At 48.0% G+C, this 142,831-nt stretch overlaps 1 protein-coding gene, 1 long non-coding RNA gene, 1 other non-coding gene and 1 pseudogene across 6 annotated transcripts; 2 read left to right on the top strand and 2 right to left on the bottom strand.

The window, feature by feature from the left end:
• Positions 1–52,052: 52,052 nt before the first annotated feature.
• Positions 52,053–54,441, bottom strand: LOC149746797 (uncharacterized). Its single transcript, XR_016389055.1, has 3 exons — positions 54,185–54,441; positions 53,920–54,038; positions 52,053–52,709 (listed from the first exon to the last, which is right to left on the bottom strand). It is a non-coding gene; the product is annotated as an uncharacterized LOC149746797 (long non-coding RNA).
• On the bottom strand, positions 53,697–53,883 carry LOC115803077 (small Cajal body-specific RNA 16). The gene has a single exon (XR_004023701.1).
• A 6,208-nt stretch (positions 54,442–60,649) lies between the features above and the next one.
• LOC149746796 (XRN2 binding domain-containing protein 1 pseudogene) lies at positions 60,650–109,026 on the top strand (annotated as a pseudogene). The gene is made up of 5 exons (XR_016389086.1): positions 60,650–60,700; positions 63,192–63,320; positions 87,080–89,507; positions 90,830–92,146; positions 96,779–109,026. The product of XR_016389086.1 is annotated as an XRN2 binding domain-containing protein 1 pseudogene (transcript).
• SEC14L1 (SEC14 like lipid binding 1) lies at positions 89,421–141,389 on the top strand. 3 transcript variants are annotated; one of them, XM_089901633.1, is made up of 15 exons: positions 89,421–89,507; positions 123,566–123,715; positions 123,830–123,961; positions 125,201–125,329; positions 126,085–126,319; positions 127,536–127,645; positions 129,319–129,508; positions 130,351–130,439; positions 131,550–131,620; positions 132,562–132,733; positions 133,038–133,172; positions 135,037–135,171; positions 137,205–137,456; positions 138,577–138,755; positions 138,993–141,389. In XM_089901633.1, exons 2-15 carry the CDS (start codon positions 123,605–123,607, stop codon positions 139,096–139,098), a joined length of 2,046 nt encoding a protein of 681 aa, XP_089757759.1. In that variant the 5' UTR covers positions 89,421–89,507; positions 123,566–123,604; the 3' UTR covers positions 139,099–141,389. The 3 variants fall into 3 exon arrangements, with proteins under 3 accessions (XP_089757759.1, XP_089757757.1, XP_089757758.1); XM_089901631.1 differs by lacking the exon at positions 89,421–89,507 and adding an exon at positions 92,060–92,146; XM_089901632.1 differs by lacking the exon at positions 89,421–89,507 and adding an exon at positions 96,956–97,039.
• Positions 141,390–142,831: the final 1,442 nt, after the last annotated feature.

Below are 142,831 nucleotides of genomic sequence, written 5' to 3'. Positions count from 1 at the left end.
GTGAAGGATGTGTTGGGAGCCCAGCCTCTGGGGGCCCCTAGGAGCCGTGAGGACTGTGCCCCAGACTTACCCACCACAGGGCAGGAGGCCAAGACTCCAGGACAGTGGTGGAGGGTTGTCTCCGGGGCCATCGGCGCCCCTGTATTTCCGGGCTGCTCCAAGCAGGGGTTGATGCAGGAGACAAGTCAGGGCCACCCCCCAGCCATGGCCGAGATCGGAGGGACGGGCCTCGCCCTGCCCTCTCCAGCCACGCCAGGGCTTTGCACAAGCACTCCTTCTGCCTCTGGTCTCCTACAAACTGGACTCCCGGTCACCTCCTCTGTGAAACTGTCCTGACCTTCCCGGTAGCCTGTCACTCCTTCCTCTGTGCCCTGTGGCCCTTTGCACAGGCCTCGGTTATGACCACAAGGCCCGTTTGGCAGGAGCTCGCGTTATACCAAGCACAGTGCTAAACAGTCTACTTCTGTGGCCCGTTTAATGCCACGACACTCTGAAGTGGGCACCTTATAGACAAGGGGCTGAGGCTCAAGTTCCGCGGCTAGAAAGTGGGGAAGGCAGGATTCGAACCCCCTCCCAGACGGACTGCAGAGCCCCACACATAGCCCTTAATAGGCAGCACAGAAACAACGGGTGGGGTGTCTGTCTCCTTCCCTGGACAGCACGCGTCTGGAGGGCATGGCACCCAGGGTCCAGCACACATGATATACGCCCCAACAGGAAGGTGTGCACACAGGCTGGCAGATGGAGTTCATAGCTTTCATGCATATTCCAAACTCACACTCCCACAGGCAGCCGCCAGCAAAAATAGCCATCTCATTTGAATGGAGTTACAGGAGGAAGAAACAGGAACCCAACTTCAGACAAATGGACATTTTCAGAAGAGCACGGTAGCAGCCAGGCCTCCAGCCGAACAGAGCTCCAGCCTAGCAATTTAGAACGATTAACTGAAACCGAAGCTCCAGTCAATATAATAGCGGGTGCATTACCAGTTTTGCCACAAACCATTATTCATTATCTCTGGGTTTCACTGGCTCGCCCGAGGCCGGCTGGAGCGACACTGCTTCTCCTACAGTCAGCTATATTTTAATCCGCTACATTACGGGAAAATGTCCCCGGAGAAAATCATGGCATCACTCGGCATGCCAGCTGCTCACATATCGAAGTAGGAATGTTCCAAGGTGTGGTAACGTGGTGTGACGCTGTGCAAGTTAATTTAGAGAAAAAATAAACATCATTCAGAGCTGAGCAGGGGGGAAGAGCAGGGGGACTGGCCTGGTATCAGACAATATTTAAATGGTCTTGGGTATTGATTCTGGAAGAAATCTTTGCAAGGACTCAGGGTGGTCTATAAATGCTTGTCCGGAATTCCCTAACTCAGCTTAGGTGTGGACAAAGAAGACTTAGAAAGCAAGATATGCCTCCGAGTTAAAAGCATTTATTGGGTACCATGTGTCTTGGGGGGATGGAGGACTTGAGGAGGGCATTGGGAGAGCTGGGGATGAGGGAGGGGGTGGGGCAGCAAAGGTGAAGGAAACTTCTAGTTCATACACATTTCCTGGGCCAAGATGCTGGGGCTACCAAGATGTGGCCACATTGTCCCTGACCTTGAGGGGAAGAGAGGAAAGGGCACAGAAATGCCTAACAAAACAAGGCAGGAGGGGAGGGGTTCTGCCCTTGTCCTATTCACCCCACTGGTGATGGAGGGAAGCCCACACTAAATAGTATGAGATGGTGGAACACACACCAGACACTGGACAGATGAGATTGTCAGCAGCTTACTAATACAGATACTCACAGACAGATACTCACAGCTGGGGGAGGAAGACACCATAGGTCATACAGGGCCACATGGGGGCTGTGCTCAGGAGCAGAGTGAAAAACCAGGGACTGTGGCAAGCAGGCTTTGTAGTACCAAGAGGGTGAGGTGACCCTTGGTTCCCATGGGAGGATGCAGTTGGCTTGTCTGGATAATTTTGCAGGCTGGCAGGGAGGTGAGACCCATGAGGTTGGGGACCAAGTCAGGTGTGGCTGGTCTGGCTGGTGGGGGAACTAGCCAGGTGGGGAGCCTTCCCACTGTGGGTGGGTACCTGGTGAGAGTAGCAGAACTCAGTTACGCCTTTGGGATCTCGTGAGGCTCCAAGTTCAAGGCATTTAGTATCGCATGTTAATTTCAGGCCTGCACCACAGCAGGGGCCCGCGAGGTGGCAGCACTTCCTTTGGAGCATTGAGGTGCTGAGGCTTCATGGAGCAGGTGAATATTTAAGGTTCGCCTTGAAGGATGAGTAGCATTTCAGGACATGAAAAAGAGAGAGAGGGTGGCTCTCTTGAGAGAGAGAGAGAGGTCCATGCAAAGCTGGAAGAACTATAGGAGTAAAGGCGTGGAAGAGGCAGGGCAATACAGGGCTTGAAAGAGGGATGGGGCATATACAGTAAGGAAAGGCTGTAACATGCAGTGAGGGGGTTGATGGGGGTGGGGACAGACTGGGGAGGGCCAAGCTGGAGGAATGGGAATTCTTCAGCATGGAGGGGGAAAGACTCAGGGGGAAAATAATAACCAGCTATAATGGCCATATGATCCACCAGACTGCTCAGGACAATTACAGAGAAGTTGGTCCCCAGATGTTGCAGTGACCGCCTGGATCTGGACGGCCCCCCAAACCGTGATCCCAGGCCAGAGTTCTCTCTGAATTCCAGACTCAAATGCCCAGGCATATATTAACCAGCTATTCATTTCCTGAGGTACCAGGCACAGTTTTGAGACACCGAGGGTCCAGCAGTGAATAAACCAGAGAAGGTCCTGTCCCCATGGTTCCTCTCTTCCAGTGGCTCCCTAGGAGGATGTTTGTGATGACTGAGCAGGTTCACACTAGAATGCACATTCTTGTTACTCCTCTGCAGGCCAGCATCTCATCCTGAAGTCTCAGGAGGGGTTTAGTTCCCACAGTCCCCAAGCGGGAAGCTCAGGTGTTCTGCCCTGGTTGCTCACATCACCTGATCTACCTCGCCCTGCCAGGTGCCATTCTTGCCAACACATTTCTCAAAACTGTGTCCTCTGCCTTTTGATTCTTTCTTATGACCACAGGCTATTTCAAACCTGTTCCAATAGAGGGAGAGATGCACACACACACACAATATCATAACCAGTCTTAACACTTCAAATTTCTCCTGCACAGTCATTAGGGCAACGTTTCAAAACACAAACCTGGTCACATCACACTGCAGCTCAAAATCCACCACAGGCTCTTCTAGGACTGAACTGAACCCCCTTCCCCCCCAGTTCATATGTTGAAACCCTAACCCCCAATGTGATAGTATTTGGAGATGAAGCTCTGGGGAGGTGACTGGGTTTAGATGAGGTCATAAGGGTGGGGCTCTCATGATGGGATTAGGGCCCTTTAAAGAAGTGACACCAGAGAGCTTGCTCTCTCTCTACCTTGTGAGGACGCAGTGAGAAGGTGGCCATCTGCAAGACAGGAGGAGGGCTCTTACCAGAAAATAATCAGCCAGCAACTTTATCTTAGATCCAAGCTTCCAGAACTGTGAGAAATAAATGTCTGTTTTTTAAAAAAATATATTTATTTATTTTGGCTGCACTGGGTCCCAGTTGCAGCAGGTGGGATCTTCAGGTGTGGCACATGAACTCTTAGTTGCGGCATGCATGCTAGATCTAGTTCCCTGACCAGGGATTGAACCCGGGCCCCCTGCATTGGGAGCGTGGAATCTTACCCACTGGACCACCAGGGAAGTCCCAAATGTCTGTTGTTGAAACACTCCAGTCTATGCTATTTTGTTACAGCAGTGAGAGCTAAGACAGGTCCCCCTATTGCCCAATGGAAAAGCCCAAGCTCCTTGCACAGCACCCAAAGGCTCCAGTTGTTCCTCTTCGTCTGTCTCTTAAATGCCTTCTCCTCCCCACCCTATCTTGCATGCAATACTCCAACAAATTGATTGACTGTTTGTGGATGCCCCTCAGATACTGTGGGAGATGTTAGTATTGGTCCCAATTCATCATCCCTCCCTGTATCCTGACCTTTTATGATGTGCATTTACAGTTCTTCCCACCAAAGGCAAGTCTTGGCCATGTGACTTGCTTTGATCAACGGGATGGAGCAGGCAGGATGTAAGTGGAGGTGCATTGGAGCTTGCCTCTTGCACTTCTTCCATTGCTGGGAGAAGGGCTTCCTGTGGTAGCTGCTGTGTCTAGGTCCCCAGATGAATATACATGGAATACAGTCACTCCAGCCCACCCTCAGCCACTTTTTAGGATGTTTGTTATGCAGCATTATTGCAGCAATAGTTGACTGATACAGACTCGATACTGTTGTTTTTGGGTTTTGACTTCTTGCCTCCTCTTGCTTTTTCCTTAGTCTAGAATGCCCTTATACACTCCTCTTGGCCTAAATGTATTTCAAGACTTAATTCTGCAGGGAGCCTCCCCTCCCATTTCCAGAAATGGTGCCATTTTCTCTCTGATCCTGCATTTGAAGGGAAAAAACAAACAAACAAACATGGTGGCAGGTAGGAGGCAGAGAAAGGGTTCTCCTGTGTGCCAGGGCTGAGTAATTTATAGTCACTTTCTTCCAGGAAGGAGAAAGGGGAGCATCTCCTGCTGAGGTTCTGCCATGGGAATCAGCTAGGGGCTCTCTGGGCCTACCTGCTATTTGTACCAATCTAGGACTCTGTGGGATTGCTGATGCATTTGCATTTCCAGTTATTCTGTGTCAGTTTCCAGCCGGAGTACTGTGTAGTTGCTACTAAGTAAGACAGAGTTACATGTTATTCCATGCTCTGGAATTTAAACAGCTGCTAACACCTCCCAGAAAACATTGTATTTAGTAACTAGCCAGCCTGTGTTTTAATTTCAGTCTCTTTGCTCTTCCCAGCCTTTATTGTGCGCCAGGGATTTCTGTGCAAACAAGACTGCATCTTCGGAGCATTTTGGCAGACTTGACAGTTGCTTTGCCTTCTCTGCCTGGTGGTGATGGAGGCCTTACTTATCCCTGCCCCCCTCAGGAGTCTATAAATAGAGGGAGAGATGCACGCGCGCACGCACACACACACACACACACACACACACACACACAGAGGAGAACTTCTCATGCTGCAAAACTGCTCAGCTCAAAAAAGCTGCAGACTTTTCCCAGCCTCCAGGGGTTCTCTTAGCCCCGTGATGGCAGCTGGCAGCTTCCAGGTTCCTGCATCATTTCCCTACTTCTTATCACATTCAGGGACCCATGGAGGGCAGGTGGGCGAGAGCCAGACCTTGCACATGCAATTGCTAACTGCAGTGTGCACTGTTAATATTTCCCCTCCCACCAATGTCTCTCTCAGGACTAGTCAAGCTAGAATACAGACCACCTTTCAGGTGTGGGATGTGATACATTAAATGACTGTTCAGCAAATATTCACTGTGTACCCTACAGGCAGAGCATACTTCCCTGCCCCACTGACACTGAGCCTGACCTCGGGACTTGCTTTGACCCATGAAATGTTAGCAGGCATAATGTAAGCAGTGGGTTGACGTATATATGCGTGAATAGGCTTGTCCTCTTGCCCACCTGCCTTCGCCTATGACTAGAACGTGCCCCGAATAACTCCAAGTCCAATGAGTTGTTATGAGAGCGCATGCCGTGGGTCTGGACCCCACTCATCCTGTGGAGCCGATTCCAGCTGAGCCCAAACAAGATCACCCAAACCCCCACTGACCTACAGACACATGAATGGGAAGTAACTGCTTATTGTTGTGTGCCACTGAGTTTTGCAATTGGTTGGTAAGCAAGAATAGTTGATCAATTCAAGGGTGCAGGCTCCTTTCCTTCCACATTCCCACTAGCTGTTCTTTTGAATACGAAATTAGCAGCAATTGGCATTGCTGATCATCCACAAAGGAGAGCATGAACTTAGAGTAGCTTTTCCAGGAGTGAGGGTCTCCTTACGTGGAGTCAGACCCACTATCTACCCAGGCTGCCCAACAAAACCCCACCCCCTAATACTTATCAATATGCTTATAAGTAGAGCAAAGCTAGGTCAGCTCGTCAAGCCAGTTGGTCAGTATCAGGCTCCTGGCTGGGGCCTTGGCCTCCTTAACAACGTGTGCTGAGCCACTGAACTAGCCAGCTGTAATAGGGACCACCCCAGCACATGAGGGAATGTGCTTGGTAGAAGCCCACCCTCAGAAAACCTGGCCTCCCAAGGCGCTGTCCAACTGCAGAGGTGCTGAATCGAGAGCAGGGTCAGGGGCTGGGGGTGCGGGGCCTCTGGAAGGTCTTGGAGAGCAGACTCAAGGGTTGAGTATTCAGACATCACTGCCGTCAGTCGGCTGCTCTCCACCCCGTCCCTGACCACTCTCTTTCTCCTTGCCAGTCTCTTTACCTGATCCCAGCCCCTCTCTTGAATATCTCTTGCTCACCCCTGCCACAGCCCTGATCAATTACCCAGGAAAAAAATTTGTTCATCCAGAAAGTCAAATCTCCAAATCACCCAGGTAATCAATATTCAACTACTGCGCTACAGAGCGGAGGATCGATTTGCTGCCAACCATTGCTAGGCAACTGGAAGCTTTCACACCATCCTCATGAAACAAAGGGAACTGTGAACTGTGGAACAGCACCGTGAGGCTGGTTCTCAAGGATCAGTGGCATGTGAAGCCAGGAAACCAAATCACAGGGAGCAGAGGGACTTGCTGCTTTCGAGACGTTAGTAAATGCTTTCCTCTGACAGCCTGGCTTGGAGCAAACCCCCGTTTAAAAATCCTTTTCAGGACTTCCCTGGTGATGCAGTGGTTAAGAATCCGCCTTCCAATGCAGGGGACGTGGGTTTGATCCCTGGTCAGGGAACTAGATCCCACATGCATGCCACAACTAAGGAGCCAGCAAGCCGCAACTAAAGAGCCTGTGAACTGCAAATAAGGAGCCCACCTGCCGCAACTAAGACCCGGTGCAACCAAAATAAATAAATAAAATAAATAAAAATAAATTTCCTTTTCATTGTAGAAAATTTCAAATATTTACACAGAGAGATACTATAATGAATATCCACGGACCCATCACCCAGCTTCAATAATGATCAACCCTTGGTGAATTCAGTTTCAGCCTACCCTCCCCCACTCCCCTCCCCCATCATATGTAAGCAAATTCTTAACATTATCCATAGGTATTTCTGTAGGCATCTCTGAAAGGGAAGTACTCTTTTTTTTTTTTTTTTTTTTTGCAGTACACGGGCCTCTCACTGTTGTGGCCTCTCCCATTGTGGAGCATGGGCTCCAGACGCGCAGGCACAGTGGCCATGGCTCACGGCCCCAGCCGCTCCGCAGCATGTGGGATCTTCCCGGACCGGGGCACGAACTCGTGTCCCCTGCATCGGCAGGTGGACTCTCAACCACTGCGCCACCAGGAAAGCCCGGGAAGTACTCTTAAAAGCACAATACCATTATCACACTTTAAAGAAATAAGCTTAATTCATTCACTACATCAAATATCCAGTCAGTGTTCAAATGTCTCTAAGTGTCTTAATTATTGTACAATTTTATAATAATCAGGATCCATATGTTTCAAACATTGTAATTGGTTGGTATGGTTCTTCAGTTTCTTTTAATCTACCGATTTTCCTTGCATCTTATGTGTTGAAAAGGAGGCTCACTTGTCCTGTGGAGAGTCCTATGAGCTGAATCTTACATCCTGTGGTCTGGTTTACCATATTCCTCCATCCCCCATATTTCTTGTGAGTTGGTAGTTAGACCAAGCAGCTTGGTCAGATCCAGGTTTGACGTGTTGGTTAGACTACTTTATAAGTAGTGTTTATCAGCAGTCTATAACGCCTGGTTCTCTCTTGGCAGGTGTTGATCGCTATTAGGGATTCACAACCCACGGAGTGGAAGGAGATATATGCAATACATATATTTGACAAAGGAGTCATGTCTGGAATATATCAAGAGCCCTTACTAATCATTAAGCACAAAGTAGACACTGCACCATAGGTGACAAACCACTCTTTTCGAATAAAAGATTTCTAATTCTTTTCTCCTAGAACCAAATGTAAACATGAAAATCAATTAAGAGGAGGCTTAGACTGCGTCTGGGGAGAGGGAAAATGTGGGGGGCCGGGGGTTGACATCATCAACCTCCCTTTAACCATGGAAATGATCTCTTCACATGTTTTTTTTTTTTTTTTTTTTTTTTTGCGGTACGCGGGCCTCTCCCTGCCGTGGCCTCTTCCGTTGCGGAGCACAGGCTGCGGACGTGCAGGCTCAGCGCCCATGGCTCACGGGCCCAGCCGCTCCGCAGCATGTGGGATCTTCCCGGACCGGGGCACGAACCCGTGTCCCCTGCATCGGCAGGCGGACTCTCAACCACTGCGCTACCAGGGAAGCCCCTCTTCACGTGTTTACTGCAGGAGAAGAAGAAGGCCACTTCGAAGAAACCAGTCAATCAGTTTTCAAAGCCCAGCTGACCAAGATTCTTCAGAGTTACTGAGGGATTCATCGGATGACCAAGAAAATCAATGTCAATAATTAATCTCACAGATTCTCCTTGTTGCCGTCAGTGACAGGGAAAGCCACACAGTCCCAGAATTTAGTATATCTGTGGAGACCACTCTGGGACTGAATGCATAAACACTAGTAAATTACTTCAGAGCTTTTCTCTTTTTTAATTAACTGAAGAGTAATTTTGTAATAATCCCCAAAGCTTGTGTCTTAAGACGGAAATCAGTGAAGGATCGAATCCATCTTCTGATGGTGTTTGCTTAGTTCTGGAGCTGAAAACACAGGAGCTCACCCCAAGGGGTGGTGGGGACTGGAAGGCTTCAATAAAACCCACAGAGCTTTCAGGCTCCAACCTCAGCAGATGGTAACAAGTGTCAGAAGCATTTAATTAGCCCCTGCATTAGCTCATGATTTAATGAGCCCATCCAGCCGCATACCTGTGATGTGTGGATCTGCTGAGACATATGCTTCTGAAGGAGACATAAAGCTTCTGAAGGACTATAAAAGGCATTTTGAGAGTGATGGGTTTGTTTCAAGTTCCCAGACTGACATAAAAGGCAAAGGCCAGGCTCCCCCGTTCCCCTTCACTGTGCACACACAGCAAATTGAGACTCCAAAGGCAATGAATTCTGCAGTCCCCAGTTCCACGGGGGATCATGGGCTGTGCACACAGCTTCATAGCACCGCCGAGCCAGAGGGACCTCGCCCTATAATCCCTTGTGTTTATATGCCTTGGAAATGCTTTTCAAAGCCAATTCACTAGCATTATCATGTTTGAGCCTCACAAAATCCTGTAAAGTAAAGCAATTATCCTATCCGACAGGTGAGAAAACCTCCATCCAAAGTCCAGGTCAAGGATGGGTGAGTGAAAATGCTGACCTAGAATCCACCTGCCTCCATGCTGAGCCTGATTCAGGCTCCGGCCGGCGTGGCACCAGGGGGAGATTCCTAAAGGCAAGGACTGCAGTCTTCATCCAGGAATTCTGGCAGCTCAACAGTGCCTGGCAATTATGCTGTTCATTCATCAGGGTGAATCCAACAGTTCACGAAGAGGACTAGTGCAGGGTATTGTTGTCTTGATGGTCGGGAAGTGAAACCCAAATCCTGATGCTTTTTGGCAAGCCTCTCTCCTCTGTGGGCCAGGAAGTGACTGGGTTTACACCCCCTTCATGAGGGTGCTCCGTATACTCAGAGGCAGTAAGCAAGCCATGTCTCAGACAAAGAGCAAGTTCTCTACAGGAGGACAAACCCAGATTCTTTCATCTCTCTCCAGGGGAAAAGGTATATACCACTCCCAATAGTTATCCGCCCCCCCCATCATGGTATATTCATAAGGGTGAGACATTCTGTGTGCAGTCTGAGTGTCCCCAGATTCCAGGCAGACCTCTCGACTGTGGTGGGCAAAGGAACTACCACCCCAAGCTTCTTCTGCAGGCGCGCGTTCAGGAAGTGCACCCTCCAGCCCTGGCCCCGCCCACTTCACCAATGGAGTTTTCCAGCTGAGTAGAAAGGCTGCCCTCCATCACCCCCAGTTTTGTAGAGTCTCTGCTGCACTGGCGGAGAAAATGATGGGGGCAATGGTTTAGAAAGAAATGACAGCACCGACTGCGAAGGCAGGACAAGCAAGTTGAAAGGCAATACCAGCTCCCTTTGGCTCCTCCAGGCAAAGCAAATTTTACATCCTGAAGCTCCATGGATCACAAGATACCCACTCCCAGCCCCTGCCTTCTAATTCCTGGGGGCCCAGAGAAGGATGATGACGGCTTTAGAGCAAAGTTTCTCGACCTGCCTGCACATTTGAATCACTTGGGCTGCTTTTGTCCCAAAACTAGTCAATCCAGTCCTCTCTGGTGAGGTCTGGCATCAGGGTTTTAACACACCCCCAAGTGAGGGATTTGAATGCCAAGCTGGAGTTGAAAATCACCCCCTCATGGGAATCTTGGAGGCAAGAGTTTCTCAACTCTGGCTACAACTGGAATTCTCTGGGAGCTTTAAACAATACCAATGGCAGGACCTCGCTTCAGAGATCCTGATTTAATGGGCCTGGGGTACAGCCTGGGCAGCAAGATTTTTTTTAAAGTTCCCCAGGTAAGTCTAATGTTCAGCCAAGGTTGAACTGCTGCTCTAAACACTTTTATTCCTTCTGCTTTAAAATGAGCCCCTGGAAACTCTGCATCCCTCTGGCTTTAAGATAGTCACTCAATTCTGCATAGCATCTGCACATGGGTAAAACGGACCCTAACATCTCAGCAACCTGGCAACTCAGCCAATAGACTGGACCCCCAGGAATGACTTTATTTCCTTCAAGAGTAATAACAATCCCAAACTCTGAGTGTGGTGTGTAAACACCATATAAACCCTTCCATATACGCTCTCATTTGAACATGACCCTGGGAAAGTATTTCTGGCTCTTTGAGCTTCTGTTTCCTCAACTGTAAAACGGAGCTGAGTGACTCACTCATGGTGGCTGGGTTTGAGGTTCAAATCCAGGCTTCTGACTCTGAGCTCAGGGCCTTCCCACCTGAACTGCCTTATGATACACACTAGAGACAGGTCTGGAGAAGGAAGTAGGCTACCTGGGGGCTGGGGGTAGTGTTCTTTTCTGAAAAAAAAAAAAAAAAAAAAAAAAAAGAATATCGGCGTTTGGGGAAAGCGTGTGGCCACTGAGTGTGTGAAGCTCACCCAAGCCTGGGCCTCCAGGCTGGTACCCAAGGCAGGAGCCCCTTCGGGTGATCCTGCAGAGGTTACATACCATGAGGTCAGGCTTTAGCAGGCTTGGGCAGGATGGTTGGGAAAGAAGGGCCTTCAAGGCCAGACCAGCTGGGGTGAGCCCTGGGCAGATGCAGGAGGCAGGATCCTCTGGAGGCTGATGACCCACAGCTTGTCCTCCTCTTATGACACCTGGAACTCACCTGGCTCTGGCCTGGGATTTGGTTCTGGTTGATTTTGTCTCTTTGGATCATGGAGGGGGCCAGTATGAGCACTGAGCAGAGTAGAACCCTCTAGACAGAAGGATTTCAGAGTCACCTCCCACTTACCCCTCTGTGGAAGTTATTGGAGGATGTGCTCCAGCAAAACAAGGACATAAGTCAAATTAGACAAAAACACAGGATCCAAGGAACATCCAAGGAGATGTTGGATCCAAGGAGATCCAAGGTTGGATCCAAGGAGATCCAACCACAGGAAAATAGTGAGAGGAAGTCCCAGAATGATGGAGAAGGGAAGGATGATGGAAAGAATGGCTCCAGATCAGAGTGAAAAGAGAGGTCACTAAGAAAATAATGAAACAGGTATATTGCTTAATGCCTAATGAACATTTAGAAATATAATTGATGGGCATCTGAAACATTTTCAAAGCATTTGGGAAGACGTTATCAAAAGCTAACCTGAGAACTCTACAAAGAAAACACTGAGGCAATGATTAACACCAGGAAAAGCAAAAAGCTACAGAAGAAAGGAATGGGCAGTATTTACACAGGTATAATAATCTAAACACTGACTATGTAATTAACCAGAAAAATGAAATATAAGCATACCGGGAGGATTGTTGGAAAGAATAGGAGGTAAAGTTAGAGTATAAGAGAGCTAAATCCTCACCTACCAGAATAGAAAAGAAATAGATAATACCTAAACTTAGTATATCAAGAAAATAACAGTGTAAGCACAGTATTTAGAATCATGGAGGCGAAACCCAGAAGAAAAAGACGAAAATGTTGTAAGTGTCTGTCCCAGGACTGCGGATTGGGCCAGGGTGGGAGTGGGGCTACAATTTTTTATTATTTGGTGTTTTCAACTATAGGCAAATGAAAATTAACATTGGATTTCATCTAAAAATAAAGTGGGAAAGAGAACTTAAAAAAAAAAAAAAAGGCAACCAAGAGTAGACAAATAGGTGCTTAGGCTACCCTGCCAGGGACCCCAACTCTGTCCCTGGTTAACCCCACTGTGGCAGGATGGAGGAGAGGCTAGTGCATGCCTGGCCACACGAAGGATGGTTCTCACGCACCCTCCTCCTTCCTCCCTCCTTCATGCCCTGATGCCAGCCCCAGTCCATGAGCTAACACGTCCAAGAACATTTGGAAAGTATTACTGATAGGCAATTGAAACCTCCTCAAAGCATTAGGAAGAAACTAGCAAAGGATAAATCAAAAACTATGCAAACAGAAAACTCCCTCAGTTGTGCTCTCATGTCGTCCCATGTCAAGAGCAAGCTTATCTAAAAGGCAGCGACAGAAGCCCAGTTCTGGCCTCCTCCACCTCCCCACGTCCCCTGTGAGCTGAACAGAAGTTGGAGCCTCGCAGACAGGGCCGTGGGCTGCCTCCCTGCCCCACCAGCCCTCTTTCTCCTTCCTCTTCCCTCCACCTGAAATTCCCGTTCTCCAGCCCTCCATCTGGAACTAGGACTCCGTTTCCTTGGCCATAAAACAGTGATACAAAGAGCCGCTGGCTTGCTGGCTGTGAGGGCCGGGGGAGCAAGATGGAGCAAGCACCGAGTATAGTCTGGCACCAGCTGGGCCCCCGGAGCCCTCAGCTGCCACCACCACTGACGTGGTCATGGGTGGATCCCAGTGCAGCGGAGCCCAGGCTTCAGAGACGGAGAGGCCCACATTCGAACCCCGCCTCTGCTCATTCTGATCGCGTCGCTCTGGCTGCAGGACCGAACGCGGGGCCTACTCAGGCAGCAGCCTCACAGGGAGGGCTGTCTCGGGACCAGGCAGGGCTTCAGGGAGTCCAGGCTTCACCTTGAGGGCCAAGGGGGAACCTCGGTGAGGGGGGCTTAAGGGTGTCTGCAGGACGGGTCCAGGCTGAACGGCTGGGGCACCATCTCACCCTCCAGTTGGCTGCCTGGAGTGGACAGTTCTGGAGGCTGGACCATCCTGCCCGCCCAGGCGTGGCTCCGTCCACCATTCCTCCTTTTCTGCCCACCCTGGTCCCTGCAAATGGTGTGATGCCTCCGTCTGCACCCTCTCCCCCTACCCTGGGATGGGGGAACCTAGCGAATCTAGACAGTGGTCTGGGACTGGGGCCTCAGATGCCCAGACTGGGTCCAGCAGCATCTCTGTTGCCTGCACGTATCCCCCAGGCTGTCCCTGCAGCCTTGGGACAGTGCGGTGTGAAAACACTCCGAGGAGAGAAGGTCTCGTCGTGGCCTGTCCTGTGCTCACAGCGCCCAGGGGGCAGTGCAAATGTCCCTTCAACACCCCCCCGTCGGGTCATCTGCCGTCCCCCCCACACCCACGTCTCACCAGGAGGCCCTTCTCTCCCTGGCCTCCCTCCCTTTCAGCCCCACAATCCCCTGGTGTTTTTCCATCTCCCAGCCTCCCCCTTCTCCACTCCCTTCTCTGCCCAGGATCCCAGCTCCATTCTGGAGTCGGATCCTGCAGGAGGCCTCCTTCCCACAGACCTCTGCAGACAGGCTCAGGCAGGAATCACACAAAGGAAGCCTCTCCTTACTCCTTACCATAAAGGCCCCCCCGGGATGAGGTGGGCGGAAAGAGGGCAATTTTCTGAGGAAGAAAAAGGCTCATTTTTTAAAAAGAAGAAGTGTGCGGGGATGAGGGCAGGACTTTGAGGGATCAGAGGAGGGAAGGGCTTTGGGGTGGGGGAGGGGCAGGAAAGCCTGAGAGGCAGGCCGCGCAGGGTGTGTGTGTTCAGGGGCAGAATTCGAGGGGACAAGTGGGCAGCCAGGTTGGGAAGCGCTTTAGCCAGAAGCAAGAGGAGGCTGTTCTCCAAACCCCCAGCCAAGCAGCCGGTGAGCGCAGCAGCTCACCCCGCTGTGGAGCGGGGGTAGGGGGTGCCCACAGCACCCAGGACAGAAACGAAAAACTCCCGGCTCTGCTTTCAAGGTCAAAAGGTCACGCACGGAGCAGAGCCAGGCTGAGGTCACAGCTCTGCACGCAGCCCGGCAGAAGGGGATCTTCTGCTCTCACCCTGCCTCTCTGTCCCCTCCCTGGGCGTGGGCCTGGATCCCACCCCCCCACCCCCCCCACCCCCGCTGTGCCGGAATCTCAAGCAAATTCAGACTGGCCCAGCCCAGGTCTGCTCCTTTCCTCCCAGGATCCCGGCTCCCCCCACCCTTGCTGAGTCTCCAGAAAAGTACAGCCAGCTCCACTTAGAAGCAAGTGACATTAGGGGCACTTCCACGGGAAGCCAGCAGGAAAATCACTGGGTTTCTGCCTCAGTCATGACTCAATAGAGCTGATTACAGGTAACCAGGAGCCTGGGGGTTTGGCTTGCACCAGCCTCTAAATTTTTCTGTTCATCTTGGGAGTTTCTTGTCACCTTATCTCCAACCAGTAGAGGTGTATATGTGTGTGCATCTGTGCATATGTGTGCACAGGTGTGCATGCGTGTGTGTATGTGTTCTGGGCTGGAGGCCTGGGTATTTGATAGCAGAGATGAGGTCAAGTTTCACCTCAGAAAGCCCCAGGCAGAAACATGCCACTCTGGCCACCAGCGTGCATGCTGTGGGTAGCCAGAGCACACGCCATGCACGCACGGCCACACACGCCGTAAACACTTTGATATTTAGCAGCTGTGTGCCAGAAGGCTCTGGAAAGCCCCAGCAGACAAGCCTCAACGCTGAGCAGACACTTGGGGCCCAAGCCCTTTGCTAACCCCGGAAGTCGCCGCCCTCCTGCCCTCCGGAAGCCTCTAGGCAGACAGGCAGCCTGCCTGGGAGGGACCAGCTCTGGCTCCCTCGGCCCTCTGGGGCCCCTTTGGGCACCTGAAGTCTCTGCCTCTTAGCCTCCGGCACCCTGCCCAGACCGGCCTCTCTCGGGAAGAGCAAATGTCTCTGCAAAAGGCCAGGCCTCCACCTTCAGGCCCTGTCCTGAGGCCAGGCAGAGAAATTGCGCCAACTGCCCCCCAGCTCCTCCTTAGCCCAATTTGCACCACCCGCGTTAGGAATGATCCGCTGCATCTAAAACATTGCCCCTTGCCGTAAAAAGATCATAATCATATTCCTTTTCTTTAACAGGCGGCACATCCAAGTTTCTCGTGGTGCCCGGAGCTCCCCCTTGTGGCAAATCCACGCAGGTACAGCGTCTGGACACCTGGCGTCCAGGTACCTTCCTGATACCTGAAAGGGGGTGGGAGGCAGGGGGTACAGGCACACCCCATCTTGTCCCCTGCTGACCCTCCTCCTCCCCCCAGGGCCCTGGGTGTTGGGGGGAGAAACCTGTAATGGGGTGCTTTTCATCGGGCAGGGCCCCCGGATACCTGGAAACTACCGCTCCCCTGGGACTAACGCCATCCTCAGGTGTCACCTTGGCTCCGGTCAGATGCTATTCTATACCTTTCCTAGCAACAGTCTGTTGAAGGCACATCGAAGGCCCCTTTGCAGAATTTCTAGATTGGATGGGGATCTCAGCGGTGGGGGTGGATTCTTGCCCCATCCAGGGACAATTGCCAGGGATGGGAAGCTGTCTTTCTCACCACGTCCATGGAGCCAGCGCCTGCCCTCCCCACCAGACCCTCCCCGCCCTCTCACGGCACTTGCTCCAATCCTGAGAAAAGACGGAAATAAGGAAGTATTTTTTCTTTAAAAATTGTCTGATTAAAAGCAGAAATTATTATTATTAGAGTAAATACCTATATAGCACGTACTATACAACAAGCCCTGTTCTAAGTCTTTGAGATACATTGGCCCATTTAATCCTCCTAATATTTTCAATGCAGAAAATTTGTAAAATACAAAATTACAAGGAAGGAAAACAAAGCCTGTAGTCTCATCACGCATTTTCTTCCAGCCCTTCGTCTGTGCATATGGATTTTTAACCTAATAGTGATCATATTACATATTACGCTGCTGCTTTCTGCCTGTTCTACTGAACATAATCCTATAGTCTTGCAAAATAGAGTCTTAAGAGCTGCGTTGTATTCTTTCTTCTCAATGTACCATCGTTTATCTGACCACTGTAGGGGGCAGGGATTTTGTTTTTACTAAGTGTGGGAGCCTGTGTTATGCTGCTTATATATCAACTTGGGGGTGTAAGAGCAGTCACGTTTTCCCACCCCCCCATCTGTGGGTTTCTTGGATGTACGTGTGTTTACATGTGTGTGCCCGCTTGCTTAGGCTTGCCCTATAAGGAGTTATACTTCCTAGGAATACATTCAAAAGAATTAAAGAAAGGTATTCAAACAAATACATGTATAGAATGTTCCATCAGCATTATTCGGAGTAGCTGAAAGGTGGAAACAACCCAAATGTCCATCAGCTGATGAATGGATAAAAAAAATGTGGTCCATCTATACAACGGCATGTTATGCAGCCATAAAAAGGAACGAAGCACTGATACGGGCTATGACATGTGACGCAGCTGTAAAATGCAATACCATTCAGTCGTAAAAAGGAGTGAAGCATAGACATGTTAGACACGAATGAACCCTGAAAATGTTGTTCTAAGTGAAAGAAACCGGACACAAAAGGCCACATGTTGTCTGTTTCCATTTATGTGAAATGTCCAGGACAGGTAAATCCATCAAGAGAAGCTTGGCCGTTGTGGCGGGAGGGAGGAATGCGGAGCGGCTGCTATATTGGTACATGGTTTCTTTTCAGGCTGATACAAATGTTTTGGAACTAGACAGGGTGATGGTTCCACAACACTGTGAATGTATTAAATGCCGCGGAATTGTTCACTTTAAAAGGGTTATTTTACGTTATGTGAATTTTAACTCAGTTTTTTTTTTGAATGACTCCTTCCACACCTGGCTTTCACACAGATTACCTTTATGGTCACAGATGACTTCCTGTTTTGCCCGTTTCCCTGAGCCCCGCAGCAGAGGCTCTGACCTTGAACCTCAAGTTGCCTTGTAAGCACCCAGCTCCGTCATCCTGTTCTCCCTTCTTCCTTCGCTTTGTTCCGGGACAGATAATTTGCCAGAAAAATGATGTCAGTCATGACGTGGCATCTGAATGGCTTGTGCTCAGGACTTTGGACCTTAGTTTTTATTTTTAGACCACGGCCCCAAAGAAACAAAAAGCCTTAGCAGCCCCAAGGCAAGGTTTTGACAGTGGCCAAGTACTTCTGAGATTCTACTGTCCTGCTCACGAAGCACCCAAAGGAAAGTTGGATGAGTTGCTGCCTCAGTGATGCTAATCCAATAAACCAAGGGTTTATTTGTCTCCTTAAGGCAAACGCAGTAGCGAAAATCCCTTTTAATTCTCCTCGAAGACTGAAAAGTAATCTCCCCACGCGAAAGTAGTTAGGAAGCAGCCCCACTTCCTCCACCCCACTCCAGGGAAGCTTAGAAGAGCTTGGAGAGTCCCCCTCTCCAGTCCCCTCCCCTCAAATCCAGTGGAATATTGAGTATTGGGTCGAGTGCCGCACTGCCGATGCACACGGCACTCCTGACATTAGCTGTCAAGTGGTCCCTACACCTTGACGTTCTAACCTTGAAACTCGGGCACAAGGATAAAGGTTAGTGTGCTCGCCCATCCTCACATCCCACCATCTGCATCCCAACGTCACCACTAGCTCAGTCCATGAAAAGCTTCAAGAAGCACCTCAGTGAGCTGTGTTAGGTAGGTTCTGTGTCTATTTCCATTCTAGCATCTGTCATGGCGTCTTGAGACTGCTTATCAGTAAATCGGTTTAGGTACTTTTAGTTGCAGTGACAGAGACCCTGAATCAATTTGGCTTTATCAATAAGGGGTTTGCCATCTCCAGAGCAGGAGCAGTGGCGGAGGGGCAGGGAGCAGGCTGTTGCCAGCTGATCAAAAACGCCACAAGGACCCAGCTTCTCTCTCTCCCTTCTCTGCCTTCCCCTGGATGTTGGCCATGGCCCCAGGCTGGCTCCCCTCAGGGCTGCCAGATGGCTGAGGTGCTCCAGGCATCGAATCCAGAGAACAGGATCCAAAGGAAGAAAAGAGCCATGAATGTCTTTCCTAGAAGTTCAGCAGACGTCCTCTCAGCACTCATTGGTCAGAATGCAGTCACGTGGTCGTTCCTGAACCAATCACTGGCCATGAAACGATTTATTCCCTGGATCAAATTGACCCCTGGACGCCATCCCAGAACCACTGAATCCGAAACTCTGGGGGTAGGCCTCAGCGAACTGCCTTTTAATAGCATATAGTTTAAAAACTATATGCTATTAGCTAGTATAATTACCATGGTTTAACCACTGTTCAACAGAAGATGACCTTAACAATACCTAATGTAATTCCCTAAGGAAACAAAGATTTCCCAAATAAAAATATCTAAGATTTTACAAAATGAAAAGCACGATTTTATGTAAAAACACTTTATCTATGTTAAGCCTGAAATGCTATTAGTTTTTTTTTCAAACTGCAATGTTGACAGGCTCTCTGAGTGATTCTCATGCATGGAGGAGTTTGAGAGCTCCAATAGATAATGGATGCACCATCCCCAGACTCACCATTGGGGATGGTGCATCCATTATCTGTTGCTGTGGAACAAAGCACCCCAACACTTAGGTCTTAAAAGAACACTATTTTATTCGCTCCTAACTCCCTGGATCAACAATTCGGACTGGGCACCACTGGGCAGGTCTCTTACAGTCTCGCTCATGGTAGGATGGTCAGATCTGGCATATAAAAATACATGATGCCCAGTTAAATTTTAATTTCAAAGAAACAACAAATAATTTTTCAGTAAAAAATATGTCCCAGGCAATAGTTTATGCTAAAAATTATTTATCATTTATATGGAATTAAAATTTAACTGGGCTTCCTGTATCTTATCTGGTAACCTATCCTAGGGTCACTACAGTCATCCGGTGGCTTGACTGAGGCTGGAAAGCCTGAGAGCCTCATTCACTCTGTCTGGAGGTTGGTGTAGGCTGTCAGGCTGACATCTTCCTCCAAGGGGTCTCTCACCCTCAGGGAGGTTAGCCTGGGCTTTTTCATAGGGTGACAGGGACATTCTGAGAGGGTACTAGTGGAAGCTGCAAGTTATATGATGCCTGAATGAAGAATTAACATTAGGGCTTCCCTGGTGGCGCAGTGGTTGAGAGTCCGCCTGCCGATGCAGGGGACACGGGTTCGTGTCCCGGTCTGGGAGGATCCCACATGCCGCGGAGTGGCTGGGCCCGTGAGCCATGGCCGCTGAGCCTGCGTGTCCGGAGCCTGCGCTCCGCAACCGGAGAGGCCACAGCAGTGAGAGGCCCGCGTACCGCAAAAAAAAAAAGAGAAAAAACCTCCCACTAACATCCAAACACTGAAATCCATGTAGAGGATGTAAAACAAATGGAAGCTGTCAAGAGGGGCATGAAAATCGACAGAAAACTGTACGTGAGGGCATAAAAATACAAGGTATTAAAATCACACACAAAGAACCAGTGGGGTGGAATTGAGGGAAAGGTAAGTGCCTATTTCCTGGACCAGCGCTTACTGAGGGCCTGTTCTATTCATGACATTCCCAGGGACTGTGTTATCTCAGTGGAGAGCCTTGCTTAGAAAAACTTCATTCTTCCAACTGGACTTTTCAATGTCTTGGCTACTGCCCAAATCCCCAGCTTGGAGCTACTCAGGCTGTTTTATTCTCAGATTCAGTCTCAACAGTGGGATTCTGGAGCCAGCTCATACTGGCTCATAAGACTGTGAAATTTTCAGCTCTTTGGCAAACCAATTGTTAAACACAGCCATCATTTAAAAAATAAATTATGTAAACTTACAACACACTTTATACAAAAAGACAATGAATGCTCAAACTCATCACTTGCTAAGTACTATGCTTTCCGTCATCTACGCTCTTGAGGTTGTTTATGTCTATTGGGTTTATGCGGTGGAAATACTAGATAATGGTGTAACTTAAGCCTGCGTTCGTGCTGATAGATCGAAATCCGTCTCAGTGGGAGGGTGCCTACACCACAGGAACTGCTAAATACTATAAATCATGGCTGCCCCGGGTTTCCTAGGGTCTCATCCACCCATGGGTTGCTCATCAGTACCTCTAAAAGGCTCCATGGACCCAGGACCAGTCCAGACTCCCAACTCCCTGTTGCCGTCTTTCTTATTTTCAGTACATCCCTCCACTTTTTTTTTTTTTTTTTTTTGCGGTACGCGGGCCTCTCACCGTCGCGGCCTCTCCCGTTGCGGAGCAACAGGCTCTGGATGCGCAGGCTCGGCGGCCATGGCTCACGGGCGCAGCCGCTCCGCGGCATGTGGGATCTTCCCGGACCGGGGCACGAACCCCCGTCCCCTGCATCGGCAGGCGGACTCTCAACCGCTGCGCCACCAGGGAAGCCCCATGCCTCCACTTTGAGCCTTCATCCTGCATTCTGCCCAGCCATCTTTTAGGCCTGATGATGGGGACAGCCCTGTTTCCCTGGTCTGTCCCGGGTTCTGGGGTTTCCCTAGGCACCACATCCTGCAGCCTTGACCCAGACCTCCCTGGCATCCACACACCAACCCTTACCAAGAGCTTCCTCAGACACTCAAAAGGAGATGCAGGCAGGGTCACCAGAGCTCTCAGCTCCCCACCTCCTCCGAGGGACACTGATTCCTACCCAGGCAAGCAGGCAGGCAGGGTCAACTCTGACCCAACTCTTAATCTCAGCAGGGACCAACCAAGACTGTAACACCTCAGTGCTTGAGGGAATGCTTTCTCCACACTCGGTTAACTCTCTGAGCACTTAACATCCTCGCAGCCTCTCCTGGTTACAAAAGGCAGGTGGGGCTGTGGGATGTGCCCCAAACCCATCTGATGGGCACCTCAAGGTCCTGTGCCCCAGCCCCTAAACCCAATACCAGAATCCCCATCCTTTCCCAGTCTATCACACATTGATGACCTTCCTACACAGTTAGGACCCACAGGGATGGAGACCAGCAGAAACAGACCAACGTCCATCTATCACCATTGAACCCCAGAGCCAAGCATGCCTGTTGAAGGGTGTGTTTTATATACATATGTATATATATATATTTTTAATCTAAAATGAGATTTATTGCATTTCATGCAGTTTGAAGTCCATACAGCAAAGGAGACTAGCACAATTTTTAATGCATTTAAAAATAAAACAGGAAAAAAAAAATAAAACAGGAATGTTCATTGCAGCACCATTTACAGTGATGAATGTTTACTGCAGCGAGGTCATGGAAGCAACCTAAATGTCCACCGACGGATGAATGGATAAAGAAGATGTGGTACATATAGACAGTGGAATGTTACTCAGCCATAAAAAGGAACGAAACTGGGTCATTTTTAGAGACGTGGGTGGACCTAGAGACTGTCATACAGAGTGAAGTAAGTCAGAAAGAGAAAAACAAATAGTGTATATTAACGCATAAATGTGGAATCTAGAAAAATGGTACAGATGAACCTGTTTGCAAGGCAGAACTAGAGACACAGAAGTAGAGAACAAATGTATGGACACCAAGGGGGGAAAGGGGGATGGGATGATGAATTGGGAGATTCGGATTGACATATATACACTACTATGTATAAAATAGATAACTAATGAGAACCTGCTGTAGAGCACAGGGAATTTACTGCTCTGTGGTGACCTAAATGGGAAGGAAATCTAAAAAAGAGGGGATCTATGTATACATAGAGCCGATTCACTTCGCTGTACAGCAGAAACTAACCCAACATTGTAAAGCAGCTATATCCTGAAATAAATAAATAAATACAAATAGGGACTTCCCTGGCGGTCCAGTGGTTAAGACTTCGTGCTTCCACTGCAGGGGGCATGGGTTAGATCCCTGGTTGGGGAACTAAGATCCTGTGTGCCACGTGGCGCAGCTAAAAAAAAACAATTAAAATACAGTAAAAATGAAAACAAAATTAAAAATGGGGCATGGGGGGCAAACGCACAAAGGTCTAGAGAGAAATTTGTTTTATCTGTAAAGCTGTAGTTCCTTTCCTCTAAATGACAAAGGCTTGTTCGCATTACTCTGTTATTTTTTCTCTAAGCAATTATTCTAATTTTTTTCTAATTTCTAATCAAAGGTAATTTACATATATTGAAATGAATATATCTTAAGTACAAAATTGGAGGATTTTTAAAAAAATAAATTTATTTATTTTTGGCTGCGTTGGGTCTTCGTTGCTGCGTAGTCTTTCTCTAGTTGCGGTGAGCGGAGCAGGGGGCTGCTCTTCGTTCCAGTGTGCGGGCGTCTCATTGTGGTGGCTTCTCTTGTTGTGGAGCACGGGCTCTAGGCACGTGGGCTTCAGTAGTTCCAGCACGTGGGCTCAGTAGTTGTGGCTCGCAGGCTCTAGAGCACAGGCTCTGTAGTTGTGGTGCACGGGCTTAGCTGCTCCGTGGCACGTGGGATCTTCCTGGACCAGGGCTCGAACCAGTGTCCCCTGCATTGGCAGGCAGATTCTTAACCACTGTGCCACCAGGAAAGCCCCAAATTGGAGGATTTTTGACCAATATACATCCCAGTGTATTCCACACTCCTATCAAAATTTAGAACACTTCTCTCACTCCAGAAAGTTCCCTCCTGTCCTTCCCCAGTCAATCTCTACCCACCCCCCCCCCTCAACCCACCACTCACGCAGTAGAGGCAACCAGTATTTTGATTTCTGTCACATAGATTAGTTTTGCCTATTCTAGAACTTCACAGAAATGGAATCACAGAGAATGGACTCTTTTGTGTCTGGTTTCTTTAACTCAGCATAAAGCCAAATAATCATATTTAAGCAACTTCAATTTTCCATGCAGTCCGTGTGCTGGAGAAGGCTTCTAGATTTGGAATATTTGCGTTGAAATTCAAAATAGCTTTTGTGGGGCCAAACACATTTCCCCTGCCGCTCTCTCCAGGCTTCAAAGACCCCATTTCATACTGAAAATTTGAAAAGGACCTCTGAGCTTTGGCACTCAGGCCTCACCCTTGGAGCCGGGGTCGAGAGCGACAGACCCTGGGGATGCCCAGGATGGAACATTGCTGCAAGGGGGCCAGAGATCATGCAATTTGGTCTGGAAAACAGGAACAGAAAGAACACATAAAGGGTGAGTACACTAATTTCGTGTTGCAGCTGCAACGAATTGCCACAAATTTAGCAGCTTACAACAATTAACAATTAACAAATTACAAAAGATATTTGGGGGAAAGTGGGACTGGACCTTAAGCCACTTTGCAACCAAAGGCTTTCCTCTAACCGCTTCCTCACGACAATTTTAACAATTAACAAATTAATTAGCTCACAGGGTAGAAGTCCAGTTGGCCCGCTCTTTTCTCTGCTCCAGGTTTTACAAGGACAAAATCAAGGTGTCAGCCAGGCTGGGTTGTGATCAGCAAATACTGAGAAGAATCTGTCTCCAAGGTCATTCGGGTAATTGCCAAATTCAGTTCTGTGAAGTTGTAGGACTGAGGCTCCCCCTTCCTTGCTGGCTGTCAGCTGGGGCCAGTCTTTGCTCCTAGATAATGCTGACATTCTGTCTCGTGCTTTCCACGTGTCTCCTGCACCAGTGGCAGGTGGAGGGCCCACCACAGTTCAAATCTCTCTGCTTCCTCTTCTGTCTTCAGCTGGAAAAACTTCTCTACTTTTAAGGGCTCATATAATGACACCCCCCGCAGCCACCCACCCCTTACCAATAATCCCAAATGATCTCCCTATTTTAAGATCTCTCATTATATCTGCAAAGTCCCTTTTGCCATGTGCAAAGTTTGGAAGTCCCCAAGACCACCTTCAGTTTTGATAATTCACTAGAAAGACTCAGAGAACTCAGGAAAAAAAAAAATCTGTTACACTCACAGTTAAGGTTTATAGCAGCGAAAGGACACTGATTAAAATCAGCAGTGGGAAGAGGTACCTGGGGCAGCATCCAGGAGACACCAGATGTAAGTTTCCAGGTGTCCTCTCCAAGGGGGAGTTGTGTGAATGGCCCTTGATTCTCCCAGCAGCAATGTGCAAAAACACACATGGAGGGCTTCCCTGGTGGCGCAGTGGTTGAGAGTCCGCCTGCCGATGCAGGGGACACGGGTTCGTGCCCCGGTCCGGGAAGATCCCACATGCCGCGGAGCGGCTGCGCCCGTGAGCCATGGCCGCTGAGCCTGCGCGTCTGGAGCCTGTGCTCCGCAACGGGAGAGGCCACAACAGTGAGAGGCCCGCGTACCGCAAAAAAAAAAAAAAAAAAACCCACATGGAATACTGCCAACCAGAGATGCTCATCTGAGCCTTGGTGCCCAGAGTCTTCACTGGGTTTCAGTCATGTAGACACAGCAGACTGTCCACGTGGCCGACCTTAGTCTGCAGCCCCTCCAGAAGTCGAGCCCAAGTTCTCTACCCCTCTGCCCCCCACCACCAAGTCACATCATTAGCACAGACTACCTGGCCGGCCAAGGCCCCCAGGTAAACAAAGACACTCTTATCAGGCAGGACCTTCCCGGGGCTCAGAGGTGACCTCCCAGGAGCCTTTCTCTGGGCAAGGTTTACCCCTTACTGCACACCATGAAACTAACATATTCACAGACTCCAGGAGAGGGAGGACATCTTTGGAGACCATTATCCTGCCAACCACAGGGAACGTTAGTCTTCCAGATTTGAATGGAGCAGTGTTTCCCAAAGTGTGTCCTTTGGAACCCTAGTCCCATCAGATGAGTGATGGTGAAGAGAGTTCTGGATCAAACAGCTTTCAGAACCGTTGTCCCTCCCTCCCCTCCTTTCTCAGAGACCCACGCTGGCTTTAATGGAACCCCGGCGAAACCCTTCCACAAAGAACCCTGTCGCACTTGACTTAACCCAGCATTCCCTAAGCTGTCTTATCCATAGAGCCCTCTTTTCATGTAATCTTTTGTAAAGTTCTCAAAAGATATTTGGGGGAAAGTGGGACTGGACCTTAAGCCACTTTGCAACCAAAGGCTTTCCTCTAACTGCTTCCTCACGACAATTTTAACTCCTCACCTCTCGTCCCGACGTTGAGTTTTGCACACATGCTGAGCATCTTTCTTGCAGAGTGGGCTTACCAGAGCCAGGGCCTGCCTTGAACCTGGCTTCAAGACTTTCTGGATTGGTGACACCGCATAGGTCTCTGAGCCTCGGTTTCCTCATCTGTAAGACAGGAATTATTTTATTTCCTATCTCAGAGGGTCATTTCAAATTAAATTAGGTAATGCACGCAAAATACTTAGTTCATCATACACACTCCACAAATGTTAGCTATTACTGTCGTTTTTATTTTTTTAAGAACTAAGAACGTCTTCATTAAGCTTCCCTGGTGCCTTTTCATCACTGTCAACACCAGGTCCAAAGAGCCTGTGAAGCATCTTACAGGATGGTTGTGATTTTGGCTCAGGGAAACGGAACGTGGCCAGGCTTGCTGGCCAACGGTAATCGATGCTTCTCCAGAGGTTCCCAAAGATCTGGATGAACTAACTGATCCAGAAGGATCCTGTCTGATGTACATGAAGTGAATAAAGGACATGATGCTCAAAGTGACCAGGAGAAGTTCACTTACTGACACTTTCTTTCAGTGTTTACCTAGAGTGAACACTCTGCATAGAGGGGCTCATGGCGGGGACACACAGGCTCCTGTTCTAACCCATAAGCGTCCCCCACATCCCTCCAGAGAACCAAACAAATACCCCCACGAGCCTGCAAGGGCGATGCAGGCTGCACGCTGCCCACTCGGCACTGCTCAGCATCATTAACCAAACGTGCTGAAAGGCTGCCACGCCCCTGCTTTCTCTCTGGAGTTTCTCCCCTGCCAGCCTCCACGCATGTGGCCTCTCAGACCTTCCGCCTCACCTCAATCCTCTCTCATTAGACTCCACACAGTGGCTCCAACTCTCAGCCTGGCCCTGAGACTGACGTCCAGTTTGGGGCTTGCTCCCTTGGCTTTGACCTGGGGGCCCCTCCAGAACACAACTCCTTTACCGCCTTTGACCATCACAGATAATGGCAGATAGAGGCCCCGCCCTATAGGAACATGTCAAGTAGGGTGCCCCTTGACAGTCAGCGGGGAGCCTGGATACACCTGCAGATGCCCCAAGTGACCCATGGGAATGGGTCACCCTGGGAAGATGTCTAAGAGGAGGCTGGGTGGACCACGATGCCATTCAAAGCTGGGCTTCTCGTGTCCAGACTGTCCATGCATGTGAAAGAGTCACGTTTGGTTTGGTTTTGTCTGTTTTACACTTGCCCCACCTTTCTAAGGTCACCATATACCATTAAGAACAACGAGGATGACAGAGTTGGTGATGCTGGTGATGGCGCGTACTCTGGGCTGGATTGGGTGGCAGGCACCGTCTCATGTAACCCTACCAGGTAGATACTGTCCATACCCTCAATTTACAGGTGAGGAGAGGTTAAGTAACCCGGCTGGGGTCACCAGCGGGCAGGTACTGGCACCCGGCTTCTCCCCCAGGCCCGTGTTCTCCCAGCGGCCTCTGCTGTGCCTCCCTATCTCCCTGGATCTCCCTGGCCTGACAAACAGGTGGACACCGTCTGGCCATCAGTCTCTGGCCCTGGAAGCCCCGTGAGGAAGTCCTGGGGCTCTGGAAAGCAGCCTGCTTCAAAATGCAGGGCCCAGGGACTTCCCTGGCAGGCCAGTGGTTAAGACTCCACGCTTCCAATGCAGGGAGCAAGGGTTCGATCCCTGGCTGGGGAACTAAGATCCTGCATGCCACGTGGTGTGGCCAAAAAAATTTTTTTTTAAATTAAAAATGGAGGGCCCAGGTGGACTCCCCAGGGGACGTCCTTCCAAGCAGGAGGCTCCTGTGGGTCTAACCATGGGGCTCCCAGCCCATACTCCACACATGTGGACAATTTGGTCTCCCCTCCTGGGTCCCTCACTGACACAGGTGACTCAAGTGCCCCCCTTCCCGGGTTCCTCTGGGTTCCCTCCTCCCCTCCAGCCCCACTCGGCTAGACTGGGGCCAGGCCCGGTCTCTACTGCCATCTAGTGGCTTCCCAGACCCGGTAGCCAGGAGTGTTCCAGAACCGTGGACAGGGTTTCAAGTTCTCGTGACAACCAGAATTCTCTGTGCCTTTAAAATGATGCTGTAGAGTTTAGCTTGGTCTGGCTCAGACCTCTGCTGGGCAAACCCAGGGCTCTGCCCTCTGGAAAGCCATAGGCTTGGCGTAGCCCTGGGGTGACCCGTATGGGGGAGCAAGTGTGTGGGGCCAGACATCCTGCTGTCCTGCCTGTGGAAGAAGGTTTTCCAACCTCAGGTGGTGGGTACAGCCTTCCCTCTGGCATCCAGCTCCACCCCTCTGCCCGCCAGAGGCTGGAGGGTGCGACGGGCAGTGTGTGGAAGGCACAGGGCTGGCCCTGCCTGGGCCAGGAAGCAGGGGAGGAAGATTTTCCAGAGCAGGAGACGGTCGAGTGGGTTAAACATCCTGGAGGGAGAGGGGTAGTCTCCTCCCCCGCCTGGCGGGCCCTCTGAGCATTTGGGTGGCCAGGGTTCAGGTGCTCACCCTGCGGCTCACTGGGACCATGTTTCTGGAAAATGCAGCCACCTCCCACGTCCCGGCTGTTCCCATCCGATGGAAACATATGTGAAGCCCTGCACACTGTAGGCCCTTGTATTCGTGTCCTGGGGCTGCAGTAACAAATGACCACACAGGGTGGCTCAAAACAACAGAAATTATTCTCTCCCAGGTCTGGAGGTCAAAAGTCCAAAATCAAGGCGTCAGAAGGGTTGGTTCCTTCTGGAGGCTCTGAGGAAGAGTCTGTCCCGAGACAGTCTCTGTCTCCACAGGGTGTTGTCTGTATGTGTCTGTGTGTCTTCTCTTCTTATAAGGACCCCAGTCCTATTGGTTTAGGGCCCTTATCCACCTTAATCAAGTATACCTTCATCTCGGGAGTTCCCTGGTGGTCCAGTGGTTAGGACTTGGTGCTTTCACTGCTGGGGCCTGGGTTCAATCCCTGGTCGGGGAACTGAGATCCTGCAAGCCACCCGGCGTGGCACGGCCAAACAAACAAACAAAAAAAGTATGTCTTCATCTTAACTTGATTATATCTGCAATGACTCAATTTCCAAATAAGGTCACATTCACAGGTGCCAGGGGTTAGGACTTGAATGGGGGGACACGATCACGCCCACAGCAGCCCTGCGATAGAGCATTCGTTATCTGGGTTCCCTTCTTACCGTGGAGTCAAGGATAGGTCCACTCGTGTCCTCTGCCCCAGCCCTCACCTAAGCCCTGCGCTGTCCAGTTCATGTGCCTGACGCACAGTGAGGCCAGACCAACCAGCACGTCCGCGTTTGGAGAGCACGAAGGGGCTGAGCAAGGAGAACGGCCGGCTCGCGCTCAGAAAGCCCGAACCCTATGCTGGTCTTCAGGGAAGAGCGTTTATGGGCAAAATTTGGGAGACAGGCTGCAGGTGTGTGACCTTCCTCTGATTGGTTGCTGGGAGGTAAGAGGGCGGTGCTCCAGGAATCTCGTCATCAGCCTTCCGGTTCCAACCAGTCTGGGGTCCCCGTGCTTGTGCTCAGCCTGAAGTCACCATCCTCCACTGGGGTGGGGGCTTTAGTTCCTGTAGAAGAGCTCGGAGTATGTCGTTAAGGACCCTGCTTTATGGCTGCATTACTGCTTCTTGGTGGCTCCTCCCGCGTTTCTGCATTCCCTCCCTTCCCTAATTAGTAATTGTTTGAATCTGACCTTTGGAACGCAGGGAAGGTCAAGGAGGCTGAAGGCTTTTTCCAACAAACAAGCAACAGGGGACACAGAAAGGCTTTTGTACTTGGGAGGGCCCTGTTCGGTTTCGATCCCCCATTTTCTTTGACACTCCCCAGTCTTGAGGGGAACGGGTGTTGGAATCATCAACTCAGCAGAGGAACCTGGTTTTAGGGGTCGGTTTCACTTCGGGTCCTCCACACTGGGTTTGCCGGCTCCCACCTCAAAACGTTGGTCATGTCTGGCCTTGTTCACAGTGGAAATCACGTCCCACGATCGGCTCCATCATTTCCCATCTTTAAAAGGCTACAGAGTTGTCCCTACCCCGTGAAGTGTCCCCAGATCAGTTGCCAGGCTCCACCCTCTCCCACCAGCGCCCCTTCCCCCACTGGCACGTGCAGGCAGTCAGGCACCAGCTGCAATGACACAGGCAGCCGTGTAGGGCATGTTCTAGGATTCAGCCCCTCTGCCCGCTTCCCATGGTCAGAAGGGGCTCAGAAGATGTTCTCACTACCCGATTGGTCCAGGCAGGCCTCTGAAGGACAAGTGTCCAGACAATCGTTCTGTGTAAAAGCATGTCCTAGAAAGCCAGGCTTCCTGGGTCAAATGGTTAGCCTTTTAGTATGTTAAGGAAATGTTTCACCCACGTGGGCCCAAGAGCCCTGGAGAAGGTGATGGCCTGGAGATCAGGGATGTGCCAGCCAGAACAAAGGTGTTTGAGATACCCAGCACCTCTAGGTGCCAGAGCAGGACCCAGTGGTCCACGGGAACTGGTGCTGAAGGAGCAGTACCAGACGGCAGGCCACTCTCACCTCTACCTGGCCTCCTGGACTGGTGGTCCCAGGTGTGAGTCAGGTGGGTGATGGCGAGCGAAGAGAGGCCTGAGAAACAGGGCTGAATAAAGCCAACGCCGTCCCCTAAACCAGGTCCTTGCTTAGCAACATGGCGAAAGTGAGGCAGCCTCCTTCACCCTCTAGACCACGCAGGGGCTTTTGCTATGATGTCCGAGGAATTCCTGTGTCTGTTGTAACAAAACACTGCAGACCGGCGGCTTGAACAATGGAAATTTATTCTCTCCCTGTTCTGGAGCCCAGAGGTCTGAAATCAAGGTGTCGGCAGCCTCCTTCTGAGGCTGGTGGGAGAATCTGTTCCAGGTGCCTCCCCTTGGCTTTTGGATGGCCGTCTTTCCTCTGTGCATGTCTCTGTGACCAAATTTCCCCTTTTTATAAGGACACTGGTCATATTGGATTAGGGTCCACCCTAATGACCTCAGCTAATTACATCTGCAACGACCCTACTTCCAAATAAGGTCACATGCTGAGGTCCTAGGGGTTAGGACTTCAACATATGAATTTGGAAGGGACACAAGTCAACCGATGAGCACAAGTCACGCATTTTCTCTGACGAAAGTCAGCCAGGAAGGCTGCCCGTTAAGCTGAGCACTGCACTGCCCGTGAAGAGATGGGCAGTCACACAAGGCTCTAATGAGATGCTGTTGAAAAGCACGCAGTCTGTGGAATGTTCCAGGCAAATTAAATATACAGCATCCGAGAAGCCAAGTGGCTTGGAAAAATGCATTTATGGCTTTAACAAAAGATGGAACAGTTGGACAAGCAAGCAAGACACAGCACTACCTGGCAGCTTCTTGTTTCCTCCCCACAGTTGCCTCATGGATTCGTTAAAAAAAAAAAAAGTGTCGAAGGCTTGAAATTAAACACTTTAAACAAGGGGCTAATGGTCTCAGAGACCAGCTTTTGTTCCACATTCTGGGTTTTTTTTCAGTCTGCAGAAAACACCGCGCCCCACAGGCAGGGGCACAAGGAGCTGAGAGGCAGGCACCACCTTAAACGCTTCTAGAGCAATTTTCTCTTCCATCTTATCACCACCTTCAAGATGCATTATTTTCATCTGAAGTGTGGCTCCAATTTGGGGAAGAAAAAAAAGCCTTTTCATCTCTCTCATTCCTCATTTTCTTTTTCTCTCTCCGGAGGGAAGAATTTCCCTCCACTCGCCACGCTTTTGGAATCCCATAAAACGTGCCAGCGGCACGAGTGTTTAGGACAGATAAACCCCCTTCCATCCCACCACGTGGCCCCGGCACAAGCTGTCACGGCCATTGTGGGGAGCTGGTGGGGGGACCAACAAGGTTTGGCAGGAAGCAGGCGGGAGGCACAGAGGCGAGGTGCCAAGAGGGAAGGGGCGGGGGGAGCTGAGGGTCCCAAGTGTACTTGGCCCACAAGCGCCCCCGCGCGGCCAACTCCCTCCTCAGGCACCGCTGCCTCTTCACCGCCAGGGCTGCACCTGTGTTTTCATCGCCCCATCACCCACATAACTGCAAAGGCAGCCTGACCACTCCGCTTAGGAAGCTCCTTTTCCTTTGAGCCCTTGAATCACAGAACTGGAGGGCCCAGAAGCTCAAGTTCCCGTCCTTTTTTTCCATCTCTGCCCCCCAAACCGGAGTAAAGGAGATTTCCAGAACAACTTGATGGGTGTCACTGGGAGATCATTCTAAGGCAATCAGCCTCAGGATGGCCTGAGCTCCGGGGACCTCGGAGACCACCCAAGGCAAAGGGACAGAGGAGGCTGGGACTTCCCTGGTGGTCCAGTGGATAAGACTCTGTGCTTCCACTGCAGGGGGGCACGGGTTCGATCCCTGGTCGGGGAACTAAGATCCCACATGCCGCACGGCGTGACCAGAAAGCAAAAAAAAAAAGGGTCAGAGGAAGCAAAGGGGCCCACCTGGGGCCAGTCCCACTGCATCTTGTCTACAGAGGCATCTCCAGCAGGTGGAGAGAGACGGTGCATCCGGGGAGCATGGAAACGTTCTGCTCCCTCCATCCATGACTGATGGATGGTGCGTGGCAGGAGCCTGGTCAGAAGAACAAATGGGTGACATGTCCCCCAGACTCAGTTTGTCACTGGGCCCAGGTGCTGCAGGATTATGGAGAATTGTGTTTGCACGTGAACACCCACATCCTTGTGGCAGCTTGCAAAATGAGAACCTCTAGAGACAAAAATTGGACTTGGAATTCTTTTATTATCTTGAGAGTCCTTCCTTAGTGCATTCTCTCTCTCTCTCTCTCTCTGTCTCTCTCGTCCCCACACTCCCATCTGTCAGTCTCTCTCTTTTGTCTCTCTCGAGCAGTAATCACAAAACGACATGGAAGAAGAGGTGACTTGGGTTCTCGCAGCTACAAGATGATTTCAAGACCTGCCACTTGGACACCTGTGGGAAACTGACCTGCTGGTGGTGAGGACGCAGATCCACATCTTACCGCTGGGTACCACTTGAGAGCTGAGGAGATGCTCCAGTAAGCCTGGTTCCTTCGTAAACCTTTTCAAGTCGGCTTCGCCGGTGTGTTTCTATTTTACAGTTGAGAGATGGGTCCACGTGGGACCCCCATCGTTGTTCCCTCCAGTCACAGGCCATCTGGAAGCTGCAGACAATAAATACCAGCTACAGACATGTGGAACCTGAGAAAGGAGGTGCAGGTGTATTGCTGGGGCTCTGTTCCCCTCCAGAGTGGACGTTATAAAGAAGTCCTGCTTTACAGGCCAAAGTACCCACCCCCGCCAATTTCACCACTATCTCCAACCCCAAAAGCAACCACCCGGAAGGCCTTTAAACCTTTTTCACCTGAAGAAATGTGTGTAGCTGGGTACCCTCAGCCACTGCTTCCCTCTTGTGGAATCAAAAGAAGAGGGAGGGGAAGAAAAAATAATGAAGGTATTAGCCTCTCCCAGGCACAAAGCACTGTGCTTCGAGCTTTACAGATGTTCCCACCTAATCCTCAGAACAGCCCCAGAGACAGGAATTGTTTCTAGTTCATAAAGGAGGAAGTGGAGGCTTTTGAGGGAGGGTAGTTAACCTGGTCAAGGTCGCTCAGCTAGTCTAGGACTGAGGCAGGACGTCAAACCCCAAAGCCCACGCTCCTGCTTCTGCAACCAGCTACCCCCAAAATGTTGATGAGATCCTGGATGCAGCAGAAGCAATTCTAGCTGTTGGGCTGTCCTTCTGTGTGATATTTGGCCAGACTGCTGCTACGTTAACCTACTCCATTCTTCCCTTAACCCTCCAACCAGCCTGTTACCCTGAGGGTGCTCTTTCCTGTTCGCACTTCCTAGCCCAGGCAGTGCCCCAGAGTTCAGTTCTCAGCACCTGCTTTTCTCTTTCTGCTACTTTCCTTGGAAAATGCCTCCCCCTCCTACCTCCTCCACTGTCTTTGTGAGAAGGGCCCTCCCTCCGAGCCTGTGTCCCGTCCACTCCCCTGAGCCTCCAGCCACCTGCTCAGCCCTGCACAGGCTCACGGGGTCGGGGATCACCCAAGTGAACATTACCTGTCACGTGTGAAATGGAGGCGGGAAGCTGGGAGCTGCGGCATCACGCGATTCAGGGGAACACGCATTTGTTTTAAAACCGTGCCTCTCACCTCCCTCCTTACACACAGATTAATCCAGTTTGGATCAGAGACATCAATGTAAAAAATGAAAGCATTGGGCTACCCTGGTGGCGCAGTGGTTGAGAGTCCGCCTGCCGATGTAGGGGACGCGGGTTCGTGCCCCGGTCCGGGAAGATCCCACGTGCCACGGAGCGGCTGGGCCCGTGAGCCATGGCCGCTGAGCCTGCGTGTCCAGAGCCTGTGCTCCGTACAGGAGAGGCCACAACAGTGAGAGGCCCATGTACCGCAAAAAAAATAAAAGAAAAAAAAGACATACAAAGACTATACCATCATATTAAGACATAAAGAATATGTCTTTATTTTTTGTGACTTAATTTGCGTTTCATTCAGGCTGGGGGGAACCTCAGATCTCCATTAGTTAAGGGTTGTACCTCAGGAAATGAGTCTTTAAACCATGCTGGTAGAGAAGATGAAGTTCAAACTGGGAACTTTTAAGGGGAAAAGCAGGGAAAAGACCCAAAAAGGAAGCAAACATTTGGTTCATTTGAGCTCAGAAGTGTAAACTCTCTTTTTAGCTGTGTTTCCATGGTTTTATAAGCCACGTGGGTCATAATCTGAAGTCGAATCACTAGAGTGGAAAGGGAACCGAGGTTACATCTAACTCAGGGGAGTTCCCATGATAAATGGTGCACCCTGGGCCTCAGTGTGTCCTTGCAAATAGCCCTCCAACGGTGCTTTTCTTTCTTTCTCTCTCTCCGTTCTTTCTTTTTCCTTCCTTCCTTTGGCAAAAAGGTATAACTGGCTTGTAACATTTCGCCAAAGGCAGGGGAGCTGGGGAGCTGGGGTGAGGGGAAAACATGGAGATTGTAATCAGTTGCGTGGCTGGTTTGCTGAGCAGTCTCAGACTCGGGGCTATAAACAAAATGGTTTTACACTTTCTCTAATCAATGCTGTTAGCCGCACTCTGTCAAATTCTGCTTTCCTTCTCCTACCGATAGCCAGGCAGATCCCCACTGTTTCTTGATCGCTTTCAGTCATTACAAATCCTGCTGGCTTTAAATCACTGCCTCACGTCCAGTTCAAAGCTTTCGGGTCCCAGTCCCCCAGCCCAGCCCAGCCGTGGCTCTGAGACAGGAGTGGAAGGGACTCAGTGCCCATCTACTCTGACTTGGTCTGGTCCATCTGCCCCAGGTAGTTTCTGCTCTCAAGGTGGTCTCCATGGAGACCATCACTCCCCGAGTTTTCCAGGGGGCTGTTCAGACTCACGCTGGACATCATCTCCATTGCCGAGGACGCCCTCTGAAAGGAACGCCCATGTATCACCCCAGACCCTTCCCCAGTGGTCCACTTGAGGGCAGTCTGGGCGGTCTATGACTCCCGCCTCTTCACTGTCATTGGCATGGAACCATAGGAGGCAATGAGGGCCTCTACAATGCCTTCTAAGAACTGTGAAGATATGGGTTGGGGGACCCCATATCCTTAATTCCTTGGCAACTGCCTCATAGTCCCTACTTGCCCAGCCTCCAACAGCTGCTCCGGCCACATTCCTGCCCTCAGAATATTCCAGGTGGAAGCAGACATCTGTTTCTATGTTTTATACACATGATACTCCAGAGGACCCAGGCCAAGCTCCCCTGGGCACACCTCCTGTGTGCCTCAGTCTGTTCCGAGAGCAGGGAGCGGAGAAGATTGCAGATCTGCAAAAGCCCATCTGGGAGTGAGCTGCCTGCGGCCTCTGCTTATAAGGATCCCCAACTCTAAGAGCCATCCCCTCGGAGCCCCACTTGTTTGATTTGCTTGCAAGGGAATGACTCCGTCTCTTGGTTTGGGTTGAAAGGAAGAGCACTCCTCCCCGCCCTCTACTAGAATGACGGAACTGTAGAATAAAATCATAATGATTCCTCAGAATTAATCATGATTAACCACAATAGATTAAACGCTTATCATCAAAGCCATCCCTATACATCACTTCATTTCCCCAGAGAGAAGTATTCTATCGTTACCTCCATCTGATGATGAAAAAATTGAAAATTGGCAGGGAGGGGAATCAAACGGTAGCCAGTGGGCCAAATCTAGCCACCACCTGTTTTCTATGGCCCACAGCTAAGAATTGCTTTCACAGTTTTAAACCGTTTAAAAAAACCCAAAAACCCAGAAGAGGAATACTTTGTGACATGAGAGAATTATATGACATTTCAATTTCAGTGTCCATAAATAAAGTTTTATTAGACCCGCCTCACTCATTTGTTTACACATTGTCTGTGGCTGCTCCCGTACCACAATGGCAGGATTGGGGAGCTGCATCAGAGACTGACGGCCTGCAAACCCCAAACTATTTACTCTCTGGTACTGTAAAGAAAAGTGAACCAACCCTGCTACCATTTCTTTTTGGCCATGTTGCAGGGCTTGTGGGATCTTAGTTCCCCGACCAGGGCCCCTGGCAGTGACAGCACCGAGTCCTAACCGCTGGACTGCCAGGGAAGTCCCCAACATTTGTTTTTCTTACTCACAGTTCTCTGGGTTGGCTGGGATTATCTCCAGGCTGCAGGATGGGTTCAGGTGGGGTCCATCTGCATCGTTCTGGGATGCAACAGTCTCCCAGGGCATATTCTTCTCAGGGTAGATGGAGGACACGTAGGCAGGACAGACGGCACCTCTGAAGCCCTCGGCTGGACCAGGCTTCCACATCCCACGTACTCTGCCCACTCTAGCGGGAGGGGCTGCAAAGTCACGTGCCAAAAGGGCGACAATTTCTAATTCTGATACTGGGAGTGAGTAAAGAATTAGAAGCAAAGATCTTCTCGACTACAGTTGGGGATCCAGGATTTGAACTCAGGGCTGTCTGACTCAAGAGCCTGTGTGCTCATCCCTCTGCTACACTGACCTCTGTCTCTGGCAAACCATCATAGCTGCAATAAAGAAAAAAGAATAGAAAAACCATGGAGAAAAGTGTGCAGAAAGATGTTGTTACCGAGTCCAAACTTGTGCTGCTTACTACACACCGGCCAATAACTTGAGAGACAAATTGTTGGGGTAAAGGAGTAGCAACTTTATCCAGAAAGCCAGCAGACCGTGGACTCGTGTCCCAAAGAACCATCTTGCCTGAGTTAGAATTCAGGCTTCTTTTATACTAAAAGAGGAGGGAGTAAAGTCAAACATTTCCTGGTTCCGGTCAGCCTCTGGAGGGGACGTGTTCATTTCTTCCTTCTTGCAGTCATTCACAGGTGGGCTTGGTCAGCATGTTTCTTGTGAGCTAAACAGAGGTATTTTAGCTTAATGCTCATTACCTGGGAGGCAGGGTTCCCAGAGGTGGGCCATTATGTATAATTTAAGCTTATAGGCAACATCCCTTTAGTGATGAACTTGTAATAGAATACAAAGTTTCTTCCCTATTACAATGTTTCCATCATTCTCTATCCACAAGGGCTCTTCCTGAGCGCCGCTGGGTACCCTCTAGCACATCACCATATCTAGTAACCACAAGAGACAGCCACGGTAAACAAAGTCAAAATGGCTCCTGCAGACCCTTGGAAAACCTCAGCAAGTGCTCGCAAGAGCAGTATATCCTTCAGGAATGCCACTGTTGACAACAGAACACGTAATGACAGGAAGTGGAAAAATTCTGAAGACCGTCATTTCAATTACCCAGCAGGCATTCGTGGAGCAAGCTTCTCTCAGAGTGAGAATATAAATAAGTCATGTGTGTCTGGAAGCCCTTCCAGATGAGAAGAAGGAGATGGGTGAATAAAACTTTCCGATTATCCCTCTGCCAGTTTTTTCACGAACGCGGGAAAGAGCAGACCCACTGCAGAGCCTCCTGGTTGTGAAATGCGAAGCCTCGCAGGAGTTGGGATCCATTAAGTATTTGTTGTGCTGAGTGACAAGGCTGGAAGCAGCATGGGAGAGGATGATGAATAAATGCCCTGGCATCACAGCAACTCAGTGAGCCTCCTGCGGCCCGAAGGTGATTCTCCATGTCATAATGGAATCAGACGCTTGCCAAGAAATCGACAGGAGGGAGAAAGAATTTATGACACATGTACAGGCTACTCGTCCTGTGACTGCTGTTTTGAAAGAAAGACGGGAGAAGAAACATAGCGAATAATATGGTGACACCGACGTGCTGTAAAACATGGTGAGATGGGGTGGATTTTCTTTTCAAGCTCCACTGAGAATCAAAGAAGCTGAGAAACAGTAGATGTAGAGAATCTTTGAATAACCACATGTCAGAAATACGGTACTTGATGAGATGTCTTCCCGGTTCAAAACCCTACGCTTATTATCCTTCTGAGTTGTGTTCCAGACAAAATCAAATATTTCTGGGCAAGTGTCTCTACTTACCTATGTAGAGGAATAAAAACTACTATTTATTGAGAACATACTTGTACCAGACACAAACTGTCTTAAAGACAGGATTCAACCTTACCTCCGAGGTGGGCATAACTATGACCCCAGTATACATGGAGAGACGGAGACTGAAACAGCAACGTCCAGTGACTTGCCTGAGGCAGCCTAGCTCATAAGTAATAGAGCTGAAGCTAAAAATTGGATTTGTTTGAGTCCAGACCAGTGTTTTTCATTCATTACATGGCCTCCCCAAAGAGTAGGTTAAAACACCTTACCCCCAAGTGGACATAATTTAGGCTATTTATGTTGCTGCAAAAAAAATTTTTTTGCAAGATTAAAAAGTCTTCCTCCCAGTTATGGCTCCCTGCAGCCCTGACTCACCTACATATCAAACCCTCGAGGAGATCAGAACCAGCTCAAATCCATCCCCAATTTGTTGTGCTCCTGTGTCATTGTGATGAACTCACTAGATGGAAGTGAACCCACTGGGTTCTCACCACTAGCTGCTTCCCACTCTTTTTTCCAACATTTTGTTACGAATGTTCTGAAATATACAGCAAAGTTGAGAAAATTAAACAGTGAACACATATGTCTATCACCTAGTTTTACCACTAACATTTTATTACTCTTGCTTTATCTGTCCATCCCCACATCCATCTATCCATGCACCTTATTTTTGATGCATTTCAAAGTAAATTGCTGTCATCTGTACACTTCCCCTAAATAACTCAGCACACGTATCATTAGCTAGAGCTATTTATTTATAGTTTTTACTTTTGAGGTAAAATTTACACACAATGAAACGCCCAGATCTGAAGTGCATATTCGCTGTGTTTTGACAAATTCATACACTGTAACCCAAACCTCTATCACTATATAGAGCATTACTACTATCCCCCCAGAAGGTTCCCTTCTGTCCCAATCAATCCCCACTCCCAACTCCCAGAGGCAAAGGAGATGTGATAATGTACAGGCGACCACTATCAGATCCACTGGTCTCACCAGATACTCCATCATGTGGAAGCATCTGGACTCAGAGAACAGTAGGATGGCTCATTAGAGGCTTATCAAAGGCACCTAAGAAGGAGTTAACATCCTGCGGCACAAGTGCGCTGTCCTCCAGGATGTGGTGGATGCACCAAATCGATGGCCATACATGGTGCTGTGTCCACAAGTGCTAGAGGGCGCTGACCCCACACAGAGCCGTGAATGCACGAGCAAGAATCATTGGGGGCCATCTCGGAGCTGGCTATCACAGCTGGGAACAAACCCAAAGTACTGTAACTGAAAGTGGGGTCTGGCTGCTCACTGCTCAAAAGCCAATGAAGACGCAAGCCTGGTGGAATGGAAAGTTTGCTTTACTTCAAAGGCCAGCAACTGGGATGGGGGAGGGCCAACTCCCCCCAACCGACAATCAGTGGGCAAGAGCTTTTATAGAAGGAGGGAGGGGGCTACATGTAGAAACAGCACAGTCAGCTCTGACAGGCATCTTGAAATTGTTCATCGGTGGTCTGACCAGCATCATCTTGACTGTTTTAACTACAGTTCATCTTCAGTTCCAGGGTCGGTTTTCTCCCATTTCCTTGAGGCCAATTCTCAGAATTGTGGCAGCTTGGCTGTCATGTCATGTAGCCATGTCATGGCTACAGCCTGGTCGTCACGTAGTTAACTTCTTCCACCTGGTGGGGCTTTCAGTATCTATAAGACAGCTCAGAGGATATGGCTCAGAATATTATCTACAGTCCTTGAGGAGGAACTAAAGGTCCTTGAATTTGCTTAGTGACTAAACTATTATTATTTAGTCTTGCTGGACTGTTTTCCTTTGCCTCTGTATTTTCTCACTTCTCTGATTAAACTTATTCTTTGGCCAAAGCTTTTCCACAGACAAAAGGCAGGCTGAGGACATGGGAGGCAAGGACCCTAGGGTCCTGCTCCATTTCAGTACCAGGGAGTTAATGCCAAAAAGTCAACTTGGACCATGGGGGCAGGAGCCAATGGAAAAATGCTTCACCTCTGTCCTTCCAGGCAGGCAGTTCTGAGGTACATTTCATAAGGCTCCTGAGAAGGCGCTGGTGAAATCAAGCTCCAGTCGCCACTGGCAGCACCAAACTGACGATGCGTCTTACATTGATTTTCCCACCTCCCCTGTTCCACTCCCCATACCCCTCGCTCCTGCTCACTGGGATTACTTCTCAAATAAATAAACCTTTGTCTCTGGCTCTCTGGTTAGTGTGTGTGTGTGTGTGTGTGTGTGTGTGTGTGTGTGTGTGTTGAGGGGAGGGGAACTAAGGCTAAGATAGCTGTGCAGTATGTGTTGTTGCCTGTTTATTTATTTATTAAGGTATAATTATATATAGTAAAACGCACAGTTTTTTTTGCGGTATGCGGACCTCTCACTTTTGTGGCCTCTCCCGTTGCGGGGCACAGGCTCCGGACGCGCAGGCTCAGCGGCCATGGCTCACGGGCCCAGCCGCTCCGCGGCACGTGGGATCTTCCCGGACCGGGGCACGAACCCGTGTCCCCTGCATCGGCAGGCGGACTCTCAACCACTGCGCCACCAGGGAAGCCCAAACGCCCAGCTTTTAAGTGTCCGGTTTGATGAGTTTTGACAAATACATATACACCCATGTAACTGACACCCCCCCCACTCACTATAGAGTCTTGCCAGCACCCTGGAAAATCCCCTTGTATAGTTTTTCAGTCCATCCCCAGCCCCAACCCCCAGAAGCAACCTCTATTCACCTATTTATTCCTGTAGATTTGTTTTGTCTGTTTTGAACTTTATATAAATAGACTAGATGGGCAGTATTTTCATTGTGGTGCTGGATGGAAGACGATGGAAAATTCTTTGTCACTCTCTGACAAGAGGTCGAGTCTATTTCCCTCTCTCTCGGATCCGGGCTGGCCCCGTGACTTGTTTTGACAATAGGATGCTGCAGAAGTGATACTGTGATCTCCAAGGCCATGACTTAAGGGGTCTGAAGCTTCTTTATTCTCCACTTGGATGCCTGCTCTGGGCAGAAGTGCTGGCAGCAGCCGGAGTAAGATGAGGGGCCACCAGGGGACTTCCCTTGTGGTCCAGTGGTTAAGACTCCGTGCTTCCAATGCAGGGGGTGAGGGTTCCATCCCTGGTCAGGGAACTGAGATCCCACATGCCGCATGACCAAAAAATAATAGATAAATAAATAAACAAATTTAAAAATTAATTTTAAAAAAAGGAAGGGGGCCACAGAAGTGCATAGGATGTGTGTCCACTAGGTCATCAGAACATGGGAGATGCAGCTAACATGGTACTTAAAGGGCGCCGGAAACCCCTAAAAATAAGAAAGGTGGAAAATATGGGCTGAGCAGGCAATTCAAGAAGCTAGAAAAAAAAGACAGCAGAGTAACGCTGAAGAAAGTGAGATAAAAGACATAACGAAGGTGAAAGCAAAAATTCATGAACTGTCAATAGAAAACAAAGAGACGGCATCAATAAAACAAGTTTTTTCTTTGAAAAAGTTCTGAAAAAAGAAAAAGTCTAGCTGAGAAAAAAATCAAGAAAAAAGGTAAAAAGACAAACACTATCAGGAATGGAAAAGGGGATCCAACTCCAGATGTAGGAGAGATTTAAAAATTATATATAAATACTATGAACAACTTCATGTGCATACATTTGAGTATAGCTGGGCAGACAGGCAGGTCAGGCAGCACAAGGTGATGGAGACGGCGGGACGGCGTGTAGGGGCTGAGGAAGCAGGAAGGGAGGGGCACACCGCTCACGCTCAGGGGGACTACATTATAATGTTCAAAAAGTTGAAAACATGACTTTCACATATAAAACGGACATATGTAAGTAACTGTTTCCAACTCATTAATTAATGAGGGAACCGATAAGATATTAAGACCAGTTGAAAGGAAAATTTGAAAATCAGCCATGTATAGAGGCAGTCAGAAACGCCAGAACGAATTTGCTAAGAGATGCAAAACGGGTCAATGGGGCAATAAAATGTAATGTTTGAGGTCATCTTCTCCAGATGACAGAAACCAATTGTATCTCTGCGGGACAAAATGCATTTGCATTGTTGTGGACAAGAATTATTTCCATTTTCTACAGCTCAACTTCTCCCCCATCGAGCTGTAACGTAGCCTTGTCAAGAGAAAGACAAGGGTCCAGGCTCGGCCAGAACAAGGCAACCCCTGGGGATGAGCTGCACCCGGCACGCCCAGTATCACTTTGCCCATTTTCAAGTCTTGGACAATTTCTCTAGACAAGGGACTGTCTCTGTCTCTTCACACCTGCAGGACAGACAGTGCCTCAATCCAGTGCATTAGAATGACCCGGGGAACTTCTAAACAGCTGGATCCCAGGCCACACCCCGGACCCTTAAATTCAGTATCTCTGTGGGTGGTGCCTGGTGATCTTTAAAGTTCCAGGTGATTCTGACATGCAACCATAGTTGAGAACCACCCCCCAGAGGACATCCAAGCAGGAGCTACGGGCTGCTGCTCTCCCACCACTCCCCGCCCCTCCCACCACTCCCCGCCCCTCCCACCACTCCCCCCCCACACCATCACAACCCTACCCTCCCACCGTCCACTCCCTGCCACCCACCCCTCCCATCCCTCCACTCCTATCCCTCCCACCCTCCACTCCCATCTCCTCCACACCCCCTCCCAGCCTCGCTACCCACCCCCCACCAGCCCACCCCTCTCTCCTCTCCCTTCCCCAAGCCTGGCTTCCCTTGAGCCTGGGGGGTGGGGGCAGTCATCCCTACCACCGGGCAGAAGGGGCCGGGTGGGTGCTGCCCGGGACAACTCCCCTTCCAAAGCCCCCTCCCCCGGGGGTTAGTCCCAGGAGACGACCTCTTTTGAAAGTGTTTTGCTCCCAGACACAGAAGGAACCGCAGCTTGAGAGCAGCAAATGAGAAGAAATCTATCATCCTCAGGAAATTGGTTCTGGCCGCCCCGCAGAGTGACGGTAATCACAGAGGCCCTTCAAGTGCCCGGCGAAATGCATAGGTTGGATAGTAACGCACCAGCTGTCCTCGGGACGCTTGTAACCACGAGGTGGGTGGGCCGTGGAGCAAGGGCTTAAATCAGGGGACATGGGGGGAGGCTCAGTCCCCAGAGGCTCCTTTCACAAAAAAGCCGTATGGAGCCAGTCTGCTTTCAGCCTCCAGATACGTTTTCAGCCGGGTGAGAGCCCAGTGCTAAGCTCCCCAGGCTCGCATGCATCCCACCCTGGAGAGCATCCGGGGAGATGGTCTGGGAGGGCAGGCTGGCCTTGAATGGAACTGACCAGATGTCCTGGCAGCAAAAACCCTGAGCAAGCTGACCAGCCAGAAGGCTGAAGGGGGAGCAATTTGTCCAGTGACCTCAGGCAAGCCTGAGCCTCTAAAAATTAAGCACAATAATACCTAGTTCCTGAGGTTGCTCTGAAGATTAAATGACACCACGGACAGAAAAGCCAGCCTCCGCAGTGTAATCTCACTCCCTCCCTCCCTGTACATCCCCAAGAATCAGGGCATGGGCTTGGCTATCCTACAGGCCCTAGAGGTGCACCTTCCATGCTGGCAGCCACACGTGACCACTGAGCACTTGGAGCGGGGCTGGTGCAAACCCAGATGAGCTGTGAGTGTAAAATACACACTGGATTTTGAAGACGCAGTTTAAAAAAACAAGTACTCGGGCTTCCCTGGTGGTGCAGTGGTTGACAGTCCGCCTGCCGATTCAGGGGACACGGGTTCGTGCCCCGGTCCGGGAGGATCCCACATGCTGCGGAGCGGCTGGGCCCGTGAGCCATGGCCGTGAGCCATGGCCGCTGAGCCTGCGTGTCCGGAGCCTGTGCTCCGCTGCGGGAGAGGCCACAACAGTGAGAGGCCCGCGTACCGCAAAAAAAACCCCCAAAAAACCCAAGTACTCTCACTAATAATTTTTATATTGTATACTGAAACAATAGTTTTGTTATATTAAGTTAAGTATATTATTACAATCAATTTCACCTGTTTCTTTTTACTTATTTTAATGTGGCTACCGAAAATCTAAAATTACTGGTGTGGCTCACATTATATCCATATTGGACTGGGCTGCCTCACATGGAATCAAAAGGAGTCCATCCCATGCTACAACTACTGAAACCCACGCTCCTAGAGCCCATGCTCTGCAGCAAGAGAAGCCACCGCAATGAGAAGCCCGCGCACTGCAACGAAGAGTAGCCCCCGCGCGCCGCAAAGAGAAAGCCAGTGCACAGCAACAAAGACCCAACACAGCCAACAATAAGTAAATAAATAAATGAATAGAGTCCATCCCAGAAGCTACAGGCGGCCTCCTGCAGGGTGAAGGGAGGTCACATGAGCCCCTGATGATGAGGGCTTTTCTCAACCGTGAAAAGCAATAGCTAGCTTACCAAGTCACTCTGTCAACCTCCCTAGGAGAGCTGGTACTTCTAGTGCCTTCAACATGCTTTACTTGTTAATCCTCACTTAAATCTCATTAGAAAGAGCTGGGCCTGGGATGTGAACTGTGCAGCACATGTGCACTTGCATGCAGTGTCACACTGCCTCTCCCAAGTGGCTCTGAGGCAACCTCCTCCAAGGTTGCCACCAACACCGGGGCAGAGGGCGCTCCTAGGCATGGCTTTGCCAACCCTCCTGCAGGTCTAAAGACAGACCCTCTCCCCTCAGAGAGGGGAGGTCAGGAGCTCCCAGGAAGAGTGTTTGGTGGGCTGACGGGGACCTCTTGGTAAATGTCATTTGTTTTTAAACTTTTTTTAATTTTTATTTTATTTATTTTTTGAAAAAATTTTTTGGCTGCGTGGGGTCTTAGTTGAGGCATGCGGGATCTATCGCTGCGTCGCGAGGACCTCTCTCTAGTTGTGGCACGCGGGCTCCAGAGCGCGTGGGCTCAGTAGTTGCGGTGCACAGGCTTAGTTGCCCCGCGGCATGAGGGATCTTAGTTCCCCCATTAGGGATCGAACCCGCGTCCCCTACACTGGAAGGTGGATTTTCTACCACTGGACCACCAGGGAAGTCCCTAAATTTCATTTGTTGATCTAAAATATAAGCTGAGGCTGGTTAAGCAGCTACACACCTCAGTACATCCTGAGATGTGTGTCCGTGATGGGGGAGCCTTATTCAAACCCAGGCAGGAGCATTTTATGTGGTGCAGATGGATGTTCTGTCTACCCCTTCAAAGCCTTTTCTCTCAGGGCCCCCAGCCTTATGAAGAGCGCTCTGTTGTTCAGTGGTTAAAAGCAAGGGCTTAGTGATAGGGGCTTCAAGCTCCAGCTCTGCCACTCACTGGCTTTGTGGTCTCAGCGAAGTTACTTAACCTCTCTGAGCACGTCTCCATCTGTAAAACTATTAATGGCAGGAGCCTCCTGGGTTCTATGAGGATTCGATGAGGTCAAGTGGTCAGAGTCCCCAGCCGTGGTAACCACATAAGACAAGGTAGCTTCTATTACCAGAGGGTGCGGGTGATAACGGGGCTTTGGCCCACACACTTGCAGGAGGCTCCTGCACAGGTGCTCCTGAGGGCCGTGCCGTCTGCCTGCACAGCTGGAGACACAGCTGCAACCTGGGCCCAACACCACCAAGAGCTATCAGGGCCACGGTGGGACTCGTGTCCTGGCCCTGGCTCCTCGGTGGGTCCTGCCGGCTGCCACAGCTGCAGGGCCCCAGGCCGGCTCTTCAAAGCCCACCTTACACAGTGGACCAGCTGGCACTGCAAACTCTAATCCAACACACCTGGTCTCCTCTGCCTCCCCGCTGAGCATCCCCAAGGCCACCTTTCTCTCCGCACGCGCAAGCAATTCCTCAGGCGCCGCAGGCCACACGCTGCTCCGCCTTTGCTTGAGGAGAGCTTGGGGCCGGCCCCGGAGACTGATAGGCCTGTTCTCCAGAATGGGTGCCCACGCGCAGAGACTCGACATCCTGGCCCTCACCCTGCACATCGATGTTATGCTGGCGGTACCCTCCCTGTCCCACGGCCACTGGCTCACACAGGACTACGTGCTGGCTTTTGCCTTGCAGTTAGGGTTGCCAGGTAAAATAGGGAATACCTGATTAAATCTGAATTTCAGATAACAACACAGAATTTTTTATAAGTATATCCCATGCACTATTCAGGACATACTTAAACTCAAAAAAAAATTCCTTGTTTATCTGAAATTCAAACCGAACTTGGGCGACCTTCTTTGCTTTGATTTGCTAAATCCGGCAGCCCTGCTTGGACTACTCTGGAGCGGGGCTTGGGGTTTGAGTGTGCAGAGTAGAGAGCGTCCACTCAGGGTTCAGGTTCTGGCTCTGCCACCTGCCAGCTCTGTTTCCCTGACCTCGAGGCCTCAGTTTCTCATCTGCAAAATGGAGATGAAAGTCATGGTCCCTGCTTCGTATGACTGTCGCGGGGAGGAGATGAGACAGTGCACAGGAAACCTGCCACGTCGGAAGTGCTCCCCTGCCGTGTCGCGGATGAGAGAGGGAACGCAGCAGCGGGCTGGGGTCCAGCTCTCACAGCCAGGGTAGGACGCTCTCCTCCCCCAAAAGGGGGTGTGCTGGGAGTGTCAGGCACAAAGGTGCACATTTCCCAGGACACTGTGGCATTCAAACTCCAGGACTGCCGGGGCCCTTAGGGGAAGTGTCCTGCCTGGTGGGTACGGAAGGCAGCCCTTGTCTGCTGGACCCTGGGCTTGCTTGTGCCCCTTGACCCCTGAGTGAGGAAAGCCAGGCCAATCAGAGGGGTGACAGGGCTTTGCCAGGTTCTCCTGGGCCTCTCTGAGCCACTGGACTGAAAGAGGGTAAAGAGATTTGGTTAAGATGAGCGGAAATCACCCAGCTAACCACCAGGCCGCACGCCAAGCATTCCCAGGCTTGTTTCCCCCTCTGGGTCATAATTTCTGCAAAAGCCGTGCCACTGCATGATGACGTTGTTTGTCAAATCAAAGCAAAGGGTCCCGACATTCAGTTAATCACTGCCAGTCTGCAAGGTTCCTGTTACAGGTATAGATGTGCTCGGCCTTCAGAGGGGACACTTTGAAAAGAATGACACAGAGAAGCAGGTCCGCTGCTTCAGCAAACATCATTTCCTGAGTGCCAGCTGCTGCCTGGCCCTTCCAACCCCCAGCAAGCTCTCCAAATGCTCTGCAAGGCATCGAGCAGAGACCTCTCCCAGTTGCCACGCCCCCAACAGGAACAGCCAGGTAAAAGGCTGTGCTTTCCAAATGCCCTTGGAGCTAAGTGTGACACATCTAGGTGCCCACAGGACTGTTCCCTCTGGAGGCTCCAGGGGAGAAGCCATTTCCTTGCCCTTTCCAGCTTCTAGAGACCGCCACACTCCGTGGCACGTGGCCCCTTCCACCCCCTTCAAATTCAGCATCACATCTCCTCTCTGTCTCTGACCCTCTGATAAGGACCCTTGTGATGACCCTGGGCCCACGTGGCTAGTCCATGATGGCCTCCATCCCAGATTTCTTAACTTCATCACATCTGCAAAGCCCCTTTTGCCTTGTAAGGTGACATATTCACAGGTTCTGGGGGTTGGGGTGTGGACATCTTTGGGGGCCATTATTCAGTTGACCACAGTAACTGTCTTCTTCATCCCAAAGCCACTATACCCCTGTCCCTTTTGGCCTCGAAGGGTGACTGCAGAACTCTCTGGTCCTGGAATTCCCCAGGTGAGAGCCAGCACCAGGCTCTGTGCTCAAGTACACCCCACCTTCAGGGGAGGCCTGTCAACCTCTCCCAGGACTCTCTCTCCACATCCTGGTGGCGGCACCAGGATGGGCTGGCAGGGTCTACAGCTTAGCAAGCACCCAGCTGGGGACGAGATGTTGGTTTCTGCTTCCAGCAGCCCACCCCCCCAACTCTGGGCGTTCACCTGGGGTACCACGCCCTCTCTCCTGTCAGTGGGAGGAAAGGGGCAAAGGCTCTCACTGCAAACCTGTCCTCCCCATAAGCCTGAGGAGGCTGGCAATGTCCTGTCTTGAGAAAGAGGGGCCAGATGCAGGGCAGCTGGACGTCATGAAAAGGCGCAGGACAGACAGCCCCAGGTGGCACAAGATGGGTCAGGTGAGTAGGACAGAGAATTGGCACTAAAGAGCCACAGAGAGGAAACTGTGAGCTGGGACCAGAGCTGGTCTCAAAGGACAGGTGGGCTCTGCTTAAGTGAGAACACGTGGGGTGTCTCAGGCTGGGCTGACCAGAATGGCCCGAGCAGGGCGTCTGCGTGCGGACAAAGGCGCTGACCCAGGAGGTCAGATTGACGAAGCCGGTGGCGCAGGCTCTGGAGGGCCTTGAATGCCGAGATAACTCTGGAAACCACATACGTAACAACATGTGTATCATGCGTGTTTGCCCGAGCCTGGAGAATGGTGCACAAGGACCCACACAGGCCACAGGTTGTCCTGGCCTGAACTGGGGTGGGGCAGGGGACCATCAGCTCCTTCCCATGCCTCTCCGCTGCTTAAGGAACACGTGATTTATGTGTTGCTACAGCTCACAGAGAGACTGTGTAGGCCTCTGAACAGAACTGCCAGGCAGGTGGCTGGTTTGTTTCTGACCCGGCCTGTGGTCAGCAGTGCCACCAAGGGCCGTGACGGAGTAAAATTTATGTTTTTGAGGCAGGACAAGAAAATGTAGGCATAACATACTCCCTGCCCAGGTTGGGCCCTCCCTAATGGGCAGTGTATACGTTAACCAGACCTCCTCAAAGGCAGGAATGTCTACTCAACCATAAAGATCAACTTTTCTTCCTTTCTTCAGACACCAGCAATGAATTCCTTAAGAACATTCCTTTCCTAACCCTGTCAGGGGTCATGGTGACCTGCTGCTTGCCTCCGACGTGCAGATCTGGACTATGTACCGTTGGTGAACTCTGTAAAACGTGTGTCATTTCATCTCAAAAATACATATGACTGTGCCTTCGACGTCTAAGAAGTGAAGCACCCCTCAGAGATTTCTGAGAAACTGTCTCCTGGGTTGTAATCCTCAGGTTGGCTTGAATAAAATCCTGTTTCTCTTTTTAACCGCCTATTGGTTCATTTTTGTCGACAGTGGCCACCAGCGAGCACAGCCGGGGCCATGGAGCAGCTCCTCCGGTTTCCGCCCAGGACACCTCTCTCCCCCTCCCTCTGAGGCTCTGGTCTTCAGGGAAAGTCCTCACGGTCTCCAGGAAACTCGGACACCAAAGGCTGACGCTCCTCGCTGGGAGGACCCAGGCTTCTGCTCCAATCACATGAGCTGAAGCCTTGCCAAAGCCACTTGTATTTGTTCCCAAACCTGTGCGTGCCAGCTGACCTTGTTCAATAATACATGACTTAATAAAGGATGACGCAGACTGGTGAAATACTGTAAAACAAACAGAAGTGTTGCTCCTACTTGAGATAAAAACAAATCTAAATTGTGTCGACAGAAATAACCAATTAACAATCTATAATAGGGATAGAAAAAAATTTTATTTGAGCCAAACAGGACTACAGCCTGGGAGACGGCCTCTTAGATAACTGAGCAACTGCTCAGAAGCAGGGTTTTCAGCATTGTTTTGTATCTTGTCAAAACAAAACATTAAATAAGTCAGGGATACAGTCCTTCAAGGTTTCAAAAAAAACAAAGAAACAAACCCCAAAACAAAAACATATCAGCAGGTACACAGTGAGTCAGTATAGCCTTGGCACCTGGGAAGGGAGTCTTATCATTGAAGGAGTACCAGCATTGGCCTCCCAGGAAGGGAGGCATTTCATCTTTCTTTCTTTATTTTTGGCTGCGTTGGGTCTTAGTTGCGGCACGGGGGATCTTTCGTTGCAGAGCACTGCAGAGCGCAGGCTCTCTGCTTGTGGCGCGTAGGCTTAGTTGCTCCGCAGCATGAGGGATCTCAGTTCCCCGACCAGGAATCGAACCTGCATCCCCTGCACTGGAAGGCAGATTCTTTACCACTGGACCACCTGGGAAGTCCCCACCTTAATTTTTCACATGGACGTTCTTTACTTCTGGCCAATGCACCTTTTTCTTTAACGACTAAAGCAGATATACAACGTATGTTTGACAGGCCACAAGCAGGCTATTGTAGTTAGCATAAAATTCATGTTAAATCATGTATAAGCCATAATGATTTCCCCATACCTCAATATTGAAAATTTCTTCCATTAGTTGAATACTGTGGAGTCTTATATAAAGCTAAAAATATTTGTTTAATTAGGTGTGAGCGGGACAACTCTACAAGATTGGGGGGGGTCATAAAAATCTAGACGAATTTGCTCAGATTACTTCGCAAGCATATTTAAGACCTCCCTAAAAGTGTTTAGACCATGCTCACCAAAAATAAAAGGCCTCAGCTTCCTATCAAAACATTAGCAAATGGATGTTATCTTCTTCCATTTTACATTAAAATAAAATGTATGTAACATGTCTGCTTTTTTTAATCCCCGCTTTACCTGACTTTTTGGATAAACCTAATTCCAATCAGATTCTGCTGGTTTAGAAGGTTAAGAATCTCTACTCTATAGTCCCCAGCTGGCTGGGTGACGTGGGGCAAGGGGCTGGAGGCCCTATTTGAACCCTAGGGGAGGCCTGGACGATAAAAGGATGCAAAGTGCAGAGTCCAGAATCAGCAAATCCAGGGACAGAAAACAGATCAGAGGTGCCCAGGGGCTGGGGGGAGGGGGCTTCCTCTCGGAGTGATGGAAATATTCTGGAAGTAGGCAAGAGCTGAAGGTTTCACAACATTGTAAATGTACTTTAAAAAAAACAAACAAACTGAACCGCACACTTGAAAATGGTTAAAATAGTAAATTTTATGTTCTGTGGGTTTTACAAGAAAGTCCTGCCTGCTGTCCTCAGCGCCCTCTATGCCTCCCGGCTTATTCCGAGCTGTGACTATATACGGCCTGGGTTTTATGGATCTGCTCTGCTCTTCTGATTTGTCCTCTTGACACGCCCTTCTTTCCATGTTTGTTTGTAAAATGCACCGAAAATCCAGGGAAGAACGGAAATGACCACGATGATGTGCCAGCTAAGACGTCTGAGCGCTTTACACAATCTGCTAAGCCAACCCTCACAAGTGCCATCTGGCAGGAATCATCGTAATTATGACCATCGTCCCCATTTTACTGAAACTGAGGGACAAACAGGGAAGTGGCCTGCCCGAGGTCACACTGCAGGCCAGCGGTGGAGCCTGTGGCTTCATCTGCCCGTCAGCGCTATTCCGCCCGGGTCACCTGAGCTGACGAGCTGCAGTTCCCAGCACTGCCCGTGGTGGCCGTGCCTCCCCTGACACCTGCAGCCCTTTTAGGTTATTGGTCCATAAAGACCCACCAGAGGCTGGCCTTGAAGTTGCAAAGCTACATCTCGGCCTTGGTGGGCACTAGCGGGCCACACGCTCTCGGGAGATGAGCTGCACGAATGAGGTGAGTGTGAAGTCGGGAGGGTCACCAAGTATGTCAGGCAGGTACCTGGCTCTGGCACAACTAGGTCCAAAGTCCAAGATAACTCTTCTACACTGCATAAAAAAATGTACGTACTGTCTGTAACGCCCTGACCACAACACGAAGATAGCACGGGACGCTCTGATGACGGCACTATGTGTAGAACCACCACCATCACAGCTCAAAACACAGGCTGGTTTTTCCTTTCTGCACCTTAACAGACGGCAAAACATTCAAAGACAGTGGGACTTGGGAGAATTCTCTGCTGTGAAGTATGGCCCCAGCTAGTGCCAGCAGAGCCCCCAACCTCTGTAACAAAGCCTCCTGACCCTGTGATATGTGCACACACTAGGTGTCGGGGGGGGGGTAGATTTCAGATCTTGGAGGGTATTTTATTGCGTTAACTTTTAAATTCTCTGAATATTCAGCCTTGCTGAAGTCGAACAAGTCTGACTTGGCGAGGGGGGGGTTCTGCGCCCACCGAGAAGCCTGGGGTCGGGGTGCTCAGGGACTAACTTACTGGTCCAGGGCACTGGCAGCACTGAGGGTGTGTGACTGTGAGTCACTCTTCAGTCGGGAACTGTGCTGCCCACTGTGCCCCCTCGGAGGCCGAGGTGACACACTCAGTGCGTGGTCACCGGGCACGGAACCCATAACGTGTATGAAAAGTCTCCTTGGGGTCTGACTCCTTTTATTTGTATTCTCATACAAAACAGGGCATTAAACAGGTCAGCACTCAAAAACTATGTAGACAGGAGTTAAACCAAACAAACTTGGAAAGTGCTAAAACAAAACAATTACATTTCAGGCACACAGAACCAGGCAGAAACGAACTCAGCAGATTTTCACCCACCACACACACAATCTTCCAGTGAACTCACCTGCAAAAAAAGCACACTTCATCAGTTTTTATTTGACTTCAGCAAGTCTGAATATTCAGAGAATTTAAGACTGTTAACACAATAAAATGCCCTCCAAGATCTAAAATCTACCTTCCACCAAGAATACGATGCAGCCGGTGCCCCGCAGCGACCAATCAGCCCCCTCCTTCCGAACCTACGGGCTCCACCCCAGTGACTTCCTAACCCACCACTGCAGGCACACCTGGACATCTGCCCACCACCACGTGGGGCCCTCCTGGCCCATAGTGGGCACAACAAGCCGAACTCTGACAAAGCCCCCCATAACTCAACACCAGCCCATCTATCCCTACCTATTCCTCCCTTTCTCTCGCTGCACAGTTCCCCAGTTTCCCCCCAACTTTTGAGTTCCCCACACCCTCTCAAGCACTTTCACACTTCCTCCCTTTGGTCACATGTTTCATTGGCTGGAAACGGCCTTTACTTCCTCACAGGGCCGCATTCTGCCGGGTTCCACTGGAAACGCTCCTTCCTGGGGTCCAGGGCACTTCCTGCCGTCTACCTCTCTGCATCCCAAACCCTGGAACACCAGGGACCACTTTTCTTGACAGCCCCTCCAAAGTGGAGATGTAACGCTTTGACCGCTGTAGGTACTTCGATGAGTTGAAGAATCACTTCTCCACCTGTGTGCTGACAACAAAACAGGCAAAGGTAGGAGAAGGAGGAATATGCTGCTTCATGAAGGAGCAGGCTGAACCACACCAAGAAAATAAAAACGAAAAGCAGTTCCACAAGCAGTTACTGTGTGAGATCCCCAAGAATGATCAGCGTGTGGATCCTCCCCAAAGTGGAACCTGTCTCAGCCCTTCTTCAGGAAGTGAAAGGGCATCTGTGTGCCACGATCTGTCACTGCCCCCTCCAACAGGTTCCAGAGCTACGCGGTCCCACACAGCGGCCACGAGGCGCATGTGGCCATTTACATTTAAATTAAAATTCCACTCCAGGCTTGGGGCCTGCTCTACAGGATGACACAGATTAGAGACCAGCGTCGCAGAAAGTTCTGCTAGGCTGTGCTGCTCTGCACACAGGGCTCTTCTGAAGTTCTAATTTTCAGTACATCATCTTCTTGTTTAAATCCCATACTAACCTCCCACTATTCTCAGGACAAAGCCCCAAATCCTAACATAAGCCACAGGCCCTGTGTCATCTGGCCCTCCTCACCTTTCCAGCTTCGTTTCACACCGTTTTCCACTTTGCTTTCCAGGCTACAATGGCCTTTTTCCAGTTCCTCCACTAGCCATACTCGCTAGCCCACTGGACCTTTGCACATGCTGTCCCCTGGCCTTCCCACCAAACTCCTACTCATCCTTGAGTCCTTCAGAGTCCAGCTCAAGGGTCTCATCCTCAGGAAAGCTTTCCAGTCTCCATCAGATTCTTTGAAACACATATTCTCATTAGACTCTGCTTTCCTTCAGAGCACTCACCTCGGATTGAATTATACCCTCTTTAGGGTGATCACTTAATTTTATCTCCCCAACTGGGCTGTAGCTTCCTGAGAACAAGGGCCGTAACATCTCTGTATCCCTAACATTAGCATGGTGGGTGGCCAAAGAATCAAAAAATATTTATTGAATAAAACATCAACACTGTTTACAGCTTTTCTTCTTTCAGCGAAAATCCTGTTTGCAGTATCATACATGATCATCAAACTTCTGCTAGAATGTTCACACCTGTTACTGCAAATTCAAAACCCAGGAAAAACCTCTCCTGGGAATTTACTTTAGGTCAGGGTCGGGCTGCCTGGTACAAGGCTGCACCCACAACTGGGCAGGTTCAACAACACAGGAGCCTCTTCCCAGACCATCGGCCTCAGGACACTGCGTCTCCACGCTTGACATACCTGGATCCCCCAAACTGAGGTCACTCCGAATACGGTCACCGACAAGAAGGAGCAAAGAAAGGCTGCATGCCTTCATCCAATCGCCGGGGTCTGGAGAGCTCTTATTGCCTGAGAAATACCTGGGAAAAGAAAGTGATACCACGTACTCTAGGAGGATGAGTCTCACTGGATGTTTACACACCCGCAGAAACTCATGCTGGCCCCCCAGCCGGGGAATCCAAGGCTTTTCTGTGCGGTGCAGCGCCTCCTACAGTAAGCCCCTCACCCCGATTTTGGTGCCTGCATTCTCTCTCCTCCGTCCAAGCCGCAGTTGCTATACGGGGGGCGGTCCCAGAAGTCCAGGCCCCCAGAGCTTCGTTCCCGGCCCGGGGAGGGAACCGGCGCCGCGGGCCAGCATCACCCTGCGGGCCGGGGGTCGGCCACCCGTCGGGGGCGAGGGCGCACATCCCCTCGGACACCAGAAAGCACGTGCCGCCACTCTCTTCCTAATCCCGAGCCAAAGCCGCTCCGAATACGCACTTCCGGCCGTAAGTGACGACTTACCATAGAGACGGCACCTAGAAGGTCGCCCTTAGCTTTGAAACTGGGTCCTCCATGGCCGCCTTAAAGGGGCCGCAGCCGCGAGATGTTGATTAATGGGGACGAGCGCTCTAGCGAGAGGGGAGGGTCCTAGAGCAAGAGAATCAGAAGGCCATCCAGGTGCCCGGTGCTGAGCGTGAATTATCCCTTTACTCCTAATGCAACCTTAGGCAGCGGGTAGGTACAATGATCACTTCTGTTTTCCAGGTGAGAAGAGCAGTGCTGCAAAGAAGATGAGTTACTTTCCCAAGCTTGGCCAGCCAGGAAGCCAACGGCCCTCTGCTTTCTATGTTAGGAATCACAACCCATCAGTTTTGGAATCTGCCTTTAGGCAGGGCGGTGCTCTGGTTAGCCACAGGCCCCCTCCAATCCCTATTGCTTTTCACCCACTGTTCTCCACATTTACAGCACCCGAGGTCCCAGGAGGGTGTTTGAATTTGTGACTTGGGGCCTCCAGCCTAAAAATCCCAACTCATTGGCACTCAAATCCTTCAGAATCTAGCCTGGTATGCTGCTGCTCTCTCCCTCCGTCAATTACGAGGAACTTCTCACCGTGCCCCCTGAACACCCAACCCTGCCAGCCTCATCTTCCCAGAATTCTTGAAGGACAGGATTTGTTTTTGCACGTGTAGTTCCTCACAGAGCCGGGCACCTGGGCGCTGCTCACTCCAGGTGTTGAGTGACATGGGAGGAGGTGAAGCAATCTGTCAGACAGGCTGTTTTGCTACTTACCATGTGGCTTAACCTCATGGGCCTCTGTTTCTCTGTATGTGAGATAAAAAGGCTGGACCGGGTCCCAGCCTTCATTTATCAGTAAACCTCTTTTTTTAGATGCAATATTTTTTCAGAAATCCAGTGGTTAAGACAGATAAACTTTCTAAAACCCAACAACGAAAAGATAAGAAACCCTATTTAAAAATGGGCAAAGGACTCAAATAAACATATCTCCAAAGGAGACATACATATGACTGATAATCACATGAAAAGATGCTCAACATCATTAATCATGGTACCACAGTGAGATACCACTCCTATCCACTAGGATGGCTAGAATCCAAAAATCTGAAAATAAGAACCATTGGGGAAGATGTAGAGAAACTGGAACCCTTGTACATTGCTGGTGGGAATGTAAAATGATGCCGCTGTGGAAAATAGTTTGGAAGTTCCTCAAAAAGTTAAACATAGAAATGTCATGTGACCCAAAATTCCACTCATAGGTATATACCCCAAAGAATTTAAAATAAAGAGTCAGACAGATTCTTGTGCACCCATGTTCATAGCAGCTTTATTCACAAAAGCTACAAGGTGGAAACAACCCGAGTGTCCATCAACAGATGCATGGGTAAACAAAATGTGGTCTATACATACAGTGGAATATTATTCAGCTGTAGAAGGAGCAAAGTTTTGACATATGCTACCATGTGGATGAGTCTTGAAAGCAGTGAAAGAAACCAGACAGGAAAGGTCTCGTATTGTATGATTCTATTCATATGAAATATCTAGCATAGGCGGCTCTTAGAGACGAAGTAGATTAGAGGTTACAGGGCTGGGGGAGTGGAGAATGAAGAGTTACTGCTTAATGGTCATGGAGTTTCTATTTGGGGCGATGAAAAAGCTTTGGAAGCAGATATAGTGGTGATGGTTGCACAACACTGAGAATGTACTTAACGCCACAGACTGTACATTTTTAAACGGTTGAGGGACTTCCCTGGTGGCGCAGTGGTTAAGAATCTGCCTGCCATTGCAGGGGACACGGATTCGAGTCCTGGTCCGGGAAGATCCCACATGCCGCGGAGCAACTAAGCCCGTGCGCCACAGCTACTGAGCCTGCGCTCTAGAGCCCACGAGCCACAACTACTGAGCCCGCGTGCAGCAACAAAGACCCAATGCAGCCAAAAATAAAATTAATTAATTTTTAAAAATGGTTGGGAATTCCCTGGCGGTCCAGTGGTTAGGATTCTGCACTTTCACTGCCGAGGGTGCGGGTTTGATCCCTGGTCGGGGAACTAAGATCCCGCAAGCCGCATGGCCAAAAACAAAAAAATTAAAATGGTAAGTTTTATGTCAGGTATATTTTACCATAATAAAATTTTTTCCTAATTAAAAATGATTAAAATAGCAACTTTTATGTTATTTATATTTTAGCACAATAAAAAAAGAGAAAGTGGATAGAAAGTCCTTCAAGATACACGTTTTTAAAATAGATAAATAAATAAATTTATTTATTTTTGGCTGTGTTGGGTGGGTTTACGTTGCTGTGTGCGGGCTTTCTCTAGTTGCGGCTAGCGGGGGCTACTGTTCTTTGCGGTGTGCAGGCTTCTCATTGCAGTGGCTTCTCTTGTTGCGGAACACAGGCTCTAGGTGCGCGGGCTTCAGGAGTTGTGGCACGCGGGCTCTAGAGCGCAGGCTCAGTAGTTGTGGCACACGGGCTTAGTTGCTCTGCGGCATGTGGGATCTTCCCATACCAGGGATTGAACCCGTGTCCCTTGCATTGGCAGGCGGATTCATAGCTACTGCGCCACCAGGGAAGCCCCAAGATATACTTTTAAGCGAAGAGAAAAGCAAGGCGGAGAAAAATATGTTTGCCGTGCTACCATTTACTTTAGAAATAATAAAAAAGAATATTTATGTGTGGGGGAAAAATAGATAAGGTAGGAGTTGCTCTGGTGGAAACAGGACAGCCCCCGAGGCCTCGAGCCAGCCTGGTCCCAGAGGTCTCCTGTAAGTTCTGTGGACCGCTCAGCCCACAGAGCAGAGGGTGCCAACCATGGGACACTCCCAGGGCTCTTCCCAGCTCTCAGGTCCTTGATCTCGGAGTGAAATGGCCTGAAAGGGAGTCCTTGATTGAGTCACACACACACCCCAGCCTTGGGGGAAGCAGAGGCTTAAGGGAAAGATTGGCATGAAACCCAATGCTAGAAACGCTACAGGGGAAGACAGTTCCCAGGGGCTACTAGTGACATGCAACTGTCCAGATCATTCTACACTATTCCCAGTGAGAAAGGACTTAGGGTCTCCAGTTGAACATTCTCTAGAGCACTGGACGTTAAACAAACATGTCTTTGCATCCTGTTTCCATCTGCTGAAATGCTGCCCGGGTGTGGGTTCTTAACATTGAACCTCCAGCCCTGGTCTGTGACCGCACCTCAAGACAACAGTTTTCGTTTGTCCTCCTACATGATGAGTGTGCTGGCACCTGAGTGAGTGATGGAGGGAAACTTCGAACCCACAGGAGGAGACTTGTGAGAACATGTGTGGAGGATGTCACCCCTGCGTGTGGCTCCTGGAATATTCCCCAGCTGTCTCCTGCTCAGTCCATTCCAGCCCCTTCATGGAGTCGGCCCAGCTGCTCGAGGCACGGGGACGGCATGCTTGTTTTCCCCAAGAATACGTGTGTGTGTGTGTGTGTGTGTGTGTGTGTGTGTGTGTGTGTTATAGGAGGCTGTGTACTGTGAATGGGCCTTAGCATTTATGATGTTTCTTCCTCTGGATTACGTAAGAGTGTTAAAGCCGGCAGGAGTCCAGTCTTTCAAAAAGATGCTAAACTTTAGTAGCAATGGATAATTAAACTGTGGTCTCTAAGAAGTAATTTTTTATGTGAAAAATGGCTGTGGGACACAAAAGGCCTATAACAGAAAAGTTAATAAAAACTGAGCTGAAGAATAGTTCTATCAAGTCAAGATTTTGAGCTTCTCTCTCCGTCCACTAGAGGGCGGAATCCTACACCAGACTGTTCTCTTTTGTAACTTGGCACAAAGTTTTTTGGATTTTGTTTTTTGGGTTTTTTTGTTTTGTTTTTGTGTTTGTAATTTAGCCAAGACCTTATTCACTGGAAAGTTATACAGAAGGTTAACCTGCAGGGTTGGGCTCTTTCTTAGGAATCTGCCGGGGAGTCCCAGCTGCACACAGCTCCTGGGAAGTATTTATCATGTCATGGGCCAGCTGAACCAAGCTTGATCATAGGACAGTTGGCACAAATAAATTAATTAATTAAAATAAATATAATAAAGTAGGACTCCTGTTTTCTTTCAACAACAAATTCCTAGTTAACAAAACCAAGACGTGGGTTTTTAATAACTGACTTCCACCAGCAGCTATGTAAGCCGTATTCCACCTGTGTGGGCTGTCCCCGCTGAGTCAAACTTCCAACATTTGTGCCCACTTGCAAACTTTACTTGGTTGTCATCTTCTGTCACGATGACTTACCGTAATGATCTATGGGCAAAGCTCCTGTAGATCCCCTTCACTAATGTGTCATCTCTGTTCCAAATTACTTGAAAGTTAATTACCCCTTTGAAAGTTAATGGGGGAGATAAAAAGAAGATATTAAGAAGTCAAAATGAAATAAAGGCCTCACTTCCTCTGGTCATGTTAGATCTGTGTAAACATTGCTTGGTGTTTGTTTTCAGTTTTTTTCCTAAAGTGATCATTAGTGCACTAGTTTTAAAAGTTCATAGGATGAGGGAATTCTTTGGTGGTCCAGTGGTTAGGACTTGGTGCTTTCACTGCCGTGGCCCGGGTTCAATTCCTGGTTGGGGAACTAAGATCCCTAAAGCCATACAGCGGGGCCAAAAAAAATAATGTTCATAGGATGAAAAGGCTGACACTAAACAGCCATTCCCCACTTCCCACAGCCCTCCGCGCTCAGCTTAGCTCCTTCCTAGTTCACTCATCTCCCTGTTTCTGAATAACCTGTATGTGCTGCTCTTTGACTCACCCTCTTCATCCTGGCCTGTTGCCTTCCTTCCTGGTGGATTCAGGCTGAGCTCTCAGCACCTGCCCTCTGCTTCCCTTTGTCCATCCTCCCAATGCAAGCATCCTATATCATTTCTGTTTTCACCGTTCAGAGGTTACACTATCGTGCATGTGCAAAATCACTCTTTGCCTTTTTATTTTCCCCCATAGTTGTCTTGCCGTTTCTCTGGCTGAGTGTTCTTTGAACCTCTTGCTGATTCTTCCTGCATTTACGGTAGCCTCTTAGCATAACTTGACACGAGCGAGGTCAACCACATTAAGTAATCTATCCATTCTAATTTCTTTTTAGATGAGTGAAAGAAGACAATTTAGTTATGAGTATGTGTGAAACAATTTAGTTATGAGTATGTGTGAAAGTTTTATCACAATCTCGTAGGCAAGGGGAGAGGCCCCTATAGGCCAAACCAAAAGTTCATTTTTTTGGATGCAACTAGAGATTATTCATACTAAGTGAAGTAAGTCAGAAAGAGAAAGACAAATACCGTATGATATCACTTATATGTGGAATCTAAAATATGATACAAACGAACCTATCTATGAAGCAGAAACAGAATCACGGACATAAACAGACTGGTTCCCCGAGGGGAAGGGGGTTGGGGGAGGGATGGAGTGGGAGGTTGGGATTAGCAGATGTAAACTTCTATAGATAGAATGGATAAACAACAAGGTCCTACTGTATAGCACAGAGAACTATATTCAATATCCTATGATAAACCATGATGGAAAAGAATATTAAAAAACAGAATGTATATATAACTGAATCACTTTGCTGTACAGCAGTAATTAACACAACATTGTAAATCAACTATACTTCAATTTAAAAGAAACGAAGTTCGGGCTTCCCTGGTGGCGCAGTGGTTGAGGGTCCGCCTGCCGATGCAGGGGACAAGGGCTCGTGCCCCGGTCCGGGAAGATCCCACATGCCACGGAGCGGCTGGGCCCGTGAGCCATGGCCGCTGAGCCTGCGCGTCCGGAGCCTGTGCTCCGCAACGGGAGAGGCCACAACAGTGAGACGCCCGCGTACCGCAAAAAAAAAAAAAAAAAAAAAAAAAAAAGAAGTTCATTTTTAGGTACGTATATTTTATAAGAAAGTATCATTGCCAGGCTAAATACAGTAAGAATCACTGGCTAATGGTCCTGACAATCAGCTGGGTGGGTAGGTAACTGGTTTCCCGGATAACTCCTTATGAACTTTATCAGGGATGCCAATCTCTTCCCCAAAGGAAGATATGAATTACGTCAGGCTAATAAGAAAGAGGGACTATAGTCCCTCTTTTTGTCCTGGGCATCATACCTGTTTTGGTTAAATACCTGACTCGGTCAAGAAGGGCCATCTAGTGGTATTTTTGTTCTAGGAACAAAAATGAAAGTGTCCTAGTTCAGCGCTACCGAAACAATGTGCACAAATCCCCTGCAGGTTTATCGGATGCAGAGTCTGGAGCTGCAGGTAGGTCTGGGGCGGGCCTGGGGCTCTGCCTTTCTCACTAGCTCCCAGATGCTGCCGGTCTGGGGACCACACTTTGAGGAGTGAGGGAGGGTGTTGTTAGTCGCTTTGTACTTTTTTCACAGATGGATGGTGGATTTAACTCTAGTGTATGATACATGCACAGTTGTGATTACTGGCAGTACTTATACACATTGATGTTATTCCTTTGAGCCAGCGTTCTGTATTGGGGAAGAATTTCCCAGCACAGTCTGTAGTGTTAGCAATTTCTTATAGTCTATGCCCCTGGGCCTCTTAGAGGATGTAAACTGGGTTCTATGAGGCCTCTTACTTATGCGGGTGCAGCAAGAGGCAATGGTAAACACCCAAAGTCTTCCTTGCTGTTTGCTTAAAAAATCTGGAGTCACATGTTGGGGAAATATAATTCAAAACAAAATCTCCCACCTTTCTGAGGAGCTGGGACTTTTCATCCTCAGGGCAGAGGCTGTGGAGGAAGAAGAAATTTTCCTCTGCCATTCTAGGTTCTTCTGGCTGGTCCAAGAATGAAAGTGACAGGAGAAAAATCACACAAAAGATTAGTAACATGTATACATGGGAAAGACCCAGGAAGACTGAGTAACTCACCAAAATCGCCCAAACCGTCACCTTAAATACCATCTTCAGCTAGAGACAAAAGAGGATGTTGGGGGTGAGGGTTTGGGACTTCAAAGGGGAGGAAGGCAGTTCACCTGCAGATGGGAAAGCAAATGTTTGGTGGACAAACGTTTGCGGGGCCGCAGACACAATGTGACACAGCGTGGACTCTGACCTTCAGGCCCTGACGAACTTCCCCACATTCTTCGCAGATACCTCTGGTGATACCTCAGGCCCTTTATCTAAATTCTTTCGGGCAGTTAAGGGGAAGGAAATAAAAACTTTGAGGCTTCTGTTTCTTAAAAGTAATCAGCCTAAATTAATCCTCATGCCAAAGAGAAAACTTTTGGGGGGGGGCAAATTCTGCTCCTCTACAAGGTCAGAGGCTGAATTGATTACAGAGAAAGGGCTGAGAAGGAGGGTCCAGGGGTTCAGAGAACACAGAGGGAGCCGGGGGCCTGGAGTGTGTGGTGAGAGCTGGGGTGTGTGGGGGAGTGGGTGTAGGGAACAGCTACGGTGCTGAGACCGATGTCAGGAAAGAGAAGCTAAAAAGCGTTCTTTAGGGTAACTTTGAGGCACCCACTCAGTGCAGGGTTGTCAGAGTTAGCACGTAAAAATTCAGGACACACAGTGAAATTTCAGACAAACAATGATTTTTTTTTTTTTTTTTAGTATAAGTAAGTCCTAAATATTATATAGACCATGCCTATACTATAGAAATGTGTTATCTGAAATTCAAACTATGGCTGGCGGTTCTTCATTTTTTTTCTGTCGACCATCATTCAGTGAAACCCAAATGATTTTTCAACGCCCCCTTTTGGCTTCGTCACTAGGTTGAACGGGCTCTGACTGGGCCGGAGACTGTCTTCGATCCTGTTCAGCCCCTCAGGACATTTATGACTCCATCTTGAACAAAAGGGGGGACTGAGCTCCTGAAAAACAGCGATGGTTCAGAAACACCCCCTCCACCCATTTTGTGTTTCTGGTGACAGATTTAATGCCACGGAGTTAGAGCAGACTTATCCATGTCCCCCCCCACCCCCCCGTTTGCCTGTGTTAAGGTCTGTCACGGACCCTCCACTTTCCCCTTCTGGCCCCATAAGTGATGAGCTCAACAGCTTGTCCCATTGATCAGTGGGAACAAAGTGCTCATTAGTGAGACTTTGGTTAAGTCTCCCTCCCTCTCCCAGGCCCCTGAACTTTGGGGCGAGCCCAGCTAAAACCTTCTCTGACCTCCTCTCCCACCCAGCCACCCTTCCCTCCACTTGCGCCCAACCTGCTTCTTGCTAGCCGTCTTCATCGCTCCTGATGAAGGAAACTCCCTTTTTGCCTCACGCCTGACGTGCTCCCAGATCTGGTGGGTCACAGTGATTTCCCTGTGGCAGTGGTCCTGCCCCCACCTCCCTTGCAATAAGCCTTCCCAATAAAGTCTCTCTTCCCTAAGTCTGGATTCGGTTTTTACTTGACACCAGGCAGCCAAAAGGCCCGGTTCTGTTGGGGTTACAGGTACACAGAGGCCTCAGTGAGGTCAAATGGACTTTGGAGCTGGGTGGCACCGGGTTTAGGCCGCAGCACCACCACTAGTTTGGTCCTGTGTGCGTGTGGCCTTTGCTCTCGCTGTCCCTGGCCCTGGGATGCCCTTCCCTCCACTTTCCTTTACCCGCTGGTCCTTGTGATTCTGCTCTCAGCACAGATCCCACCAGGGTTCCCTCCCCTCTGCTCCGGGCCCAGGCAGGGACCCCGTGAGCGCTCCCCCGAAGGCATGACTTCTGTGTGCTTTACTCTTTGAGGGGGTCTTTCCTCAGCCAGCTGGTCTGTCCCGGGGCTGTGGTGACTGTCTCACTCACCCCTCTATCCCCAGTGCCTGGCACAGGGCCTGAGGGTGCAGTCCATGTCTGTGTGTGACAAGTGGACACTAATCTGGGACCCTGGGCAGGAGCTGGCCCTCACTGAGCTCACGTCCCGCTTGCAACATGAGAGGCTCAAGGAGGTGACATCTGCAAAGCGCATAGGCCCTACTAGGCCCGTAATAAATTATGCTTACCATTCTCTTTTCATCATATAGTATCTACTTTCCTCTTTTCATCATATTATATAGTACCTTCTTTTTAGAGAACATTCAAATTAACCTCAAAAGGACTAAATGAGGGTAAGTTTATGACAAAGATTCTTTGCTTGACCAAACTTTACTCAGACTCCTGGACCTTCTCTTAGGCCCATCTGTGCACCTCCCTGTAAAACCTAGTTTTAGCAAGAGCCCTGCTGAGTCAGTTTAAACCCTAACCCCCCACTCCCGATAACTGATCAAGTTCCTCACCCTCTACCATCCCCCAGGTGATGCCTGAAGCCCCCTAGCTTGCCTTCAGCAAGAATCCTGTTAGTTCACTTCAGCCAGGACCCATTTTACTCCTCATGTTTCCTCTTAGTAATTTTCCATAACTTTCCACTTGCCCACACTGTATTCCGAGTTGAGCCCAGTCTCTCTCCCCGTTGTAAAATCTCATTGCAGTGGTCCCATTCCCACTGTGATAGTCTGGAATCAGTTCTCCTTACCGTCTCGAACAAGGCTTTTGAGTATTTTTTTTTCTAGCATTTAACAGTAAAGACGTGGACTCCAGTGTCAGGGAGGAAAAATGTTTCTTCTACCTTCTTAGGTCTGTTAATTGGGGGCCTGCAAAAGACAGTTTAGCAAAAGAAAAGACAGATTTTTAAAATTCACACAGGTCTGCAGGAGTTCATGAAAACTGTGATTCAAGGAGGTGGTTAGAATTGGGAGCTTATAAACCATCTTAATAAGGGAAGTGGCACGGGAGGGGAAGAAGGACAATTATGGGAAAGCAAAAGACTTTTAGGAAAGATAAATGGCGCTTTAGGAGAATAGATGGGAGCTATGGTAGTTTTATGTCTGTTAGGGGGAATTCTCATCTGGGTATGGATGTCTCTCCAGAGAGAGGAGTCTTCCCAAGTTGTGATCCTAGCCTCAGGAGAGGATTTGTGACTGTTGAATTATTTTGGGAAGTTCTGCTTTTAGGCCTATAAGGGGGAGTTCAGAGAATAAAACAATAACAAAACTCTTATTCTGGATCCCTTCACCTGCCTTTGTCTTTTCTAATTTTGGTACAAATCAAGGAAATCACCCTCTACTTCCCTCTTCCCAAGTAAGAGGAAATTGAAATGACTCAGATCTGCTCTAGAGGCAGGAGGTGTCAGGCTCAGGGCCCCAGTCCTGGGTGTTCCCCTGCTGTGACCTCACCTCTGACATCTGACACGCCCGTGAGTCCTTGGGTGACAACAGAGTTCCACTCTGCGCAAGGCCAGGGACTTGTGCATCACCTACAAGTTCATTTGTTCCCCTAGGCATGCAATTTACCATCAGGGAATTGCTTATGAACTGGGGGGAAACAGCTGCTCCGTGTGGGGTTATAATGACTTCAGATTCTGGAGCAGTGATGAAGAATCTTATTTATTCAGGCAACCACGCTGTAGACACACAGGGGAAGGAACCAAGACCTATGAACCTAAAATAGCTTCCACCTAAGGACCACCTAGCCCACATCGGGCAACAGGCTGAGTGTGGCACCTGCATCTCATTTACTCCTGGGAACAGGTTTCTGAAGCCGGACGATTCTTTTCTCTACTTCGTAGAGAGAGAGGGCCAGGAGCACAGGGACAGCCCGGCAGGCAGCTGGTGAACTTGGAGCTTGAAGGTGGGCCATGCCCAACTCCCACCGCCATGCAAAGTAAAGAGAGAGTCTCATTCATTTGGTTTTAAGCCAACAAAATGTAAAAGTGTTAACAGTATTTTAAGTACAGAATATCTATTATATATCAATATTTCCATTTTCTGTTAGGCCCACTTAACAAAGCCGAAGCCGTAGAAGGAGAGAGAGAGGGAGATTGACTGAGTCCAAGAGACAGGAAAAGAGGAGTGGACGCTGTGAGGACCAGACCAGCACACTCTCCCCTCTGCACACATGGGGACAGGGTCAGGGAAGGGAGAATGAATCACAACCCTGGGCTTGCTCAGACCTGGGGTAGGGGGTGACCCCAGTGACTTAAAGGGGCCGGTCTTTTTTTTTTTTTCCTTTTTGGCTGCTCTGCTTGGCTTGCGGGATGCAGGGATCGAACCCACATCCTCGCCAGTGAAAGCGTGGAGCGCTAACCACTGGACCGCCAGGGAATTCCCAAGGCGCTCGTCTTAGCTCTTGCTGACATCCGGGCTTATTCCACAGTGCTTCTATAGGTTTTACACATGCAAACGTTCAGGTTGTTGTTTAAGCTTTATCTTGGAGCCCACTAGCTCTGCCAGTGACACCCCAAAGTCCCTTTGACAAAGGGCCTTTGCTGCTGGGTTCCATTCCACAGCCTCTGCACAAGACAATTTGGGGTTGACATTTCTGTCATTGTCTTCCACCCCCTCCACCCCGCATACTCCCGCAGGTAAAGGAAACAGGGGCCCAGAGGGAGGGGACCCGGTTTTATAAGATGATTGTATAAATGTGACGTTTCATGTTCTGAATGATGTTTCATCTCAGTTCTGCTAAAACCATGGTCATCTCAAGAAAAAACTCCTGATGACACAGGAGTAAAGGATGTTTAATCAGATTTCCTAACTGCCTCCCTCTGAAAGGAACGAAACGAAACTAACTGTTAAAGGTCTACTTTTTTTCTTTTTTTTTCCTGGGCCGCGCCATGCGGCATGCTGGATTTTACTTCCCTGATCAGGGATCGAACCTGTGCCCCCTGCAGTGGAAGCGCGGAGTCTTAACCACTGAACGCCACGGAAGTCCCTTAAGGTCTATTTTCTGTCTCCCTTCTGTACCGTTTGTTTTTTGTGCCTGGCATTGGAAGCATGTACTGTTCCATATAGTCTAAAAGGAACAAAATAATGCTTAGTACCTACTCATTTTCAGTCATCAGAGCCCCCAGTTTCACTCCAGTTGGACAGACTGTTATCTACTACATTAACTGAATGCAGAAAATGCCAATATCCTATATGCACATTTTTGGAAAGCGGCGTCCTAATTTGTCAGCCTGCAAACATTTTCCTTGGAATACTCTGGGCTCCCCTGTGCTTCTCGATTCCGTGCTTTCTGTGCAAACAACATAATAGTTGGAACCAACTGCAGGACAACTGCTTCGTTTTAACTTTTGCTGTGTTACCCAGAATAGAGGTGTGGACTTATTCACTGAGGAACATTCTTTCCTGTCTAGAACACGAGGCTCTGAACAGTGGCTCTTTGGCTAGAGTAATTAGACAGTTGACTGAGCTCCAAGAGGTTGCTGGGTTGCAGGGAGAGGAAGTGGCCGGCATCGTTGGACTGTAAGAAAACAATTGTTTCAGCGGGGACAGTCCTCAGTGTCCTCCAGAGAGCCTGGGTCTTGCAGGGATCAGTTAAGGAAGTGACTCTGCGAAAAGGGTGATAATGACGTGTGAGGACCCAGCTAGAAGGCTGTGTGGGGGAGGATTTTCATCCCTGGTCCACCTGCCTCTATGAATAAAAGAAGCCTGATGCATCTTTGATATTTAATTCTTAAAATTATCCCCAAACTGGAAGCAACCATACACAAAAGGGGGAAATTGATTAAACTAATGATGGTCCAGCCGTACGGCGGAAAGGTGCTTATGATAATTTAATGAGCGAGGAAGAAAACAGGTTTCAGCATATTGCATGATTCCACTTATATCCACAAAGCCCCAGATCAGGCAAAAGTAGTTCTATGGTGATAGAGATCAGCAAACTGGTTATTTGGGGGAGGGGTATATGTGCTGAGCAGAGGAAAGGGAACTTTGGGGACAGGAAATACTCTTTATCTTGATTCACAGGGCTGTTAATTGAGTGTCTGCATGTGTGAAAACATCTAAAATTTGTGCTTTTCAGTATGTGTAAGCTATACCTCAATAAAAAAGAAAACATTGTGTGCATACCATGTGGTTTCATTTATAAAGTTCACGAGCAGGAAAGCTAGGCTATGTGTAGAAGTCAAGAGGGGATTGCCTTTGGGGAGCGGGTGACTGGGAACAGAATAAGGGGGCTTCCAGGGGGCAATCGTGTTAGAGTTCTTGACTGGGGCTGTAGCCACACAGGTGTTTTCTCTTTGTGATCGTCCAGCTGTATGCTGGGGATTTGTGATTCTCTGTTCCATTGCTGTACTTCAAAAAAAGATTATCTGAAAATATTATGTACAGTATGGTCCTACTTTGGGGGGTTCAAAATACACACGCAAAGAAAAAAACCTGGGAGGAGGGGCACTGTATTCATTTCCTGTAGCTGCTGTGACAGGTTACCACAAAGTTAGTGGCCTAAAGCAACACAAATGTATTGTCTTACAGTCCTGGAGGTCAGAAGTGTGACTGAGGTCTCACTGAGCTGAAATCAAGCCGAAAGCAGGAACCTTGTGCTTACATTGGGCCACTTGGGTAACCCAAGCTAATCTCCCTTTTTTCTCTGATTAGCATCCTTAATTCCATCTGCAACTTTCATTCCGCTTTGCCATGTGATCTAACATATTCACAGGTTCTGGTTTTAGATGTGGACATCTTTGGGGGCCATCCTTTTGCCAACCACAAGCGTACAATACAAAGTTAAGAATGCTAATTTCCTTATCTGTAACTTCAGAAGTTTTCCGGGGAATACACATGTTGCTTCTGAGATGAGAAGAATTAAATCTCAGTTGTCTATATGGATGGTGTCTTTCCAAGGTGTGGTCAGCCTTCTGGCCAGGACAGTCCTGGGCAGGTAATGGTGTACCCGAGACGTCAATGTTCTAAAGGATGAAACAAAAAGCACTATATATATATTAAAAATGTATATTTATATATATATATAATATATATATATAATTATATACACATATAAATATATAAATATATATATATACACATAACCTTGCTGTACACCTAAAACGTTGTAAATCAACTATACTTCCATTTAAAAAAAAGAAGAAATAATAATAAATAAGAAGAAAAAAAAAGCACCTAAGCCTTGAGCAGATCACTGCCCTTGGAGACTCTCTGTTCCTTCCAGGCATGCAGAGTAATCTTCTTATCCATAAAAACAGCTTTTCTGCTTAAAATTTTTTTTTTTTTTGCGGTACGCGGGCCTCTCACTGCTGTGGCCTCTCCCGTTGTGGAGCACAGGCTCCGGACGCGCAGGCTCAGCGGCCATGACTCACGGGCCCAGCCGCTCCACGGCATGTGGGGTCTTCCCGGACCTGGCCATGAACCCGTGTCCCCTGCATCGGCAGGCAGACTCTCAACCACTGCGCCACCAGGGAAGCCCACTGCTTAAAATTTTGATTGAACTTTAAAGTTGAAAATTTGAAGTAAAATGATGCTTTACTACGGAATTTTGAAAATATGTGAAACAAGCAAATTACATTTTGGGGTTGGAGTATTGGAAACTTGCCAGTGGTACCTTAACATTCCTTTCCGCAGGGGGTTGCCTGGGCACCTTCCCAGGGTCTGTGAGGGGTAGCACGTCCTCTGCCCACAGAACCGCTGAGAGTGTGAAGTTGGCATGGGTTTCTTCCAAGTCACCCCTTTGCCTTCCTTGCCAGCCCTCCTCTCTTGGGTGCTTTCTGGGTCACAAGCTGAATGCACCCCAAAACGTATCTGCAGCCACAGACTCGATAAAGAACAAGTTAAGAAATGCCAACCGAGATAAGTTTGTCTCTCTGATCGTCTGCCCCTGAAATACTGCCAGTCTGAGGTTATCACTGCCTTTGGGACAAACAACAATTCACAAGTGAAGAAGACCCTTAAGGCTTCATGCTTCCCAAGGAGTTACACGTGAGACACGAGTTCTTACTGTGTCTTAATGTGTCTTCTGCCACAGTTGCTCCCAACTCTGATATAATAAACACAGCCTCTTACCCTACTCACGGGCCTAACATACTCCCAGGCACACGCCTTCTGGTCTCAGGAGAGAGATCCTGGCTGCTAAATGTGGGTGCAAATAAGGTCAGTAAAGGTCGCCCTGGGTGGAAAAGAGATGCAAAAGCCCAGCCTGCCGCCTCTGCCTTTTTCACGACACTATTTGTGTGGCCACCTGGGTATCTGTGATAAAAGTCATTATCCTAGAGATCCTAGGAGCCACTCCCCCACCCCCAACCCTCATGATTCAAGAGTCAGGCACAAACTTCAAACAAAACATGGGGTCCCCGGAGCATCTTCTGTGGAGGCTCAAGGCTATCAACCGGAACATCACAGGTCCTCTCAGTTTGCAGGCACAGAGCTGTACTCTTGTTTTATCTTTAGCTACTTATTTTATTTTATTGATTTATTTTTTAATTTTTATTTTATATTGGGGTATAGTTGATTAACAACGTTGTGTTACTTTCAGGTGTACAGCAAAGTGATTCAGTTATACACATACATGTATCTATTCTTTTTCAAAATCTTTTCTCATTTAGGTTATTACATAATATTGAGCAGAGTTTTAACCACTTATTTTAATCATTCACTCCAGAAGACTGCCCCCTGCCAGCTCCTTTCTGGGTCTGACCCTCCACCAGTTTCTAATGAACTGGTAAACTCAAATGTGGGGTCTTTACATTGGGAACAGTCAGGCTGAGAGCATCTGTGGATGTTTGTCCTTTGCGTTTGCCGTTGGCAGCTAAGTTTTGGGCTCAAGGTGTTTTCACCAACGACTCCACTTGTTTCAGGCCCTTTTGGGATCACACAGACCCTTGCTCTTGGCTGGGGGTGTGTATGGGAGGGGAGAAGGGGGTCTTGGGGCCTTCACTCTGGGTGGCTAAAGCCCTTCTCTGATGCTGCCCACCTCCAAGTAAAGGGACATTTTTCTCTGACTACCCCGCGAGTTACTGCAACCAAAGCAGCGTGTTCTCTTGTTTTTACAACCCAGAAAACAAATCACTGTCTCCTAAATGAAAAGGAACAGAACCAGCAACGGGAGAGGTCGTGGGAGATGTTTTCCAAGGATCTAAGGGTACTTGTCAGAATCAAGCAACACTTACATTTAAAATCCTCTTTAACAAGGCCTGTTTTGAAGTCAGTTCATTGTGTGGTAAAGCAAATGAAAAGAAAGGAATGGGGCTTCCCTGGTGGCGCAGTGGTTGAGAGTCCACCTGCCGATGCAGGGGACACGGGTTCGTGCCCCGGTCCGGGAAGATCCCACATGCCGCGGAGCGGCTGGGCCCGTGAGCCATGGCCGCTGGGCCTGCGCGTCCGGAGCCTATGCTCCGCGACGGGAGAGGCCACAGCAGTGAGAGGCCCACGAAAGAAAAGAGTGAAAAGTTTTGAAACCCTACAAAAGCTGTTTCGGGCTCTGGGTGCTGGATGGGGTGTGTGAGGGGCCTCTATCCAAGGCGTAGTCTTATGAGAGCTTTAATAATGGTGTGAGCAAAACCAGATCCAGAACCCAGAAGAATGAATTCTGACCTTTCCATCTGACGGATGGGATGGGATTTCAGAGGGCAGAGATGGGGAAAAGAGACGTTCCAGGTGGAAGAAGTTCAAAGTCCTAGAGAGGCATGTGCTCCTGGGACAGCCAGTCCTCAGATGGCACCATGGGCCAGGCTTTCAGCCCTTGGCTCCTGGGACGCAGCAAAACTAAAATCTCATATTTTTATCATTGTTTCCATATTGTGCTTTACGAGTTTGAAAACTAGCATAGGCATAAATTTGCTTAAAAGTCAGGAGTTTTGACTTGGGATTTGAAAGGACGTTTTTATCAGTAATGGCATGTTCAAACAATCTTAGAATTTCACAGACTTTTCTGCAACCTCCTCCCATTCCTCTGAGGAGGTGCCCGGCAGGATACTCAGTAGCCGACTGTAGAATTTCTCACCTCACCTCATCTCGAATGCTGTGGGTGTGATGGGAGCTGGTCTGCGGGTAGGAGGAATTTTTGGAACGTGATTCCAGGCCAACAACCCATCTTTACAAAGTTAAATCTTGAGCATCCTTTTCTTTTGCCACAATTGGTTATCTCTGGGTCTGCGGAATGTCATCTAGCCAATAGTCTCCAGTCTTTATTTGCAGTAAACGCTACCGAAATAACCTCTATGCAAAGGCACTTTTTGGGTGCATGCAGAAACTCAACCAACATCTTCGCAAAAGACTGGTAATTTTAAAAGCCCTAATTCTCATCAGCTGAATGAATGTTTTGACAGCCTAACGGTGGTCGATGTGCTCTATAGCTTTTACACAGAGCTGATGAATTAGAGAGTAACTTCAAGATCAAGCCCTAGATGAGAATTTTCCCCATGGGGTTGGCCTGTCACCAAGAGATTACCCAAGAAAACTCAGCCCCCTATTGGCACTGGCCACCTCTTGCAGGAAGACACATTTGGAAGGGCTGAGGGATTAGAAAGTCCTTCATCCCAGTGGATTGGAGGGAAAGGGTTTAGTTTGGGGGCATCAGATCTTTGAGACTCTCTTAAGGCTATCACCCAGTCCTTCCCCCTACCTTCTCATCACTCTAGTTGAGAATCTTTGTAGAGCGGGGAATGATTTGCCTTTTTACAATGGGCCGTGAAACAACCCAGCATGGGGAGAAGACCCCACAAACAAGACCAGCCCCACAGATGGCCAGCACCCCCTGCACAAGCCAAGTTCTGACATTCTCTTGAACTATGACCTTAGGCTTGAAGGCCAGCAGCAAGGTGACCATTTCATCTTGGTCAGCTCCAGGGTCAACTGGATGGCAGAACCATTTGATTTTTCCAGTCTGACCATACTGCCTAGGCCAACAGGTCTCCCTGGCTTAGATTGATCACCCCAGTGCCCCAGAAGCTGGGGGTATATGGCCACTTAGAGCCATTGAGGATGAATACAGCAGACGGCTCTTTAGAAGGGTTTGGAGAAGCTGCTTCTCCCTATTCTTTCTTCAACTTAAAGCCCTCTTACCCAGGCTGGCTCTCAGGGGGTCCACACCTACAAAGTGGTGTTGTCTCCCTCCTTCTCCTTAAGGATTACAAATCAGTGATCTTAAAATTTATCACCCACTTCCCTGGCAGTCCAGCAGTTAAGACTCCGAGCTTCCACCACAGGGGGCAAGGGTTCGAGCCCTGGTCGGGGAACTAAGATCCCACATGCTGTGTGGCATGGCCAAAAAAAAAAAAATTATCACCCATAGATCAAGAACAAGGACCTGCTGTGTAGCACAGGGAACAATATTCACTATCTTGAAATAACCTATAAGGAAAAGAATCTGAAAAAGAATGTGTATATGTATAACTGAATCGCTTTGCTGTACACTGAAACGAACACGACACTGTACGTTAACTATACTTCAGTTAAAAACTGAAATTAAAATAAAAATTTATCACCCAACCAGGTCACTTCTGAGAGTGAAAGGGGACGTTATCGATAATTCCCTTGAGTCCGTAGGCATCAACTGAGACTATCTCAGGCCAACAGGGATGCCTGACGCCCTAATTATAAAGAATGGAGAAGGGCAGGAATGTGACTAATTAATGAGGCATATTAATCTCCACCCATGTAGGACTGTCCTTTGAGCCCCACACATTTCCGAGTGACAAAAGGACACTTTTCTGTTATGTAATAATATCCCGGGCACCACCAAGTCCAAAGGGTGACAAAGGACAGAGCATTTCCAGCTGCCCCTCCAGGAATGCCATTTAACAGAAGGAGAGCCCTGGGCCCAGCCAGAAAAGTTCATACTTTCCTAAAGTCAAGGTTATAACCATGCAGCATGGAAGGCTTCTTCCCGTAATTGTTCTAGTGTTCGTGCAGGCACACATGCACCTAGAAGCTGCCATCTATATTTAGCTGCCATTAGCATCGTCTCTGCACAGCATTCCTATCTTATTATGCAGGGAGCACAGGCTTTGACTGGCAATGTAATGCCAGGGGGTTTAGAACAAAGAAAGAAATAACTAGTATCTTCCAGTAACCATCCCATCATCTTCAACAAGATGAAGGAAGCCCTGGCTTTGCTGCCTTCCTAAGCAGGGTCCCAAGAGCTACCTCTGCATGCAGCGACGGAGGAAGAAAAATAGTCTAGAAGATCACTAGGCCGCCTTTCCTTAGGGGTTATGAGTGAATTTCAGCCTTCTGTCCTACCCAGGAACAAATACCCACTTCTTTCAGGAGTTGAAAGGATGACTCTCAAATCACTGCGTCAGCTGGAGGAAAACCCATAAAGGAGCTTGTATCCCTGTGGGAGAGCAGTCTGCGTTGTTGTCGAGGATGCCAACTCTCTGGCAGGACAAGAGGCAGCATTTCCTTTTATCCACCCATCAGAAAAACGAGTCAATATTCGATGAAATCGTTGATGATAAGTGAATGCAAAATGTCATCTACAATCGCAGACAATGAATAGTGTCTTCATCTATAAGAAAAGGGCCGCGGTCTGGCTTGTCTCGAAGGGCCGTTACACTCCAGCAGTTCATACTCCTATCATGTGTGTAATCCCAGGATTACATTAGCCAGCCTGCGCTCACACCTACCGGCTCTTATCTCTCGGAGAGCAAAGGCTGTAATTATTAGAAAAATCAGAGCCTGTACAAATACGTTCTGATCCAGTTTTCCAGAGAAAAGGCAGCAGCTTAAAAAAGCTGGAACAGGACTTCCCTGGCAGTCCAGTGGTTAAGACTCCACACTTCCAGTGCAGGGGCCATGGGTTTGATCCCTGGTCGGGGAACTAAGATCCCTCATGCTGCGGGCCGTGGCCAAAAAAAAAAAAAAGCAGGAAAAATTTCAGGACTCTGATCATGAGGACTTCTACACGCTGCTCTGACCCTCAGGCTTCATTCGCCCTTACTCATAACATTTTCCTTCACTGCACCAAAAACAACTTCAACTCACTTGTTATAAGGCCCAAAATTTCATGAATCGGAGATTAGAGTTGACAAATGCAGGGAAGGAAAAAGTTGTCCTTGACTCTCTTAGGGTCTCTTAGGAAAATTAAACTGACAAAGAGGGATGAACAGGAGAAAAGCATACAAATGTATGTAATGTCAACTTTATGTGTCACGGGAGGCTTCCTACAGAAATGAAGACCCAAAGAAACAGTTTAACCTGAGTATTTCTTGCTAAGTTTGATGGGGTGGATAGTCGTGGAGGAATATGATAGGTGAAAGAGTATGAAGTGAATGTAGCAAACTGGTGGAAACTTTGCATGGCCCGTTTGGATTCTTCCTGGTGTCCCTTTGTCTTAGGAGATAAGAATGCTCCTCTCCTCTGGGTATAGGGTGGGCACCTCTTCCGTAAGGGTTTTATGACCTGTTTCAGGGGAGAAGGAGGGGAAGAAGCAGGGGAAGCAGTGTGAACTTCCTGCTTCTGCCATTTTCTCAAACTCCTTCAGCTTAAAATATTTAATGTATCAAGGGGCAGTATTGCGGGGGAGCATGTCCTGAACCCCACATCCCAAGCAACTTCTTAAAAGTGCAATGTGAAGGACCCATTAAACACTGTCCCTAGGGATGGATCTTGAATCACCTGGCTTTGCCTCTCACATATGAGCTCAGCCAAGGATGTAACTGGAGCATCCCACAATGCCATCTCCGATGGACAAGGACAGGGGTACAGCGCTTCTGAGCATGTGTCCTTGGCCTGCTCCCCACCCAGAATCTGAGGTTGCCCCCAAGGTTTTGAGCCTTCTCTTCACATACTGACGATAATCAGATTTCCAGACTGTAGGTATCCCCTTTCTAATGCAGAAATATAAAACCTACTGGGGTTCAGATGTGCCATTTAGATTCAGCTAATCACCTGCTCCCGCAGGGGACTCTGACTCAGGACTGACACATGGAGACGGAGATAGGAAACAGGGCATCATTTTGTTGGCATGGATCATGGCAGAGGGAGCCCGGTTCTGGAGACCAAGCAGACTTGGCAGCTTCCTGATCCTGGTGAGGTGGCAGCTCCCTTGGTGAGCCAGTGTGACTCAGGGAGTCAGTTGTTCCTGGAAGCCTGCCTACTGCTTGCAACTCCCATCCTCCCAGCAATTCCGTGAGCCCTCTGGCCCTTCAGAAACCCCCTCTGGCTTGAGCTAGCTAGAGTGGATCCTATTGTCTGCAACTAAGAACCCCCTGGCTAATACAGATGGAGCAAAAACAGCTGGGGGGTGGGGGGTGGGATGGGGGGAGTGGGAAGAGATGTCAGGATGTAGTAGAAGAGTCCAGAAAGAGAAATGGGAAGTTGGCAAATATTTTGAATAATGGCTACCATTTATTGCGTCTGTACAACGTGCATTATCCCCAACCCTTACAACTCTGTTAGGCATTACTATGCCCATTTTACAGCTGAGAAAATAGGCTCAGAATGGTTAAGGGACCTGCCTAAGGTCACAGTGAATTAGGACTTTGAACCCAGATCCTTTGTGCTCAAGGCCCAGGATCTCTCCACTTTGTTCCTCTGCCCAGGCCAGCCCTGCTTGCAGAAAGGAGGGGAAACTCCTTCCCCGGTTCCTTTTGCTCCTCCCGGCTTCCCGCTCTCACAGCCCAGACGTTCTGCTAGTCTGAGTCACACTGCAGTTTACCTGCGTATGGGCTCAGGAAGTTAGGTGAGCAATTCATCCCTCAGGAACAGCAATTACATTAGAAAACGCTGACATTGTGGGGGAAATTCCCATAATAGATGACAAACTGCCAAGAGTCCGTCACTGAGGGGCTGGGGTTACAGCAGCTATTTCTGTATTCAACTGCTGTTCTATCTGAATTTTTTACAAAAAGCAAGTGTATGACTTCTGTAGTTATATATCACAATTAGCACCACCAACAGGTGATGGAAAAGCAACAAAACATAAATCATGGTTGTTACTGGATGGTGGGAGGATTGGTGATTTTTATTTTCCTCTTTATGCATTTCTGCATTTCAACATGTTTCTAAAACAAGTGTGAGCTCAGGTTGCTTTTAGCTACAAGGAACAGAAAACCCTTCCTCAAGCTGGACTGCACAATGAGGACATTGACAAGTGCAAATGACAGGAAGTCTAGCGGGAAGGGAAGCCCCAGGCAAGGCGGCCATGTGTCACCAAAGACCTGCTCTGCTCCCTCCACCTCTACTCTCTGTGGCCCCAGGACCCACCCATCCCCATCAAAGGCCACTTCCCCTCGTGGGCACAGCACAGCTGTCGCAGTCCCAGGAATCAGAGTGGACACAGCAGTGCCCAGACACAGAAATGGGCTGTCTTTTTCAGTGTCTCCTTTTTAGACGGCAGGAGCCCTTCCGGAACCCCCTAGCAGACTTCCCTGTGGGTCTCGTTGGTCAGAATTGGGTTACATGCCCACTCCTAAATCAGTCCCTGGGAGAAGGGATGCCTTAGATTTACCTGGTCGGCCTGCCAGAGCTGGAGCAGAGTCAGCTTCCCCTGGAGTTCCGCCGCCCCCGCATGTGAAGGAGGGTGGGCGCCTGAACAGAGTCTGGCCTTGGGAAGGAAGACATGGGCAGTGGATGCTGTGTAGACAGTCTGCTGTAGCGTATATTATTTTATAATTTAAAAAATTACATTGATGGGCTTCCCTGGTGGCACAGTGGTTGAGAGTCCGCCTGCCGATGCAGGGGACACGGGTTCGTGCCCCGGTCCGGGAAGATCCCACATGCCGCGGAGCGGCTAGGCCCGTGAGCCATGGCCACTGAGCCTGTGCGTCCAGAGCCTGTGCTCTGCAGCGGGAGAGGCCACAACAGTGAGAGGTCCGCGTACCAAAAAAAAAAAAAATTACATTGATATTTAAAATTTTTAAATCACCCTTTTTGCGGTTGGAGCCACAGTTGAGAGTTTTGGCAGGAGCTGTGCCCGTGGGTCCCTCTGTTTAGGAAAACTTTCTGCTCATTCTTGGAAGATAATCACCGTCTAAGCAGGAACAAAAGCCTTCTTTTTCTGCTTCAGGGTATTGTTTTATCTCTGGGAACATCAGGAACCGAACAAGTCCCAGCTGGCAGTCATGCGGCCTGAATTTCCTCAGGTATGTCTATCAGTTGGGTCACATGAGCCAGACCACTGACCAGGGCTCCCTGCCTTGGCTAATAAAATTCCTTTCTTAAGGTGTTATGGCTCAAAATTAAGTTTTAGCGTGTCCTTAACCACGAAGAACGCTAAGTTTTTATCAGACATTATTTGATGCAGACTTCTCAAACACCTAAAAACTTTTTAAAATTTATTTTATTGAAGTAACATTGATTTACAATGTTGTGTTAACTTCTGCTGTAAAGCAAAGTGATTCTGTGACACAGTATATACATTCTTCTTCATATTCTTTTCCATTATGGTTTAATCACAAGGTATTGAATAGAGTTCCCAGTGCTATACAGGAGGACCTTATTGTTTATCCGTTCTATATATAATAGTTTGCATCTGCTAACCCCAAACTTCCAGACTATCCCTCCCCCACCCCCTCTCCCCCTTGGCAACCATAAGTCTGTTCTCTATGTCTGGGAGGCTGATTCTGTTTCATAGATAAGTTCATTTGTGTCATATTTTAGATTCCACATATAAGTGATATCATACGGTGTTTGTCTTTCTCTTTCTGACTTACCTCACTTAGTATGGTAATCTCTAGGTCCATGCATGTTGCCACAAATGGCATTATCTCATTCTTTTTTATGGGTGAGTAATATTCTGTCATATATATGTATCACATCTTCTTTATCCATTCATCTGAGACTTCTTAAACATTTAAGGGCTTGGCCAAGATGAAGGAAATGGTTTTGAAGATGACTTGGATCCCAGCATTGCAAATCTGAGGGTGGGGCTAAGAGGAGCCACTCGGAGGTATGCCGGGTTTTCCTGCATCCATAAATTTCCTCAGTATCACTTTCAGCAAGCGTGAACCAGCTGCAGAGAAATCATCATTTTCTTTCAGCCTGTTGTACAGTTGCTAAACTGTGTAATGCAAAGGATGCAGAAACTAAGACAGAGGGTTCAATGTCTTCCATCAGGGAGCAAGCTTTGCTTTGTATCGAGACCCCAGCTGGCCTCGTAGTCTGCTGCTGGGACATAAAAATAAGTGGATTTAAAGAAAAAGAAAGGGGAAAAAACCTTTCTATTATTTTCACCAAGTTAAGGGTACCTTTAATTTCATTCAGCATTCTCAAACTTGAACTTAATCAGGGTTTTTTGGCCTCCATTATGTCATGTGCCTGGCGCTTGGGAGCTCCATTATTATAAATCTCAGAACAATTAGTGGATGGAAGAATAAATGGAACATTAAAAAGTCACACAGGTTATTGCCACTTGCTATTTAAAGAATGTATGAGTCAAGCCTATTTGACTGCAACACAGAGGTCATATGGAAATATCTTAAGGCCAGATACGTTTGCGAGCTCAGCAGAATGTCCGGGGACTCACAGGTGTCTCTGCCATCAGGTGCTCCCACACTGCCAGTCGGATGCCACCTGGGCATCCACATGCCTATGTGATTAGGGGTGATGGGCATTTCACCACGACACCTGGGCGTTCAGGTCTTGAACCTGGTGAGTTGGAAGAAAGAACAAAAAGGAGAAACAATGAGTTTAACCTCTGCAGAGAGAGGCTAATGCAACGGAAACACTCCCATGAGTGTTGGAGTCAAACAGCATTAGGGTCATATTCTCTGCCCTGGAAGTCACCGTGTGTGTGTCTCGGTGGCCCCACCTGTAAAATGGGCTCTTATGAGGATCCCTGCCTAGTGGCCAGCCAATACAGTCAGTGTGCAGCAGAGGGGCCCGTTATTAAACCATAACTAACTTAACTAGGGTACCATATTCAGTTACCATATGAGGTGAGAGGCACCACCCACTGCCTCCAAAGATCCGAATTCTCTGTGGGGATTAAGCAGGCCTCCTTGTGCCTCAGTTTCCCTGGGTGTAGAATGAGCCCAGGTTGCCAGCATCACAGAGGTTCCTGGAAGGTTCCCCTGAGCTGCCAAGAGGCTGGTCCTCAGAGAAGCCCTTTGTGTGCCCAAGCGGGTTCCGGGGACGAGCTCCTCTGCAGATACATGTGGTGAGCCACTGAGCATGGCCCACCCACCGCGGAGGCTGCCCCGGGAGCCAAGGACAGCAGGGTCTTTTTTGTTTGTTTGTTTTTAATTGCTATTTATTTATTTACTTATTTGGCTGCGTTGAGCCTTCGTTGCTGCGAACGGGCTTTTTCTAGTTGCCGCGAGAGGGGGCTGCTCTTCATTGCTGTGCGCGGGCTTCTTATTGCCATGGCTTCTCTTGTTGCTGAGCACGGGCTCTAGAGCGCAGGCTCAGTAGTTGTGGCTTGTGGGCTTAGCTGCTCCGAGGCATGTGGGATCTTCCCTGACCAGGGTTGGAACTCGTGTCCCCTGCACGGGCAGGCGGATTTTTAACCACTGCGCCGCCAGGGAAGTCCTGAGAGCATGGTCTTTTTTCTCTGGCTCTTTCAGAGCCCGGACCCTAAAGTGGACTGTAGGCCCGCCTTAAACTTCTTTTGGCCTCACTTTCCTTAAAGCCACACTTGTTGGGGGTTAGGCAAAAGCACGTGCCCTCGGAGTCCTGGAGGCCCCCCGATAGGTTGCAAGCACCTTCTTCTCAGCTTCAGGCTGAACCGGTGATGCAGTGAAAGGGGAGCGTGCAGGAAGTGCCCCCTTCCCTCCAACCGGACTTCGGTTCTAATCAACTGTAGAGGGTGGAATGGGGGTTCCCCCCAAAAGATGTGTCCAAGTCCTAACCCCAGGTAGCTGGGAACATGGCGTTATTTGGAAATAGGGTCTTTGCAGATACAGTTAAGTTAAGGATCTGGAAGGGAGAGAAGATCGTTGTGGATTTGGGGGGGGCCCTAAATCCAAAGACTGGTGTCCTTATAGAGAAAGGACATTCAGAGACACACAGGGGAAAGGCAGATGCAGAGACTAGAGGACATGAATGCAGCCCTAAGACATGGGATGCCTGGGGCCCGAGAAGCTGGAAGAGGCCGGAAGTGACCTCCCCTAGAGCCTCAGGAGGGAGCACGGCTCTGCCAGCGCCTTGACTTTCCCTCCAGAACTGTGAGAGAAAAAATTTCTATTGTTTTAAGGCACCTGGTTTGTGGCAGTTTGTCACTGCAGTCCCAGGAAACTAACACACCAGCCCCAGGTGCTTCCTGAGCCTGGGTGGTAAACCTGCTGAGTAAAGTTCAGAGGTGTAGCTTGTGTCCCTGGGGGTAAGGAGTGAGGGCGAGCAGGCTCCTGGTTTTGCATCAGAGTGTTGCACGTTTCTGGGGAGCAGCAGAAGGTTGGCTGGTGTCCCGGAGGCAGCCGAGGGTCACTCTCTGGCAGGAGCACAGTACTTGTCAGACGTCACGGCGGAGCAAGGCTGCCAGGAACGTCCCTGTTAGGATCAGTTATGCATTCACGCTTGGGCATGTGCTCCAGTGAGCTTTGTGAATTTGGAGGGTGGCAGGGACTGCTGTATCCAGCCAAGCAAGACGACCATCTCTGCATGCGTCCCCTGATCCCTTCAAGTCCTATGTAGCTTGTAATTACGGAAAGTGGTTTACCAGGAAAGACCCCATATTGTTTCAGCATGTCTGTGCTTACAGCCATTCAAGTGAGGACTGATCTTTTGAACAACACTCTTCATATTATTTTTCCGTTTGGGGGAAATTTAAGATGCGGGAAGGACTTATCTAAATAGTAGAGGTTGATGCTGGTAACCAACCACAGGGGTAGGCAGGAGAATAATCTATGCTTAGAGAACATTCCGGAGGCAGAGCTGTGTAGGATGCCTGTCTGTGGGAAGCATTTACATACAGCCTAACCATTTCCAAAGTGTTTTCACAAATATTTTCTTATCTCAGCTTAGCAACCCTGTGAGATACATGTTTCTGACACCAAATCCCGTCAACTTCCGACTTTAAAAAACTTGTTTTGTTTTGTTTTCTTTCCCTTTAGAAAAGAAAAATCCTAAAAGCTGCTTTGGGCTACTAAGGTGGCCCAGTCAGGCACACAGGCCCTGCCATGGTGGGAAGGGAGGGGAGATGGAATTTTCAGCAGGTGTGAAAGGAGCAGATGTGTGATTCTCAGCAGGAGGTCACAGAATATTCTGGAGGCAGAGCTGTAAGATGCCTGGCTGTGGGATGCACCCCAAATAGACACTCCCCCCACAGACAAAAAGCGGTTGGGCGGATAGGCGATTTGGGGGTCTGCCGTGGCCCTGTCTTTCACCCACGTCAAGGAGGAAGGGGGGGAGCTCTGGGCTCGGATGGGCCCTGTCCGTCTCTTCCTTGTGCAGTCCAGTCTCTGCCCACAGAACTGAGGTTGAAGAGATTCTCGTCCATATTTAGCCTTGGGAAAATTGTTTTACTAATCGAATTTGGGGCGCTCTGCTTCTTATCCTCACCTGGTCCCCCCTTGTTCTGTGGCCTTTGGTCTGTCCCTTGTTAGCACTCCTTTCCTTGTGCGAGGCTACCCCGCCCACCTGGTATGACCCAAGGTGGAGTAGCCGGGGATGAGTTGCTGACTTGCTAATCTAAGTCTCCATCTGGCCGATGAAAGCGCCACACAGCTGCACCAGGGTAGGAGAAGCAAGGACAATATTTTGTGAGAGAAACAAAGCAAAAAAAAGTCTGATTGCATTGCCTATTTGTATTCCTCTGAGCCAGAAGCTAAAAGGGCTCAGGTCATCCTTTCTTGTCCTAATCTCATTGGATGAGTGCTATGCTTTCCAGGGCACACGACAGCAATTCTCTTAAGCTGGGCTGCTTCCCTAAGCTTGATGTCCTCGCTTGGTGACACAGGGGACAGCACAGGGGGGTGGGGTGAGGTGCTGAGAGCACGTCTCCCAAGGACGCATCAGCTCAGTGCAGGGGGTGGAGAGACTTGTTTAACGCACACAGAATCAAGGCCTAATTGAAGACTCATCGCTTCAACCCAACCAGTATTTGATAGGGTTCTGGAAAATGCCAAGCGCATAGGCAGAAGAACGTGTGAGTGGATGTGATCCCAGGACCCAAGCAACTCACAACTGGAGGGGAGAGACAGACCCGATTCATTTACAGTCTCATTTCAGGCAGTGTGCCTTCCAGTGGAAGGACACAGAGGAGAAGGAGAGGAAAAGGAACGGCTGTAGGGAGGGGTCACAGAGCTTAAGAGGCTGTGTGGTCGTCACTGTTTACATGTCTCTCCCATGCAGTAGGCTGAGCTCCTTGAAGGAAAATCTGTTTTTATATAGTGGATCTTCCCACACTCCTGTGCTAAATATGGTGTCTGAATAAATGACGGGGCTGAATACATGTTTGCTGAGTTAACGAAGGAATGAATAAATGAGCAGATAAAGTGGAGATGAAACTAAAATCATTCTGGACAGAGGAAAGATTTATAGAAGACCTCGGATGGCAGGCTTTGAAGCTTAAGTTTATCTCTGTTGTCAGTGTTAGATTTTGAGCAAAGGAGTGAGTGAGTGAGTGAGTGTGTGGTGTGTGTGTGTGTGTGTGTGTGTGTGTGTGTTTGAAAGAGAATTTTGCCAGCAGCATGGAGAGTGCCTTGGAAGAGGAAAGACTCTGAGGTGGGGAAATCAATTAAGATATGCGGAGCTTTGCCTCTCCAGGTTGAAATGAAATATTTTAGAAATATGTAAGGCTGGATGATAACTTTTGCAGATCTGGTTTCTGGGCCTGAAGTTTTCCCAGGTTGGGAATGATGCAATGGTGTTAGCTCAAGACCACTGGATGACTGCCAGAGCAGGATGAAGAAATTGTGCCTGTAGGGTAACCTATATTTTTCGTACTTTTCCAGGCTGGAAACTTTGCCAGCTGGTCCATGTCAGGATAATCTGTCATGCCTTGCAAGGCCGTCTTTTACCCTTTTACTACCAAATAAGAAAATGATCCCTTCCAGAAGTGGAAGAGACCTGACACGTCCCAGTAGCTGGCCAAAGTGCAAGGTGCAAATGCCAAGGTGGGTAGGGCTACCAGAGAATCAGAACGAGGCGTTCTCAGCACAGCCTAAATGTTTCATTGACCCTGCCCCTTAGTGATGCTCAAAGGGGTCATTCAGACTCACCTCCTACGTATCTCGCTGTTGTGGGGAAGAGGTTGGGTTCTGCAGGCTGAAATTTTAGCTAAGACCATCACTTCTCTCCCAGTGTCTTTCCTGCAATGACCCAATCCTCTTGGTGTCAACAACTTCCCATGCTTTCCTTGGGATGACTCTTCATATTGTGCTAAGATCAATGGAGAAGATGTGGTTGGAGGGACCAGTAACAGTGTCCCCAGCTCAGGCTAATCCTGTTGGGGAAGATGTAACAGGCCACAGGGTCTGTGTCCAGGCTGTAGATGCCGCATCCTGTCGTCAGCCAGAGTGCCACCAGGAAAGGCAGCGTCACACTCAGGCTCCTAGTGGGGACTCAGCTGAGCAACCCAAGGGAACCAGAGTGTCTTGCTGTGGAGGCCAGAGCTCGGGAATCCTCCGTTTCCATCACAAAGACACCGGATAAATGGCCTTTACACAGTACCCGGCAGGGCTTCCATCTACCAAGTAAGAGGGGGCACAGATGCTCCTCATGCTAGGGACTCACTCAAGGTGTTTCAGATACTCTCATAATATGACCTTAGAGAGAGTCTGTCTGAGGAAGAGAGCAGGTGCGCAGCTGAACACAGGAGCAGCAGCGTGCTCTGTGCTGCCGCACTGCCCTTTGCCCTGCTTGTCACACACCCACTACTGCACACACACACACGGCTTCCAAGGAAGCATCGTTCAAGGAAGGACATTTGATCCTCTTCAGCCTTTCTTCCCACTTGCCGGAGGTACAGGATACATCATGATGATGGCAAAGCAGCAAGACAGAATGAACCCATGTCCCTGGTGATGAGACCTGAGGCCACCTGCTTCCCCATTCCGGTGGTCTTTTGGGAGTTGGCCATTGACGGTGACGGTGGAGGTGTCATTCCCACCCTGGACTCCATTCACATGCAAGGGACACAGACTTCTATCTTGTCAAGGCACTTTTACTTTGAGCTTATGGTCACTGGCAGCCAAACCTGATCCCGATACACTTCTCCACTTCCCCCTCCATATGTGCTCATCTTTCTGCCTCACACAGCGTCTGACACATAATAAGGACTCCATGCACGTGTGTTAAAAGGACCGGATCTTTCTGCTTAACTCTGAAGCGTGGTGCTCAGTACTGTTTCTTATAGATTTTGGATATACACCCAATAGAACTGATTTTATTTATTTATTTTTATTTTAAAATATTTATTTATTTATTTGGCTGTGCTGGGTCTTAGTTGCGGCATGCGGGATCTTTCAGTTGCGGCATCCGGGATCTTAGCTGTGGCATGCAGCATCTAGTTCCCTGACCGGGGATGGAACCCAGGCCTCCTGCATTGGGAGCGTGGAGTCTTAAACACTGGACCACCAGGGAAATCCCTAGAACTGACTGTAAAACAAGCAAACATACCATAACTTATGCATCTAGATGAGTGTTGTTTCCTTCAAATTACTGGCCTTGGGGATTTGTTCATGTATCTTAATTATACTAGTTAAAGATACTGTTCATGTGGGAATATAAATTGGTACAGCCACTATGGAGAACAGTGAGGAGTTTCCTTAAAAAACTAAAAATAGAGCTACCGTATTATGATCCAGCAGTCCCACTCCTGGGCATATATCTGGAGAAAACTATAATTCCAAAAGATACATGCACCCCAACGTTCATTGCAGCTCTATTTACAATAGCCAGGACATGGAAGCAACCTAAATGTCCATCGACTGAGGAATGTATAAAGAAGATGTGGTACATATATACACAATGGAATATCACTCAGCCATAAAAAAGAATGAAATAATGCCATTTGCAGTGACATGGATGGACCTAGAGATTGTCATACTGAGTGAAGTGAGTCAGACAGAGAAAGACAAATATAATGTGATATCACATATGTGGAATCTAAAAAAATGGTACAAATGGATTTATTTACAAAACAGGAATAGAGTTACAGATGTAGAAAACAAACTTATGGTTAACAAGGGGGAAAGGGGAGGGAGGGATAAATTAGGAGATTGGGGTTGACACATATACGTTACTATATATAAAATAGATAACTAATAAGAAGCTACTGTAGAGCACAGGGAACTCTACTCAATACTCTATAATGACCTATATGGGAAAAGAACTTTAAAAAGAGTGGATATATGTATATGTATAACCGATTCACTTTGCTGTACACCTGAAACTAACACAACATTGTAAATCAACTATACTCCAATAAAAATTAATTTAAAAAACGCCAAAAAACAAAAATTATCAGACTTTAAAATTTTGCCATATATTAAAAAAAAGTTTGAATGTTCTAAAAAAAATAAAAGAAAGATACTATTCGTAGTATGGAGGTTCCTTAAAAAACTAAAAATAGAACTACCATATGACCTAGCAATCCCAATACTGGGCATATACCCTGAGAAAACCATAATTCAAAAAGAGTCATGTACCACAATGTTCACTGCAGCACCATTTACAATAGCCAGTACACGGAAGCAACCTAAGTGTCCATCGACAGATGAATGGATAAAGAAGATGTGGCACATATATACAATTGAATATTACTCAGCCATAAAAAGAAACGAAACTGAGTTTTTTGTAGTGAGGTGGATGGACTTAGAGTCTGTCATACAGAGTGAAGTAAGTCAGAAAGACAAAAACAAATACCATATGCTAACGCATATATATGGAATCTAAAAAAAAAAAGGTTTTCATGAACCTAGGGGCAGGATAGGAGTAAAGACGCAGACGTAGAGAATGGACTTGAGGACACGGGGAGTGGGAAGGGTAAGCTGGGATGAAGTGAGGAAGTAGCATGGACATATATACACTACCAAATGTAAAACAGATAGCTAGTGGGAAGTAGCTGCATAGCACAGGGAGATCAGCTCGGTGCTTTGTGACCACCTAGAGGGGTGGGATAGGGAGAGTGGGAGGGAGACGCAAGAGGGAGGGGACGTGGTGATATATGTATACATAGAGCTGATTCACTTTGTTATACAGCAGAAACTAACACAACAATGTAAAGCAATTATACTCCAATAAAGATGTTAAGATCACATGACCCAGAACTGCAAAGTGAGGCCTCTGGATCCCCCTGATCAAAAGATTGGTTCAGGGATGGGCATGTGATCCAGGTCAGGCCCTGGGATTACTGTTTGTGTATCTTATTTTCTTGAGACATTTTTCAATACCTCATTTGTGATTATGCCATGATTTGTCATCCTCAGTGGTGACAAACCATCTTTTCTGTTAAAAATATTTTCCCATAGGTAACTTCAAGCACATACAAAAGTGTACAGAGGAATATAATAAACAATGATCAATTTACAACCAACCTTATTTCATCTAGGCCCTTCCTCCTCTCTTTCCCCATCTGGATTATTACGACACTAATCCCAGAGATCACATCATTTCACCCCCAAATATTTCAGCGTGTATTCCTAAAAAGAGAAGGCTTCTTTAAGAGATATCAATATTAGCCATAATACCATTATCCCACCTAAACAATTAATAATAATGTTTTAGTTATTTTTTATTGACGTATAGTTGATTTACAATGTTGTGTTAATTACTGCCGTACAGCAAAGTGATTCAGTTATACATATATATACCTTTTTAAAAATATTCTTTTCCATTATGGTTTATCCCAGGATATTGCCTAGTTCTCTGTGCTATAGTCGGACCTTGCTGTTTGCCAATAATAATTTATTGTTAATAATGTTTAAGTTACCCTGTTTCATAAAAGTTTCTTTTACTATTTTATTAAAATCAAGATGGAAATAAAGTTCATATATTGCAATTGGTAGCTACCTCAAGTATCTGGGTTGTTTTTTGTTTTTAGAAATTTTAATTGAAGGGCGGGCACCACGGTGGAGGAGCTGCTTTCAGGGGTGTGGCAGGCAACCAACTTCAGGGAGCAATTCTCCCACTTAGAGAGCGAGAAGCAATGGAAGGTCCACATGGAATTCATCCTGTGTCACCTGTCCGACTACCGCGACCCACCCAGCATCTACCGCTGACTGGCCAGCTGCTGTCCCTCTCCATAGTCTGGGCCAGCCACTTCTTCCTGGGTTACAGTTACAACAAAGACCTTTTAGACAACGTGATGGAAATGGCTGATGACGTTGAAGTGGCAGACCAGTCACAGTTTACTACCGGAAGTGAATTAATGAAAAAGCATCAAAGCTAAGGAGGAAGAGTCATCACATTTTCATCACCAGCTGCAGACTGGAACAGGAGGCTGGCATGAATGCCCACATTGACAACAATGGCTCTTTTAAGCTCTTGGTATCACCAACGTGTAGGAAAGAGGCATTGGAATGGAAGAAAATCTTGTCTAGATTGGCGTTTTGAAAAGTCTCATTCTGGGACATCCCTGGTGGTCCAGTGGGTAAAGACTCCATGCTTCCAATGCAGGGGGCCTGGGTTCGATCTCTGGTGGGGGAACTAGATCCCACATGCATGCCACAACTAAAGATCCCGCATGCCGCAATGAAGATTCCATGCTGCAACTAAGACCCGGTGCAGCCTAGATAAAAAAAAAAAAAAAAAGTCTCATTCTTCCAGTAGCTATCATTCTAAAAGCATGCGTGGGTATTTATGTATTTATGAATCCTGCCCTCTTTTTTTTCAGTTTTTCAGTGTCTAAATGTTTGTTTAAAATGCCTGTTTATTTAAATGTTAATGTAATAATGGCAGGTGATGATTTTTACAGTTTGGATTTTTCAACAATGTACTTTTAACTGTGAAAAACATTTTAATTGAAGTATAATATATACATAAAAAAGCAAACAAATCATAAGTGTATGGCTCAATAAATTTCTCAATCTCTTTTGATCTGTAGTGTGGCGCTTTCCCTATTTTTTCCTTTGTACTTTGATAAGGAATGTGTTTGTCATGCAGTATTTCCCATGATTTATGCTTGGCTGATTGTTTCCGCCTGGTATTATTTAACATGTTCCTCTGTTCCTATTTCTTGTAAATTGGCCGTTGCCATCTAGAGGCTTATCAGATCAGGTCAATTTTGGGGCGAGACCATTTCATAAGTGCTGCTGTTTACTGGGTTGTCTCTTTCTCGGACCATCTTTTGAAGGTGGATGTGATTTTCACAAACAGGCAAAAGCCAGCCCTAGCTGAGTCTAGTAAGCAGGGTGGGTGATCAAGCTGGAAAAATGATGGTTTGAGGGGAAAAACAAGGTGTGATCAAGTAATGAATGATTTTCTTGTGTGGCTGGTAAACTGGCCCTGAAGGAAATTCCGAAACTGTTCCAAAAATGTGCTGTGCACTGGCAGCGTCAAATGCACAGCCACCGAGGGTGACTAACGCAAACGGAACAACAGTGACATTGATGGAGAAACTGTATGTTGGCTATAAAACCATCTTTGTTGTGTGGGTGGACATGCGTGCTGTCCTTCTCTAGTCATTAGCTCCTCTTGAGAACCCCTAAATGTCTCAGTGTGCATCACACTTGTGCTTCAAAGTTGGAGCTCTTGCCGAAACGCCAGATCCACTTGTCTTAGGTCCATCGAACAACTCGGACGTGTTGACAAGATGCTGCTGGGTCCCACCCAGCCCCTCCCCAGCCCTGGCGTTTGCCTCATCTGCATTACTCGGCGAGAATGTGGTCAGGGCACCGCAGAAGTCAACAAAAGATGAGGAAGTACGGGGAGCCTCCTGCGCCGATCAGACAGACCAGCTCGGCCCTGGGCACCCGTAAAGCCGGAAGGCCCCGGCTATTTTGATGCCTCGCAGACTTCCCAGTTCCAAGTCAGCGGAACGCCCCGGGGCCACTGCTGGACGCCCCTTTTGTGTCTCGGCAGCCTCCGCCCAGCTACTCGCGAGCCCCGCCCCTCACACTAGGCCCGCCCCGTGACGCAAATCTGGGTGCGGCCAAGCGCCTTTGGGCAGACCTGCCTTGCTTCTGGGCCGACGCCTACTCCGAGCTCCTCCCACGCCCTCCGGCCTGGAGTTGGCGCCTGCGCAGCTCGGCTCGGCCCAGGTTGTCACCCCTCCCCCCTTCCTAGCAACCGTCGTCTCTCCCGCCTCTGCCCCTCGGCCGCTTTCGCGCACGCGTACCCCTTCTCCCGGCCCCGCCCTCCCCGTCACCCGTAACAACCACAGGAGCCTCGCTGGGCCCCTCCGGCTCCCGCCCCACGGCCCACTCCCCGGAACCGGCTGCTGAGCTGCCGCCGCCTGCAGTGGAACGGCGACGGCGCCGCGGAGCCGCCGGCATGAGCACTCCCCGCCGCCCCGCGTCCCCGGCCCGGCCCTTCTGACAAGAGGTAGGCGCGCGTCTCCGTGGCGGGCTCCGAGCGCGCCCCCGGCCCGGCCCCTCCGGGAGGCGCGAGGCTCTCGCGTCCGCCTCCCCGCCTTGCCTACCCTTCCCCGGCCCCTCGGCTCACCCCGGCTCTCCCCGGCTCCCCCCGGCTCCCCGACACGGGAGCGGACTGTCTTCCCGCCCGCCTCCGGCCCGCCGACCCCCGCGCCGCTCCTACTGTATTGGTCGCCCCCTCCCCGCCTCCACCCGTCGATATTCCCACCCGGGACCCCTCCTGGGGGAAGCGGAGTTTGGGGTCCCAGCCGGCCTCTGGCGCACCTCCCCGGGTCGGCCGGGGCTGGGGGCCCGAGGGGCCGCCGCGGCGGACCCCCGGATCGAACGGAGGGCCCGGCTGCCCCTTGAGCCTGCTCGGGGTGGACTCACTGGGTCTGGCCATTGGCTAATTTTTAAGCACCGATTGTCATGCAGTAGAGGTTGCCCTGGTCCACGGTGCCACTTGGCGGTTGTAACTCCGGCTTCCCACGTAGGACGTTTCTTCGGACCAGAGCATCGGAAGCTGGGAACTGGCAGGAGTTCAGAAGCTGGTGAATTAGCAGGTTCTTGAGTGTAGTCGCTTTGGGTTCTGCCGGGCAGTGGAATCCCGAATGGTGTTACCGAGTCTTAACCGAGCATTACTTTTTTTTTTTTTTTACATTCTCCCCCCACCCCTTTTGATACCCCGTAATCACCCTCTCCTTCTGTGGGAGACAACCTAAAATTAATTTTCCTAATTAAAAATTTAAAAGGTTGTTGAATTCCTGCTGTGCACCGGCATTATCAGGTTGGCAAAACTAAATAGAACGCGGTCCCAGTGCACCAGGACCTGCCAGTCCCAGAATCAAGATTATAGAACACGGTCCCAGCGCACCAGGACCTGCCAGTCTCAGAATCAAGATTATAGAACACGGTCCCAGCGCACCAGGACCTGCCAGTCCCAGAATCAAGATTAATGACGGCATTCCAGTTGATTGTGGTGGATTCAGGAGTTTGTCTCTGAGTCTCATGATTTTAGAGCAGGAAGTCTTTCAAGATTATCTCACCCCAAACCTCGCTTTGCAGAGGTGGATCTGAGTCCAGGGGAAGTCAAATGACTTGCTTGAGGTCTCCCAGAGTTATTCTTTAGCAGTTTTCAGAGTGCCAGATATGGCTGTTTTCCGCCAGAACCTGTTCTCTCTGAGAGATATGCGAAACGTACCAGAGGAGGTTCCAGACCTGTTTAAATGTAATAATATAGGTAGGAATCTTATGATATAAAACGTATCTTCGTAAAGTTTTCTTTTTTTACAGCTAGACTTTGGACTCCTTGAGGATATTACATTTTGTACTTCTGAATATCCTCTCACCATATTCAGCATAAAATAACATTCTTAATGATTATCCTGCGCAGGACAGGTAGGCTCTTTGGATTTATTTTTCTTCCTCCCTTTTAAATAGGGAAGTGAAGTCCCATAGAGGACTCCAAATAAAAGTGTGTTTTCAGAAAAATCCAGGTAGGCTGGGGCCAGTGTGTAAATGTGTCCCTGGCAGGAGGATTCCTGACTTTGAAGTAGGCTTCAGCACTTAGTTGATTGCTTCCTGATATTACAGCTATTTGAGGCTGGAGAAGTCAGTGGAGCCTCTAGCCAGAGTGCTTGGTGGTGTCTCCGCCATTTGAAGATAGATCCCTGAAGTTGTCTTTTTAAAAAAAAAAAAAAATTAATTAATTAATTAAATTCTTGGCCGAGTGGGGTCTTAGTTGCGGCGTGGGGTCTTAGTTGTGGCATGCGTGATCTTTGTTGTGGTGCACGGGCTTCTCTCTAGCTGCGGCGTGCGGGTTTTCTCTCTCTAGTTGTGGCACACGGGCTCAGTAGTTGTGGTGCGTGGGCTTAGTTGCCTCACGACCCATGGGATCCTAGTTCCCCGACCAGGGATGGAACCCACCTTCCATGCATTGGAAGGCAGATTCTTTACCACCGGACCATCAGGGAAGTCTCTGAAGTTGTGGTCTTGCACTTAGAAAATGGGGATTGACAAGTTTCCTTTGAAAATAGCTTTTGAGGAATATCCCATAATTTGAGACACACTAGTGTTTTTTTCCACTTTTATTTTTGTGTGTCCTGGGCTTAATATCTTGAAGTGCCACCATTTTAATTTGGCTTCTAATGGAAGTTGTTGAAGAGAAAATGATTCAAGAACTAATTGTATGGGTTATCAGAATAATGGAATCATGACATTTCACTGCTGGAAAGGACCCAGGGCAGCCCCTGGAGAGGCGGTGAGGCAGGTAGGGCAATGGAGTCCTCCAGCCCTCAGACCAGAGCTGCTTCCCTCACTCCACTTGGGCTTTCCTCACCTTTTCTTACTGTCTTTATCGCCTTCCCTTGTCCTTCTATAATTAAGCCTCGTCTTTTGACTTTTGCGTGCATAGAATTACGACCCGCTGAGATTCCTTAGACTGTAGTATGTTGTGTAAATGCAGATTTAATTTTTTCCACATCATGTTTATTTATCACAAATGTTTGTGTTTTGCAGGTGTGAGAGGATTGCTGTTTTATTGCAATCATGGTGCAAAAATACCAGTCACCAGTGAGGGTGTATAAACACCCCTTTGAATTAATTATGGCTGTAAGTACTTTTCAGTTTACTCTTCAGCTTCTTATTTTTTTAGGTATTCAAATTTGGTGAGCTGTTGCTCCACTTTTATTTGTTCTGTTTTTATGCTTTTGAACTTTATCGAGTTTGTGAAATGTTTTTAAACTACAAGTTTCTGAAAATCAAAATCTGCATGTTTATTTTTAAAATAATTCACCTCAGGGTAATGTATGAATTTCAGTTAATTCTCCATTTGAAAACACAGAAGTGGGATTGTGACTCAATAATTCTTCCTCTGGATTTTGCTCTTTTTTTGTTTGTTAAAGTAGAAAAGGGATGTGGAGAGTGGTTTTTTCCCTCTGCTGCTCATTTAGATTATGGATGAATTCACCATATGGAATTGACACTATAGGATGGAGTTTAATTTACCAGATTCTAAAGACTCTGATGAATGAATTTCCTCCGCTAATATCAAATTCATGAGTCATATTAGAATTCTACAAATGGGGTAACTAAAGTCTTAATTTTCTTTGTTACTGCCTAAAGAGTTTGGTTCAAAATAAGCATTTCACTAGAGGCAAAAAAATCCCCCCAAAACCCAAAACAAACTTTTTGCCAATCCCTTTTAGATTAGTATAAGGTATTGTTTCCTTTCCCTTCTCTTTTGTGTTATTGTTAAGGTGTAATATAAGTGTATGTACAGGAAGATGCCTCTGTCGTGAAGTATGCCCTGATGAAAGTGTCAGTCTGAACCGCGATGAGAAACCAGAGCCTTCCAGCCCGATGAGTAGTTAGCCCCTACTCTGACTATGACACGGAGATGAATTTGTCTGTGTCTGTTCCGTGTATAAATAGAAACTCAGGTGGTTTTGCATATGGCTTCTTCCTGCTCAGCATTGTTTGTGAGATTTATCCAGATCAATTTAGTTTTGGAAAACAAAACAAAACTCAAGTCTTCTCAAGGGAACAATTTAGACTTAGGGCGTCTGTTTTTTAAATTGATGTATAATTTATAGACAGTGAAATGGTCACAGGTTTATAGTTTGATCAGTTTTGACTGAAGAGTGACACGCATCTCTGTCAAGATGCAGAACCTTTCCATCCGTTACCTCAGAAAGTTCCCTTGTGCCCCTTCTCTGTCAGGTGTGAGGTTTGGGTTTTTTGTTGTTGTTGGGGGGGGTACTCTTTAGTTCTGTATGTTCCTTCAATACTAGGACTGTTCAGTATTTTATGTCTAGGGCTTATCAGAAAGGCTTGCTTCCTGTTTGCATGTTCTGGGTGCTGGTTTGGCATTTGGTCACAAGGAGCAGAGGCCCACTCCGGCCTGAGAGCGGGTATTGTCGGTGGAACACATGCTGTGTGCAATGAGATCGCGCAGAAATCCAGGAATGCGAGCCGGCAAGGCTGAGCTCCAAGAGCCCCGCATGGGCGGGTGGTTCCTGGCAGCAGTTGTCCCCGGAACTCACCCCCCCCACCCCCGCCCCGGGCTCTGCCTCCTCCATCTGCCTCTCCCCCCACCACCACCAGGCTGCTTTGCTCTCTCCTGCCTTTCCCTCCCCTGCGCCTTCAGCTCCTGTGCTTTTTCAGCTGGTCATAACCCCTCTGGCTCCAGTTTGCCTTTGTGGCATTTCTTGTTGCCTTCTTTCAATTTCTAAGTGACCGATTCTTGTCACATTTCCTAGTTCAGATTCTAGAGAGACTAGATCTGGTCCTTCCCCCTGGGCCCAGGAAGTCGGTTGCTGGCCGGCCTGTGGGGCTTGGTCACCTATCCCTTTTCGGTTGGCAGGGGCTGGTGGCGCTGGGGGATTGGTGTGGGGCCGTGGAGGGCAGTGAGCCCGGGAGGTGCCCGGGAGTGGAGCGGGCAGGCCTGAGACTGGTGTCTTATGTTTTCCAGAACGCTAAGGACGATTTTAAAATCTTGATGCAACCCTGATCATTTGAGGCAAAGACTAATCTCTTATGCAGACACTAGCTTTAATAAAGAGGTATTTTGATTGTCTAATGTTCAGCTTCCTTATTTTCCTTTCTTTACAGTTTTCAAAATGGTACAGTTTGCCTTGCCACTGTTATGCATGGATTTACAGAAGAAATTGAAATTCTCAGCCACACCTCAATCTTTTAAAATTAACTGATTTTTCACTTGCTTTTGTTTTAAGCAGTAGTAAATTTTTTTTGCGTTGTTAGAAATTATTTTTTAATCTGAAAATGAAATGTTACCTTTTTCCTTCCAGAATTAGATACAGACTTGAATGTTCGTTAAACCTGTAGTGATTTTTGTGGTGCCACTTGCCGCTTTTCTGATTGTAATTGCACAACATAAAATCCTCAGTATTTTCCTTGCTCTGTTTTTTCTCTTGTTGCTGAAAAACAGTGGTATAAAAGAGTTACTCTAAAAATGTTCTTTTCATTTCATTCAGGATGAGCAAAGAGGTATATAGTTAATGCAAGAACGGAACTATAGCTTCAACAGAAATATTTTTGAGAACCTCAAAAAGTGATTGTGCTTCAGTAATCACAGCATGTGACAGTGACAGAAGTGTTCATCAGGTGATCAGCTTGTGGTATTGACAGGTGGATCCAGGTCCTAATTTACAGGGTCCTGTGATGACCACTGGCGGAGATGCTGTCGTTCACTTAAGGCCTTTGTTTTAACCAAGAGTTTTGTTGTAATTGAGCATTGCCAGGATATGCTGAGGTAGGAAGTGCCTGTGTCAGTAGGTATACAGTGGGTATCAAGTATGTTAATTGATTTTGATTGATTTAATGACAACTGATGATTTGTTTTGGGGTCAATATACTGGTAGAATTAAGAAATCATGCAAATGTTAATGGTAAACAAAAAGAATTGAAGTGAAGGTGTTTCAGGAGGCATTTGTGGCATCTGAGGGACATTCTGTTGTTAGATGTGAGCCCAGAAACAATTGTTGGAGCTTCAGTGAGTTGAGAAGTCCCCCAGCTCAGCCCCCTTTGAGGGTGAGGCATCTGAGCCTCAGAGAAGTTAAAGCTTCCACAGTTAGCTGAGGTAGAGAGTTCGGTGTTCTTTTTATCATAATGTGTATCCTGGAATGTGTTATGAGGGTTCTTGTCCTTGAAGACGTCTGTGACCTTTCCAAGCTCAACCAGAAACATTTCCTGGGGCTGCTCTGCCTGACTTGTGGGAGGAGAACTTAATCAGTGAAGAACATTCCAATGGATTGTGCCTTCAAGGATCTGTGGTCTCACCCAGGCCTAGTGAGGTGCCCGCAGAGAAGGGACTTAAGGTGGGAGGCGTGGTTCCGAGATGCTTGGGTTTGAGTGTTTCATTTTGAAATTTCTGAGGTAAAATACAAATTTTGAAACTTTGAGCTTTCTCCCTCCTAGTGTTCATGGCCCTTTCATAAAGGATACAGAGGGAGGACGAAGGAGAGAGAGTCCATGGAACAGAGTAAAGTGCAGAGGCAGGGGGTCGGGGCACGGGCCGAGGCCTCTGGGTCACAGTGGCGGGGGAGGCGAGGACCTGTCTCTGATCCTTTCCTCGCCTGGGGACAGCTGCCGTTGGGACTAGTTGGAGCGTGTGACAGGAGAGGCCCCACTGCTCTCTGTGACGTGCCACGAGTCGCTGCCTTGTCCAGCCCCGTTGCTAGTGGGCTTCCTGTCATCCGATGGATTTGGTCACGTCGCTCTCTCCTCTCCGCACCCGCACACTCTCCCTGTTCTCTCCATCCTGTCATCGTGCTCCCAGACCCCCTTGGCCATCTGTATCCCTAGCAGGTGCATCTTTTAGATTGTGCCCTCAAGTCACATCTCTGTCCCTTTCTCTCCTGAGCACCGCCTTCGGTCCAGCCTTTGGAGGGCGTGACCAGAGCTGTTATTTTCTTACTTACACATGCCTCCCTTTGGTCCGTACTGTGTTCTCCTGCCAGACACTGTTTCCACTTGTCAGCCCTCTGTTGAAGTGATGTCTCTTATCAGTCATATCCGTTCTAAACTGCTTTGCTTTTTCTTCAGGGCCCTCATGTCCTACCCTCTCTGTTTAAGCTTATTTCATAATTATGCAAACTTCCCAGCATGAATGTTTACCTCTATTCTGTGCTGTCCCTGTTTCCCACTCGGTGTCTTTTCCTGCCCCCACCCTTTCTTTTGACACTTCCTTCCCCACGTTAGATGCTCACCTTCCCCAGCTGTCTAATCCTACTCCTACTGGCCCACCCGCTTCCCTGATGCTGCTCAGAAGCCCTTCGCGTTTCTCTCCCTTTCCTCCGACTCCTCCTTCACGGTGTAGTCAGTGGCAGGTGATTAGTTTCTTTTATTCTCTATTTTGTATGTTCCTCGAGGGCAGAGGCTTTGTTTTTTCCCTTGTTCCCTCCAGCTTCGGTACCAAGCACATAGCAGGCACTCAGATATCTTTGATCAGCTGGTGTCTGTTTGTTCACTTGAGCTTTTCGTGTGAGGATATGGGAAGTGGATTTTTTTTTTTAACATCTTCATAAATTATGCAAAACCCATTTGACAAATTTCGTAGTAGTTTAAGTGATGTACTTTTACAAGTTGAGTAACCGTAAAGCCCTCTTTGCAAGCGTGTGGTTGCTGATTGAATGGCCCCCAGAACAACATTTGCTTCTGCTCTTTTCATTCTCTTGTTTGTTTTGTTCTCTGGTTTTTTCCGTTCATTTTCTCTTTCCTCAGATACCTCATGTCTTCCCACCAAGACTAGAGGATGAAGGGAGGAGAAAGATTTGATGTGATACTAGGTGCAGAGCTGGGCCCCGCTACAGACGTGCTCTGTAACCTAGTGTCTAGGCCGGTCACTAGTGGAGACTGTTGTGAGGACGTGATAGAACTAAGCAGACCACAGACGTGACGGTGGGTGAGGCAGGGCCTGGAAACATCCACAGCCTCCCCCATCCCTTTCTGACAGCCAGCCCCTGTCCCGCTCCCAAATACAAGGTGAAATGAATCAACAGAGTCATATGCTGGCATATAAACTCTGAATGTGTGTCTCTTTTAGATTAAATAGACATTTGTATTTATATTTAAGCTTTATTTCATCCGTTCACAGTTTATACATCAGGACAGCTGGGAAGATACGTGGGGGACCCCGGCGTAGGCTCGTGTATCGCAGCGCAGTCTGAGGGGAGCCTCACACCAAGGGCAATCAAGTTGGCTCTTTCTGGGGCGGTGGCGGGGGCGAGGTGCACAGAAATCCGAGCGGCAGAGTGCTTCCCAAGGAGGCCCCCCCATGCAGCCCTTTCCAGATTGTTCCTCTGTTGGTTGGGGTCCTGCCGGAGCCCGGCTTGCTCTGCCTTCTTGCTCCGAGGCGGCTGGCTGCCTCCTGAAGCCCCTGTGTGTTCACCCACCCCTTCCTCCGTGCCTGAAGATATCGGGAGCCCCAGTCCCCTTTCCTCTGATTTCGTTTTCTTCCTCTGACCTGAGTCCCATGCATATTGGGTTTTTACCTTTATTTCAGTTACGAAATATTTTCATTCCATCTTTTGCTTTTCTTTTCGAAGCACATCCTCTTCCTCTCATCCTAGATTTTATCCCTGGGCCTTTTTGTAGTTTCCAGGTTTCTGATGGTTAGGTGTGATGTTGAAATACATCTTTTTCATTAATTGAGGTATTGTTAGATCTTCAGTGAGCCTAATATGCAATAGAATTTGTTTTTACTCAAAGGAATAAGCAGTCTGCATTTTGGGGTCGCTAACTTTAAAACCAGTTTTATTCAGTCTAGGAGTGAAGGGAAATGGTCCAGTTTCTCTAATGTTATATTAAGGATCCTGGGCAGTTTTTAGTGGGGGAGATTGTACTCTTTTCATTTATCAAGTTTTTGAATGCCATAGTGTAAATGCTATTGCATTTAATCAAAGCTGGGATTGTAGTCAGACGTGCTTAGCTTTGAAAATGAGCAATTATAGTGTACTTCCATTGTACACTATTGTGTACAGAACCAGGCATTTTCCATTCTCTTAAACCCACTCTCCCAATACATTATGCACTCTGAATTACTTTTAATGTGCTAGGGTGAAGACAGTTATAGTTCAGTAGGAGATATTTCAAGAAGAAATAAAGCAGGATCTGATTCAGCTCCTTGCCTCTTTGATTTACCTGATTTTGTCTAAAAAACCAAACAGGTAAACCCTGTATTATGGAAAATTTCAAGCATACAGAAGTGGAGAGAAAGGTACCCATGGCCCAGCTCCAAAAGCATCAACATTTTGCCAATTTGTTTCATCTGCTCTCCCCACTTTTTCCCCCGCTGGTGTATGTAAAGCCGATTTCAGGCATCTTGTTAATTCATCCCAAAACACTTCAGCATGCACCTCAAACTATAAGGACCTTTTTCTTTTTAAAAGGTAACCTCCGTGTCATTATCCACCCGGCAAGAGTACTGATAATTCCCTGATGTCATCCAATAGCAAGTCCATGTTCAGACTGTCTCAGCTGTCTCAAACAATGTCTTTTTCTATTAAATTTAATTTATTTTTGGCTGCGTTGGGTCTTCGTTGTTGCGCGTGGGCTTTCTCTAGCTGCGGCGAGCGGGGGCTACTCTTTGTTGCTTTGCGCAGGCTTCTCATCGTTGTGGCTTTTCTTGTTGCGGAGCACGGGCTCTAGGCGTGCGGGCTTCAGTAGTTGTGGCACGTGGGCTCAGTAATTGTGGCAGGCCGGCTCTAGAGCGCAGGCTCAGTAGTGGTGGCACATGGGCTTAGTTGCTCTGTGGTATGTGGGATCTTCCCGGACCAGGGCTCGAACCCGTGTCCCCTGAATTGGCAGGCAGATTCTTAACCACTGTGCCACCAGGGAAGCCCCTTAAGCAATGTCTTTTTATAACTTGTTTGGATCGTGCTTCAAATAAACCTTTGTGTTTGGTTATTATGTTTCTTCAGCCTCCTCTGTTCCTTTACATCCTCCTTTTCCTTTGTTTCCTTTCCTGCCATGGCTTTGATACAGAAACTGGGTCACTTGTCCTTTTCAATTACCTTAACCTTTTGCTGATTTAATTGTTCATGACGGCAAATAGGCACAGGGAGTACACACAGGCCTCAGATCAATCAGTTCATCTACTTTTTAGCAGCTCTGTTTAAACATTCCCTGATAGAGATTGAAGTGAGTGGTTAAAACCGGCTGCTCCTTTTTTGTCCTGGTGATTATCCTTTGTAATTTTGAGTTGCAAATAGGATGCAAAACATTTTTTTCCCAAATTAAACTGGGTCTTTCCATTTATAGTTACTTTGTAACCCACTTCATTGATCCTACTGTTTATAGTGAGCAGTTGAAAGGAGTTAATTTATTGGCAGGTCTGATTAAGAGGGTTTCTATGTAGCGTCTGCTGTGAGCGCTTGGGGACCCCTGAGGTGGTGGGGGTGGCAGTGGTGCTGGCCAGTCCTTTGTTTGTGCTTCTTTCATTAGAGCCCCGGATAGGGATGTCGGTCTAGTTGGGGAAGTGCCCACAGAGAAATTCACTGAAGAGAGGATTTGCCTTGGCAGGTGTGATAATTGATCCTTCTACCTTGATTTTTAACCTGTGCGAGAGTGAAACTGACAATTTCATATACTTCTAGTGGAATAATTTTACATGTTGCAACAGAAAGCATGTATCGCATTACAGTTCTCTTGAAAGGTACAATTTGATGTTAGGAGTACTGGCCTTGTTTTTGTTTTTTGTATGTAGGTTTATGTAATTATCACTCTGTAAGATAATTGCTATATATATCGTGATATGTACTGAATCCTTTTTCCATTCCGAAGTCCGCCACGAGTATTTCATAGATCTCTCCTACATGTTTTTGCACTAGAGTATCCCTAGTGCATTGTTCACATGCATAGTGCAGATCTGAGTGATTGACAAGTGTCCGGTTCTAAATGTCTCGCATGTTTGATTAGACGGCTGGTGGTAGCTCTCTTCCTCTCGGGTCTCTGGCCCTCCCTCTGGTCGCCCTTGCTTTTGTTACTCCACCTACCTCCTTGCCTTCTTGGGTACAGATGGACTCTTCCTCTAATGATAACTTGTTTTGCTATTTTGAGACCCCCTAGTTGAATATTTTGTGTTTTCTGGACATCACAGGTGTTTTAATTGGTAATTATGCTATTTTAGGAATATCCGGCTCTCTCTCACCCTACATCTCTTCCTGGGCAGCCTCATTTAAACCCGTGGCTTCAACCGTCACTTTATAAACCAAAGCTCTGAAAGCTTATCTTAAGCCTACACGCAGGAGCTTCCAGATTTCCAGCCAGCTCCCTGCCAGGACATCTCCACCTGGCCATTTCAAGGCAGATTTAGTACCTCTGAAACAGAGTCCACACCTTCCTTCTGCCCCACAAAGAGCACACCAACAGAAAAAAGACACGCACATGCGCACACACACACACACACACACGCACACACACACACACTAAAATTCCTCTGAAAAGCTCTACTTTTCCTCCGAGCTGCTGCTTCTGCTGAGTGCCACTGCCACGTGCCCAACCCTCAGACCCAGAACCCAGACATCCCTGACAGCCCCCCTCCCCCCTCAGCCCTGGTGATGGCTGGACCCTTGCCCGTTGAGGAGGTCTTCTGACCTGGGTCTGAATCTGCTCCTTTGACCCTGTTGGCTCAGCCTCAGATCACAGCTCGTCCCTTCACGTCCAGGTCCCTGCAGTGACCTACGGGCTCTGCATCTCAACCCTGTCTCTCCCACCCGCTCTTTCTCAGGGTTGCTGCCGCCCAGTCTTCCAGTTGTACATCTGACCATGTCACTTGCTAGTTTAAAATTCTCAAGTGGCTGCACCTCACCTCCGAGACGAATTTGGACCCTTTAGCTCCATCCCGGATCCCTTCTCCTTCTACCTCTTAAGGTCTTCTCGTAGCCTCGTCTCCACAGGCGAGACCCTCACGTGCTCCCCACTCGAGTTCTGTAGGGTCACTGGCCGCTTCCCAAGTGTGCCATTCTGCTTCCTGGCCTTCGTGCCTGGAGGGCCTTTCTCCATCCTTCTCACTGGTCAGATCCTGTTCTCAGAGGAGTTCCTGCTCTGGGCTCTGGTGTCCCACTGTCACCTCGCCGGTCCCTGCCTTCCTGGGGTTGCTAGGCTTGTCACCTTCCCTTACACTCGAGCATCTTGAGGGTGGGAACCAAATGTTCTGCTTTTTACCCTGAGCATAGAGGAAGGCCCCAGAAATTGATGTGTCTAAAGAATAAGCGAGGGCTTCCCTGGTGGCGCAGTGGTTGAGAGTCCGCCTGCCGATGCAGGGGACACAGGTTCGTGCCCCGGTCTGGGAAGATCCCACATGCCGCAGAGCGGCTGGGCCCGTGAGCCATGGCTGCTGAGCCTGTGCCTCCAGAGCCTGTGCTCCGCAACGGGAGAGGCCACAACAGTGAGAGGCCCGCGTACCGCAAAAAAAAAAAAAAAAAAAGAATAAGCGAGTCCTGGGATGTGTGCTCTCGCTTCCTGCATGACTCTGCTTCTGGCAGTGAAAATTTCAACAAAAGGTCACATTGGAACATACTCTTTTGGTTGGATTTACTGCTTATACTTATATCATGTTTTGAAGGAATCTGATGCAAATTGGTTTTTGTAAGTAAAATAGAGTTTATGATCAGTGAACTGAAGCCTATAATTACTATAGTTGACTGACAAACGTGTCCTGGTTTATGTATCACTTGGTGTTTGAGTGGCTTTTTTCCCATAGCAATGAATGCCAAGTATATAAAAAATTTTGTTTCTGTGGTTCTACAGAACATAAAATTCATTTAAAAATTCTTGACTCTGATAGAATAGTATTCTAATTTTCTTTTTGAGATCTCTACAGGTTTAAACCTGAGAGGTTGGTGATGCATGACTCTTTTTTTTTTTTTTCGGTATGCGAGCCTCTCACTGCCGTGGCCTCTCCCGTTGCGGAGCACAGGCTCAGACATGCAGGCTCAGCGGCCACGGCCCACAGGCCCAACCGCTCTGCGGCATGCAGGATCCTCCCGGACTGGGGCACGAACCCACGTCCCCTGCATCGGCAGGCAGACTCTCAACCACTGCGCCACCAGGGAAGCCCTGACTCTTTTTTTCTTAATGAATAAGTTACTCTGTAACATAAGGTGGTCCTAATCATAAAATATGTGTTTTTCTTTTTGCTAGTTTAATGCCTATATATGTTTTTAAAAACCAAGTCCAGAACTAAAAGCTACAGGTACATATTTTAAGAAGTAAATTGATTTAAGAGATGGTTGCATTGCAGGATATATGCTATTAATATTGAGAAAGCTCTTCCCCAAATGCATGTTATCTTCATTTTACTGAACACAGAGTTGGTTTAGAATGCAAATTCTAACAGTTCTAGATTCTGATTCTCTACTGGATCAGGACTTCTGGGGGCAGGCCCAGCAGTCTAGTTTCACAAGCCCTGTAGATGGTTCTGATGCCTGCTCAGGTTTGAGGACCACTTGTTTAGATGTCCTTAATTTGGTTTGTAGTAAATGGAATAGGAAGAAAGGAAGTTGGTTTCAGTTATAACTTTTTTTAATTTAAAAATTTTGAAAGGATAGATTCTTTAACAGTTGTGTAACAGAGACTCTTGTTACATTTTGTTTTCTTTTGAAGGATTGAACGTACACTAAAAGGAGACTGTTTGCTTTGTGTGCTTCTCCAGACTGCTGTTCTTGAGTTTATTTAGTGATACCAAAATTATATTAACAAGCATGTGCTTCCTTGAACTGGTCTTAACTGAATTATTTGTATGGCTTTATTTGCTAATTTTCAGGTGGAGTAGATTTGTACTTTTTTTTATGTGGTAAAATATACATAACATAAAATTTACCATTTTAACCAGTTCCAAGTGTACAGTTCGGTGGTATTAAGTACATTCACATGTTGTACAGCCATCCACCGTCCATCTGCAGAACATTTGCATCTTCCCAAGCAGAAGTTCTGTCCCCATTGGACACTAACTCCCCCTCCCCCTCCCCCACCCCCAGCCCCTGGTACGCCCCACCCCTTTTCTACTTTCTGTCTCTATAGATTTGACTATTCTAGATACCTCACATAAGAGAAATTACACAACGTTTGTCCTTTTCTGACTTGCCTATTTCACTTAGCATAATGTCTTCACAGTTCATTCATGTTGTAATGTGTCAAAAGTTTTTTTCTTTTTTAAAGTTGAATAATCCCACGTATGCGTGTATATATAGATATACACACTACAATTTGTTCATTCATTCATCAGTGGACAATTGGATTGCTTCCACCTTTTGGCTATTGTGTTTACTGTACATTTTTAAAGTCTAGTTTTTGACTATTATGTCAACCAAAAATAAGTGCATATCTCTCTAGGTTTATTTTTTTGGTCTTTTATATTTGATAGATTCCAGATCCAAAAGACAAGTTCCTTGAGGAGTTCAACCACTGTATTTCATTCCACCTGTTCAAAATAGATCTTTAAAGTTACATCTCATGATTGCCACTGCTGTTAGTTTCTTAACAAAGAAAGAAGAGCATCTGAAAGTAGATGTAGAATGATGAGCTGGGGGGCATGCACTGAAGCAGAATGGGGGCTTCTGCCATAAAGGAAGGGAAGTGGTAGAGAAGAGAGAGAACCGAACACGTCAAGGTCTGTGAGGTACAACTTGTATCATAGGCGTTTAATAAGCAGTGCTTGATAGATATTTTCCTGATACAGTAACCCAACTCCTACTATTAGCCTACCGACAATAGATTTTTTATTCTGGTTCATGAGACCGGATAATATTTCCATGGCTTATTACATTCTTTTATGTGGGCAAACACATGGCATCTTTAAAAGCTGACAGCTGCAGGTCCCTGGAATATCAAATGCTCTTCTGAAGTCCACGAATTTATTTTTTACACTCTGGAAAGTAAAACAGTTCTCTGCCAAATACAGCTTAATTTGAAGAAGAATATGCAAAACTGCTATTTTTATTGTCACATATACTCAGTTTGCTCTCTATTAGACAAAAGATTTCATGGATTAGGAATATTTTTGGAAAATCATGGCATGTTTTGGATTCCGTTGGGTCACGGATCAGTCATGTGACTGTTTCAAAGACAAAAAACAAAGAGAAGAGAAACCCTTCATAGCACTCCAGACATTCTTGTTTGCCTAGGACTTAAGTAACTGTGGTCTGTGAAACATTTGACCTTCAAGATTTATTGACAGAGACAAGCTATCTTAAGTATAAAGATGTACTTAAAGATGTGTATACCTCTATTTTTTCTGACTATTATCCTTTAATTCTCTAACACGATTGGTTAATGTTGTGCTTTTATTTTTTTTATTTATCTATCTATCTATCTATCTATCTATTTATTTTGCGGTACGCGGGCCTCTCACTGTTGTGGCCTCTCCCGTTGCGGAGCACAGGCTCTGGACGCGCAGGCTCAGCGGCCATGGCTCACGGGCCCAGCCGCTCCGCGGCATGTGGGATCTGCCCGGACCGGGGCACGAACCCGCGTCCCCTGCATCGGCAGGCGGACTCTCAACCACTGCGCCACCAGGGAAGCCCTTGTGCTTTTATTTTGATAATTGAAAAAAATAAACACATTGAGATCATCTGGATACCTATCATATTCATAGCTAAGTGCTATTAGACAGTATGTGTTTTCTTTTAAGTTTATTTTGGGGGCACCAAACAGTACTTTTTTCTTTTTATTGAGGTATAGTTGATTTACAATGTTGTGTTAGTTTCTGGTGTACAGCAAAGTGATTCAGTTATACGTATATATATATTCTTTTTCATATTTTCCATTATGGTTTATTACAGGATATTAAATATAGTTTTCTGTGCTATACAGTAGGACATTGTTGTTTATTTTATATATAGTAGTTTGTATCTGCTACTCCTAAACTCCTAATTTATCCCTCCTCCACCCCCTTTCCCCTTGGGTAACCATAAGTTTGTTTTCTATGTCTGTGAGTCTGTTTCTGTTTCATAAATAAGTTCATTTGTGTCATATTTTAGATTCCACATATAAGTGGTGTCATATGGTATTTGTCTTTCTGTTTCTGACTGACTTCACCTAGTATGATAATCTCTAGGTCCATGCATGTTGCTGCAAATGGCATTATCTCATTCTGTTTTATGGCTGAGTAGTAGTCCATTGTGTGTGTGTGTGTGTGTGTGTGTGTGTGTGTGTGTGTGTGCGCGCGCGCATAAACACACACCACATCTTCTTTATCCATTCATCTGTCGATGGACATGTAGGTTGCTTCCATGTCTTGGCTATTGTAAATAGTGCTGTGGTGAACATTGGGGTGCATGTATCTTTTTTTTTTTTTTTGCAGTACGTGGGCCTCTCACTGTTGTGGCCTCTCCCGTTGCGGAGCAAAGGCTCCGGACGCGCAGGCTCAGCGGCCATGGCTCACGGGCCCAGCCGCTCCGCGGCATGTGGGATCTTCCCAGACCAGGGCACGAACCTGTGTCCCCTGCATCGGCAGGCGGACTCTCAACCACTGCGCCACCAGGGAAGCCCATCTTTTTTAAAAAAATTTATTTATTTATTTTATTTTTGGCTGCGTTGGGTCTTCGTTGCTGCTCACGGGCTTTCTCTAGTTGTGGTGAGCGGGGGCTACTCTTCGTTGCGGAGCCCAGGCTTCTCATTGCAGTGGCTTGTCTTGTTGTGGAGCACGGGCTCTAGGTGTGCGGGCTCAGTAGTTGTGGGGCACGGGATTAGTTGCTTTGCGGCATGTGGGATCTTCCTGGACCAGGGCTCAAACCCGTGTCCCCTGCATTGGCAGGCAGATTCTTAATCACTGCAACGCCAGGGAAGTCCCTATATGGATAGTTTGAATTTTATAATTGTATGAGTTTTTGCCCAGTTTGTTTGTACGTATTTAAGTAACATTATAGTAAAAATAACTGGTTAACATTAAAGGTCCAAGGAAACTTTTATCTTTTAAAAGGAGTTTGTACGTTACTCAAACCGTTTCTCTGAGATAGATTTTGCTACACTTTCATGAATCCAAGTCAGTTAGGTCCTTAAGTTGGGTTTTGTTTGACACTTAGCCAAGGTTGAAACCAACCAGAGGGTGGGGAGGGAGATAAACATTCACTTGAGTGACTTGTTGGCTCAACTGTTTTCAATGATAGTGGGCAGCCCTTTCGCACGATGGATCAGGAGTCACAGTTCTTTGACTTAAAATTGAGTATTGACTGGTGAGGCTGAGAATGGAAAATAGGGATAGCACTGTCTTCAGCTTCCGGGTCTGACTTAAATCTGTGGAAATTAACACAGCATAAACATTTTGATTCTGCTTTGTCACCATACAGGGGAATGGTGGGGAAAAAATATCTTTTTATGTTTTTGTGATTCTCATGGTCATGTTTGTTTTTCATGAAGGAAATCTTAGATTGTGAATGGCCCTCAAATACAGCTGTATCATGTTTTTAACTTAAAGCTTTTAAGGCAATTTCGTTGGAGAATGTTAGTCATGTAATGGGAAGGCAAAATAGGCCCGGATGCCACAGGGGGATGGGAAACAATTTCAAAACGAGTTCTGCCTGCAGAAGTCTTCTTGTCTTATCTCCTGGAGGGGACTGGTAGGGCATTCCTCTGTGCTAGGCCTTGAGCACGTCGTGGGCAACCGGACAGCATACAGCCCCTTGAGGAGACCTGGTTGCCTGGGCCCCTGTGCGCAGACGGGGGTCTCACAGCTGAACCACCGTTTAAGAAACACTTAAAGAACGTCTAAAAGACCTAAGAATAATGACGAGCATGTATTGGGTGCTGTATGCCAGTATCTCATTCATTGCTCACACTGGCTTTGTGGGGTAGGCTCTTCTCCCCTCTCCTCCCCCCCTTTTTTGAGATATAATTGATATATAACATTGTATTCATTTAACAATGTAATGATTTATGTACATATTGTGAAATGATTACCCTAAGTTTAGTTGACATCCATCGCCTCACAGTTACACATTTTTTTTCTTGTGATGATAACTTTTAAGATCTCTTACCAACTTTCAAATGTACAATACAGTATAGTTAACATCCCCAGGACTTAACTTAGCTTATAACTGGAAGTTTGTACCTTTGGGATAGGCTCTTCTCTTAATCCACTTTACAAATGAGAAAACTGAGATTTAAATTGCTTGCCAAGTAACCATCCCTGCCCTGGCTGCCTCTCCCACTGACTGTGGTGCAGACAGCCCAGGTGGCATGGCTCTGATCCGGTTGCATGTAAGCCCAGACCGCCTGCAGCTGGCTCGCCTCCAGGCAAACCCGATCTCGCCCCTCCGCAGGCAGCGCTCAGGCCCTTGGCTTTCCTGATTTTGGACAGGGCGAGTTTGCAGTCTTTGCTTTGAAGTTCCTCCCCAGTCGTCTTCCCCAGCCTCATTCTCCCTATGATCTGTCTGTGTCTGACCTGGTTCGCAGCTGGGCAGTATGTTTTCGCCCTAATGCTCCATCTTTGGTGGCTCGCAGCCTTTCTTGCTCTTTTCTGTAACAGAAGGCTGGCGCTTGTAAGTGGTACCACTGAGATTCAAATCAAGGCCTGGTGATACTCCAGCCCAGGCTCTCTGTTGGCTCTGCTGTGTAGCTCCTTGGTTTGTGTCTGAGTCCTGAAGTGACAGTGCTGGAGGAGAGGAGGGAAAGGGCGCTGTTGTGTAGCTGAGGTGAATACCTGGTAATTGGGTGGCAGGGGTGGCAGGGAGGGAGTGGACGGCAAAGTTGCTAGGAGCTCTGAGTTTAAAATAGCGTGAGGCCGTGAGTGCTGGCGCCCTCGAGTAGTCAGTTGTGCAAGGTTACCCAGAGAAGGCTTTTGTCCTTGGAACAGTAGATGACGTTCCAGGATTGTGGGGACAGCAGTCTGATGTTTACGTTCATTCAGGCCATGATGGGAGCTGAGTAATTCGTTTCCTGACACGAGTTCTTTCCCTTCCAAGTATACTGTGTTTCTTCATTCTGTGGAAAACGTTAATACCATTAGCGTTAAGCCTGATTCAGGGCTACCTGTAACCCTAGCCTTTCAGAGAACACCTTGTTCCTCAGCAGCTCCCCTTCCCCCCACTTATTTTATGAAAGTTCTCTTCCCAGCTTTGGTCATTTGTCTTTGGGGCCATATTTTCTGCTTCTAGCAACTGAGTATAGTATATTTAGCGAATTAATGAGTTATACAACTAAATCCATGTGTTTCTTGTATTTCATATTACAGAGGGAGTATTTCACTCGGTGCCTAAATTGAAATAGTATCATTTCTATCTTCATCCCCTCTTGGCTTTTTCTTTTCCTTAAAGAAGGAAAGAGACCTATATGATATTACTTACACCTAGTTCCTTTTTTTTTTTTCAGTTGGCTAATTATAAACTTAAAATAATTAGTTTCCAACCAAGCCTCATGATATTTACATCCTGTGTTTTTAGGGCCATGGAGGATATAATTATAATCTTAGCTTGGTGAACACATGGGTTTTGGGGGTGCATTTTCAAAGTATAATAGAGAAGGTAAATGTCAAATGAAAATGTTTAGTTTTTAAAGCCATTCACATTAGAAATTTCCCTTCCTCTTTTTGTGCAGAGCCAAGTTGGTTCCTGGACTGTGGGTGGCAGTGTCTTTGCTTAGTGATCACTTTTGTCTTCTTTGAGAAGTTTGTGCGCAGCCTGGAACGGTAGCTACATTTTTTGTACTTATTCTGTGTCAGGGCTGCTAAACACTCTACATTTTCTTTTTTTAATCTTCCATAATTCTGTACGTTAAAGAAGATGAAGAAACTAAGATGAATTGAAGATGAAGAAATTGAGGCTCATTGAAATTGAGTAGCCTTCCCAAGGCCCTCTTCTGATGGTAGGACTGGGCTTGAAGGCGGGTCTGCTCTCCCAGGGCCTGTGCTCTGAGACATGACGTTGCTCTGGGACACGCCTGGGTTCAGATCCCGGGATGTGACTTCTCTCTGCCTCTGTTTCCTCATTTTATTTTATTTTATTATTATATACTTTAAATAAATTTATTTATTTAATTTTGGCTGGTTGGGTCTTCATTGCTGCGTGCGGGCTTTCTCTAGTTGTGGTGAGCGGGGGCTACTCTTCATTGTGGTACACGGGCTTCTCATTGTGGTGGCTTCTCTTATTGCAGAGCACGGGCTCTAGGCATGCGGGCTTCAGTAGTTGTGGCGCACGGGCTCAGTAGTTGTGGCACATGGGCTCTAGAGCACAGGCTCAGTAGTTGTGGCGCACGGGCTTAGGTTCTCCGCAGCATGTGGGATCTTCCCAGACCAGGGCTCAAACCCGTGTCCCCTGCCTTGGCAGGTGGATTCTTAACCACTGTGCCACCAGGGAAGCCCCTGTTTCCTCCTTTTAAAGTGGGGAGAAACTTGTTTCACAGGAAGAGTCTGCCCAGTACATGCGTTAATCTTCATGAACCTGCTTATGGTGCGGCTGTGGGGAGGCAGTGCTGGCTCCTTCCCCCTTGCCCACCTTCCATTCCTGCGTCCCTGGTGCCTGCTCTGCAGTGCCTGTCATGGGCACTGGAGGGAATGTTTGTTGAATAAATGATGTTACGAATTTCTCTAGGTTCTTCTTAGAAGAAGTTTTTTTCTTTTTGTTTTTTTTATACCACAGGTAGCTAATAGGCTTTTACCTTTGGCCAAGGTGTTACTTGATCCCTTTCTCTTTTTTTCATGTTTAATAGATTTTAGAGCAGTTTTAGGTTTACAGAAAATTGAGCAGGTAGTACAGAGTTGCTATATGCCCCTCTACAGCTTCCCCTATTATTAACATCTTGCGTAGTGGGTTTGTTTTAATTGGTGAGCCAGTGTTTATACGTTATTATTAACTAAAGTCCACTGTCTACATTAGGATTCACTCTCTGTTAGTACAGGCCTGTGGGTTTTGACAAATGTATAATGTCACGTGTCCACAAGGACAGTGTCCTACAGAGTAGTTTCACTGCCCTATAACTCCTCTGTGCCCCACCCCTTCGTCCCTCCCTTCTCCCATCCAGCACTGGCAGCCCCTGGTCTTTTTATTCTCTCGGTAGTGTTGCCTTTTCCAGAGCGTCAGATAGGTGGGATCATACATTCTGCAGCCTTTTCACACAGGCTTCTTTCATTAAACAATAATCATTTAAGTTTCTAGCACATCTTTTTGTGTCTCGATAGCCCATTTCTCTTTATTGCTGAATAAGACTCCATTGTGTGGATGTACCACACACTGTCTGTTTATCCATTCACCTTTCACAGGACATCTTGCTTGCTTCCAGTCTTGGGCAATTGTGAATGAAGCCTTTATGCCGCGTTCCTCTTCACTTAACCTTGAGCTTTCCAGCTGTGCTGATGATGGCGCGTCAAGCTTCTCTATCAGGAAATACTGGTCACTATTAGAAATGCTTCCCTGAGTTGGCCTGCCATTTAAAACTATATGTGTTTATGTTTTTATTGCTTTTTCCAGCTTTATTGAAGTATAAATGACAAATAATAAACTATATGTTTTAAAAATACATAGTTGGATAAGTTTTGACATATGTATACCTGTGAAACCATCACCATAATTACGATAGTGAACATATCCATCACCCCAAAAGTGCTTTATGTCCCTTTGTAATTTCTCCCTCCTTCCCATACCAACACACCTCCACCTCCAGGCCACCACTGATTTGCCTTTTGTTACTATAAATTAGTTTGTATTTCCTAGAGTTTTACGGAAATAGAATCATAACCTTTTTTTTTTGTCTAGCCTCTTTGATTCAGCATAATTATTTTGGATTCATTCATTGTGGATGAAAGATAGTTCATTACATTGTATTGCTGAAGAGTGCTCCATTATTTGTATACATTGCAGTGGAAAACATAGGCATTAAAAAGAGATAATACTTTTTCATTCAGTAGTACCTTTCTAATATTTTAGATGTTAGAATCAAGAGTAAAACCTATCATTTATTTTCAAGTTAGGATTAATATTTGTAAACTAGAAAACAAAGGGATACTTTTCAGTTGGTAAACCAAAAAAGAAAAAAAAGAAAGAAAGAAAAAACCAGTTACTGAGGTTATATTCTAGGCAGAAAACAAAACTAGATCTTTAACTCTTGGGGAGCTAGAGAGGGAGGGATACAGTGGGTAAAGTTGGGGGAAGAGTTGAACAGGAAGGGAGCATGCAGGGGCGGGAGGTGTGGCTTCCAGAGGCCACACCTGGGAGGGGCAGGGCCGGTGGCCTGACAGTGGTCCCTCTGCCCCCAGAATCTCTTCACAAAAGGCCTTTGAGCCACCTCGATCAGCTGTCCTTGAAAGAATTAGCTGATGTTTACCTGTAAGTTGGCTTTATGATTGGTGTGCGTTCAGAGGCTGCCTGTTTTTTAAAAAATTTCCCTCTGATGCCAGAAAAGTTTTAATTAAATAGGTAGCGCAGCCTTCTATTCTGCTTCTAGACAAAAGGCTTTAATTAAAAAAGCCTAGTTGATCAAACAGATTTGAAACTCATACTAGATTCATTTATCAACAAGTACGAATGACTCTTGGGTTTCATGGAGAGAAGAAATTTATCATAAGACTTATCATTTTGGGCATGTGCCACCACAGCCTTACAGACGTTCTAAGGACAGTAATGAGGACAGAGATGTGTGGTTGTCAGGTCAGCATGTTTGCTGCAGATTTAAGTTATTCATGGTGAGTCAGTCAAGAAGATCAGAGCAACTCCTTGAACTTGAAATGTGGCCAGTGAGACTGAGGGACTGAATTTTAATGTTATTTGCTTTTAATTAAATTTAAATAGCCGCATGTGGTTGGTGGCTGCAGGTTATAGAAGAGATGGTTCTGGAGCACATCTGTTCATTGAGTGGAATGGTAGGAGTTACCTTCATTATTCACATTCATTCTTTCCTCTCCCCTCCTCCCCACTTTCTTTTCTGGGTTAAATGTACATAGTCCAATTTGTGTATGTAAGTTAGATGTGCATTTGTTGGGACCCCTCTGTATAACGGAGAACAGATAAGTACAAGTACAGTAAGTGACAGTCCATTGGTTTTTTAGTCCTTTCTATTTTATTTCAAGTTTCTGTCCTTCACAATTTTGACTGGTTGGCATTTAAAATAACTCTTGAATTTTTGTGAGAAAATAATTAAATGGAAACTGTTACAGTTAATCTCTTAGATCAGGAGTGGGTACACGATGGCCTGCTGTCTGTTTTTGTACACAAGCTAAAAATCATTCTTACATTTTTTTAGCGGTTGGGAAAAATTCAAAAGACTATTTTATGACATGTGAAAAGTATATGAAATTCAAATTTCAGTCTCTAAATACAGTTTTATTGGAACCCAACTGTACTCAATTTGTTCACATATTGTCTGTGGCAGTTTCTGTCCTCAAAAGGCAGAATTGAATATTTGCCACAGAGACTGGCGCAGAAAGCTGAAGGTATTTACCATTTGGCCCTTCACTTACGGCAAAGGTTTGCCCACCCCTCTCTTAGATTTTTGAAGGCTCTTATGCAGAAATTGGAAACTTAACATGAACACCGGACCCTTTGAAAGTTTGATAGTAGAGGATAATCACTTGGATTGAAGCTCATTTGTTTGCATTTTGAATAATGTATTTATAGGCAGAGGGATTTGTGAATGAATGAATAAAATTTAAAGCACTTGGAGCCACAGTTCCCAAACTGTGTTCTGAGACACCCCGGAGCACGCCAGTGCTATGGGATATTTTTAATTTTTGAGGAAGCACAGTGATGCTCCACATTTCTTAAACACTGCAGACTCCTCGTTCAAGTAGTTCACGGTTTCAGGATCGCACTGCATTTCTTTTGATGGTGTCATATCTTGGTGAAGCTAGGGTTGCAGCGGTTGCTGTGCTAAAAGGCAAGTGCCACAGAGGAGTTGGTGTCCAACAGGAAATTGGGGCAGCAGTGTGGCTCCAGCTTGATTCTTAAGAGGCGCGCACACCCTCAGGTAGTTCTGGTCATTTAAGAATGAAACAAAAACATCTTTTCCTTCAACTTAAGTGCGTTATTTCTTTCAAATGCTTACTAAGTTATTAAGACACAAATGCTTTTTAAATTGTTTGGACCTAATAATCTAATAAAAGGTATTTCTTTTGGCCTTGGGGCACTGTGAAAAAGTTGCTGAGATTCCAAGGGTGCTGTGAACCGAAATTTGGGAACCTCTGACACAGAGCACCAAGTGACAGTGCTTTAAAGGACAGATGACCCCAGATAAGCCAGTCAGAAATGTCATCAATGATTATCTTTGAGAAAATAAACCCGCTGGAAGTATGGAGCCCCCAGGCTATTGACTTAGATGTCGATCTTGAGATCTTTCAGAAAGTGACACAGTTGGACGAGTGTGGGTGGCCGTAGTTTCCTAACCTAAATTAACGTGCAGAAGATGCAGTTAATCAAGCATACTGATTACCCTTTGAGTTTTATTTGAAAACCCAGTAACTTTGTCAGTCTATTAAATTGTGTTAACAAAAGTTTGCGGGTGGTCTTGCCTGGAAATTCTTGAAGAGGAACACATTACAAGAACTTTGAGGTACAGTATTCTGGAAGGCCTCGCTAAGTCACGGCTTTCACGATACAGCACCCACATATGTGTTAGGTTTGGCAAGGAGAGAAGGGGTAATGTCTGCTCCGTCTTCCACCAGGGCCCACCTGAGACTGGCTTCCTGTTGTGCATTGTATCTAAAGCAAGAGCCCTGTGCTAGTCTTGCTTTAGCCAATGTAAACAAGCCAGTTTGTAAGCAGGTTTAGATGATTCTTTTTCTTCTAAGCAGAATTCTTTGTTTTCCTACTTGTTTTGACCTCATAGCGATGACTCAGATACTTAGATGCCATGGTACTTTTTGCTGAACATTATAAAATATTAACATGTAGACATTTCCCATGAACCAGGAACAGTTTGTTAGCAGGACACGTGACTGTCGTATGTGCAGTGTAAAATCACAGCCACAATTCACTGTATGTTGCAGGGAGAGTTCAGGGGGTGGCGGGCACTGTCCGATTATACTTTATGGGTGACGTCCCAGTTCTTTGCTAATATTTGCCTGCTCCTCTGTTGTACCCACTCCTTTGTTTCTTTGCTCACTGATATTTTTTTTTTTGCCGGGGGGAGGTCATGAACTAGTGCTTGTTTCTAGGACCCAAAGGATTAGGAAAATTTGTGGTAGAAAATCTTAAAATGGGGGCTTCCCTGGTGGCGCAGTGGTTGAGAGTCTGCCTGCTGATGCAGGGGACATGGGTTTGTGCCCCGGTCCGGGAAGATCCCACATGCCGCGGAGCAGCTGGGCCCGTGAGCCATGGCCGCTGAGCCTGCGCGTCCGGAGCCTGTGCTCCACAACGGGAGAGGCCACAACAGTGAGAGGCCCGCGTACCGCAAAAAAAGAAATCTTAAAATGGGTAGAACTCTCTAGGAACAACTTATGTGGCTGTTCGGGAAGAGACCATCGCCCTGAATTTGGGTTCAGAGCACTTCCATCCCACTCGTCATTCAGATCTGCAAGAATGCTGCCTTTTGGAGTAGAGTCAAGTACATGGGCATCACGAGCCAGATATTTTAAGAGATCAAAAACCCTACTACTGGGACTTTCCTGGTGGCGCAGTGGTTAAGAATCCACCTGCCAATGCAGAGGACACGGGTTTGATTCCTGATCTGGGAAGATCCCACGTGCTGTGGAGCAACTAAGCCTGTGAGCTGCAACTACTGAGCCCACGTGCCACAACTACTGAAGCCCGCGTGCTGCAGCTACTGAAGACCATGAGTCTAGAGCCCGTGCTCCGCAACAAGAGAAGCCACTGCAATGAGAAGCCTGCACATCACCCCAAAGAGTAGCCCCTGCTCACCACAACTAGAGAAAGCCTGCATGCAGCAACGAAGACCCAACGCAGCCAAAATAAAACAAAAAAACCCTACTACTGTTTTTTTCTTTTTGGATACTATTTTAAAATATCATAGTATGGATAAATCAGATTATTGACCTCTCTGTGGAATTAAAACTTTTTACGTGTGAAGTCTTTTAATTTTGTGGGTAATTTTTACCAGGTCCTTTAAGAATTGTCACTGTTGCCTGGTAATAGTCGTCTGAAGGTCCGTTAAGGGGCAGGTGGTAAAGGTGTGAGTGAAGTGCAGAGGACACAGACGGTCACTGGAAGTAGTGACTTTCCTTCATGCAGGCCTGACACGCCAATTGTCACAAAGGCCCTGAGTCTGTGTGCTGTTTCCCAGGAGAAGAGATGTGGATTTTAGAAGCAGTTCTGAAGTTTCTTATCCTTTAACAAAAATATTTCATGTTTAGGACCGTTGAAGCAAAGGAGTGGATTTATGAGTGAAAGAAACTGTGATGTGTTGGTGCAAAATTCCCCACGTTTCTTCTCAGTGTTTGCGCATTCCCCCTCTGTTGTGCAGAGTAATGTATGTTGTTTTTGTTTGTTTGTTTGTTTGTTTTTGTTTTTTTTGCGGTACACGGGCCTCTCACTGTCGTGGCCTCTCCCGTTGTGGAGCACAGGCTCCGGACGCGCAGGCCCAGCGGCCATGGCTCACGGGCCTAGTCACTCCGCGGCATGTGGGATCTTCCCGGACCAAGGCATGAACCCGTGTCCCCTGCATCGCAGGCGGACTCTCAACCACTGCGCCACCAGGGAAGCCCCCAGAGTAATGTATGTTGAAATGGCTCATTTATCAAAAGTAAACTGAGCTGGTTTATATCATTGTGCACTGTGGGAGTGCGTGTTGGGAGAAAGGGATACGTTCCTGGTAAAACTGTCTAAAATGTTTGGAGTTGCAAGAGTTTTGGTGCATGGTATGTGAGCAATGCATTCACCATCTGTTCTTTCAGCTATAATTGTGCCCTCCACAATATTCATCAAAATCACATTTCAACGAGAAGGTTCTAGAAAAGAAATCAACCTCTTAATGGGTTATGTGATCCTCTTAGATGCCCTTTCCTTAGACATTATGGCACCATAGGTTGAACTCAGGTCTTTTCCAGACTAAATATTGCCGCTGGAAAAAGTGTGTTATGTGTGGATACCAAGGGGGAAAGGGAGGGGTGGGATGGATTGGGAGATTGGGACTGACACATATACACGATTGATACTATGTATAAACTAGACGACTAATGGGAACATAGTGTATAGCACAGGGAACTCTACTTAATGCTCTGCAGTGACCTAAATGGGAGGGAAATCCAAAAAGGAGGGGATGTATGCATGTGTGTGGCTGATTCATTTTGCTGTGCAGTAGAAACCAACAGAACATTGTAAAGCAACTATACTCCAATAAAAATTAATTTTAAAAAAAGTGTGTTATCAGGACCATGGAATTTGAGGTTGTCTAAGATGAAATTCATAATTTAAACTTCAGATATGTTTGATCTTAAAGGGAAATGGCTTGGAGTATATTAAATTTTTATATATATCTTTTTAGTTTTAGTATAATCATTTTATTTTCTTGTTTGATTTTACCAGTGGGTATCCAGCCTGTTGTTGTGACTTGATACATTGGTCTATCTGAAGACTGGTGATTGAGGGAAACGACTGGGTTAAATACAGCACTTACTAATACAACTGTGTGTGCCATGTTACCGTTGTTCCTTTGTTGGTCTTGTACTGGTTTGAAAATAGCTAATCTGATAGGGTTGTCAATAAGTATTTGGATGAATGAAGTATATCATGACTAACTGGATTATAACTTTTCTTTAAAAGGACTCAAATTTCTACAGATTTTGGTTTTATCGATATCTTGTTAAGTATGAACACATTTATTCACAAATGGCCTGTGATTTGGAACCTCGGCTTAGAGGTGGAGTGCAAGGGCCCACCGAGGGCTGAATTGTGACAGGGTGCAGTGCAGGGCCCCCGGGTTCCCTGGGCACTTGTCACTTTCCACGTCTGTAATTAGCTTGGATGTTTATCTGCTTTTGAGTTTCAGCCACAGACGTGGAGCTTGCTGCTGTCGGGGCAGCGACCCCCGCGCTCTAGCTGCTCCCCGGGAACCTGGCAGCCTCCCTGGGGCTCGTCCAGCTTGGCTTCCTTTTGGTTCTGCTCCTGTCCCTCCCACCAGGGATGTTTCCTTCTCTTTGGGTTACTTCTGTAAAGCTACCCACCCTTGAAGACCCCCGGCAGACGTACTTCCTCCGAGAAGCCTCTGGAACCACCCAGCCGGGGCGTTGTTGTCATACAGCCCCTTCGGTGGTGGCTCACCTCTCCCTGGGGCCTCTCTGCTGCCCTTGTGTACAGTCGTGTGTTTCTGTGTCTTCCACTCGAGTGTTTTCCAGAACCTTAGCCTAGGGCTGCGTTATGGTAGGCCCTCTTTACGTAGCTGTTGTTTTGAGACTCCGTGAATTGTAGAAATATAACTCTGAGGGACTTTGATCAACTTGCCATGTTTTCTTGATATGTTGTATATTTCTTTGAACACTGGCAACTTCTAAGAGAGACTTAAGCCATGGTTAGCTTTTTCACTTACTGATTCTTTCCAGGGTAGAACCCTATCTGTTCATGAGGGTCAAGTCTGGTGCCACAGGATAGCCAAGTTGAGGGGAAAGCAACTGGCTTAGTTTGTTGGCTAAATTGGGTATGAACGTAGTTCAATTTAAAGGTAGGTTCTTTAAATGGAATTTCTTTTAAATGGGTTTTCCTGGCACTGTGCAGTGTTACGCTCATTAATGCACAAGTTGAAATGTCTTCACTAAAATATGGTTTTCTTTAGCACAGTACTAGCTTTTAATATGTCACAATTGCATTCGGAGGTTGGTTAAAAACTGAAAGTACTGTTTCCAAGCTCCCAAATTGCAGGCTCAGAATCCCTTTTGAAGGAGGAAGAGTGGGTGTAGGAAGGTGGGCGGGAGTTGCTACCCAGAAGCAGCTCTGCTCTCAGGGGCAAGTGGACAAGGCTTTCCTGCTGCTTCTACCATTGAAACGATCACTAAGTTAGACAAAAAGAGTGAGCAAATGACTACAATGGTTATTCCTCTTCCAAAAGTAGTTTTTCCTTTTAAGAGGAGACATCAAAGAACATTTCTCCCCCTCTGAGTAAGTTACTTCTGGAAGAGTTACTTTTGTTCGGCCTTTCTTGATGTTTGTATTTGTTAAGCACCGAGTGTGATTAGCAGGCGACTGGGCAATATTGCAGGTAGTTGGCAAAAAAACAAGGAGACATTTGAAAGCTACCTCTGCTCTTCTGACGCAGTGGTTGGAACCTGGTGAGCGTTGAAATATGGGGTTCTTCCTCACTTCTCTCCTAGAGATTTCTTCCTGCGGAGATAAAATTGAAGGCCTGCTAGTGTGGGCTCTTTGGACCAAACAGGGTTTTATAAAAATAGGGAAGCTTCATAAAATCCAGATTGCTGGCTTCTCTTGAAAAACCGTAAGCTGGAGCTCCCTGGGCCTGCGTCTCCTCCGAGCTGCAGCGAACGGCCGCGGGCAGGAGGCCCCACAAGGAGGAGCAGGTGCGCCTTGGGTTAGGGCTGTGGGCAAACCTAAAATCTGTGTACATTTTCACGTATAAAATGGGACAATGTTGTATTTAATCAGTTACTTGCAAAAGCACTGTTGGTTTACACGTGGACTTTCTCCCCCCCCAGGGTTACCTTTTCCTATTAATATTTTTCCCAGCTTTCTATTTTGAAAAATTTCTATTAAAAAACAGTTGAAAAAGGAACTTCCCTGGTGGTCCAGTGGCTAAGGCTCTGCGCTCCAATTGCAGGGGGCCTGGGTTCGATCCCTGGTCAGGGAGCTAGATCCCACATGCAGCAACTAAAGATCCTGCATGCTGCAACAAAGATCCTGTGTGCCGCAACTAAGACCCAGTGCGGCCAAATAAATAAATATTTTTAAAAAGCCAACAACAAATGTCATTTAAAAAAAAAAGTTGATAAAGTATAGCGAGCACCTGTATACTTTTCGCCCAGGTAAATTAACACATTTGCTTTATCTCGCTTTTTCACACACACACACACCATATATGTATATATTTTTTGCAGAACCATTTGAAAGTAAGCTGCGTATTAACACTTTTGCCCTAAATACTGAAGAATAGACATTCTCCTTACATAACTGTCATCATTATCACACCTGAGAAATTTGACACTGATAGAATAATATTATTTAATACGGAGTACATAGAGTTATTTTTATTCCAATCCAGGAACCAGGACAGCATTGCATTCCATAGTCCTGTCTCTTCAGTTGTCTTTATTCTAGACACTTCCCTGCTTTCTTTGTCCACCTTTCAAGACGTGGACAGTTTTTCTTTTCTAAGAGTCCGGGCTGGTTATTTTGTAGAATATTCCACAATTTGGATTCGTCTGATTGCTCCCCACGATTAGCTTTAGTTTGCCGTTTGCGTCGTGAGGACTTCGTGGGTTTGTGTGTGCTTCCATTGCAACCATTGGATTGTCAGATTGTCCCAAGTGCAATCGTTTGGTTAAGGTGATGTCTACTAGATCTTTCCATTATAAAGGTACCATTGTGCCTTTGTCACTAATGATCGGCAGGACGATAATTTGAGACTGTGGTATCTTCCAACAACTACCGTTCTGTAGCAACCATTTATGATCCTTGCCTGAATCAGTTATTATAAATTGATGGTTGCAGAATGATGATTTTTTTCTAATTCTGTCATTCCTTCTATGATGATTAGGTGATCTTTTTCTGTAAAATTTCCTCCCCCGCCCATTTTTCTTGAGGATCACTCTATGATTTATAAAGCTTTACCACCTTTTTTCTTTCTGGTGCTCAAATTATCCCGGGATTGGCAAGTGGAACCCCTTCAGGCTGGTTCCCCATCAGTCACTGAGCACTTCCTTGATTTCTGGTAAGAAATACTTAAGACTAACCTTGACCTTTCCTTGCTCCAGACTTGTGATCAGCCATTTCTCCAGGGAGCACAGCTTCCTTTTTAGTAGAGAATGGTATTTAGGAAACAAGATCTGGATGCCAAGTTTGCTCACGGCAGCTGAGGTGTCATCACTTGGAGGCCCTTCCTGTGGATGGAGCTAGAACATATATTAACGTTTTGAATAAAATCAGAATGCTGCTATATTTCAGAGGCTCCAGAAACTTTACAGGTTGTAGTTCATGCTGGAAAACTAGGGTACTGGTACCCTAAGCAGTTTCAGAGACTAAAGTTTTGTCAACTTCTTGCAGTCTTCCTTTCCTTAACCCTCTAGAAAGTTAGGGTTTTCTATGCTAACAGTACGCAGGACTCACTAACCTCACACATCTCTGAAAGATAGGCCAGGGTAAGTGAGCACAGAAGCAAGAAGCTGGATTCATTGGTTTATTTAGGAAGCTTTTATTCCGTATTTCAAAAAATGTTTATTGAACAGTGACTCTCTTCTTACTAGGCATTGAGTAAGGTCCTTGTTCTCCTGGATAATCAAAGAGAAAAAGGACTTGGTCTCTGCCCTGTGGCTGAGTGTCACCCTGCATCTGGTGGCAGGGTGACGGATGTGGAGGGAGGAGGGTAGATGCTTACTAACCACTTTCCACAACGACAGAGCTTTGGAGAGGAACATACCGATTCCTGTATTAGTGGCTCGTTAGCCTGGATACCTCAAATGCCATTTGGTTGGGGCATACCGAGGTAAAAATGAATGTCTCTGCAAATATGAATCTGCATGGAGGGATAATTTTACAGGGAATGGAAAGTTTTTACTACGTTTTAAATTCAGGGCTAGCTTGTGTGGGTAATGCCTTATGCTGACCACTCTATTTCAAGAATTTAAAGATGTGGGTATTTTGAAAATGGTATATAACAGGTACTTAAATAGGAGAGATCGGAGCCTAGGTTGTTTCTTGCTAAGTGCTTACTCTACCTTTTATGTAACTTAAAAAGAATTGTTTTGTTTGAAGCCCTTGTATTCTCAATTTCTTGATATGTCATAGTGCTGCAATGGACAAAGCCAGTTTTTTTTTTTAATGTAGTAAAATTTAAAAGTCAGTTTAGACAGTGTCAGTGTGTAGAACAAATGATAGCAATTTTTTTTTCTAGAATTGTTTGTGTGTGCAGTACTTAATACTAACAAATTTTAGGGCCTCGTGGAGGCCTAAATTATCTATGTTACGATCTCAGCGGCTGAATAAACTTCTTAAATGTTGTTTATTATAATATGCATTAAGAGAATTATCGTGTGATTTATCATCCCATGGTAGCAGTCACGGAATTCAGAATATATTTGAACGGCGGGGAGTACATAAGTATGAAGATTATATTTTCAACTCCCAAAGTAAAAAACATTTAAAAAGCAAATGTAATTGGTCACCATGTGGGTTTTGCCTCCCTTCCTGACCATCTGGTCACATGGTAGCGTTCCCTCCTTCCCTGCAGAAGAGGGCGGGGCCTTCTGTTGGTCTTGGTCTCCCCCCCACCACCCCCTTCGTGCTCTCGGGGCCTGGCTACGTGGCTGGTGCTGAGCAGGGATGTTCCTTGTCACGGCGTCACTGCAGGCCCCCATTTCCCTCCTCTGCCGGCTGTGGTTCTGTGCTCACGCCCCGAGGTATCCTCAAAGTCGCGCTCCTGGGTTCTCTTTCCTGGGAATGTTCTCCCCTCATCACTGACTATGAACAGCCCTTTCCATGCTTTGAGGCCCGGTGTAAATGCCTCCTCTCCCTGGAAGCCTTCCAGAGCCTCCGTCCCTCTGTTCCTCTAAGCTGTGTGTTTTCTTCTCCTTAAGGCCTTACAGCACTTGCTATTCTTAGGACACTCCTGTGTATTTCCCTGACACTGTTTCCCGAACTGTCCACTTCCTCTTCCCCTCCCTCCCATGTTGCCTAGCTGGGTACAGTATAAATATATAGACAGCAGGAGGGCAGCATACATTTTTCAGATTGGGGTAACTTTATAATGTTATGGAGAGAAGATGAGATACCAGAAAACTGAGAATTACTTGGAATGAAATGGTTGTGAACATCCTGGGTGGAGGAATTGCTAGGTCACTCTGGTGTTTTATGGGGTCTTCTGTGACCGCTCGTGTGATGAGTATACTTATATTCAAATGGTCGAGCCTGTTGAAGGGGAACGTCAGGGAACTTCTCCAAGAAGGCCAACTTTTTCAGTATGACGGTGCTCTGAAACTACGTGCACCTTGTTAGAAGTGCAGTCAGAGCAGTCTGTGCCATTTCCACACTTTCATTAATCTTTCAACACCGTAAATTTCTTCCTTAAATCTGTGCTTGCTTGTCATTAAAGATGGGGTGTCTCAATTCCCCTTGCCCCCGTTTCTACTCCCGCCTAAGAGGGGAGTGGCGTCTGTCAATCTAACATGACAACATCTCACGGTACCGTCCCTTATTATAGGGGAGCAGAACTGCGAGGCGAGCCCTGGGCTTCCTTTTTCAGGTTTCTTCTTACAGCCGGACACTTGTCATCCCATGCCCTATGGTTTCCTGTGTTTGCACACCTGTGATCCTTTGGATGGCTTAGGTTTTAGTGTGAATTCAACAGTATCTTTAGTTCAGTAACTTCACAGATTGCTACAGAGCAAACTAAATCTGGTGCCTAAGTACATTTTCTAAAAGTTTGGATGAATTATGTAGCAAGTCTTTTTCTTTCTTTTTTCTAAATTAAGTTTCTTTCATTTTGAGATAATGGTAGACTCATAGTATATTAATAACATATTATTCCCAAGGAATATTATGGAGCAATTCCATGTGCTCTCTACCCATCTTCCCCAAATGGTAACATCCAGGGAAGCTGTTGTACATCATCACAACCAAGATATTGACATGATGCAGTCAAGACAGAACATCTCCCAAGTGCCCCCGTCTCGTTGCCCTATTGTAGTCACACCCACTCCCCTCCCACCCCCCACCCTTCTTTAACCCCTGGCAACCACTCATCTGTTATCCATTTCTATAATTTTGTCATTTCAAGAATGTTACAGAAATGTTTAAGTTCATGATCCACTTTGATATAATTTTTATGTAAGGTGTGGAGTTAGGTCGAGGGGGTCGAGGTCTTTTTTTTTTTGCCTGTGGGTGTGTAATTTCTCCAGTAATATGTGTGAAAAGGCCATCCTTCTTCCATTGAATTGCTTTTGCAGCTTTGTTAAAAAAAAAAGTCAGTTGGGCATGTTTGTGTGGGTCAGCTTGTGGCTCTCTGCTCTGTCCGTTGACCTGTGCGTCTTTCCCTCCACCCGTGCACGAAGCATGGATTCCTGTAGCCGTGTGGTAAGCTTTAATCCCGAGGAGAGGGATGCCTCCCAATGTGGTCTTCTTTTTCAAAATTGTTTTGGCTATTTTCGTTCTTTCTCCTTTCCATATAAATTTTTAAATCTTGTCTATAAGCTACAGAAGAAAATCTTGCTGTGATTTTGATAGGAATTTGTTAAAACTCTATATCCACGTGGGGAAAATTGACGTCTTTACTATATTGAGTCTTCCAGTCCATTAACGTTGAATGTCTTTTTCTTTTTAAAATAATGAAAGCTTAAGGTGTAAAGATGAAGATGGTTGTGATGTAACATGTTGCCATGTATTAAGAGGTGATTTTATTCCAGGGAGACTATCAAAGACAGACTGTCAGGTTGCATCTTTGTTCAATTCCTTTTTTAAAAAATTTTATTCATAGGCCTATGAAAGGAGGTTCCCTACGTGTCCTTTGATTCCGATGTTTGTGGACAGTGACACTGTGAATGAATTCAAGAGTGAAGATGGGGCTATTCATGTTATAGAAAGGCGCTGCAAACTGGATATAGATGCCCCTAGACTGTTGAAAAAGGTAACTGAAAAGGGCACCTTAAAAGGCAGTCCCCCCAAAACCAAAATGAACTTATGTTTATAGCTTCTGTTGCTCTTGTTATTAACCCGTTTTCTTTCTGTTTCTGTTTTAAAGATTGCAGGAGTCGATTATGTTTATTTTATCCAGAAAAACTCACTGAATTCTCGGGAACGTACTTTGCACATTGAGGCCCGTAATGAAACGTTTTCTAACCGCGTCATCATCAACGAGCACTGCTGCTACAGCGTGAGTAACCGGCGCTCAGGCAGAGGCGCAGAGTGCGCTGGCGCGGAGCTTCTGAGAGTCGTTTGGCCACTGCTCTAAGCAGTGCGTGAGGGCTGCCTTTGTCTGAGACGGCAGTTCTTCGTCACGTAGTCACTGGTTTCTGATGAGCGGGAGCGGCAGGTGTGGTGTACCGCAGGGTGGATTACATTGTTGTCGCAGTTCCGGTGGCCAAGTGATGGCCTGACTTGTTCTTTAATATGCCACATCGTTTCTGGCCACTCTAACACTTTAGAAATGTGTATTGAGGGACCCAGGCTACTGTGTCCCCCGAAGATTGGAGCCGAGTGTGTTTATCTGTCCCCCGTCTTCACTGCTCACCACCCTGTTTCAAGAACTTCTCTGACCAGATTATTGGAAAAGCCTAATAGGTCTCTCTGCTTCCGCCCTTACTTTCCTACAATATATCCTCGACACTGAATCCAAAGTGATCCATTTAAAGTATGTCAGAGCATGTCATGCTTTCTTTGGGCTCAAACCCCTGCAGTGTCTCTGCATTTCACTCAGAGGAAAAGCCCAGAGGCCTTGCAGTGGCTCATGAAGCCCTGTTTTCTCCTCATCTCTCCTCTGCTGTCCTGCCTGCCTTGGGCACAGCCTGCCCGCTGTCTCGCTGGCTGTGGTCATGTAGGCGAACTTCCCGGAGGACCTCTGCTCCTTCTGCCCCCAGACCTCCGCTTGACTCCCGTCCTTCCCTCCTTTCGGCTTCGCTCAGCTCTCCCCTTCTCGATGGAGCCAGCCCTGAGCACCCTGTTCGGTTCTGTAACCTGCCCTCCATCCCTTTAACCTGCACCAACTTGGCTTTTGTCCATAGTGCTTATCTTCAACAATGATATCATTTCTTGCCTGTATGTTTGTGGCCAGTTGTCAGTCTCCTCCTGCTAGACTGGAAGCTTCACAAGGCAGGGATCTTGGTTTTGTTCATGGTGGAGAACATGGCTCGATGAATATGGTGAATGAATGAATAAATGAATGACTGAACCAAGAACGAAAATGAAGCTCTCCTAATAGTCACTTTTAGACTATTTTAGAAACATTATTTGAGCCTTTTCATGAATTTGAACGTCTCTGTGTAATTTTTCCGTCTGCTGTTTTCATGATAATAACATCGTTGGTAAAATAAGTGTTTCTCCAGTTGACTGAGGAGTAAATGATATTCTCAGTTGTCTGTATAATCAGTGGGAGTACTTTCTCCTTTACCTGCAGGTTCACCCTGAAAATGAAGATTGGACCTGTTTTGAACAGTCTGCAAGTTTAGATATTAAATCTTTCTTTGGTTTTGAAAGTACAGTGGAAAAAATTGCAATGAAGCAGTATACCAGCAACATTAAAAAAGTGAGTATGTCTTGGGATTTTAAGGAAGCGGGTGGGCGGGAGTCTCTTCGGGAGGCTGGGAATGGGTTAGTCAGGGCTCCCGGGGGTGGAAGGGGTGGGCGGGGCTGCAGGTGACGCTGGTCGCTGGGGGACGGAGGAGGGGTCTGTGGGCGCTGGCCTGGCGCCCCCCCACCCCCACCCCCCGGTCCGGGCATTCTGGGAAAGGTGAGCGCTGCAGTCAGGCCGGGCAGCAGCCCCCAGCAGCCCCGGGGCCAGCAGGGCCCTGCTGGGTGAAGGCGCTGCTGTCCTGAAGAGGCATTTCGGGGGGTCTCTCGGGTCCCAGGCGCTGAGAGGTGAGGTTTGTCTTCCTTGGAGTCTTCCCTTCCTTCTGGTTTTCATGCTGCTGCTCATCATTGTGGCAGTTGGGTTGCGAAACGTATCAGTATGTATGGGATTAGGAGTGCTTTCTGAAAGCTTGTTTTAAGTGATACTGGAAAGCATTTGGGTTGAGACACAAAGCACATGTTGAGTACCAGTGTGGTAAACCAGTGCTTTTAACTGGTTATATAAAAAATTCCATCTTAGATATGATTTCCTAGACCTTTAGAGAAGAGGAAGTAAGATTATGAAAAAAAAAAAACAACCCACAAAGGCATTTGGCTTTTCTTTTTCCTATTTATGTAACTCAGTTTTTATCACGGTTTTAAAAACCCGTGAGGGATGAATAATTTGAAAACTCAGTATATACTAACTTTAAAACCGCTTTTGCTTCAAAGGGAAAAGAGATCATTGAGTACTACCTTCGTCAGCTAGAAGAAGAAGGCATCACGTTTGTGCCCCGCTGGACTCCACCTTCCCTTGCACCCTCTTCAGAGATGTCCTCATCTTGCAAGAAACCAGCAGCGCCGTTGGCTGTAGTGGTCCCAGACCCTGCGCTAAAGGAAGGGCTGAGCAGCGAGCCCCTCAGCACCCCGAGCGGGGTGCCTGAGCCCGCAGTGGGGACCCCTGACGGTGGGTCTGAGCGAGGCTTCGCTCTGAGAGCAAGACTCCAGGCTTACCTCGAGCCATTGCCTCTCGGGACGCTTAGAGGTTACACGAGCAGAAAATTGATCTCGTTACTGTCCCCTTTCCTCTGGCTTATATAACACATTGATTTTATTTTTCTCTTAGAATGAAGAAACTTCCTTCTAAGGAAAAAATAAGTTTTTCTTATTTTTATGAGTTTTTAAAAAATGGGCAGGAAGGGACGTATCAAGTTACTCTTTTACCGAGACCAGGAAATGTTTTTCATTTTAGTTGAAGGCATCTTCAGGGAATTGTAAGGTAGGAACTGATCTTTCTAACACAATTATATCATCGCCAAACACATTTCAGGCTTCCTAGGTTCAAGGCGCTGTTCTAAGCGTTTCATGATCGTTCCCGTCAGGCAGGAAACGCTCACTGCTCGCATTTTATACATGAGTTAACCGAGGCTCGGTGGCGGGCTCCACCATGGCCGCGCCGCCTTCTCGTGCGTTATGCCCGTGCGCGCACGTGCACACACACCTCTTTTATTCCTCAAACTTGTGCCCATTGTAAAATAAGAAAATACAAGAAAACTCTGCCCTCATAAGTTTTGTTGAATTATTGGCATTTATCTTTCCATACCTTCTTCTCTGCGGCTCAGCTGTGCCCTTGGTTACTTTTCAACAGGTGGCAGGTGGCAGGTATTTTAGTTGCTTTGGCAATACATTTTATTTTTCACTTTGGGAATTTTTCTTTGCTATGCTTAATTTGAAATCTCATTCTTCCAGCTTATGTTACCTTATGAGGAAGATTTCTTGTGTTCTTGAACATCCAAAATAGGTCTAGATCCACTTGTTTGCTTTATTTCATAGTTTTATATGATGTGCGTCCTCCTTGTGTAACTTTGAATTAAATATCATTAAATACCTGTAACAGCCATTCTGTCATGAATAGAGTTGATATTTTGCAAACAGAGTTGATCTGGTGGTAGTCGGGGCGTGTAAAGGAATCGGCACGTTTCTGTGTGGCTTTGGCAGTGATTGGGCTTAAAGACTGTCATTGGGGGTCTCTAGGGTGGCTGGTTAGAGTCCCCCGTCCCTGTGGTTCAGTCACCTCTCAGACTCCGGGACCACACAGGAACGTCACCAAGCAGGAGGACTCTGGAAGCCTTCGAGCTTCAGTGTTCTTTGTTGTAAATGATGTCCTGTAATTTATATTCCAGACAAACTAGACGCAGACTACATCAAGAGATACCTGGGTGACCTGACTCCACTGCAGGAGAGCTGCCTGATCCGGCTTCGCCAGTGGCTCCAGGAGACCCACAAGGGCAAAGTGAGAATTCACAGTCATGTGCAGGGGCGCTGTTGTGGAGCCTCGGGTCCCTGGTCCTGTTCATAGCGACTCAGTAAATGTGCCCGATCGCCATAGCTGGGGATGGCCCGTCCAGTCTCAAAGTCATTGAATCCGTATCCCTGTGTGTGGCATCCGAGTCTCTCGTGGCAAGTTATGATCCCCTACTGTGTGTAATTAGCTGTACTTTTGTAGATGTTACAGAGAATGGACTTGCTGAAAAACAATTATATGTCAAGTTGCAAAGCAATATTGTATTCCAAGTATTCATACATTTTAATTTTCAGAAGGTTTGGAAGTGGTTCACAGATTATTCAGAGGTTAGAACTGTCTGGGCTTTGATTTTTTTTTTTTTTTTTTTTTTTTTTTTTGCGATACGCGGGCCTCTCACTGTTGTGGCCTCTCCCGTTGTGGAGCACAGGCTCCGGACACGCAGGCTCAGCGGCCATGGCTCACGGGCCCAGCCGCTCCGCGGCACGTGGGATCTTCCCGGACCGGGGCACGAACCCGTGTCCTCTGCATTGGCAGGCGGACTCCCAACCACCGCGCCACCAGGGAAGCCCCTGGGCTTTGATTTTGAGGGTTTTGGTAAGCAGCCTCATAAGGAATTAGGTTTTTGTAATCCTCCAGCTGATGGGGACTAGTGAGGAGCAGAGGCAGATTTGTGTGTCGGGGTGGTTACTCACGCGCTGGCCTGCCCTCTAAGTCTGTCAGTCTTGGTCACTAGCGCCCAACATCTGAGGACCGTTTGTATTAGTAATTGAAAACACAGCCCCTGTGGTAAGAGCTGCCATTTGTTGTGTGCTGACCGTGCACCAGCCTCTCTTTTAAGATCTTAATTAAATCCTCCCAGCAGCCCTATGGGGTGGTGCTATTTTTGTCAGCCCTGTGGTACACACAGAGGAGTTCAGTAACTTGCCCAGGGTCTGTTTTCTAGTGAGTGGTGGGCTGGGGTTGAAGCCAGGCCTTTAGGTTCTGGAACCGCCATTCCTAGCCACTTCCTTGTAACGGTGCTCCTTTCTGAGAGAAGGTGATGCCATCTCAGTGCTTTATTTTCCCAGGAGTGGGGTAGTTAAGGGGGTGCCAAGCACACGTCCCCCATCTGTGCACCAGCAGCATGTGGCAGTGAGTGCGTGGCCGGGGTCAAGGGCAGCCAGTCCACGGGAGACCCAGACACAGCCTTGGCCTGTGTTTTACTCAGGGAAGCCGACCTGTCGAACTTGTTGTTTGCCAGGAGCGGAACCTGGAGAAGGTTCCTGTGTGTCAGGACACCAGCACCACTACCAAAACCAACAACACTGTTTTGTGTTCTGGGTTTTTATTTACGTGTAATATATACACAGAAAAGTGCACAGATCATAATAACTCATAGGTTAGCTCAGTGAATTGAAGCATCTGGTGTTTAAGAAATTCCTTATGCCTTCACTCTACTTTGCTGAAACTAAAATGGGAATAGCATGAAGATTATTCAGACTAATCATGCTGATTTTCTAAAGCATTAAGGAATTTCTGGTAATGGCTAATTTTACATAGTGCGATAGCGCAGCTCGCTGTTGATAAGAAATGAGACTTTCAGAGTCGTATTCCGTTGGTAACTTGGTTTTTCCCCTTAGCAGCTTTTAACATTGCTTAGAAACATCTCTAACTCTCAACAGATCCCGAAAGATGAGCATATTCTCCGGTTCTTGCGTGCCCGGGACTTCAACATAGACAAAGCCAGAGAGACCCTGTGTCAGTCTCTGACCTGGCGAAAGCAGCACCAGGTGGACTACATCCTCGACACCTGGCAGCCTCCCCAGGTCCTTCAGGACTACTACGCGGGAGGCTGGCACCATCACGACAAAGGTAGCTGGGAACTTGGCATCGGGACATGCGTAGAGACAGGCGGGCCCGTGGGCACGCTGCCCCTCCCTCCCCCGGCTTGAGCAAGTGGATGCCCGTTTCGCCGCCGCCACCCTGGGGATGCCCTGTAGAGCGGAAGGAAGGGCCTGAGGCTGCTGCTCCCTCACCGCTCTCGCTGCCCTCGGGCAGCCTGCTCCACCGCGTTCCTTAGTTGCGTGGAGTTTGACTTTATTTAAAAAACTTCGAAGGCAGAGGTTTTTCAGGAGCACAGTGCTAGGAAAGGTACTTTCCAGTGACTTAACCCCTGCAATATCTGTAAAAACCTGTAGCCAGGTTTTGTACATCAGAATTTCAGCTCTACCTGGAGAGTGAACAAAACTTAAACCAAGAACAGTGATCCCTAACATGAATGATTAGGTGTGCGTGGGTTGGTTGGATTACCCTGCGCACGGCGCCCTGCAGGACAGCCTGCGCCGTCGAAAGGCTTGCCCGGTGCTTCCTGACTCGACTTGGTGGCGGGTGGAGTGGGGTCACGGCTGAGCCCGGCAATGGCCGCGGTGTGGGTGGTAGAGCCGGACGGAACACAGAGCTCCGCTGGGCCCCCTCTCTCCGTGCAGAGCGCCTCCGGGGCCCTGCTAGTAAGCTGCTCCGTCGGCTGGCTTTGGTGGGGCAGGGTTGCGGGGGCCCCGTGGGCACCACAGAAGGCAGCTGCTGCTTCTCAGCGGGAGAGCGCTTGAAGCTCCTTTGGAACTTGGGTGAGCCCGTCTCCCTGTCAGGGCCTCAGAGCTGTGTCCCCAGCCTCACGTCAGGAATGGCGCTCACAACGCCTGTCCTTCCCCCTGCAGACGGGCGGCCCCTCTACGTGCTCAGGCTGGGGCAGATGGACACCAAAGGCTTGGTGAGAGCCCTCGGCGAGGAGGCCCTGCTGAGATACGTGAGTGCCCCCTGCAGAGGACACCGGGCTCCGCTGTGGCTTCACTTTCTTTCTCTGCCCGCAGGGGTGGGATAGGACAGCTGTCCTGTTGCACCAGCATGTTTTACTTTCATAATTAGAAAGGAAGATCTATTAATATATTTCAAAAACTTCAAAAGAGGGCACAAAAATTATAAAAGTGTTTTTCACGGTGGGGCAGCATGAACAGAAGAATCAGTATAGACCCTTGAGAGAGGGTATGGGGAGCTGGTCGCCTTTTCCTTTCTCTCCCACTGGCTCGGGCCGTCCCCTCCCACCCTCACTCTCTTTTTAAGATGCCCCTCAGATCGGACCTCTTAATAGCACTGTCTCCACTGGCACGTCCATGATCTAGGCTCTTAGCATCTTTCATCAGGGCTACTTCCCTGTCTCCTTCCCTGTCTCCCTGACCCCTTCCAGGGCAGCTTCCACTGCGTGGGCAACTATGAAGAGAAGAATATTGTCCTTAAATTAGAAACAAGCAAAAACTTTAAAAGGCATATCTATAATCCATTATCCCAAAATATCCACTGTTGGCATTTTGTTGCTATTCTGTTAGCGCTTGCCACTGTGCATGTGCTGACATGGGCGTATGTATGCATCCACACGTACACACGTGTGCGCACAAAGATACGGGTGGACTACATCTGTTGGGGAAGGACTTGTTACTCCAGATTGAAGGGTTCCCTTCAGCTGGACTTCACGTCAGTTCTCAGACTGCCTCTTCTCTCGGCTGGTACGTGTGGCATCACAGTGCCCCCACTTGACGGACACTGACGTCCGACACTTCCGGACGTGTCTGCTCTAGAGATAGGTCAGCAGTTTGTGCCCTCCCCGCCCATCTGGAGACTCCTGTCATCTCACTGGGGAGCTGTCCCCTTTGCCACACAGGACAGCGCTCGTTCTCGTTGAAAGAGATGTTCTTCATCCGTGCTGTGTTTTGTGTGTATGAATGTGTCAAGATTTAAATACATGACTGGGTTTACACACCTACCTAAAACACGCCGTGTTATTGTCAGTCGCATACCTTTGATACAGTCGTGGTAGCTTCTTAGACTGATCATGGAATCTTTATGGCCCTTGTGTACGTAGGTTCTCTCCATAAATGAAGAAGGGCTAAGACGGTGTGAAGAAAATACAAAAGTCTTCGGCCGGCCTATCAGGTAGCTGTGTGGTGCTGTTTGTCCTGCTAGCTTATTGAGAATATGAGTTAAGTATTTCTAGTTGATTTTTAGAACCAAAATCTGGTTTGATTTTATAGGACCAAGTGGAAATAGTTTACTGTTTACCATAATGCTCTAGGAGGCAGGTAAGAGGGAAACATGTAGAGCATGTAATATAGTCAGTTGTGAGGGACCGTTGCTAGAGTTTGGTGTTTCTGCCCCCAGGCATTGCCATCCCCTCAGTCTGAGTGGATTGGCGTGTCCGAGGTCTGCATGGTCCTTGGGAGCCCAGAGTCACAGGTGGTTGGTTTTTGCTCCTTTATTTTTTGGTGGTGGGGAGGTGGGACAGAAAAAAATTAGTCTGTGCTATTAAACCAAACTTCTAGTTACGGTAAACCCTTTTGAAAACGTGCAGTGGTTCAGAGGTTGGCATAGAGCAGGGTATAGATGGTTAACTAGCACGTAAGTTCCAGGGGGGCAGGGACTTTGAGGGCCTTTGCTCACTGCTGTATTCGCAGCTCCTGCCACAGTGCTTGACTCAATAACGTTTGTCAAAGACTAGGTTATCGCCGTTCAGTCACACCACGTATTTAAATGCCACACACACACCCCACTGGGTCAGTAGAGGGGGCTCAGCAGGTCAAGGGCAGCACGTGGCCTCCTTCGCTGGATTGCTGAGTGCGTCAGGCTGAAGCTTTGAGTCACGGTCCCTTAGCTCTTGGTGGCTTTGAAGTTTCAGGGATTAGTCCTACCACACCCATCCCATATCTTGATACAAGCAGATATAAATAGAGTTCATTACACTGTGATTTTTAAAACCTGGTGTATCTTTGGAAATGGATACAAATGACCGTATATAACATCGAAAAGAAAAGCAAGTCGCTCTGGGCCGCGGTTTGCCGAGTGTGCCGTGTACTGAACGGAGCTCATCTCACCTGCAGTTCGTGGACCTGCCTGGTGGACCTGGAAGGGCTGAACATGCGCCACCTGTGGAGGCCGGGCGTGAAGGCCCTGCTGCGCATCATCGAGGTGGTGGAGGCCAACTACCCCGAGACGCTGGGCCGCCTTCTGATCCTGCGTGCCCCCAGGGTGTTTCCTGTCCTCTGGACTCTGGTGGGTTTCCGTGTCACTCTGCATAACTGGTAGCCGCTTGGAAGGTGCACACACGTGCGTTCATGTATGTGTATGTGTCTGTGACTCGAAGTCATAAAGCAAAATAAGCACGGAGACATCAGAGTTTCTCAGATTATTTAAGGAAAGAAAGAATTCCTGAGGGTCCTAATGTCGTGCACTCGGGCTTTACAGAAAAAGCGTGTCAAACTTGAATCCGCCCCATAATATCACTGTGTAATTTTAATCTTTGAAATACAGACAGCAAAGCAAATATGACTATGTGTTTTTTTCTGATTATTTATAGGTTAGTCCATTCATTGATGACAACACCAGAAGGAAATTCCTTATTTATGCAGGAAATGACTACCAGGGTCCTGGAGGCCTGCTGGATTACATCGATAAAGAGATTATTCCAGACTTCCTGAGTGGAGAGTGCATGGTACGTATCTAGGAAAGCATCTGTAGCAGAGGTGGATGCTGGTTTGCACAAAGGATTTTCAGAACTTTTAGTTTGGATTATTTGATTGTCTTTCCGTTTTTGTTTTGGCTGACATCTCTCTGATACTGGGTTAAACTAAACAGAACCATTTCGGTAATTTTTGCTAACACATATTCTCCATTGTTAAATACTAATGAGAATTTGGTTCACAGTCAGTGTAATCGCAGCTTACTTTATTCACTCAGCTTTGTGTGAATCAGATTCTTTAATCATTTTAGAGGAGCTGTGTATTTTTTTGAAACATTAAAAAATCAAATTGATTCTCAAAAAGATTTCCCCCTTGACAATAAATCAGGATAATATTTTAAAAGGGATAGTTAAGGGAACTAGTTCTCTTGTCTGTGATGTGGAGTTTTGAATACATTGAGTTGCTAGGTTATCAGGCAGGTGGCTCCACTTCTTTACCCTGTACTGTGGCGATGGAGTCAGAGAAGTTTAGTTCCTTGAGGACTGTACAGACTCGGGGGCACAACGGCCTGATGGGGCGGAGGGGGTTGTGAAGGAAACAGAAGCATGGTCCACGCATCTAGCTGACGTGACAGGTGACGGGCGCCAGCAGGGACTAGTGGTTCTTCGCAGAGAAGGGACTTCCATCACCCTTCATGGTAAATAAGGTTAGCCGTTGAGATGCTGAGATGCGGCCCCCCGGCCGACTCACGTATTCAGCTGATGATTGGGCGCTCGGGGGAGTCCGTCTGGACTGTTCGAGGAATTTAACCGCCACTGAGATCAGCTCTGAGGCCTTCAGTCCTGCTCCAGGGAATCGCAGTGCAGCACAAAGGAGCAAGTGAGGTAGAGGTCCTTCACTCACCCAGCGCCCGTGAGATTAAAGCGCGAGGTCAGATCTGTAGAAGCCCACAGACTTCGATTATATCAGAGCAGGACCCGGCGAGGTTGCTTCTTCCAGTTACGACGAAAGCAACTGGGCTGCAGCAGAAGCAGACCTGACTCCCCCGTGAGGTGTTCAGGATGCTAAGAGTCCCGCAGTTAGCAGAGATCTCCCCACGCTGGCCGTTAAGGCTCCTTCTCTGTTCTTTCGTGCCGCTGTCGGGCTGGCGTTGAAGAGACAGTGCTCGCTTCTGCCCGCTGCCGTCTAACATGGCCTCGGTGCTGTGGCGTGTTTGCGTCCCGCTGCACTGCCCGCTGCAGACGGCTGTGTTTCTTTCCTGTGTGGTCGCCTCCCAGGGCTGATAATGGAAGCAGTGCTTGGATTTTATGAGCTCGGGTGTTAAGTCATTATATCCGGGTCAGTTAGGAAATTTATGAAATGTGCAAATTCTAATTCAGCCTGTTTCAAGCAAGTCCGAAAGTTGCTGCTCTTTATTATTTTCTGGCTGGTGTCACGGACTGATCGCTTGATCTGGCTTAGACACGAAGCTTTCTTTATAGATTGTATATCTTGACTGTAATTGTATGTAATGAGAATAGTGCCTGTAGCTGCGGAGAATAAAACTCTTTTCTTAACATAATGTTTTCTTCTGCAGCGCAATATACGTACTTAAATATTCTTACATAAACCAGCTTCAGTAGTTGGATCCAGTCCCTCATACGCACTAGTGTGAATTCTGTGGCAAATCAGCTTCAACTTGTTCTCATTTATTTAAAGCGAGACACATGTATTTAAGTGGTTTTTCACAATTATTTTGCTAAGTAGTGTAGAGTGTTTTGCGACATGGCAGGTGTTGTCCATTTCCTAAGCGGCTCCGAGGAGCCGCGTGTGTCAGGACATGGCGCTGCCGGCGTTTGGTTCTCAGAGGAGTGGCCTGTGTTGGCTCAGCTCACACGACTGCGTTTACATTTCCAGTGTGAAGTGCCAGAGGGGGGCCTGGTGCCCAAGTCCCTGTACAGGACCGCGGAGGAGCTGGAGAACGAAGACCTCAAGCTCTGGACCGAAACCATCTACCAGTCCGCGAGCGTTTTCAAAGGGGCCCCGCACGAGGTAGGTGCCAGGACGAAGCCACAGGGGCCGGGCCCCCGCTTCCCACCGAGGTTCTTCCGTGGGTCTCCCCAGTGGGGTGTAGTTTAGGAGGATCAGATGCTTTTCTCTGGTCTTGGTCTTTAGGTTTGTGTTGACACTGATCTGCAGTTTAGGTAGATGTCGACACAGGAGAGCAGGGCTCTCTCAGAGGGAAAGGGGGCTGCCCTTGGTCAGGGCGCCTGGAAGGAGGGTAGGCAGCTCGCGGTCCAGTTCACGCGAGAGCCTGGACACACAGGGCCGCGCAGCAGGTCTCCCCGTGGGAAGGTTTGTAGCTCTTCAGTTTGATGTACTCAGTGATCAGGACCAGTCGCATCTTCTGTTTTGTCTTGACCGGATTTGGGTATTTATTACCTTTAAGGAATTTGCCCGTTTTTATAAATCTGATGGAGTGAGGAGAAACTAGCACATGTGTTTTCTCTCCTTGCTGTCACGTGGCGGTGCAGAAGCAAGAGTGTGCCTGTGTTTTGACACGCGTGTGTGCTGTGGCGTCATGAGGGACTCAGCACAGACTGGCCCTTCCTGGACTTCGGGCTGAGGTTTGTGGCTCAGGATCGTGGGAGGGGTGGCACCTGGCATGGAGAGGCCGCTCAGTGCGCTGGGCTGCTGGCCGGGTGGACAGTGGTGGCCGGGAGCTGACGCCGTACTGCCTCCTCCATCCTCCTGGCCGGAGTGTGTCCCGCACGGCCCACCTGTGCCTCGTGGGGTGAGTGGACATGGGGCTGTGGTTTGAGCGAGCAAAAAAGACAGGTTCGATGTACCTTATTCACAGCCTCTGTAGGGGGAAGTCGACTGTGTCTTGAGGATTATTTGTATTAGTTTTTTATTTGGAGGCCGGCAGGCGCGAGGAGGCCAAGTTCTTCCCTTAGGTTGCGGTTGCTCTCATCCAGGGTAGAGAACTCAGTGGTGTGGTGTGTTCTTGTGAGTCACAGGATATCTGTGCAAGTGTTTCTACATCAAAACTGAAAACTTCAGTTCTGCTTTGGGGTTCAGTAAAGCACAAATCGAGAACGGTGGTCTCATGAAATGAGCACTGAATTCCTCGTCCCCGCTGTGAATGCAGGAGCGAGAGTGCCGGTCCGCAGAGGGGCTGACGTCCAAGGGAGCTCTGCCCTTAGAGCCACTTTGGTGTCGTTGGTGCCACCGCTGTGCTTAGATGCAGCTCTTGTGCATACGGAATCCGCTCTTTAGGGAGATTCTGTGTGGCTCTGTCAGCGGTGAGAAGTGGCCGTGGTGGGGCCAAAAGGGCTGCTTGACGAGAAGCAAAGCGCTAACACGCCTCCCGGAAGGCTCAGCGGGCAGGCTTCCAGGGCAGGGTGGGGTGCGGGGCCTGGCTTCTGCTGGAATTTTTTAGTGAATACATAACTTTTTACAGCTGGTTTTAATTCTCACATCCCTCCCACAATAATCTTTTGAAACTGTAACTTTGATCATTCCCTGTGGGGAAGCTGTATGGGCGCCGCATGAAATTCAGCTTTTAGGTTGGCACTCGACACCCGGGGCCCTTCCCCACCCCAGGGCCACGTGGCGCCCTCTTCCCACCTAGCGCAGAGGCCACTCAGCCTGCACTCGCGTCCACCCCGCTCCCCGCTTGGATGCTTCCTTCCCGTCCCTCCTGGGCTCTTCTGCGACCTTCCCTGTGCCCTTCAGCCCAGAGCAACCCACGGAACCACTTCTGTGGTGTCTAGCGTTATTTCTGTTTTGTATTAAGACACTTTTTACAGCCAGCACTGGGTGTTTTAAAGCACTCAGGGAATTGAGGGGAAGCTTGGACCATAGGTGTGGCTGACAGAGCACAGAGCTTGGCGCTGACGCGTAGCAGGAGCAGCTGGGTGAAAGAAAGAAAAGAGCGAGCAGAGGCCTGGAAGGTGGGGTGAGGAGGGTCGGCCGTGCGCGCCCCCCTAGCCGGGGGGAAAGCTGCCGGGGGGCCTGCTGCCGCGGCGTCGCCTCAGAGGCCCGTGCTTATTTTGGTGGGTTGACGCAACCTCTTTTTCCAGATTCTCGTTCAGATTGTGGATGCCTCTTCGGTGATCACTTGGGATTTCGATGTGTGCAAAGGGGACATCGTCTTTAACATCTATCACTCCAAGAGGTCGCCGCAGCCACCGAAAAAGGACTCCCTGGGGGCGCACAGCATCACTTCCCCGGGAGGGAACAACGCACAGCTGATAGACAGAATCTGGCAGCTGGGCCGTGACTACAGCATGGTGGAGTCACCTCTGATCTGCAAAGAAGGGGAAAGTGTGCAGGTAAGGTCTCCTGGGGGTCCCCGCGGCGTGGCTCTTCCGTCTGGAGAAGGAAGTCTTGCTTCGGCCCCGTCCTGCGTCTGTAGACAGGCAGTTCAGTGTGTCCTCTTAGTTACGGTTAGAGTCGCTTAAGAAGCCGAGCGAATCCCAGAAGAACCTAGAGCTCAGCAGAATCCATTACTTGTATCTAAAGTCATGAATTATTTCTGGAAGTATTTTCACAAAAGCGACATGGAAGAAAGGGAAAGGCATTCGGTGCACGTACAAAGCCGGGATTGAGAAGGCTTCTGCTAAGACGGCCTTTGACCTGGCGGCATTCTTCTCTTCAAGGAAAATCACCCCGAATAGAAGGGAGAGAAACAAGTAATTAGGGAACTATTAAGTGTCATTACTAAGCATCCTAATTTATCTTAAATGCTCTGTCAGCTCATTTAAAATTTTGGCTGGTTATTCCGAGTGCCTGAGCTCAGAGTGGTAGCTCTCGGGTGCCTCTGGCCTTCATAATAGATGCATAATTTTGCTGTCTTTACGGTTTTCAGGGATGAGCCTGTCAGTGTTTTGGTGGTCTTAGAAGCAGGGTAAAAGAGAGTATTTAATTCCATTTTAAAAATAATGAACATTTTAATCTGTATCACAGTCTTTAGTTCCAGAATTAAGGGAGAAAGTAGTTTTCACAGATTGGCATTCTACTTTAGATTGCCGTCCTTTTAACCCAGAATACACCGGTCAGGTCATTGGAAGCACATCAGAGAGAGCATTGCCTGGTCCAAGTGGCCTTTTTTGACCCCAGGCCCTCAAGGGTGAGCAGAGGACCCCCGGGCGCTCCCACCCTGCAGGCGCCTGCATCCTCCTCCCAAGGTGGAGTCCTGGGGGCAGACCGCCTCTGAGGGTCCCTCCCGTGGCCTCCCCTGCGCCTGGCAGAGGCCTGGCTGCAGGGCCGACACCCGGGAGGCAGCGTGGGATGGACCCCGATCATGAATCAGGGCAGCCGGTCCTTCCCCCGTCGAGATGGTCAGTAATCGGTGTTGGATCCGAGTGGACCCGGTCTCCTGGCGTTTGTCAGACCCGTTGTGGGAGGGCACGCGAAGCAGGTCCTCAGCTGGTGCCGCCTGACTCGTTCCAGGGCTCCCACGTGACACGGTGGCCGGGCTTCTACATCCTGCAGTGGAAGTTCCACAGCATGCCGGCCTGTGCCGCCACCAGCCTGCCCCGCATGGACGACGTGCTGGCCTCCCTGCAGGTCTCTTCCCACAAGTGCAAAGTGATGTACTACACTGAAGTGATCGGGTCCGAGGACTTCCGGTGCGTGAGGCCGGGGTCCAGGCCGGGGTGGCCTCCAGGCCCCCTGTCGCTGGCAGTTCACGGCGTCATCAGTGTGGGAGGGCGGTGGGGGGCTGTGTCCCCCTGGGCCCTGCACGGCCGGCCCGGCTCTGGGGGGCGCTGCGGGGAGCGGGCTGGGAGCGGCCTGGGATCGGCCAGGAAGGCGGTGGGCGGCCGCGGTGGAGTCCTCACACACCCCCCTCCCCGTGCTTCTTGCAGAGGCTCCATGACCAGCCTGGAGTCCAGCCACAGCGGGTTCTCCCAGCTCAGCGCTGCCACCACCTCGTCCAGCCAGTCCTACTCCAGCTCCATGGTCTCCAGGTAGCGCCCAGTGCGCAGAGGGGACGCCCACCGCCTCGGGCCGCCGCCCGCCCGCCCACCCAGCAGCCGCGTTGTGCAGACTCCTCTGGCCCTCTAGGTAGCACGTAGCTCTCCAGGTGGCAAACGGCAAACGTAGTCACTGACCCCGAAACAATCTCGACAGGTAGTTTTAACTCTAGCTCAATAGCCATAGGTTTTATATACAGTGTGCACAAAATCCAACCAGAGCACAAGGGCTCTCTCTTCAAAGAAAAGTAGTTTATATACCAATTAAGAGGTTGACTTTGTCTCAAATGTTGATGCAAAAAATGTTTCCAAGCACCTCCACACCATCCCTTAGTGGATGAACTCCCCACCACCCGTCAGAGGTGACCCACCTTCCTCCGCGGAGCAGAAGCTGCCAACCTGTCCCCTGCCCTGCATCTGGCCCTCACCTCCTCCCTGCCGGTGGTCGACGCGGTCCAAGGATTCAGTGACTGCCCGCTAGGCTCCTTTTCCTCTGAGCAGACGCCGCTCAGAGGGAGCCTGTGGGCACCCCGGCCCGGCTCCGGGGCCAGACGGACCCACTGTTGTAAAGTGGGTCTGGGGGGTCAGGGGCTCTCGCGGACTCCCCACAATGCCAGGAAGAACACCGCCATCATTCAACATTATTTTCTCTTTCCTCCTTTCAAACCTTTTGGTACTTTGAGAGCAGGCTTCCTCTGTCCATGAACTTGGGCCGAGGGCGTCCTCTCCCTTTTCCTCCCGGTGTGTTGCTCTTCCTACCTGCACGCATTAGTTCTGAACTCATTCTAGATTGGCCTCCCCTAGGCCCCTCACAGCTTGGTAGCATCAGAGCCCAAATGGTTCTTCTGGTCACTAGAAGGGTACTTAAGAGACAGTGAGTCCCATCTGCCATTTTGAAACTGTCCTGTGTTCGTTGTGTGGCCATGTCGGGACAGCCTGTGGCCTGGGGGAGCCCTGCTTCTTTGTGACAGGAAATTGTGGGCGTGTGTGTGTGTGCCTGCAGGCATGTGTGTCTCGGGGTGGGTGCGTGTCAGCGGGGGACAGGGTGAGTAGAAACTTAGTTCAAGTAATGAAAGGTTCGATTGCATAGAAGCAGGTCAGATTGTGAGGTCGGTCTGCTTTTTACTTTTTCTTTTTGATTCCAATTACCAAGCCTGGTCTACCTTTTATTGGCCCTCGTTTTCTCAGCTTGTTATGGGAAAAGCAGGTTCTTTGCGAATCTGTCCAGGTGTTGCCTTGGGTCAGTCTCCGTGGTGAATGAAGATGTGTGTCGTGGTGGGTGCGTGGCGGAGGCTGTGCTTTTAAGGATCTGGGCCAAAAGCCAGGCGGCCATCGTCAGTGTGTGACGGGCACGGAAACCCTGAGTTGCGTTGTTGTAAACCTGCCCTGGAGGTGTTAGGTGGGTGCCGCGTGGCGGGAGAGCTGTGTGGACGAGCGTGCGCCCGCGGGGAGGTGTCTGCAGGGCTCAGGAGGGGCGGAGCAACCCTCCCAGGCAGCGATACTCGGTGGCTGCCTGCACGCAGAGGACGTTCCTGGGCGTCTCCCAGGGCTGCTGGCCCGTCCGGAGCACAGCTGTGCATTTCCTGCACAAGAGAAGCTCACCATTGGCACCTAAAGCCTTGTTTCCAGAAAGCACAGTAGGGTTAGTTAGTGCATCCGTGCTGCTTCCTGTTTCCAAATTCTCAGGACCTGAAGACAGTCCCGTCTCTCTCCTTCTCTCTCTTTCTCTGTGTCTCAGATGGCGATTTTGCTGACAGCTGCCAAGAAAACACTTCACTGACAGTCCACATCAGCCCAGGGGCGCTTGTAGAACTATCTGAATTGCGGCCACCCCTCCCCCAGTCTGAAGAGCGGCTCTTTTTGAGCTGACTCAGAAGTGGCACTGTCTTATCCCCAAAGAGTCGAATGCATCCTTAAGCGTTCACAGCACATCACTGCACCAATCCTTACAGGGTTCCTCCTGAGTACCCATCGCCCTGTCCTCCTTGGAAGGGGGCTGTCAGGCAGGTAGACTTCGATCACGCAGTTTATCGTTACTCTACTTCAGTGCCCTGCACTCTTTTTAAAATGCTGCTGTCGTTTCACCTGTTCTGAGCACTAACGATCCTTTTGGTTTCCCCTCTGTTACTAGTGTCTTAATTCACTTTCTTTCCTAATTTCATTATTTACGTATCAAATTCTGTAAATGTTTTGTAAACATATTACCTCACTCTTGGTAATACAATACTGATAGTCTTTAAAAGATTTTTTTATTGTTATCAATAATAAATGTGAACTGTTTAAAAAAAACGAATGTCTTTTTCTTACTGTGAATCGGCAGTCTCCCTTGAAGGGTGTGACGTCCTTAGGAGACTTTAGAGATTGAAGGAAGGGGAGATTCTGGAGCCAGAGGACTGGTGTTCCAGAAGCTCGGGAGCAGTGGCTAGCTTGTGAGGGGCCATTGTACACTGTCCTGCACACATGTTGCAGCTGTGGGCTGCCGATTCCTCAGGAGTGTGGAGCCCGGTACTTACAGCTCCCTCGCTCCCGGAAGAGAACAGGCTGTAGTTTTCCTTAAACTCCATGAGGTCGAACAGGACTCAGCCACGATGCAATGTTGCTTTAGTAACAAAATGGGTCCTTCTGTCAGGTGGCCAGCGTGGACCCTCAGAAACCTGGGCCGCCTTGTCCCCGGCTCCTGCAGTTGGGCTGCCGGGGTGGGACGCTGCACATGCAGGAGCAGTGCCTACCCCGTCAGGAGCCTCGAGGGCCCGTCCTTGGTGGCAGCGGCCGTGGGACCGGCCCGGCCACGGGGCGGGCGCGGGTGACGCCTGCATGAGCCCCCATGCCCGCGGCCCAGCCTGGGTTGTGAGCCCGCCCCCCGGCAGTCGACACAGGAGACGGGCTTCAGTCCTCCCTCAGCGGCACCTGCAGGACGTGCACCTGATGACTCAGCCAGCCTGTCCCCGAGGGAAGGGAAAGGCTTTTCCCACGAATTCCTTCGAGCTCTGCCATCTCCTGGGCCCACTTTACCAAGCCTTTGGTTTAGCGTCAGGTTCTCGCAGGGTGGCCAGAGCAACGTGAAAAGCAGGTGAGGCTGTGGGCACCTGTCCCCCGCTGCCCGTCTCTGACTATCTCAGGGCCACAGTGAAACGGGGCGTCCTGACAGTGGGCGTCAGGTTTTTGTACCGGGCCACCAAGCCGTAACGTGTATTGATCCGTACGTGTGTCGTCCCCTTTAACACCGGGCCTTATCAGACGTCGACAGAGCCTAACCACAGGCTGCATTGCGGTCCTGAGTCGTGGCAGGGGTGTTCTCAGTGAAGTGTTGGTGTGAAACAAACCAATGACTCAGTTTTGTTTGAAAAGTTAGGGCTTTGGAAAGCAGGGGATTCTGGGAGGATTGTAGTGTCGTCCCCACACGAAAACAGAAAGACCGATGTGGAACCTGAAACCTACGTACAACTGACTTGTACCCTAGAAAATGGCTAAATGGCAAAGTTATGATATATAGTCTCCACAGTTTAAAAAAAAAAAAAGAAAGAAAAAGTCATGGACATAATTTACAACAAAGCTAGGGGATAAGGCCCAAATAGAGGCACAAACCAGCTATAGTCACAAGACTCATGTTAAACAATGGAGTGTCTGGGAATTCCCTGGTCCAGGGAGTCCAGTGGTTAGGACTCCGTGCTTCCACTGCAGGGGACACGGGCTCTATCCCTGGTTGGGGAACTAAGATCCCACATGCCGTG

The sequence above is a fragment of the Delphinapterus leucas genome, chromosome 19 (genome assembly GCF_059928025.1).
Source record: "Delphinapterus leucas isolate spDelLeu-1000000601 "Yukka" chromosome 19, BTC_Dleu_Yukka2, whole genome shotgun sequence".
Taxonomy (NCBI): Eukaryota; Metazoa; Chordata; class Mammalia; order Artiodactyla; family Monodontidae; genus Delphinapterus; species Delphinapterus leucas.
This window is presented reverse-complemented; position numbering and strand designations above follow the sequence as displayed.

Coding starts and splice junctions, on each gene's coding strand:
- SEC14L1 (XM_089901631.1), top strand. CDS start 92,084: ATGGTGCAAAAATACCAGTCACCAGTGAGGGTGTATAAACACCCCTTT. Junction 135,172..137,204: donor TCAAAGGGGCCCCGCACGAG/GTAGGTGCCAGG, acceptor CTCTTTTTCCAG/ATTCTCGTTCAGATTGTGGA. Junction 138,756..138,992: donor ATCGGGTCCGAGGACTTCCG/GTGCGTGAGGCC, acceptor TGCTTCTTGCAG/AGGCTCCATGACCAGCCTGG.